Here is a 133,058-nt window from a genome sequence, read left to right as displayed (position 1 = left end):
AGCCATGTCCAATGTCCCTCCTCACCATCTTCACTAGCATTCATGTGTGAGTGTCTCTGAAAGCTCACAGCAGTTCACTCAGCTCCTTCTGAACACTACTGGCATCCCTCATGCCTGCAATGCCAACCTTCACCACCAGCACCGCCACTGGGATCCTGAAGGTCTGCTCCAGCCCAAAGGGGCCTCTGTGATGCTATGCTAGACGTAGCAGGTTCCTGCCAGAGCCTGTCACACTCACTTGGTATGAAGCAGAAACATCTTTACCTGTCCAAGGCCATTGTTCTGGAACAGCCAACCTGTGTAGGCAACCTCCAGAGAGTCTCCTCCTTCTGCTGCCTGCCCTTCTCCCAGCAGGAGATCCTGGCAGAGGACAGAGTCCAGCACGGGGCAGCTGTTGCACTTGGCAATGCACACCTGCAGGAGGGGAGCCCAGGGGGGGTCTGGTCAGCAGAGCAGAGCAGAGCAGCAAGGTCTACTGTGATGGTAGAGCTGATGCTTCTCTTCCTGTGCTATCAAGCCCAGGTCATTGCTGTGCCTATGAGGTGCTCCACGTTCATGGTGCTGGATTCTGCTGCTCCAGAGAACCCCTGGGCTTGCAGCACTTGAGGCTGTTGATCAGAAGTCCCAGCAGAAGTAACTGAGTTTGCTCATGGGAAGTGATTCTGCCTCTCTGCTCTGCTCAGACCTCACCTGCAGCACTGCCTCCAGTTCTGGGCCCCTCAGCACAATAAGGACATGGAGGTGTTGGAGAAGGTCCAGAGGAGGCCACCAAGATGCTCAGAGGGCTGGAGGAGCTCCCCTGTGGGGACAGGCTGGGAGAGGTGGGGCTGTGCAGCCTGCAGAAGAGAAGGCTGCAGAGAGAACTCAGAGCAGCTTCCAGTGCCTGAAGGGGCTGCAGCAGAGCTGGGGAGGGACTGTGGAGAAGGGCTGGGAGTGGCAGGCTGAGGGACAATGGCTTTGAGCTGGGAGAGGGGAGAGTGAGAGTGGAGAGGAGGAAGAAATTGTTGAGAGTGAGGGTGGAGAGAGACTGGAACAGGCTGCCCAAGGAGGCTGTGGCTGCTCCCTGCCTGGAGGTGCTTAAGGCCAGGTTGGATGAGGCCTTGAGCAACCTGGGCTAGGGGAGCATGTCCCTGCCCATGGCAAGAGGTTGGCACTGGATGATCCTGAAGGTCCCTTCCAACCCAAACCATTCTAATGATCCAACTCAGCCAGGCCCATCACAGATCTGCCTCAGATACAGTCGTGCAAATTCCCAAAGCTGAACTTCAGTGAAGTCCAACTGACTAAGAAGCTTTCAGCAAGGTGCCCTCAGACACACATCTTGCTGTGCCTGTGTACCAACCAAGCCAATAAGCTGCCCCTCAAACACAGTAGTTACCTGCTTGCTGAAGTCCATTGCTGCCTTTTCTGACTCAAACATGATGGACCAGTTTTGTCTCTGATCATCATAGAAGGTGCTGTAATTGTTGGGTTGAACCTGTGGGAAAAGAAATTCACTCCTGGGTTAGACAGCAAAAGATGCAATCAACTGAGATCAAAATTCACATTCCAAAGAAGAATCCTGCTGGATCAACAACCCACTTTAGTGCAAGCAGAAACCAGATTTATATGCTTGTTAGCATGGAGGAGTTTTGGTAGCTCACACATGTGAGCAAACATGAAGGTCTTCACTGAGCTCACAGCTTTCAGGAGCTTCTTTGAAGCCAGATGGAGAGCTGAGCACAGAGACCTGGGCAGACTGAGAGCTGGGCACAGAGACCTGGGCAGACTGAGAGCTGGGCACAGAGGAACCAGATGAGGTTCAACAAGGCCAAGTGCAGAGTCCTGCACCTGGGGGAGAATAATAAACTGCAGCAGGACAGGCTGGGAGGTGACTGCTGGAGAGCAGCCCTGGGGAGAGGGCCCTGAGGGTGCTGGTGGCTAACAAGTTCCCCATGGCACAGCAATGTGCCCTGGTGGCCAAGAAGGCCATTGGGAGCCTGGGGTGTGTTAGGAGGATGTGCCCAGATCAAGGGAGGTTCTCCTGCCCCTCTGCTCTGCCCTGCTGAGACCTCATCTTGAGTACTGTGTTCAGTTTTGGGCTCCCCAGTTGCAGAGGGACAGGGATCTGCTGGAGAGGGTCCAGCAGAGGGCTAGGAGGATGATGAGGGGACTGGAGGGCATGGCTGATGAGGAGAGACTGAGGGCCCTGGGGCTGCTTAGTCTGGAGAAGGGAAGACTGAGAGGGATTGGATAAATGTTTATAACTCTCTGAGGGCTGCCAGGAGGGTGGGGACAGGCTCTGCTCACTGCTGCCTGGGACAGGACAAGCAGCAATGGATGGAAGCTGCAGCACAGCAGGTTCCAGCTCAACACAAGGGGGAACTTCTTGCCTGGAAGGGTCCCAGAGCCTGGCACAGGCTGCCCAGAGAGGTTGTGGAGTCTCCTTGTGTGGAGCCTTTCCAGGCCTGTCTGGATGTGTTCCTGTGTGATCTGTGTTAGATAGGATTGTCCTGCTCTGGCAGGGGGTTGGACTGGATGAGCTCTTTGGGTCCCTTCCAACCCCTCACATCCTGTGAGCCTGGGATCCAGATTCTCTAATATTTACTTCACTTAGAATCATAGAATGACTCAGGGTTGGAAGGGACCACGAGGATCATCCAGTTCCAATACCTCTGCCATAAGCAGGGACACCTCCCACCCACTACAGCTTGCTCAAGGCCTCATCCAACCTGGTTCTGAACACCTTCAGGGAGGTTGTGGAGCACAGAAGCACCCAATGTGATCTTTGATCACATTGGGTGCTTCTGTGCTCCACAACCTCCCTGGGAAACCTGTGCCAGTGTCTCAGCACCCTCAACCTGTGCCAGTGTCTCACCACCCTCACCAATTTCTTCCTCATCTCCCCTCTTCCAGCTCCAATCCATTGCCCCTCATCCTGGCACTACACACCTTTGTCTACAGTCCCTCCCCAGCTGCCATCCTGGTCAGCATTTTGGACTGAGAAAAAAAACAACAACTCCTATTTCAGAGTAAAATTTGTACCAAGAACTCTTCTGTCACCTGATGAGAAGCAGCAAATCAACACAGCACTTTCCTGTAAGACTGACAGAAAACAGAACTTCCTGAGAGAGCTTTTTTTTAAAGCCTTCCAATGCTCCAAATTCTTCTTATCAGCAGGAAAATGCTGAGTGGAAGATTTCTGAGGGAAAACATTTCCTTGCTGGCATTTCTACACTTTGGCCACAACAACCCCAAGCAGCACTACAGGCTGGGGCCAGAGTGGCTGAGAGCAGCCAGGCAGAGAGGGAGCTGGGGGTGCTGGGAGAGAGGAGCTGCAGAGGAGGCAGCAGTGCCCAGGTGGGCAGCAGAGCCAATGGCATCCTGGGCTGGCTCAGGAGCAGTGTGGGCAGCAGGACAAGGGAGGTTCTTGTGCCCCTGTGCTCAGCACTTCTCAGGCCACCCCTGAAGTGCTGTGTCCAGTTCTGGGCTCCTCCACTGCAGAGAGCTGTTGAGGTGCTGGAAGGTGTTTGGAGAAGGGCAGCAAGGCTGGGGAGGGGCCTGGAGCAGAGCCCTGTGAGGAGGGGCTGAGGGAGCTGGGGGGGTGCAGCCTGCAGCAGAGGAGGCTCAGGGCAGAGCTCATTGCTGCCTGCAGCTGCCTGCAGGGAGGCTGTAGCCAGGTGGGGTTGGGCTCTGCTGCCAGGCAACCAGGGCCAGAAGAAGGGGACACAGCCTCAAGCTGTGCCAGGGCAGGTTGAGGCTGGATGTGAGGAGGAAGTTGTTGTGAGAGAGAGTGATTGGCATTGGAATGGGCTGCCCAGGGAGGTGGTGGAGTCTCTGTGGCTGGAAGTGTTGCAGCCAAGCCTGGCTGGGGCACTTAGTGCCATGGTGTGGTTGGTTGGGCAGGGCTGGGTGCTAGGTTGTGCTGGCTGAGCTTGGAGCTCTCTTCCAGCCTGTCTGAGTCTATGATTCCCTTCTGCTCGCTGGGTTCTCACTTCTCAGTCACTTAGCTACAAATCAGTGGCAAAGGGAATTTTGTCCTGTTTTATTCATTGTGGGACTACAAAACTCAGAGGGTCATAGAATGATAGGGATTGGAAGGGACCCAAGGAGATCATCAGGTCTGACCCCCCTGCCAGCGCAGAACAATAGAATCCAGCTCAGGGCACACAGGAACACATCCAGACAGGCCTGGAAAGGCTCCAGAGAAAGAGACTCCACAACCTCTCTGGGAAACCTCTGCCAGTGTCCCACCACCCTCAGTGTAAAGAGCCCTTTCCTAACATCCAGTTTCAGTCTCCCCTCTGCCACTTCAAACCCATTCCTCCTCCTCCTCTCATTCCCAGACCTTGTCAATAGTCCCTCCCCAGCCCTCCTGCAGCCTCCTTCACATCCTGCAAGGCCACTCCAAGGTCTCCTCCAAGCCTTCCCTTCTCCAGGCTGCAGAGCCCCAACTCTCTCAGCCTGTGCTCACAGCAGAGCTGCTGCAGCCCTCAGCATCTTGGTGGCCTCCTCTGGACTGGCTCCAACACTTCCATGTCCCTCTTGTGCTGGGGGCTCCAGAACTGCACCCAGGACTGCAGGTGGGGTCTGAGGAGAGCAGAGCCAAGGGGCAGAATCCCCTCCCTTGCCCTGTGCCCACACTGCTCTGGCTGCAGCCCAGCACAGGGTTGTGTCTGGGCTGCACTCACCCTGCAGGCTCCTGTGGAGCTTTGCATCAGCCCAGACCCCCAGGGCCTGTTCCTCAGGGCTGCTCTCAGCCATTCCCCACCCAGCTTGGAGCTGAGCTTGGGATTGCACCCACCTAGCTGCAGGAGCTCACACTTGGCCTTGTTGAATGCCATGGGCACAGCTCTGCAGCCTGTGCAGGTCCCTCTGGATGGATCCCTGCCCTCCAGCAAGTCACCTGTGCCACACAGCTTGGTGCCATCTGCGACCTGCTGAGGTGCCCTGATTGCTCTGTGCATGTCCCTGACAGAGATGCTAAGCAGAACTGGTGCCAGCACTGACCCCTGAGGGAGCCACTTGGCACTGGTCTGCAGGTGGGCACTGTGCCCTTGATCACCACTCTCTGCCTGCCACCATCCAGCCCATTCCTCACCCAGCAGGTCTGGGTTTTTCCAGCTTGGACTTGCCACCTGGCCTGAGCAGCCCCCAGATGGGTATTCAGTGTATGGACAGGTAAATGATGTGGGGAGGGCAGAGGCCCTCCCTGGTGCTGTCAGACCCCTGCAAATGCATGGCAAAACACAGGAAGATTCCCTGGGGAGCTGCACCTGGACACTGATCTAAGACTGGGACTAAAAGCTGTATAAGAAGACCTAAGCAATGCCTGCTAAGAACAACTGCCACAGAACAGCTCCAGAAGAACTCCTGACAAACTCCAGAGCATCCCTGGGCCACACACAGGCTGAGAAGGATTTGGATGCTGAAAACTCCATCTCTCTCTTCCCCCCCATCTCTGGCTGATGGTAATATAATCCCTGCTCTCCTCCTCTCCTCTCTGGTGTTCCCTCTCTGTCTCTCTCTCCCTCTGTTTTGTTTAACTTTCTGTCCTTTCATAAATATTTTCTGGTGCTCTCTGGTCTTGCTTGCACTTTAATTTCACAACATGGAAATCTGCAAGAACAGATCTTGCTCCTCTGGACAGAGAAATGCTCATCTCTGCCCTCCAGACCATGACACCATGGCCCTCAGCACCACAGCTCTGCCTCTTCTTAAACACCTCCAGGGATGGGGATTCAACCTCCTCCCTGAAGTGGCTGAAGCCTTTAAGAATCCTTTCAGTGAAGAAGTTTCTTCTAATATCCAACCTAAACCTCCCCCTGGGGCAACCTGAGGCCATTTCCTCTCATCCTACCACTTGTTCACTGGGAGGAGGACAACTCCCACCTGGCTCCAGCCTTCCTTCAGGGAGCTGTAAAGAGCAATGAGGTCTCCCCTCAGCCTCCTCTTTTCCAGACTAAACATCCTCAGATCCCTCAGCTGCTCCTCCCCATCCCTGTACTCCAGGCCCTTCACCAGCTTTGCTGCCCTTCTCTGGACCTGCTCCAGCTCCTCAATGCCTTCCATGCAGTGAGGGCCTGCTGAAATGCTCTGCAGGAGGCAGATTGAAGCCTTTTGTGCAACACACCTTAGGAGGACAGCAGAATCTTGCTCCCAGCCACTGCGACACCTCTCAGGGTGTCAGTCAGGTGTTTGATCTCACAGGTTACAAACCAGGACTTCAAAAGGCACTTCAAAGTCAACTGCAGTTTGCTGCCAGCAGCACAGATCACTGAGCACTTTCCCCCTCCAGAGTCTCACCGTGAGAACGAAGCCTGGGTGGATCCTCGCAGCGGCGATCTGCTGCTGCTGACTGATGTAAAGGAGGATCCTGTACTGGATTCCCAGCAGGAGGTGGCCAGGGAGAGAGAACAAAACAAAACAAAAAAATGCAGAAATTGAAAACATCTTCAACCCTAATGAGCTTTGTCAACTTCTGAGCCTAAGGCTATGGTTATTTATCTGTCAAACACACCTCCGAGCAGCACTTGTCCCAGTAAAAACACTGAGCACAACTCTGCAGCACCTCTTAATCCTCCTGGAACACATGCAGGCTTGGTTTAGCTGCAGGAATCAAGCAAGTCAGACCAATTCCCTTGGCATAAGCAAGAGGAATTAATCAATCCCACTTTTACTTTGCAGTCACTGTGCAAAAAGATGATGCCCTGACCCTTCAGTAGGTGAAACTCGAGGCACGCAGGATAAAGAGTGTCCCAGCCTGAGTTACTGTCAGCTGTGGGGTGCTTTACTGTAAGCAAGCTGTGGGGTGCTTGCCAGGCACCAAATGTACACACAAAAGACTCTGTGGCCATGTTGGGCTCTACCAGACATGACCTGCTAAGGAAAAGTGTTTCCCTTTGGGCAGCTCTCCTCCACGCTGCTGGGGGTGAGCTGGGAGGAACCCACTGAGCCTTCCCAGCAGCGTGGGCTGCAACGAGGCAAAGGCAGCTGAGAAAAGCTGTGAGTTTCCTGCTGCCAGCCCTGCCCTCCCAGTTCCCCACCCAAGGCCATTTCTCACATCAGCAACTCAAGAATTAGTTCACTGTGCTACTATTTTTGCTGTTGTTGTTCTTCTCAAAGCAGAAGCAGCTTAGTGAGCCAATGTGAAGTAGGAACTGGAGGCTATGAAATGCCATGAACACCAAAACTGAGGAGAGATCAGAGCATTCCAGGTGTCTTCAACACACCCACTCACTGGGCACCTCAGCCACGTGGAGTCCTTGGGAATGAGAGGTATTTTTGATAGCAAAATGACAAAATTTAAGCAAATCCTCTCTGCACTATTGGCCCAAATCCTGCTTTTTATTGACCTCTGCTCTGGTTGTCAAGGACATTCTGAATATCTCCCAGAAACATCAGAAGAGTTCAGTGCCTGAACCACTGCAAAACACCTCAGGCACAGAAAGAAAGAGGTCAGCAAGGTCACTATTTGGCTGAGCCACAGGCAAACCCAGGAGGGCAGAGGGTAACTGAGACCTCCAGCAGCACAGGCAAAGCCACTCCAGTGAGCCCAGGGGGATGCTGCCTCACACCAGCGTCCTCTCAGCACCAAAGCTTTACAGAAGTGAAGTGTTTCTCACCTCTTTAGTTGCATGGTTCCCCACTACAGCTGCTCCATATTTGCCTTGCTTCAAGTACTGCCCATTTGTACTGGAAGACAAGGGAGAGATTCAGCTGCAGAACAGGCCTTGCCTTGTGTTTCTCTCTCCTGCTGCTGACCTGCTCTTCTGTAGAGTTCAGGTCCATCTCCTCACACTCAGCATCTTCAGTAGCCTTCCTGAGCCTAGAGATAGCACAGTTCCCTTGCTGCCCACAGGTCAGAGGCAAATGTGATGGAGTTTGAGTTGAAAACTGCTCTGTTCACAGATCCAGGGCCATTGAGCTTTTACAGAATGGCAGTGTCAAACAGAGGGAGGATTTACTGCTGCCCCCCCATGCTCATGCCTCAGATCTCCATGAGGGAACCTGTGAGATACAAGCATCTGGCAGAGCAGGTCTGGACACAGTGCAAACACCGAGCCAGGACCTCAGGATGTAGTTCTCTGTAACAGCCAAACTCAGAACTTGCTCTTTATGTGCCAGCTGCCTAACTCAGAAAGGCAGCAGAGTAACTCAAACTTATTCTGAGCACCTGGAGCACCTCCAGCACACAGACACCTGTCTGCAGACCACAGGTTGGACTAGAAGACCCTTGGGGTGCCTTCCAACCTGACATTCTGTGGTTCTATCTACAAGTAATGATCTCTTCTCACTCATCCAAAGATCTTCCCTTTGTGATAAGCTCCTCAGCTGTCAGACACAGGCTGTGGCAGGCCATGAGGAAGCCACCGTGGCACTTACTAGCGGTAAGCATGAACGGCTGTGGCCACGAACACCGACGGTGCCCCCAAAGCTGCTGGGGCCACAGGAGCCTTCTGGGCTGCAGGACCTGCTGGAAAATGAGAAGCAGGAATAGCTGTCAGTGACACACGTGCTGACTAAGGACAATGCCACAACACATCCCTTCCCCCGAGGGGAAAAAACTACAGTGCCTGAAAGAAAGCTGGGGAGGGACTTGTGACAAGGGTTGGGAGTGCCAGGACAAGGGACAATGGCTTTGAGGTGGGAGAGGGGAGAGTGAGAGGGGAGATGAGGGAGAAAGTGTTGAGAGAGAGGGTGGGGGAGACACTGGCACAGGTTTCCCAGGGAGGTTGTGGAGCACAGAAGCACCCAACGTGATCTTTGATCACATTGGGTGCTTCTGTGCTCCACAACCTCCCTGCAGGTGTTCAGGGCTAGGCTGGATGAGGCCTTGAGTAAGCTGTGGGAGATGTCCCTGCCCAACTGGCTGATCTTTAAGGTCCCTTCCAACCCAACCCACTCAGTGACTCCCTGAGTAAGATTAAAACACAAAGAGTGATGTTCCAAAGACCTTTCCAACAACCAGGTGTAGGGAGGGGAGCAGAGGAAGAGAACATTTAAGTGATTTATTTCATGGAGTGGTCTGGGTTAGAAGGGACCTCTCCAAAGGTCATCAACACCCTGCAGTGAGCAAGGACATCCTCCACTGGTGCTCTTAAAAGGCCTCATTCTCCCAGCAAGACACTCACTAAGTGGTTTCCCCCCCCCAGTTACTGATCTCAAGCCCAGTTACTTACCAGCTGCAGGCTGACCCTTCTTGGGCTGCTTTGGTGCAGTGTACTGGAAGAATTCATTCCCATGGCTTGAGACTGTTTGATCCAGCCCAAAGAGAGAGGCCAGTCTTGCACTAGAAACAGAAAGAAACTGCTCTAGCTTGTTTAAGAGGAGCTTTAGAGATAACAAATACCACACATGGTATCAAAGTGGTCAGCATCACTTCAGAAATAAACAAAGGGATGCACACTCTGGGGGTGTTCAGTGTGGGAGGAGGCTGAGGGGAGACCTCATTGCTCTCCACAGCTCCCTGACAGCAGGCTGCAAAGAGGTGGGGGCTGGGCTCTGCTCTCTTGTCTCAGGGGATAGGAGAGGAAATGGCATGAAATTGTGCCAGGAGAGGCTTAGGTTGGAGATGAGCAGAAGTTCCTTTGCTGCAAGAGTGGTCAGGGACTGGCACAGGCTGCCCGGGGAGGTGGTGGAGTCCCCATGCCTGGAGGTGTTTAAGAAGCCTGTGGCCAGGGTATTTGGGGCCATGGTTCAGTGGCCACAGTGGTGTTGGATTGAGGATTGGACTGGATGATCTCAGAAGTCTTTTCCAACCATAACAACCCTGTGAGCCTATATTAAGCAGCTCTAGCCTAATTAGCCAATTAATTTGGCATAAGCAGAACACTTAGAGCAAGGGGCTGGGCAAGTAGCTCAATTAGCTTCCACTTCCTCAAAAAAAAACACTGCAAGGAACAAACAAGGACTGAAAACTACCTCAAAACCCAACTAACTTCAGATCAACAACTGTGAAGTAGCAGATTGCTACAAGAGTGGAACTACCACATGGCAACACAGAAGCCACCATTTACCTACTGGATTTATCTGCCAGGATCTTATGGATTGAAGAGAGTGAGGGTGGGGAGATGCTGGCACAGGTTGAGGGTGGTGAGACACTGGCACAGGTTGAGGGTGATGAGACACTGGCACAGGTTTCCCAGGGGGGTTGTGGAGCACAGAAGCACCCAATGTGATCAAAGATCACATTGGGTGCTTCTGTGCTCCACAACCCCCCTGGAGGTGTTCAGGGCCAGGCTGGATGATGCTACAAAGCTACAAAGCAGGACCCCCAGAGCAACACCACCACTGTCATTGTGTCAGGGCAGTGTTTTACAGCAGATGCTTTAAAAAACGACCACGTACTTAAAAGAGAGAGGATTAGTTTACAAAAGTTATGACCAGCAGCTCCTTGAGGAGGGTGAGGAACAAGTGCAGCTGAAATTCCAACTGCTGAGGAGCCTTCAAGTGGCAGAAATTACACAGGGTAAGCAAATCTGAACGTGCCACACATTAAAATGGTATCAGGAAGAGCTGAAAACTCCTGAAGGCGCTGGAAGTTACAGTATCACAGCATCACAGTATCATCAGGGTTGGAAGAGACCTCACAGATCATCAAGTCCAACCCTTTAGCACAGAGCTCAAGGCCAGACCATGGCACCAAGCGCCACGTCCAGTCCTGCCTTGAACAGCTCCAGGGACGGCGACTCCACCACCTCCCCGGGCAGCCCATTCCAGTGTCCAATGACTCTCTCAGGGAAGAACTTTCTCCTCACCTCCAGCCTAAATCTCCCCTGGCACAGCCTGAGGCTGTGTCCTCTCGTTCTGGTGCTGGCCACCTGAGAGAAGAGAGCAACCTCCTCCTGGCCACAACCACCCCTCAGGTAGTTGCAGACAGCAATAAGGTCTGCCCTGAGCCTCCTCTTCTCCAGGCTAACCAATCCCAGCTCCCTCAGCCTCTCCTCGTAGGGCTGTGCTCAAGGCCTCTCCCCAGCCTCGTTGCCCTTCTCTGGACACGCTCAAGCATCTCAATGTCCCTCCTAAACTGGGGGGCCCAGAACTGAACACAGCACTCAAGGTGTGGTCTAACCAGTGCAGAGCACAGGGGCAGAATGACCTCCCTGCTCCTGCTGGCCACACCATTCCTGATGAAGGCCAGGATGCCACTGGCTCTCTTGGCCACCTGGGCACACTGCTGGCTCATGTTCAGGTGGGTATCAATCAGCACCCCCAGATCCCTCTCTGTCTGGCTGACATCCCTGCTTAAAACTGACATCCCTGCTTAAAACTGACATCCCTGCTTAAAACTCCCCCAGCCTGGCACTGCCAGGACTTGTTGATAGCCTTCAGTGAAGCCATCCGTCCTCTTTCTGTCCCCTCCAGTACAAGCAGGAGCCCAGAGCAGTTGCTCCAGCTCCTTCTGGAAGAGCTCACGAAGGAAACCTTGGCTGGACAGGCGGACTCAGGCCCTGGACCCCGCTGTCCTCGGGCTGCCTGTCCGCCGCCGGCCACACCGAACCCGATCCGGCCCCCAGCCTCTTCCCAGGGAAACTGGGTTCTCTCTCCGCCCCCAGGACACAGAGGTGGAGAGCACAGGCCGGGCGCTAGATTTAGGCATGGGAGGTCAGCTCGAGTTCGATCCCGCCGGCTGCTGTCCACCGAAAGGAGACGACCCCGCGGAACGGCCCGGCCAGCGACCGGGAGGACTCTGAAGAGCCCCACAGGCCCTCCCGACTCTCAACAGACCGGGCAGCAGCGAAGCCCAGCCCCAGGCTGCGCAGGGCCTGACCCTCACCGCAAAGGGCCTGCCCAGGGGCCGGTGCCCCACGGCCTTTCCGAGCCGCGCCGCCCCTCCAGACAGAGGATGGCTCAGCTGCGCCCCGCCGGCCGCTCACCCGCTGGCAGGGGACAGGAAATCCGCGTCGTCCTCCTCCGCCGCCGCTCCGAACATGACCACGGGCCGCGCTCCGCCGCTCTCCCGCGATGTCGTAACCGCTGCCCGGCACAGCGCAGCGAGCGGCCGCGGCAGGAGCGGAGCGGAGCGGAACGGAGCGGAGCGGGCGGAAGGCGGAAGAGCCGCGCGGGCAGGGCTGGGCGGACGCACGGGAAGAGGGCGGGGCCTGAGGGGGTGTGGGATGTGGCCTGTGGGTGTGTGGGCGGGGCCTGTGGGGTGTGGGCGGGGCCTGGGGGGTGTGGGATGTGGCCTGTGGGTGTGTGGGCGGGGCCTGGGGGGTGTGGGATGTGGCCTGTGGGTGTGTGGGCGGGGCCTGGGGGGTGTGGGATGTGGCCTGTGGGGATGTGGGCGGGGCCTGGGGGGTGTGGGATGTGGCCTGTGGGTGTGTGGGCGGGGCCTGGGGGGTGTGGGATGTGGCCTGTGGGTGTGTGGGCGGGGCCTGGGGGGTGTGGGATGGGGCCTGCGGGGATGTGGGCGGGGCCTGGGGGGTGTGGGATGTGGCCTGTGGGGGTGTGGGCGGGGCCTGGGTGGGTGTGAGATGTGGCCTGTGGGGGTGTGGGCGGGACCGCGGGGGGAGGCGGGGCCGCCACCGAAGGGGCGTGGCCGTCGCGGGGCGGGCGTGGCTGCCGTGGGGGCGGGGCCGAAGGGCAGCCGCTGTCTCGTGGCGGTCGCGCGGTGAGTGACGTGCCGGTCCCGGGCGGCCTCGCGCCCCCCGCGCCCCCGGAGCCGTCCCGGGGCCGCCGCTCGGCCTGGGCGCCTGTGGCGGCCCGCGGGGACCTGGGCCTGGGCGGGACGGGGCGGCGGGAAGCGGCCTGGCCGCGGCGGGGGAACCGCGAAGGGGCCCGAGGGGTCGGTAGGGCCTAGGGGAGCAGCGAGCCGCGAGAGGCCTGCGAGCAAGTCCGCCTCGCTGCGGGACGGGGGCAGCTCGGAGCGCCGGCGGGCGGGAAGCGCCCCCTTAGCGGGAGCTCGGGGCACGGGGAGAGGCTCCCGGCGGCGCTGCCGGCCCGGCTGTGCGAGTGGGAGCGATGTCCCCAAGGTGACAGCCGGACGCGCGGCCCCGCCGTGCGCTGCGGGCAGCCCGGGCCTGGGCCCGCGCCCGGGTTCTGCCCCGTAGGCAGCGGGAGCCGTTCCGGGGCCCGGCGACCGGCCTGTGCCCGCGGGCGGGGTGGCTGTGCCAGAGGCCGGTTTCACTGCGCTGCTTGTGCGCCGTGGCGGCGACCCGGCAGAGGTGTGGCACGGCAGTGTCCGGGACACACGGGCGCTGTTCTGCCCCAGCTTTGGCTCTCGCACACCTCCGTGCCCGAGGGGCGACCCTGCTGTGTGCTGTTCCGCCTCTGCCTTGTAACCTCCTCTCTTGGCTGTTTGACCCCCTGAGAAGACGACGTCTCAGGGGGCCACAGACTCTGCTCTGCCTTTAAATGCAGCGCCTCGCAGCCAGTTGAGGCTGGAAGGCAGCAAAGCTGGACGCAGCAGGGAGCAAAAGGGCTTTAAGGGTGGAATAGTTTCCTGGCTTTGGATATTTTCGGGTGCTGACTGGAAATCTGTTACAGGAGTTACTTAGGGGATGTTTGAGTCCGAGCATGAAGCTGCCAGCTCTGCTGCAGTGGTGTGGGGGTTCATTGCCATGAGAGTACAACACCGTTGGGATAGAGGTGACTTAAAGGAAGGAGGAGAGCCTAGGAGGGGAGCATTAAGTGGCTTTCTTATTGCAGGACTGGTTTTGTTATTGCAGTGGTTATTTTAGAGTGAAACCTGCAAGGGGTCAAAAGCTTTGTTTTGTAACAGCAACACCCCCCAAACCGATGCATGCACACAGTAGTTCTACAGCAATCTGATGTGAACTTCTAATGGGGGCAGCTTGTTCCTATCCTGACATGGGAGGTGGGCAGGAACTTTAATTGTTAGATGTCTACTGCCTGCAGGGAGGCTGTAGCCAGGTGGGGTTGGGCTCTGCTGCCAGGCAGCCAGCAACAGAACAAGGGGACACAGCCTCAAGCTGTGCCAGGGGAGGTCTAGGCTGGATGTTGTTAGGAAGTTGTTGTCAGAGAGAGTGATTGGCATTGGAATGGGCTGCCCAGGGAGGTGGTGGAGTGGCTGTGGCTGGAGGTGTTGAAGCCAAGCCTGCTGGGGCACATAGTGCCATGGTCTGGTTGGTTGGGCAGGGCTGGGTGCTAGGTTGGGCTGGCTGAGCTTGGAGCTCTCTTCCAGCCTGCTTGATTCTATGACTGTGTTCCTTACAAGGACAGATAACTTGCTGCTTTGTCTCCTTCTGTCTACAACTACCTGCAGGGAGGCTGTAGCCAGGTGGGGTTGGGCTCTGCTGCCAGGCAGCCAGGGAAAGAACAAGGGGACACAGTCTCAAGCTGTGGCAGGGGAGGTCTAGGCTGGATGTTGTTAGGAAGTTGTTGTCAGAGAGTGATTGGCATTGGAATGGGCTGCCCAGGGAGGTGGTGGAGTCTCTGTGGCTGGAGGTGTTCTTGCCAAGCCTGGCTGGGGCACTTAGTGCCATGGTCTAGATGACTGGATGGGGCTGGGTGCTAGGTTGGACTGGAGGAGCTTGGAGGTCTCTTCCAACCTGCTTGATTCTGTGATTCCCTATTTCTGCTGAGTCTACAGTCAGGATTCTTTCTTTCTTTAAACAGTGGAGACCTCTGTGGTGAGGTTTCCTTCAGGTGGTATGTACCAAACTTTATGCCTGCACTCACCTTTTTCCTTTTTTAGTGTAAAGTTTCAGTTAGTTCTAGTGCAGAGTTGTAGTTAGATGGAAATCCTGAATGGTTCTGTGCCAGTCAAGGGATTCCTGCCCTGTGAATGTGTTAGCTGAAATCTTGGTGTGCTGTCCCACACTGGGATCAGCAGTGGCTGGTCCTCATGCCAGAGAGGTGGGTAGGCAGCTGGCAGGAGTACATTCTGCAGTGCTGCAGCCAGCATCATGGCTAAGCCTCTGGGCTGTGCTGGTGAGGCCTCACTTGAAGTACTAAGTCCAGTTCTGGGCTCACCAGCTCAGGAAGGACATAGAACTACTGGAGAGAGTCCAGTGCCTGGTCTCAATATCTCTCATGTCAGGAAAGGCTGAGAGAGCTGGGACAGATGAGCCTGGAGAAGAGGAGGCTCAGGAGGGATCTTATCAGTGCTTACAAATAGCTGAGGAGTGGGTGTCAGGAAGATGGGGCCAGGCTCTTCTCAGTGGCAGGGCAGGAGGTAATGGGCATAAACATGAACAGAGGAAGTTCCATCTGAACAGGAGAGGGACTTTAATGTGAGGGTGGCAGAGCACTGGGACAGGCTGCCCAGAGAGGTGGTGGAGTCTCCATCCCTGGAGACTTTTGAGCTCTCCTCCAGGATGTGCTCTGGGTGATCCTGCTTTGGCAGGGGGTTTGGGCTGGGTGATCTTGCAGGTCCCTTCCAACCCAACCCTTTCTGTGGGGGGCAGGTAACACCCAAACCATCAGAGCTTTGTAGCTGTGGATGTGGTGGGGAAGCTGGGGCTGGCCTGCTGCACAGTGCCAGGCTGAAGTTGCTGCTTTCTGCTTGGCCACAAACATCTTTGCAGTGAGCAGGTCTTTTCTTTTTTTTTCAGTCTCCTTTCCCACCAAAAGGATCGAAAACAAAGCTTGCAGGAGTCACTCCCACACAGCTTCTTGCAAGCTGGGCAGTTCTCTGTGGCTGTTGTCTGCTGAGGTGCTGCTGCACCCTGGAAGTTGCACAGAGCTGTTTTGGTGTCCTGTCAGATTTCTAAGCAAGAGCAGCTTGTAAGCAGGCTGAGAATTGGGATCTTTCCTGCTAGCAGAGAGGAGGAATTCCATAAGCTTTCCAAGGCTCTTCTGCGTGGCTCCCTTTTGGTGTTAAAGGTGTACTCCCTGCTGCTTACTGTGCCTCACAGCTGTTCAAGGACAAGGAGTTTGGTGTCTTTTTCACTTCTTCAGAAGAAGAGAGTTTGGGGAGGATTCTTCTCACCCCCCTGCACCAGTACAGGTGAGAGGTGACCTGCTGGCAAGCAGCTCTGCAGAGCAGGACCTGGCAGTGCTGGTGGATGAATTCACTGTGCCCAGCAGTATGCCCTTGTGGCAAGAAGGCCAGCAGCCTCCTGCGGTGTGCTAAGGAGAGTGTGGTCAGAAGGTCAAGGGAGGTTCTCCCCCTCTGTCCTACTGAACCACACCTGGATACTGGGTCCAGTTCTGGGATTCCCAGTTCAAGAGAGACAGGGAACTGTTAGAGTGAATCCAGTGGAGGCTGGGAAGATGCTGAGGGGCCTGGAACAGCTCTGTGAGGACCAAAGGCTGAGAGCCCTGAGGCTGAGAGCCTGCAGAAGAGCAGCCCCAGAGGGCAGCTGAGCAATGCTCAGCAACAGCTGAAGGGTGGGGGGCAAGAGGCTGGGGCCAGGCTTCTCTCAGTGGTGCCCAGGGACAGGACAAGGGCAGTGGGCACAAACTGGAACCCAGAAGACTGCATCTGAGCAGGAGGAGAAAGTTGTTTGGTGTGAGGGTGCTGGAGGCCTGGAGCAGGCTGCCCACAGAGGTTGTGGAGTCTCCTGCTCTGGAGAGCTTCCAACCCCCACTGGCCATTGTGCTGCTGGGCAAGCTGCTGTGGGTGCCCTGCTGGAGCAGGGGCTTGGACTGGATGAGCTCCAGAGGTCCCTTCCAACCATGCTGTGATTCTGTCTTGTTTTCCAACTGGGCCTGAGCTCAGAGAGGAGGCAGAGCTTTTGTTCAGTGAACTAAGATGTACCATCTGTGCTTTGCTCTTTGGTTTCAGTATTTGCTGTGAAGTCCCTTCCACCTGACAGAAAACATCATGCCCCTGCAGACCTGCCTTCTCCAAGGCTGGTGAAGGGCCTGGAACACAAACCCTATGAGGAGAGGCTGAGGGAGCTGGGGGTGTGCAGCCTGCAGCAGAGGAGGCTCAGGGCAGAGCTCATTGCTGTCTACAACTACCTGAAGGGAGGTTGTAGCCAGGTGGGGTTGGGCTCTTCTCTCAGGCAACCAGCAATAGAACAAGGGGACACAGTCTCAAGTTGTGCCAGGGCAGGTTCAGGCTGGATGTGAGGAGGAAGTTGTTGTCAGAGAGAGTGATTGACATTGGAATGGGCTGCCCAGGGAGGTGGTGGAGACACCATCCCTGGAGGTGTTCAAGAAAGGACTGGATGAGGCACTTGGTGCCATGGTCTGGTTGACTGGATAGGGCTGGGACATAGATTGGGCTGGATGATCTTGGAGGTCTCTTCCAACCTGCTTGATTCTATGATTCCAGGCTTGGCTGAAGGTGACCCTGAAAGTTAGCAGTGATTAGCATCAGGGCCCAGTGAAGTCAAGCTGAAGCTGACAGACTTCTCCAAAGCTCTGCCAGGAAATCACTGGGAGTTTGGGCATTCTTTTTTTCACTTAGGGAAGGATGAAAAAGGCTCAATCTAGTTTAGGTTGCTGTTCTCTGAGCAATCCAATCTCGGTTAATCTGCTCCATTCCTTTTGATTTCACTCTGACTTTCTGGAAATGCTCCCAGTCAGGCCCCAGGCCACTTCAGAGGAGGGAATTTTTTAATTAACATTTGGGGTTTTTTTGCAGCTGCAACCTGGAATCTGCCAATGCAGAGGATAATGGCAGTAGTTGTTGTAAACAAATTCACTTCCTGCTTTGCTGCCCTGCAGATTAACTTTCTAAAGCCTTTTATTTGTTGGTCCTGGCACTAGAAAGGTTCTGGTTTTGAAGACAATCTGGAAGTGAGAGGCTGTGATTAAATACTCCTTTGTCACCTTCCTTCTCTGTTCCTACCCTCTTCCCAAAATATGCTTTCACAATGCCTTTTCTTCCCTCTCTCTCACCAGATCCTATCTGCTAGGGTCCAGTAGATCCAGTAGAAGGCCAATGGCATCTTGGGGTGTGTTAAGAAGAGTGTGTCCAGCAGATCAAGGGAGGTTCTTCTTCCCCTCTGCTCTGCCCTGGTGAGACTTCATCTTGAGTACTGTGTTCAGTTTTGGGCTCCTCAGTTGAAGAGGGACAGGGATCTGCTGGAGAGGGTCCAGTGGAGAGCTATGAGGATGCTGAGGGGACTGAAGCTCTGCCTGGTGAGGAGAGGCTGAGGGCCCTGGGGCTGCTTAGGCTGGAGAAGAGAAGACTGAGAGGGGATCTAATAAATGTCTATCAATCTCTCTGAGGGCTGGGGGTCAGCAGGGGGGGACAGGCTCTGCTCACTGGGATAGGACAAGCAGCAATGGATGGAAGCTGCAGCACAGGAGGTTCCAGCTCAGCACAAGGGGGAACTTCTTTCCTGGAAGGGTCCCAGAGCCTGGCACAGGCTGCCCAGAGAGGTTGTGGTGTCTCCTTGTGTGGAGCCTTTCCAGGCCTGTCTGGATGTGTTCCTGTGTGCCCTGAGCTGGACTGTGTGGCCCTGCTCTGGCAGGGGGTTGGACTGGATGATCTCCTTGGGTCCCTTCCAACCTCTGATATCCTGTGAGCCTGTGTGATCTCCAGTGACTCTTGAACAGCTGTGCCTGGTACAGTTGCTTGTGTGGAAAATACTTTGACGTGAAGTGGGCTGAGGAGACTCTCCTGAGGTTCAGTAAGGCAAAGTGCAAGGTCCTGTACTTAGGTTGGGCCAGCCCTTGATACTGATCCACGCTGGAGGTGATGAGATTGAGAGCAGCCCTGCAGGTTGCATGGGACAGACTGGGAGACTTGGGGCTGCTCAGCCTGGGGAAGAGAAGGCTCCAGGGAGACCTTAGAGTAGCCTTTCAGTGGGCAGGCTGGGGAGGGACTGTTCAGAAGGGCCTGTGGGGATAGAATGAGGGCAGTGGTTTGAAGCTGGAACAAGGCAGAGTTAGGCTGGACATCAGGAGGGAGTTCTGCAAAATGAGAGTGGTGAAATACTGGAAAAGGTTACCCTGGGATGTGCTTGAGGCCCCATCCCTGGATGTGCTGAGGGGCCTGGAGCAGATCTGTGAGGAGTGGAGGCTGAGAATCCTGGAGAAAAGCAGCAACAGAGGTGAGGAGCCAAGAGGATGGGGCAAGACTCTTGTCAGTGGTGCCCAGGGACAGGACAAGGAGCAACTGGCACAAACTGAAACCCAGGAGGTTCCACCTAAAGATGAGGAGAAAGTTGTTTGGTGTGAGGGTGCTGGAGGCCTGGAGCAGGCTGCCCACAGAGGTTGTGGAGTCTCCTGCTCTGCAGAGCTTCCAAAGCCTCCCTGGCCATTGTGCTCCTGGGCAAGCTGCTGTGGGTGCCCTGCTGGAGCAGGGGCTTGGGCTGGATGAGCTCCAGAGGTCCCTTCCAGCCCCAACCGTGCTGAGGCTGTGTGAAAGTATCAGCAAGTGCAGCAAGTTCTCTTCTGAGAGCTACTTCACTTCAGCACAGCCTTCTGTTCCCATGCTCATTAGTTATCAGGGGCTCAGATCTGGTTCCTCTGATGAGCTGGGAGCATGAGCTGTGGGCTGTGTGTAGCTGATCTTTGGGCCAATCTGGATAAGAGAAAGTCTGTCAGTCCTGGCCTTTTCCTGCTTTAAATACTTAATGTGTCTCTTCCTGGGGGTAGGAGGCTGTATGGGAAGGAGACTTTCAGGCTTGTTTCACATCAGAGACAATTTAATTCACTTTGAATCTGTAAGATTATGAAGTACTCTCAGGGCAGCTCCAGGGTGTAGTGCAGTTCCTGAGCTTACAAGCTCATGCTCGTAGCCACCCAGCAGCCTGCTCCTCTGCCAGCTTGGGCAAGTGGCTATTTGACAGGCTTCAGCTCCCTGATGGAGCTCATCCCTGTGACCTGACCTGCTTCTTGTTGATTCCTTTCTGAGGGTGAACATAGCCCAGCAGTGGGCACTGGCAGCACAGAAGGCCAAGGGCAGCCTGGGCTGCATCCAAAGCAGCATGGGCAGAGATGGAGAGAGGAGATCCTGCCCCTCTGCTCTGCCCTGGGGAGACCTCACCTGCAGGGCTATGTCCACATACAGTCTTCAACCCTAGAAGGACCTGATGCAGAGGGTCCAGAGAAGGCCACAAAGATGATCAGAGGGCTGGAGAACCTCCCCAGTGGGGACAGGCTGGGGGAGCTGGGGTTGTGCAGCCTGGAGAAGGTGCTGGGGAGAGCTTAGAGCAGCCTTCTAGTACCTGAAGGGGACCTGCAGGCAGGCTGGGCAGGAACTCTGTTTCTGTCTCTAGCTGCAGGCACTGTAAATAGCTGCTTGTCTCTTGTGCTAAGCTGTGAATATAAAGCTTCATTCTTCAATTTCCAGCTCAGCTGAGTCTAGTCTGGGTGATTTTCCTAAGTGGGGGAGGGCAGGTAACACCCAACCCATCACAGCCAGGCTGTGAACTTCAGTCCTGTTTCCTGCCCTTACATGCAAAGTTACCTTGATCTTCTGGACACTCACAAAGCTGATTTGGCCTTAGAGCTGCATTTCAGTATCTGCATAGGACCTGCAGGAGGGCAGAAGGGCTCTGCAGCAGGACCTTGACTGCCTGCACAGATGGGCAGAGTCCAAGGGGATGGCTTCAATAGCTCCAAGTGCAGGGTGCTGCACTTTGGCCACAACAACCCCATGCAGAGATACAGGCTGGAGTCAGAGTGGCTGAGAGCAGCCAGACAGAGAGGGATCTGGGGGTGCTGATTGATACCCACCTGAACATGAGCCAGCAGTGTGCCCAGGTGGCCAAGAGAGCCAGTGGCATCCTGGCCTGCATCAGGAATGGTGTGGCCAGCAGGAGCAGGGAGGTCATTCTGCCCCTGGACTCTGCACTGGTTAGACCACACCTTGAGTGCTGTGTTCAGTTCTGGGCCCCCCAGTTTAGGAGGGACATTGAGATGCTTGAGCGTGTCCAGAGAAGGGCAACGAGGCTGGGGAGAGGCCTTGAGCACAGCCCTACGAGGAGAGGCTGAGGGAGCTGGGATTGGTTAGCCTGGAGAAGAGGAGGCTCAGGGCAGACCTTATTGCTGTCTGCAACTACCTGAGGGGAGGTTGTGGCCAGGAGGAGGTTGCTCTCTTCTCTCAGGTGGCCAGCACCAGAACGAGAGGACACAGCCTCAGGCTGTGCCAGGGGAGATTTAGGCTGGAGGTGAGGAGAAAGTTCTTCCCTGAGAGAGTCATTGGCCACTGGAATGGGCTGCCCGGGGAGGTGGTGGAGTCGCCGTCCCTGGGGCTGTTCAAGGCAGGACTGGACGTGGCACTTGGTGCCATGGTCTGGCCTTGAGCTCTGTGCTAAAGGGTTGGACTTGATGATCTGTGAGGTCTCTTCCAACCCTGATAATACTCTGTGTATGTGTGATACTCTGTGTGTGTGTGTGACTGGGGAGGGACTGTTCAGAAGGGCCTGTGTGGACAAGGCTAAGGGCAATGGTTTGGACGTGCAGCAGGGCAGAGTTAGGTTGCACATCATGAGGAAGTTGTGCACAGTGAGGGTGGGGAGAGACTGGCACAGGCTGCACAGGGAGGTGGTTGAGACTCTGTTCCTGGACATATTGAAGCTCAACCTTGCTCTGGCTCAGTGCAGCCTTGCTCTGGCTCAGTGCAGCCTTGCTCTGGCTCAGTGCAGCCTTGCTCTGGCTCAGTGCAGCCTTGCTCTGGCTCAGTGCAGCCTTGCTCTGGCTCAGTGCAGCCTTGCTCTGGCTCAGTGCAGCCTTGCTCTGGCTCTGTGCAGCCTGCTCTGGCTGGAGGTGTCCCTGCTGCCTGCAGGGGGGTTGGACAAGATGACCTTCGAGGGTCCCTTTGTTCTGATGCACTCTGAGATGCCATTCTGTGATTTCCTCTGTGCCATGCTGCTGTAGCTCAGCACCTGGCCTCAGCCTGCCGTGCAGCTCAGCAGCTCCTGGCTGGGTTCCTCTGTGTTGTGTCTGGCTGGAGCCTGTACCAAGAACCAGGGGTCCCATTCATCAGTTCCTGCCCAGTGAGCTTTTCCTGCTCGGCAAGGCACTGGACTCAAGGGACCTGACAGTGCATTGTCACAGCTTGACTGCGTTTGCAGCCTGCATCCTTTGCCAGGGAAAGCAAAACACCAACAAGAGTGGAGCAGATTCAAAGTCAATGCTCCCAGCAGGCAAACAATCCCAGTTCATTCTCCTCCAGCCTCGGGAAGTGAGGGCTCCGTGGGAGGGCAGGGACATGCCATCTACATTTCCCTCAGGGTAAGTCAGCCCTTGCACATCAAAGTGGTAAGGGAAGTAGAAGCTCCTGAGATACACACCCAGCTTTGGAATACTGTGGAAGTGAAATGCAACTCCCAGCTTGGCTCTGGTTTTCTCTGTTGCCTCTTTTATAGAATCACAGAATGGTTTAGGTTGGAAGGGACCTCAAAGCTCAGCCAGTTCCAACCCCTCACTGTAGGCAAGGACACCTCCCACTAGAACAGGTCACCCAAAGCCTGGTCCAGCCTGGTCCTGAACATCTCCAGGGAGGTTGTGGAGCACAGAATCACCCAATGTGATCTTTGATCACATTGGGTGATTCTGTGCTCCACAACCTCCCTGGGAAACCTGTGCCAGTGTCTCAGCACCCCTCAACCTGTGCCAGTGTCTCAGCACCTTCAACCTTTGCCAGTGTCTCAGCACTCTCAGTGTAAAAACCCTTTCCTAACATCTAGTTTCAATCTCCCCTCTGCCAGTTTAAACCCATTACCCTTTTTGTCCTCTCATTCCCAGACCTTGTCAATAGTCCCTCCCCAGCCCTCCTGCAGCCCCCTTCAGATCCTGGAAGGCCACTCCAAGGTCTCCTCCAAGCCTTCTCTTCTCCAGGCTGCAGAGACCCAACTCTCTGAGGCTGTGCTCAGAGCAGAGCTGCTGCAGCCCTCTCAGCATCTTGGTGGCCTCCTCTGGGCTGGCTCCAACACTTCCATGTGCTGCTTGTGTTGGGGGCTCCAGAACTGCCCCTAGGACTCCAGGTGGGGCCTGAGGAGAGCAGAGTAAAGGCTCCCTTGTTTGTCAGCTCCTGGTCTAATGGATTTGACAAGAGACTGAGTCATGATTTCTGCCTTCCCTGCCAGGAGGGCTTTATACAACTCATGTTTCCACTGGCTTGGGTGCCCATTGTTAACTTGGGATAGATGTTACCTCATAGGCACCTACTGAACCTTAGTGTTTAAGGTGATATCAGGTGAGCCTGAGGTATGCTGGAGGAGTATGTAACAAGAATCATCAAACTGAAGCTTGAACAATTTAAAAGACAGATAGTTGGGAGTTTTACAGCTGCCCTCTGTCCCTGCTGCAGCTTGGGTTGTACTTGTGAAGTGCTGCTGCTCTCTGCAGCCAAGGCTTAGAGCAGTGCCTGCAGGACAACCTGCTGTATAGACAGTAAAGCCTAATGCACTTTGTTCTGAGTGATGTCTTCTTGGGTGAGAAATCCTAGACTCATAATGGTAGGGGTTGGAAGGGGCCTCTGGAGATCATCCAGTCCAACCTCCCTGCCAAAACAGGATCACTCAGGGCAGGTCACACAGGAACACATCCAGATGGGGATTGGAAATCTCCAGAGAAGGAGGCTCCACAACCTCTCTGGGCAGCCTGCTGCAGGCCTCCAGCACCCTCACACCAAACAACTTTCTTCTGTTCAGATGGACCCCCCTGGCTTCCAGTTTGTGTCTGTTGCCCCTCATCCTGTCCCTGGGCACCACTGACAAGAGTCTGGCTCCGTTCTCTTGCCCTTTAGCTGTTGCTGAGCCTTGTTCAGATCCCTTCTGGGGCTGCTCTTCTCCAAGCTGAAATTCCTCTCCTCCTGTTTTGCACAGCCCAGAGGAGCTGAGTGTGTTTTTCCCACTGGCCACACTGAAGGAATGGGTCTGATTTGAAATATGCTGTGAGGCAAGAAGCAGGTTTGAAGCTGAGTGAAAGAGCTGAGAGGTAGATGTGAGCAGCAGTTAATGATTAGCCCTTGCTGTAGCTACTGCTGCTGCCTTCTGCCTGGCAGCACTGTCCCAGCGGTCAGAACCCTCCAGCTGTCTCAGCCTCGGTACCTGCTTGGAGTCTTCTGCTCTCCTGGAGGCAGTGGATTGCAAAGCTGCCTCTGGAATAAGTAAGTCCTCAGCTTTTCTTGACCACTGAATCATCTCTGCTTTGGCTTAGCGGTTCTGTGGCTGTCAGGGCTCTGGCAGATGCAAAAGCTCTTGCCCAGGGTGCTCTATTGTCACTTGTAACTACAACAGAAACTCTGTTGGGTGCTCTTTCTTCTGCTTTCCATGTCCTGCAGGCAGTGCTGTCAGGAGGCTGTCATGAGGCCAGGGTGCTGCCACGGCTGACTTCCTTCCCAGAGAATGCCTGCATTTGAGTGCCCCTTCCCTCTTCTTGGCGTTGCAGAAGGTCCTGTACCTTGCTGAGCTGGCAGAGCGAAGGCAGGGTTGGCTTCTGCACTCCCCCATGGAAACCTGGAGGTGCTCTCTTGTGTGGACTAGGGCTGGAAATTTGAGCTCTGAGCTCTTGCTTTGGGTTGTTACCTGGAAGCTGCTTGTGTGTCACATGTTTCACCTCTTGCTGTCAGCCCAGATCTCAGAGCAAGAGCAGGAGAGTGCCTCTGGTGATGCATACCCAGGTCTTAACCCCCTGCTGGACCAGAGATCAGCTTCCTGAGCTTCAGGAGAAGCACAGTGGAAGGAATTTTGCTGCTTCTGCCCTAGCTCCTACCTTGCACTTTGCTCCAAATCAGCTCCAGGCTTCTCAGAACAAAGGTGTTCTGCGCAACTGAAGCAGAGAGAATTGGATCCTTGGCTGTGGCAGAACAAGTTTTTGTTCAGAGGGAGAGGCCTGGGTGGTGATGTGGAATGAGAGGAACCTGCACTCGTTGGCCTTCTGTAGGCAAGGAGAGAAGTGTTTTTCTCCAAATCAGACATGTGAACTGTTAGGCCCTTGGTGAAAAGGCTCCATTGAGAGGGTGACCCTGACACAGCAGAGTGGGAGCTGGAAATCCCAGCCTGTTCCACAGGAGCTGACATCATCACCCCACGGTGATTGCAGCAATGCCTGGCACAGGCTGCAGCGTGCTGGCTGCAGGGAGGGTGCAGGCTTGAGTGTCTGCACGTGGACACACATCTAAGGAGCAGCTGCAGAGGAAGAGCTGCTTACACCTGAAAAGAAAGGAGAGAAAGGTGCTCCTGGGGTGGTTCTTCAGAGGGGCTTTCAGGTGTGGTGGAAGCTGATGCACAACGGTGATGTTCCTCCTGCTGAGTGTGCAGCAGCTGTGGGCATGGAAAACTGTCTGTGAATTGCCTAAACCAAAGCACCTCAGGTATGTGTGGAGTGAGTTTCTAAACCTGAGCTAGGAGCTCTGGAGAGTGGTTTGCTTGTCCAGATTATAGCAAGGTTTGAGTTGGGAGGGACCTGAAAGGTTGTCCAGTTCCAAGCCAACACCTCCCACCAGCACAGCTTGCTCAAGGCCTCGTCCAGCCTGGCCTTCAGCACCCCCAGGCAGGGGCAGCCACAGCCTCCCTGGGCACCCTGTGCCAGTCTCTCCCCATTCTCACTCTAAACAACCTCTTCCTCCACTCTCACTCCCCCCTCTCCCAGCTCAAAGCCATTGTCCCTCAGCCTGCCACTCCCAGCCCTTCTCCAGAGTCCCTCCCCAGCTCTCCTGCAGCCCCTTCAGGCACTGGAAGCTGCTCTGAGGTCTGCCTGCAGCCTTCTCCATGCTGGACAGCCTCAACTTCCTCAGCCTCTCTTTGTCACCACTGCCTTGCAGCACCTCAGACCCTGCCCAAGTTCACTGGAGGGAAGATTTTTCTGGCAAAGGGTTTGCAGGATCCTCAACAACCAAAGCTTTTTACTTCAGCTACAGGGTTCTTGTACTGGAAGGCTCCAAACAAGAAGGATTTGGACCTGTTAGAGCAGGTCCAGAGGAGGCCATGAAGCTGATCAGAGGGCTGGAGAGCCTCCTCTATGGGGATAGGCTGAGAGTGTTGGGGCTGTTCAGCCTGGAGAAGAGAAGGCTCCAGGGAGACTTCAGAGCAGCCTTCCAGTACCTGAAGGGGCTGCAGGAGAGCTGGGGAGGGACTTGTGATAAAGTGACAGCAGGAGGAGTAATGGTTTAAACTGGAAGAAGCTGGATTTAGGTTGGACATCAGAATGAAGTTCTTCACAGTGAGAGTGATGAGGCCCTGGAAGAGGTGCTCCAGTTGTGGAGGCTCTAAGCCTGGAGGTGTTCAAGGCCAGGTTGGACTGAGGCTTTAAGCAACTTGGTCTAGTGGGGAGGTGTCCCTCTTTATGGCAGGGCAGTTGGAACTGATGATCTTTAAGGTCCCTTCCAACTCCATTCTGATTGTGTGATCTGGGTCTGGGTCCATGAATGATGGCCTTGCTTCCAGAGCACAGAGCAGCTCCTCACCACCTCTGCAAGAGCTGCTAAGGCCTTGGTGTGTGGAAGCACTTATAGAGATCTGACCAATGCTCAGAGGCAGAGTGCTCGTGTTCAGGGGCAGCAGGGTGCTGGCTGCACCTTGCCTCAGCTGTCTGCTTGAGTGACAGTGCTGGAACAGACGACCCCAGGGAGGTCTCCTAACCCTTGAGGGTTCAGTGACTGAAAATCTTACAGTCCTGTGGAGACAGGTGGAGCAGGGCAAGCAGGCTGAGATCTGGGAATCTCCCATGGGTCCTCTGAACCATCTGTGGTGGTGGACTTTAGGCTCCTTTTTATGAGGCTATGTGGTTTATCACCTTGGGCATGGGTTTTATCTGCAGGAGACAAAGGTATTTATGGTGGTGCTGGCTGGAATGTTTGACCCTGTGCTAAAGGCCAGCTGAGGCACTTGGAGGGCTCCTTGAGCCACAGAGCATTTCTCTGCAGCTGAGAACTTCTTCCTAATATCCAGCCTATACCTACCCTGGCACAACTTGAGGCTGTGTCCCCTTGTTCTGTTGCTGGTTGCCTGGGAGAAGAGGCCACCCCCCACCTGGCTACAATGCCCCTTCAGGTAGTTGTAGACAGTAATAAGATCACCCCTGAGCCTCCTCTTCTCCAGGCTAAACACCCCCAGCTCCCTCAGCCTCTCCTCATAGGATTTGTGCTCCAGGCCCCTCACCAGCTTCGTTGCCCTTCTCTGGACATGTTCCAGCACCTCAACATCCTTCTTGAACTGAGGGGCCCAGAACTGGACACAGTACTCAAGGTGTGGCCTGAGCAGTGCTGAGTACAGGGGCAGAATAACCTCCCTTGTCCTACTGGCCACACTGTTCCTGATGCAGCCCAGGATGTCATTGGCTCTCTTGGCCACCTGGGCACACTGCTGGCTCAGAAGGAGGACATTGAGGGGCCAAGAAGGTCATCAGCATCCTGGCTTGGATCAGCAATGGTGTGGCCAGCAGGAGAAGGGAAGTGCCCCTGTAGCAACCACTGAAGTTCTGGGTTCAGCATTGGAGCCACCACTCCAAGAAGGACATTGAAGGGCTGGAGCAGGTTCAGTCCCTGTCAGGGGTTAAGTTCAACACTGGGCTTACTTTGTTGTCTCTTCCTTCTAGCAGGAAGGTTGCCAGGTCCCAGCTGCTCTGGCTGTGATCACAGACACCGTTGTGGATGCTGAGTTCGGTGCAGCCTGGCATGCAGCAGCACTTATGGGCATCTGACCAATGCTCAGCAACTGCTAAAGGGTAGGGGACAAGAGGCTGGGACCAGACTCTTGCCACTGATGCCCAGGGATGGGACAAGGGGCAATGGGCACAAACTGGAACCCAGGAGGTTCCATCTGAGCAGGAGGAGAAGTTGTTTGGTGTGAGGGTCTGGAGCAGGCTGCCCAGAGAGGTTGTGGAGTCTCCTTCTCTGCAGAGCTTTCAACCCCATTGGACATTGTGCTCCTGGGCAAGCTGCTGTGGGTGCCCTGCTGGAGCAGGGGCTTGGACTGGATGATCTGCAGAGGTCCTTTCCAACCCCACCACCGTGGCACTCTGGGATAGCAGTGGTGCAGTTGGCATCAGCCTGCAGGATAGGGAATTAGTGTGCACAAAAGGTTATCTTTGCTGTTGTGGTTTCATTTTCCCCTTTGTTTAACACAAGTTTGTTGTAGGTAGCAGAGTGTATGCTGGAAGCTGTTCTTAATTAGGGCATGCAAAATAGGCAGAGAAGTTTCTTCACCAGGTCTCAGCTTTCTAAGGAAGTAAAAATGCTTCTGAAGGGTGTTGCAAGGCTCAGGAGCGTCCCAGCTGCTCCTCAGCCCCCAGCAGAACGCTGCCTGCTCTCTGGCCCCGTGGATCGCAGCTCATGTGCTGGGTTGTGCAAGAGCTCTGCAGAAGGCAGCCCGGAGGAGGAGGAGGAGGAGGAGGAGGAGGAGGAGGTGTCTGCTTGTTCAGAAGTGAGGTCAGTTTGGAGAGGAGGGCTCGTGTGGCCCCTCTCTCTGTCTCCTCTTTGCTCCTGCTGGCCTCTTGCTCTCCCCCAGCCCAAGGGGCTGAGCAGCTGTCCCCAGCACTCAGCGGCTTTGAGCAGCAGCAGACCTCGGCTGGGTCCTGACCAAAGGTCGCTCCTGGTGAGCAGCCTGGGCTCAGCCCTTCTGGCAGCCCAGCCAGGCCTGTTCAGCCTCTGGGCCTGAAACCATTCTGCCTTATCTCTGCTTAAACACAGGGGAAGGGGAGGCCTCCAGGCTGTCACACAATCACAGAGCTGTTTGTGTTGCAAGGGGCCTTAAAAACCATCCAGTGCCAGCCCCTTGCCATGGGCAGGGACACCTCCCACCAGCACAGCTTGCTCAGGGCCTCATCCAGCCTGGCCCTCAGCACCTGCAGGGAGGGGACATCCACAACCTCCCAGGGCAACCTGTGCCAGTGTCTCATCACTCTCACTGGGGAGAACTTCTCATCTCTAGTCTCTATCTCCCCTCTTCCAGCTTCAATCCATTCCCCCTCATCCTACAAGTCCCTCCTCAGCTTTCTTGTAGCCCCCTCCGGGTACCAGAAAGCTGCTCTTAAGGTCTCCCTGGAGCCTTCTCCTCCCCTCCCTTGATGCTGGATATTTCATGCCGTGGGTTCCTATGGCTGGTTTATGTTTCAGGGTGTGAGGAAGAGAGATTAAGCTCTGATGAAGCACCCTGCCAGCTTGCAGTCCTGGAGTAATGGCTTCAGAAGTCTTTGAGGTGCACAGGGAGTGCTGAAAAGGTTCTTTTGTAGAAGCCTCTTGGGAATTGGCTTTGATGGAAACTTGTTAGTACTGGCTCTGGGCTGCCATGGGTGTGGGCTGTGAGCAGTTCTGCTGTCTCACTTGCTCTCATAGCAGTGTGCCTTATGAAGAAGTGGTAACTCAGCATCCCCTGTGATAGAAACACAGCACCAGAGAGTTGTTGGGGGTGGAACAGGCCACTAAGGGCACTGAGTGCAACCAGCAACCTAACACCGCTGTGGCCATCGACCTTAGATGTCAAAGGTAGCACTGGGTGTGGAGAAATGGCTTTGATTCCTCAGCAGTGTTAACGTGGAGTCAGTGCTGCAGTTACTGTTCCTGGCCAAAAGCAGCATTTCCAGCTCACAGGAAACTCTGCTGCTTAGACCTGGCCACGAGCTGCAAATTCAGGTTGTTGTGTCAGGCTGCTGCTGCTGTTTGCAGAGCACACAGCAGGGGATGTTTCCCAGATCCTCTTGGCTGCAGCAGGGCTCTCAGAACTCCATCATCCTGTACTTTTGTAGAACGTTAGAGGTGCTCCTGAGGCTCACTGAGCTGTCCTGGACCTGATCTAGTGGGGGATGCCTCTGCTTGCTGAGGGGCTTGGACTAGAGGACCTTTGGAGATCCCTTCCAACCCAGACCATTCTGTGGATGCTAAAATCCCCTGAACCTGCCAGGCTCTGCCTGCTGGGCTTGGTCCAGGGCTTGCACATTCTGAGGTGCATTCTGCTCCTCTCCAGAAACTTCTGTGCTCTTGGGTGTCAGAACAGAGGGACAACTGCCTCATGCAGCTAGACTGGAAGGAGGACAAGCACTAGTGCAGAGAAAGGGAAACAGGGAGGTTGGAAATGGCCAGAGGGGAGGAGTTGGTGCTTGTGATGGGCCTGAGCATGGCAGGCCACTGCTGAGAGCAAAAGTCATGGGTGTGCTGGAGATCTGCTCTGGCACCTGATGACATTGCCTGTCCTTGTTTCTGTGCCCAGCAGGGAGGGCTGGCAGGGGGTGGGTGCTGTTCTGTGGGAGCTGGAGCAGTACCAGGAAAGAGGGGGAAGTTTTGTGATGCTTAGAGAGGAACAGGCAAGCTCTGACCTTTGGATTGATCCCACCTTGCTCAGGGTAGGAGTCCACTGCCTGCTGGTGAAGCTTCTCACCTCGTGTGGTGCTGCTGGTGCTCACTGACAGTGACAAACCCAACTCCTGCTTGACATTGCCACCTGCTTCTGCTCACTGGCTGGGCAACTCCCCATCACCTTCTCCACCTGCAGACCTGACCTGCCAGCATTTCTCAGCCTGCCCTCTGATGCTCTCAGTGCTGCTCTCTGGGGTTTGCTGCTCTGCAGGGTTGTGCTCTCACTTCACTGGCCCTGTTAGTAATGGCCTGGAGCTCTGCTCCATGGATCTCAGCTCATTGTGCTGTTAGGAACACTGTCCTGCTGAGTTTTTTCTTTCTTTGATCAAAGATGTAGAGGTTTCCTGAGGAGCCTGCAGAAGCTGGGAGGTTAGGAGTGCCTGTGCCCTGCTAGGGAAGCAGATCAAGCAGGGCCTCTGACAGAAGGTGACCAGACAAGCTTGCTAGGAAAATAAACTCCATCAAAGGGCCATGATGTGGCCATGCTGAGAGGAAGAGCTCTGGCCCCTCCTCTGCTGCTGGGGATTGTGCTGAGTGAAGCTAGCTCTGCCTTCTGGAGCTGAGTGGGGCTTTGCTTCAGAGCAGAGGACAGGACCTTAAGGGTTGAATTGGTGCTGACAACTTTATCAACTCCCCCTAGCATCAGGTGATGGGACAAAAGGGAATGGCCTGAAGTTGTGTCAGGGGAGGGTTATGTTCAAGAGGAGGAAAGATTTCTTTGTTCCAAGAGTGGTGAGGGATTGGAAGAGGCTGCCCAGGGAGGTGGGGAGTCCCCATGCCTGGAGGTGTAGATTTAGGCTGAGCAGAGGAGGAAGTTCTTCACTACGAGAGTGGTAAATACAGGAGCAGGTTGTGCCCAGGTGGCCAAGAGAGCCAGTGGCATCCTGGCCTGCATCAGGAATGGTGTGGCCAGCAGGAGCAGGGAGGTCATTCTGCCCCTGGACTCTGCACTGCTCAGACCACACCTTGAGTGCTGTGTTCAGTTCTGGGCCCCCCAGTTTAGGAGGGACATTGAGATGCTTGAGCATGTCCAGAGAAGGGCAACGAGGCTGGGGAGAGGCCTTGAGCACAGCCCTACGAGGAGAGGCTGAGGGAGCTGGGATTGGTTAGCCTGGAGAAGAGGAGGCTCAGGGCAGACCTTATTGCTGTCTACAACTACCTGAGGGGTGGTTGTGGCCAGGAGGAGGTTGCTCTCTTCTCTCAGGTGGCCAGCACCAGAAGGAGAGGACACAGCCTCAGGCTGTGCCAGGGGAGATTTAGGCTGGAGGTGAGGAGAAAGTTCTTCCCTGAGAGAGTCATTGGGCACTGGAATGGGCTGCCCGGGGAGGTGGTGGAGTCGCCGTCCCTGGAGCTGTTCAAGGCAGGACTGGACGTGGCACTTGGTGCCATGGTCTGGCCTTGAGCTCTGTGCTAAAGGGTTGGACTTGATGAGCTGTGAGGTCTCTTCCAGCCCTGATGATACTGTGATACTCTTGCCCAGGGATGTGGTTGAGGCCTTGTCCTTGGAGACATTCAGGCTCAGGCTTGCTGTGGCCCTGGGCAGCCTGCTCTAGCTGGAGGTGTCCCTTGCTGGCTGCAGGGGGGCTCAACAAGATGCTTTTTGAGGGTCCCTTCCAACCTGTGAGTCTGTGGCCGAGGTACTTGGGGACATGGTTTAGTGGCCACGGTGGTGTCAGGTTGGTGATTGGACTCAGGGATCTTGGAGGTCTTTTCCAACCAAAACAGTGCTGTGATTCTATGAACTTCTTTTAGTTCTCACTGTAATTAAAAGTTAATTAATGTCTCTATCTGCTCTTAGGTGCCAAACAGCATTGGGCAACTCCAGGAAGCACCCTGTGAGCCAGCACCCTGTGAGCCAGCATCTCAGCTGCAGTCCACAGCCTGAAACTGGACCTCTGGGGGCTTTCTGGTGTGATGCCCATGGGTGCTGTGTGGTGGTTCCATGTGGGGGGTGCAGGCAGCCCTATAATGAGGGACAGAGGTGGGATCTGGGAGAGAAACACAAGGATTTGGGAAGAGTGAAAGAAGCAAACAGTGGCAGCCAGACAGAGGCCCTGAAGGATGGAGGTTTGCAGCTCCAAGTGTGAGGAAACAGCAAAATGCCTCCACTTGGCAGGGCTGTGCCAGAGCCACCCTGAGCTCCCCCGGGCACCATGGCAGGGACACATACAGGGTGTGACTGTTGGCCCCAAGCTGTGATCTGCCTGTGCTGCAGAGAACCTGAGCTGAACTCTGGCCTAGTCCTTCACCCCCAAACCACCCACTGTGGGTGGCAGGAGGCTTTGCCCCACCCTCAGCCCATATCCTGTCTCTAGGGTTTGGCAGGGGCACTTTGAGAGCAGGATCTGGCTCAGCCCAGCAGCACCAGTCTGGGCATGGCCCATTTCTGCTGTCACCTTCAGCACTCATGGCTGTGCTGTGATGGTTCCAGCCTTTTGGGATAGGATGAGAGGGAATGGATTTGAGCCAGAGAAGGGCAGACTGAGATTGGAAATTAGGAAGAAGTTCTTGAGAGCGAGGGCTGGAGAGACACTGGCACAGGTGGCACAGGGTTGCCCCCTCCCTGCAGGTGCTGAAGGCCTGGGTTGGATGAGTCCTTGACAAGCTGTGCTGGTGGGAGGTGTCCCTGCCCATGGCAGGGGGTTGGCACTGGATGAGTTTGAAGGTCCCTTCCAACCCAAACGTTTTATGAGTGTCTGAGCCCTTGCTGGAGGTGATGACAGAGGATTGGATCTCCTGCATGCCTCTCCCCCCTCATGAAGCACAAGCAGCCCTGCAGGGCACTTTCTGAGCCATTCTTCTGCCTCCACTGTGTGTGATGGCTGCTGAGGAGCTCTTCTCTGCTTGCCACCAGCTTGGCTGCCTCTCCCTCCTCATGTCCCTGCTGACTGCTTCCATGGCTGCATGTCACAGTCTGCCCAGACATCTTCTCCCAAAGCTGAGCCCGAGATGTTGTCTGTAGTCCTGCTCAGCAGTTTTTTTTGCCAGTCATTCTCCACTCCCTGCCTGCCACCCTCTGGCATCTGGAGCTGGACATTCTCCAGAGCCTCTGCCTCTTCCCTGCAGCAGGAGTAGCTCAGCTTTCTCCCTTCCCTTCATGGGTGGAGAGGGGAATGTGTCCTGTGTGTTTCTCTCCTTGACTCTGCTGGCTTAAACAGATTTGCAAGGGTCCCTGGGCATGGACAAAAGCCAGGAGATGCAGCTTGACCTTCCTGGCAACTTCACCCTTCCAGTGTCCTGAGCTCTTCCCTCCTCTTTCTTGCTCTTCATCCAACCAGTGTGTTAGGACTGCAGGGAGAAGCTGAGAGCCCTGGGGCTGGTGAGCCTGCAGAGGAGCAGCTCCAGAGGGGATCTGAGCAATTCTCAGCTAAAGGGTGGGGGGCAAGAGGCTGGGGCCAGACTCTTGTCAGTGGTGCCCAGGGACAGGACAAGGGCAAGGGGCACAAACTGGAACCCAGGAGGTTGCATCTGAGCAGGAGGAGAAAGTTGTTTGGTGTGAGGGTGCTGGAGGCCTGGAGCAGGCTGCTCAGAGAGGTTGTGGAGTCTCCTGCTCTGGAGAGCTTCCAAACCCCCCTGGCCATTGTGCTCCTGGGCAAGCTGCTGTGGGTGCCCTGCTGGAGCAGGGGCTTGGGCTGGATGAGCTCCATAGATCTCCTTCCCCCCACGCTGGGATTCCATGGTTCTCTGTTGAGCTTTTAGGAAGCCTTAAACCCTGGTAAAGGCTTTTGGTTGGGGCTCCAAGGCCAAGCCACACATTTCTGCTGTGACCTTGTAAATGTCCCTTCCAGTCTTAATATAGCACTGAGAGCTCCTTCTTCAGGCATTGCACAAGGGAAAAGCAGAGGTGTGCAATTAAGAGGTGTGCCAGGCACAGCACAGCTCCTCCTTGCATGTCTGGCTTCCAGCCTGGGGCTGCTAAGGCTTCTTGGCAGAGCTCTGAGGGGAGTTCTGCTGTTGGAGGCTGGCAGTGTGTGTCTGTGAAGCACATTGCACTGCCTTGCTGTGCAAGCAGGTCAGCATTTAGGCTGGAGATGGCCTCTGAGGTCATCGAGTCTGACCATTAACCCAACACTGTCAAGCCCCCTGCTAAAACATGGACCTCAGCACCACACCTCCACGGCTCTGAAAGCCCTCCAGGGATGGACAGATAGGCACAGGCATGGTCACAGAACCACCGAGGCTGGAAGAGACCTCTGAGATCATCAGGTCCAGCCTAGAACCTGGCACCAGCACAGCAGCTAAACCATGCCACCAGCTGCCACCTCCAAGCTATCCTTGAACACCTCCAGGGATGGGGACTCCAGCACCTCCCTGAGCACTCCATCCCAGTGCCTGATCACCTTTCCATGAGGAAGTGCTTCCCAACATCCAACCTAAACCTGCCCTCGGGCAGCTTCAGGACATGCCCCCTTGTCCTGGCACAGGTTGCCTGGGATCAGAGCCTGACCCCCACCTGACTACAACTTCCCTTCAGGTAGCTGTAGAGTGAGAAGGTCCCCTCCAGGTCTCCTCTTCTCCAGGCTGAGCACCCCCAGCTCCCTCAGCCTCTCCTCCTCAGGCTTTCCCACCAGTCCAGATGGAGACTCCAGCCCTGCCCTGGGCAGCCTGCTCCAGGCCTTGACAGTCCTTTTGGGGGAAAAAATTGTTCCTCATGGCCAACCTGCTGCAACTTGAGGCTGTTTCTTCTTACCCTGTCACTCGTTCCTTGGGATAAGAGACCAACCCCCAGCTGGCTCCAGCCCTTTCTCAGGCAGTTGCTGGGAATGAGCAGCCCTCCCCTCGGCCTCATGGACTTGCAGCATTGGGTTGGAAGGGCCCCTCGAAGGTCAGCTTGTCTGAGCTCCCTGCACTGAGCAGGACACCTCCAGCTGACTAGACCAGGCTGCCCAGCACCTTGAATGTCTTCAGGGGTGGGCCACATCCCTGGGCAACCAGTTACATCTCTGGGCCTCCTTTCCTCCAGGCTGAGCACCTCCAGCTCCCTCAGCTGCTCCAGGTACTGGTAGAGAGGAGCTGAAGATGAGGCAGCAGTGCCCAGGTGGGCAGCAGAGCCAATGGCATCCTGGGCTGGCTCAGGAGCAGGGTGGGCAGCAGGACAAGGGAGGTTCTTGTGCCCCTGTGCTCAGCACTGCTCAGGCCACCCCTGGAGTGCTGTGTCCAGTTCTGGGCTCCTGCATTGCAGAGAGCTGTTGAGGTGCTGGAAGGTGTTGAGAGAAGGGCAGCAAGGCTGGGGAGGGGCCTGGAGCAGAGCCCTGTGAGGAGAGGCTGAGGGAGCTGGGGGTGTGCAGCCTGCAGCAGAGGAGGCTCAGGGCAGAGCTGATTGCTGCCTGCAGCTGCCTGCAGGGAGGCTGTAGCCAGGTGGGGTTGGGCTCTGCTGCCAGGCAGCCAGGGACAGAAGAAGGGGACACAGCCTGAAGCGGTGCCAGGGCAGGTCTAGGCTGGATGTTGTTAGGAAGTTGTTGTCAGAGAGAGTGATTGGCATTGGAATGGGCTGCCCAGGGAGGTGGTGGAGTCTGTGTGGCTGGAGGTGTTGAAGCCAAGCCTGGCTGGGGCACTTAGTGCCATGGTCTGGTTGGTTGGGCAGGGCTGGGTGCTAGGTTGGGCTGGCTGAGCTTGGAGCTCTCTTCAGCCTGGCTGATTCTGTGATTCTCCTCCCCAGTCCTGTTTTCCAGACCCTTCCCCAGCTTTTTTGCCTCCTCTAGACTCAGCTCAAGCCCTCAAAGCCCTTTCTGGAGTGAAGGGCCCAAAACTGCCCCCAGTACTCAGGTATGGCCTCACCAGTGCCCAGCAGAAGGGGTCAAATGCTCTCTTTGCTGTCTGTCTCTGCAGCTTGACCCAGGAGGGCTCTGGCTGCTGTGGCTGAGCAGCTGGCATTGGTCTGTCCCTCAGCTGTGCCTTTGAGCAGCTGGCATTGGTCTGTCCCTCAGCTGTGCCTCTGAGCAGCTGGCATTGGTCTGTCCCTCAGCTGTGCCTTTGAGCAGCTGACATTGGTCTGTCCCTCAGCTCTGCCTCTGAGCAGCTGGCATTGGTCTGTCCCTTAGCTCTGCCTCTGAGCAGCTGGCATTGGTCTGTCCCTCAGCTCTGCCTCTGAGCAGCTGGCATTGGTCTGTCCCTCAGCTCTGCCTCTGAGCAGCTGGCATTGGTCTGTCCCTCAGCTGTGCCTTTGAGCAGCTGGCATTGGTCTGTCCCTCAGCTGTGCCTCTGAGCAGCTGGCATTGGTCTGTCCCTCAGCTCTGCCTCTGAGCAGCTGGCATTGGGTCTGTCCCTTAGCTCTGCCTCTGAGCAGCTGGCATTGGTCTGTCCCTCAGCTGTGCCTCTGAGCAGCTGGCATTGGTCTGTCCCTCAGCTGTGCCTCTGAGCAGCTGGCATTGGTCTGTCCCTCAGCTGTGCCTTTGAGCAGCTGGCATTGGTCTGTCCCTCAGCTGTGCCTCTGAGCAGCTGGCATTGGTCTGTCCCTCAGCTGTGCCTCTGAGCAGCTGGCATTGGGTCTGTCCCTCAGCTGTGCCTCTGAGCAGCTGGCATTGGTCTGTCCCTCAGCTGTGCCTTTGAGCAGCTGGCATTGGTCTGTCCCTCAGCTGTGCCTTTGAGCAGCTGGCATTGGTCTGTCCCTCAGCTGTGCCTCTGAGCAGCTGGCATTGGTCTGTCCCTCAGCTGTGCCTTTGAGCAGCTGGCATTGGTCTGTCCCTCAGCTGTGCCTTTGAGCAGCTGGCATTGGTCTGTCCCTCAGCTGTGCCTCTGAGCAGCTCTGGAGCCAAGCCTGCAGTGCCCCTGTTTGGGGAGGAAGCAGTTAAAGCAGCCAAGCTTGCCAGGAAGTTGACTCAAGGAGCTTGTCTGAAGACAAGCTGGGACCATTCGGTGGAGACCACAGCAGGGAACAGTGCTGCAGTGTCTGCAGGCTCCTGCTTCCCTTCCCACTCCCATTTACAGCACTTTAGAGGAAAAATCCAAGGGCCTGGGCTTGAGACCACAAAGCTCAGAGCCAGTGGAGCTCAGCCTCTGCCAGCTGGACTGCTGTAAGTAGAGCACTGAGAGCCTCTGGTTGCCTTCTGCGTCGCTGGCGTGGGCTGTGTGCAGCATTCCTCTGTGTGGTGCAGGACTCAGGCCTGTGTGATGCAGAAGGAGGAGCTCTTTGCTTTCCCAGCTTTTCCCACTGGATTTCTCTTGGAAGCTTTCATTTGAATTCTTAGCACATCTTAGCAGAGCTTTTTCACTACTTCAGGAGGGACCTCCTGCCCCTGCTCTTGCTACCAGAAGCCTCTGTGGAGAGTCCTTAGGTGAGGATCCCTCCAGCTGTGTTAAGGCAGAATTCTGGAGGCACAAGCAGCAAACAGCAGCTCTGCTGAGCAGGGAGCCAGTACAGAGAGACTGAAGAGATGCTTTTAAGGCTGGGGTCCTTCTGGGCTGAGGCAGTGGAATTGGGTTTAGTTCTTGCTTTTTCAGCCCTGGCACAGGAAAGATGCTGTGAAGAGAAGAGTTTGCTGCTCTGCTGGGTGTTGGTGTGGGGCTCTGTTGTTAATCCTGGTCCCAGGCTGTGATTTGGAAAGGACCTTGCTTGCCTTCCAGTGGGATGTGAAGGAGATTGTTCACAGTGTTCAGACTGAGCTGATTTGTCAGGCTCTGGGAGCTTGGCAGATCCTTCCCTCTCCTGTTCCTGCTTGTCCTGTGTGGCTGCACTGCCAGGTGAATCTGCCCTGGGTGTCTGGCAGGCTCTTAGCCACAGGAGAGCCTCTGGGCCTGACTGTGCAGTGGCAGGATTCTGGATCAGCAGAGGCAATAGGCAGGGAAACCTTGGTGGTTGTATGTGATGGAAGTCATCTGATAGCTGAGACCTGCTCGGGAGCACTGCTTTGTGTTTGGCTTCTCACCAGGTCTGGCTCCTGTTGTGCACATAGCACACTCTGTCCTCCCTTCCCTCCCCTGTGCCCTGGGGCTGTCAGCGTGGCTCATGTGTGTGCATGGCATGGGGCAGCGCTGGTTCAATGTCTGTTGGAGCGGGAAAGTAAGTCCTAAAGCTGAGCTTCAGCAAATACTTTGTTGTCAGAACCTGCTCCTGGCCCCACAGCTCCCTGACCCAGCTTGAACCCAAGCTGAGCTGCCAGGGTGGTACTGCAGGAGAGGGTTAGAGCTCTGCTTTACTGACCAGAGCCTGCCTCGGTGCTGGAGCTGCAGGATGGTGGCTTAAGGTCCCAGAGGTCCTGTGTGCATCCCTGAAGTCTTACTGTTTTCCTTGGAATTTGAGGAGTTGTGAAATGGAGGCTGTGGCTCCTCAGACCTGGGGCAACAGCACTGAGAGGGAAAGAAACGAGCCCTGGAGAGAGTTTTCTTCCTTCCTCTCTCCTGTCCCACCCTGTCTGTTTGCCTCTGCGGTAGGCTGCTGCAGAGCAGAGAGAGAACTTGGTATGTGCATCCCTTCTAGCAGTGCAGTGTGGAGACAGTGCCGCCGTGAGCTCTGTGCCCCCAGCTGTGCAGACGCTGCTCTGCTGCTGCCCCATCCCCGCTGCTGCCCCATCCCTACTCCTGCCCCGTCCCCGCTGCTGCCCCGTCCCCGCTGCTGCCCCGTCCCTACTCCTGCCCCGTCCCCGCTGCTGCCCCGTCCCCGCTGCTGCCCCGTCCCCGCTGCTGCCCCGTCCCCGCTGCTGCCCCGTCCCCGCTGCTGCCCCGTCCCTGCTCCTGCCCCATCCCTGCTGCTGCCTCATCCCCGCTGCAGCCCCGTCCCCGCTGCTGCCCCGTCCCCGCTGCTGCCCCGTCCCCGCTGCTGCCCCGTCCCTACTCCTGCCCCGTCCCTGCTGCTGCCCCATCCCTGCTGCTGCCCCATTCCTACTCCTGCCCCGTCCCCGCTGCTGCCCCATCCCCGCTGCTGCCCCATTCCCGCTCCTGCCCCATCCCCGCTGCTGCCCCATCCCCGCTGCTGCCCCATCCCCGCTGCTGCCCCGTCCCCGCTGCTGCCCCGTCCCCGCTGCTGCCCCGTCCCCGCTGCTGCCCCATCCCCGCTGCTGCCCCATTCCTACTCCTGCCCCGTCCCCGCTGCTGCCCCATTCCCGCTGCTGCCCCGTCCCCGCTGCTGCCTCGTCCCTGCTCCTGCCCCGTCCCTGCTGCTGCCCCATCCCTACTCCTGCCCCATCCCCGCTGCTGCCCCATCCCTACTCCTGCCCCATCCCCGCTGCTGCCCCATCCCCGCTGCTGCCCCATCCCCGCTGCTGCCCCGTCCCCGCTGCTGCCCCGTCCCCGCTGCTGCCCCGTCCCCGCTGCTGCCCCATTCCCGCTGCTGCCCCATCCCTACTCCTGCCCCATCCCCGCTGCTGCCCCATCCCCGCTGCTGCCCCGTCCCCGCTGCTGCCCCGTCCCCGCTGCTGCCCCATCCCTACTCCTGCCCCGTCCCCGCTGCTGCCCCGTCCCCGCTGCTGCCCCGTCCCCGCTGCTGCCCCGTCCCCGCTGCTGCCCCGTCCCCACTGCTGCCCCATTCCCGCTGCTGCCCCATCCCCGCTGCTGCCCCATCCCTACTCCTGCCCCATCCCCGCTGCTGCCCCATCCCTACTCCTGCCCCATCCCCGCTGCTGCCCCGTCCCCGCTGCTGCCCCATCCCCGCTGCTGCCCCGTCCCCGCTGCTGCCCCATCCCCGCTGCTGCCCCATCCCCGCTGCTGCCCCGTCCCCGCTGCTGCCCCGTCCCCGCTGCTGCCCCATCCCCGCTGCTGCCCCATCCCCGCTGCTGCCCCGTCCCCGCTGCTGCCCCATCCCTGCTGCTGCCTCAGCTTCTCTCCAGAGCATACCTAGGACTAACAGGATCCCAGAATGCTTTGGGTTGGAAGGGAGCTTAACGCTCATCCAGTTCCAACTGCCTGCTTGGGCAGGGACACCTCCCACCAGCTCAGGTTGCTCAAGAGCCCTTTCTCTCCACTGCCTCAGTGGAGGCAGTGCAGACAGGTGGTGCAGGCAGCAGCCACCGGTCAGGCAGAAGCCCCTGCTGCTGCAGAGCTGCCTTTCTGCAGAGCTGAACCTATTGAAAGAATTTGCCATCAGACAAACCTCTCTGTGGATTTTTATCTCCACTTCTGCACTCAGACGTGTCCAAAGCAGCACCCAGCTGCTGAGGAGGTGCCCAGCTCCATGGCAGGCAGCTTCTGTGGCTGCACAAACAAACCAGGGGTTTGCAGCCTGGAATGTTCCCCAGACATTAAACTCTTGCTCAAGACCTCTGAGGTTGTCAGTCAGAGACAGCTTGTGCTGGTGTGTCCCACTGGAGTCACTGGTCTGTAGTCAGACTTGCTGAGGAGAGACCTCATCACTCTCTACACCTCCCTGCAAGGTGGCTGCAGTGAGGTGGGGTTGGGCTCTTCTCCTTAGCCTGGAGTGATAGAAGAAAAGGAATTGGCCTGAAGTTGTGCTGGGGAAGGTTTAGGTTGGAGGTGAGGCAAAGTTTCTTTGCTGCAGGGTGGTCAGGGACTGGAACAGGCTGCCCAGGGAGGTGCTGGTTCAAGAAATTTGTGGCCATGGCACTTGGGGCCAGGGTTTAGTGGCCATGGAGGTGTTGGGGTGCTGGTTGGACTGGATGATCTCAGAGGCCTTTTCCAAGCCAAACAGTTCTGTGGTTCTGAGATCCATCCACATGTTGGGTGCCTTCAGGAACACAACAGGCAGCAGAAGTGGCTCAGGCCAAGTTATTTCCTCTGGTGCTATTTAGTAGCCCTCCTTTTGGATGGGAGCTGGACTCAAAGATCTCCAGTGGTGCTGTTCAACCTCTGACATCTTGTGATCCTCCTCAGGGTCTCCTGGAGTGGCTGTCAGTGTTTGGTAACTGCAGAGAGGGGGTGGCTTTGCTGTTGGAACACTGGGAGGTGATTCTGCCCCTCTGCTGAGACCCCTCCTGGGGTGCTGGGGCAGCTCTGGAGCCCTCAGCACAGCACAGACAGGGACTTTTTGAAGCAGGGCCAGAGGAGGGCACAGCAGTGCTGGCAGGGCAGGAAGGGCTCTGCTGTGAGGCCAGGCTGGCAGAGTTGGGGGTGTTCAGCTTGGAGAGGTTAAGGCTGCAGGGAGACCTTTGGTGGCCTTGCAGGACTTCAAGGGCTGATCAGAAAGCTGGGGACAGAGCTTTGAGCAGGGCCTGTGGTGACAGCTGAGGGTTTGAAACTAAAAGATGGAGATGAGAGTGAAGAGAAGGGAGAAATGTCTGACACTGAGGGTGGGGAGAGCCTGGCCCAGGCTGCCCAGAGAGGTGGGAGCTGCCCCATGCCTGGAACCATCCCAGGTGTGAGGTTGGTTGTGGCTCTGAGCAACCTGCTGTAGTTGCAGCTGGCCTTGCTGCCTGGGGGGGTTGGGCTGGATGAGCTTTAAAGGTCTTGTCCAACCCAGTCTGTGGTTCTGTAGTGCAGGGGGAAGCAGCTGCACAGGTGAGCCCCAAGCATGTTCTTTGTAACCTGCACCAAGACCCTGCCCATCCACATGCAGCCACCTGGGAGCTCCTGGCCTCCTCCTCTGCCAAGAGACTGCAGATCTCTGGAGCAGACCTCCTCTGTTTCTCCCTTTCTGGGGACCAGTGATGGTGGCTTAGCAAGAAGCTGGCCACAACGCAGCCTTGGAGGCAGTTTTCAATCTGGAGAGCAGGCAAAGCTGCTGTGGAGCATGTTGGAGCCTGCAGGGTTCAGCAGGAGGGTGGAATCCTGACCTGAAAAGGAATCCAATGGGTCAGTAGGCCCTGGGGACAGGGTCGTGTCCCTAGCAAAAGCAACGTGTCAGGGAGCTGAGGGGAGAGGCAGCAGAGCAGCTTTGGCTGCTGGGGAGGGGAGAGTCTTACCTTGCTGCTTTCCTCTTTGTTCTCCTGGTGTGAAGGCTTTGGCTGATCTTCCTTCCTTGCTGCAAGAGATGATTTGAAGTCTGTGTGTCTTGGCAGAGGATTCCTTTCCCAACTGTCTGTGTTCTGAAGCTTTGGTTCTAGCACTTGAGCAGAGCAGCTGATGGCCACTTGGGCTTGTCTCAGTGCTGCTTCCAGTGTAGAAAGCTCTCCTAGAGTCCCATTTCCCCTTCCCAATCTACATCTCCTTGTGCAGCTCTTGTCTCTTAGCTTTAAAAGATCCTTTCTCACCTGCAGGGGTTTCTCTGGGAGGAAGTGAGGTCTCCTCTCCTTTGTTGCTGAGGGGTTTGAGGTTTCATTTGCTGAAGTGTCTGTACTTTGGTTTTCATTGCAGTTGGAGCTCCCTGAGTGCTGGACTAGGCTGCAGGGCACAGAGTGCAGGCAGGGCCTTGGCACCTTCAGTGCTGTCCCACCTGGGCTGTGCTGGGGCTGCCTGTGCCTGGCTCTCTCACGCTGACAGATGCTGTTGTGTCAGCACTGAGAGGTATTGCCAGGCTGTTTCTTTGCTGTTGCTGTTTCCACCTGGTGGCTTTTCATTCACAGAATCATCTTGCTTGGAAAAGCTCTGTAAGATCCAACCATTGACCCAGCACTACCAAGCCTGGTTCTGAACCGTGGCCCTCAGCATGGCTTTTAAACATCATCAGGCATGGAGACTCCATCACTGCCCTGGGCAGCCTGGTCCAGGCCTTGGCAACCCTTTTGGGGAAGAAATTGTTCTCATGGCCAACCTAAACCCTCCCTGGTGCAGCTTGAGGCTGTTTCCTCTCATCCTGGCACTTGTTCCTTGGAGGAAGAGACAACTCCTGCCTGACTTTCAGGGAGCTGTAGAGAGCAATGAGGTCTCCTCTCAGCCTCCTCTTCTCCACACTGCACACCCCCAGCTCCCTCAGCTGCTCCTCCCCAGCCCTGTTCACCAGACCCTTCCCCAGCTTTGTTGCCCTTCTCTGGACCTGCTCCAGGCCCTCAATGTCCTTTTTGCAGTGAGGAGCCAAACCTGAGCCCAGGATTTGAGACATGGCCTTGCCAGTGCTGAGCACAGGAGACAAAGCTCTGCCCTGGTCCTGCTGGCCACACTCTCACTGAGCCAGGCCACGATGCTGGTGGCCGCCTTGGCCACCTAGGCACAGGTTTAGCTGCTGTTGGCCAACACCCCCAGGTGCTCTTCCACCAGGCAGCTTTCCAAGTGCTCTTCACCAAGAATTGAGACAGGAATTGTCTCTGGTTCTGTCCCAGGCTGTGGTGGGGAGCAGAGCACATCTGAGGTTGTTTAGCCTAGAGAAGAGGAGGCTCAGGGGTGACCTCATTGCTGTCTACAACTACCTGAAGGGGCATTGTAGCCAGGTGGGGGGTGGCCTCTTCTCCCAGGCAACCAGCAATAGAACAAGGGGACACAGTCTCATGTTGTGCCAGGGCAGGTCTAGGCTGGATGTTAGGAGGAAGTTGTTCTTAGAGTGATTGGCATTGGAATGGGCTGCCCAGGGAGGTGGTGGAGTCACCATCCCTGGAGGTGTTCAAGAAAAGCCTGGATGAGGCACTTAGTGCCATGGTCTGGTTGTCTGGCTAGGGCTGGGTGCTAGGTTGGAATGGATGATCTTGGAGGTCTCTTCCAGCCTGGTTGATTCTGTGATTCTATGAGCAGGAGGTGGTTTATTTTCAGTGCAGTGTGCCCAGACAGAGCTGATTTGCAATAACCAGATTAGGCATTTGGCCTGGCAGCCCTTGGAAGGTTTCTCTCCTGGTGTGTAATGTGATTAGAGGGGAGATGTGACAATGGAAAGCTCACAGAAATGAAACTGGGTTGCCTGTGGCTGTTGCAGACCTTTGCTTGGTCAGAAGTCCTGTACCACCTAACCTCATTACTGTGTTAAACATGTTCCCAATTAAATGGATAAGTGGCAATTAAGAGCAATATTGTCATCTGCTCCCTGGGGAGATGCAATTTAGACTGAGCCTCACCTCTTGCTTGAGAAGAGGCTTGGGTGGGTTTTTTCCTCCTACAGATAAGAAATGTCCCTTTCTGCTGAGCTCCTGTCCCTGCCTGTGCCACCTCAATCGGATTAGGCTGCTCTGCTGCCAGGGGTGCCAGGGATGGTGCAGCAACACCATGATGTAAAGCTCAGAGGGACACACCTCTTTTAAATGGTCCTGCTGCCTTAGCTGTGTGTCTCTGCTGGCAGAGCAGCACAGCACCAAGAGGATGCTCCACAGCTCCATCCAGAGCCAGCTGCCCTCAGTGCCCTAAAAGACTTTCTTTTATAGGCACTAGAGGTAGAGGAAGAAAACTCCATCTGCAGAATTGCTTCTTAGGTGCCTTTTTTGGTTTGTTTTCCAGGGTCTGACTTTCTTCTGTGCCTTTTTGAACCCCTCTGCAGTAAAGATGTCTCACATGAACCACTCCATGATGGCAACCACGCACCCTCCTGAGCATCACCACTCGACAGCCGCCCCAGCGCACGAGCACGGAGCTGGCATGATGGTAGGTGGGAAGGGCAGAGGTGGTGGTGGTAGATTTGATTAGCTGGAGAGCTTTGGGTCTGTGGTTCACACTGCCTTGTCCCCAGACTCTGCTCTTGAGGGTGGGAGGTTCAGCTTGGCTTTGGAAGGTGTAGAATCATGGAATGGTTTGGGCTGGGAAAGGCCTTTAAAGTTCATCCAGGGCACCCCCACTGCAGTCAGCAGGGACAGCTGCAACTAGAGCAGATGGCTCAGAACCCCAACCAACCTCACCTGGAATGATTCCAGGGATTCAGGCATCTCCCACCTCTCTGGGCAACCTGGAACAGAGTCTCATCCCCTTCAGTGTCAAACATTTCTTCCATCCCTCTGTTCCAGTGTCCCTCTTTTAGTTTCCAGCCACCATTCCTTGTCCTGTTACAACAGGGATCTGTTGGAAAGTTTGTCCTCATCTTTCTTGGAGGCTCTTTAAAGGACACAGTGATACAGTCACAGAATGGTTTGGCTGGGAAGGAACCTTAAAGATCATCCAATTCCAATGCCCCTGCCATGGGCTGGGATGCCTCCCACTAGCCCAGGTTGCTCAAGGTCCCATGTTGATGCTCAAGTCAGTCCAGTTTAAAACTCAGAGCCCATTGTGGCTTTTCTGGAGTGAAGGAGTAGCATGAGGTGATGGGCACCATGAGATGTAGTTCAGAACTGCAGTGGCAAAATGGAGCCTCTCCTTTCACAGGGAGCCCCATGGAGAAAACAAGGGGTGATGGGGACAGGCTCCTGCTGGGGTCATTCCCACTGCATTCCAGAAGGAAATGTTTGCCCATGAGCACAGTCAGAGGCTGGAATCGTCTCCCAAGGGCAGCAGTGGAGTCTCCTGCACTGGGCAGTTGAGGACTCCTCTTGCCAGGGTGCTGGGGCAGCTCACTGCAGCTCTGCTGTGACCTGGAGAGGTTGGAGCAGATGATCCTTGGGGTCCCTTCCAACCTGGCATTCTGGGATTCTGTGGTTTTGTTTTCTTTCCAGCAGGCAGCCTGGTGCCTGCTCTGCAGCCAGCTAGAGGCAGAAATGCCCAGGGAGCATTTCCCTGCAAGGAGCAGGGCTGGCTGCAGCTCTCCGTGCTGCTGGTGTCAGCAGCGGCCATAGTGGGCACAGAGAGCCTTGCCCACTGCTGTGCTGGGTGTGCTGACCTGCAGCTGCCCAGCTCTGGGCCCTTTGCCACCTGAGCTTCCAGGGAACTTTGCTCACTTGGGGGAGCAAAGTGCTGCCAGGGCCCTTGGCCACGCTGGGCTTGGGGCTGTGTTGGTCCTGGCCCCTGCTGCTCTGCTCCCTGGGTTCAGCGAGCTCAGCCTCGTGGTTGCTGGCAGCGCTGCAGCTCTGCAGAGGGCCTGGCCAAGGTGTCCATGGAGATGCCCCTGGGGTCTGTGTTTGTGTGGGGGCACTTCTAGGGACCTTTCCATCTGTTCCTCCCTTTTCTAAATCCTTTTGGAGTGAGTTTCAGGTGATTAAAACCATGAGAAATGAGGAGAGACAGGGCCCTACTGGAGGGTGTCCTGCAGAGGCTGTGAGCATGACTGAGGGACTTAAAGGTCTCTGCTCTGAAGAAAGGCTGAAAGCCCTGAGGCTGTTTGGTCTGGAGAGGAGGAGGCTGAGAGGGAATCTGATCAGTGCCTATGGGATGGGTGTCAAGAAGTGTCCAGGCTCTTTGTGGTGGTGTCCAGTGATGGGACAAGAAACAGCAGGTACAAGCTGGCACCCAGGAGGTTGCATCTGAATGTGAGGAGAAACTTGTTTGGTGTGAGGGTGCTGGAGGCCTGGAGCAGGCTGCCCAGAGAGGTTCTGGAGTCTCCTGCTCTGGAGACTTTCAAGACCCATCTGGATGTGTTCCTGTGTGAGCTGCCCTGGGTGATGCTGCCTTGGCAGGGGTGTTGGACTCTACGATCTCTGGAGGTCCCCTCCAAGCCCTACCATGGTGAGAGTCTCTGTGGTGAAGCTCTGAAGGGAAGGCAGGCAGTGAGCATTTCCACTGCAGAGGAGGAGATGGACAGGAGTTACCTTGCACTGCCTAAAGGAGCTGCCCACTGGAGTGGAACCAGAGCACCTTTAGCCTTGTCTCACCTGTGTGTGTTGCCCTGCATTTGCTAGAGGCTTCTCTTGAGTCTGGCTGTTGCCCAGATGGAACAATCTCAGTTCTTGTGACACTACAGACCTCTTTGCTGAGTCTTGTGGTGAGCTCCATCTCAGGCTGAGCTTATCCAGGCCCATCTTGGTGCTCTTTCTGTTTTGGGCAGGCAATGACTTTCCACTTCAGCTATGAGAACGTGCCACTGCTGTTTTCTGGGCTGACAATCAATTCTCCTGGAGGTGAGTAGAGCTCCTGTCCCAAACGTCCCCAGGTGAGGAATGCTTCAGGAATTGCTCTGCTGTTCAGGCCACCAACGTGCAGGAGCACAGATCAGAGGAGGGAAGCTGTCTGCATGGGCCTCAGCTGGCATCTGTGGGGTGAAAGAAGCAGAAAGGTGCTTGGCTGGGTTGAGAAGTTGCCTGGTCCTAGTGGCAGAAGTGGTTTCTGCCTTCACTCCAGGGGACTGTGTGGCCTCGGTTCGCCCTCCCCAGCTGCCCGCGGGCACCGGCTGGGGGCTGCTGGAGAGCTGCCAGTTCTGCCACCTGGGGAAGGAAGCTCTTTTGGTGCCTGGGTACAGCAGTGTCTCCTCTCCTCTCAGAAATGGCTGGTGCCTTCGTGGCTGTCTTCTTCCTGGCCATGTTCTACGAGGGGCTGAAGATCGCCCGGGAGTGTTTGCTGCGCAAGTCCCAGGTCAGCATTCGCTACAACTCCATGCCAGTGCCAGGGCCCAACGGCACCATCCTGATGGAGACACACAAAACCGTGGGGTAAGGACCTCACTTCGGGCTCTGCACTCTGCTGACTCTGTCCACTCCTGCTTTCACCAGCACAAGAAGGGCATATAACTATTGGAGCAGGTCCAGAGGAGGCCATGGAGTTAGTCAGAGGGCTGGAGAAGCTTCCTTGTGGGCACAGGCTGGGAGAGTTGAGGCTGTTCAGCCTGGAGAAGAGAAGGCTGCAGGGAGACCTCAGAGCAGCTTCCAGTGCCTGAAGTGGCTGCAGGAGAGCTGGGGAGGGACTTTGGAGTAGGGCTGGGAGTGGCAGGCTGAGGGACAATGGCTTTGAGCTGGGAGAGGGGAGATTGACTCTGTGATTTCCCCACCCATGTCCTGTGGATGCTGACTGTTCTGTGGGCTTTGTGTTCCCAGCCAGCAGATGCTGAGCTTCCCCCACCTCCTGCAGACTGTCCTGCACATCATCCAAGTTGTGGTCAGCTACTTCCTCATGCTGATCTTCATGACCTACAACGGCTACCTCTGCATCGCGGTGGCAGCGGGGGCAGGGACAGGCTACTTCTTCTTCAGCTGGAAGAAGGCTGTCGTGGTGGACATCACGGAGCACTGCCACTAACACCAGGCTGCCCAGAAGCTTCTCCACCCCCACTGCCCTCCTGAAGTGCAGCTGGCATGAGGACTGGATCATTCCCAAGCTGAGAGAGAAAATCAGCTGGAGCTGACTGCAAGGTTCCTAGCTGAGCTGGAGGGACGTGAGGAGCTGGGGGGGTGCTGCTCCTCCTTGCTGCAGGCTGGCAGCAGGGTTGGCTCTGGAGGGGGTCCCTTGGTTGCCATTCTTGGCTAGGATTTGCTTTGTTCTTAGATTTATGCTGTGATTGAAATTAGTTGGCTGAGAGAAATGTAGGAATTCTTCTTTTAAAAGTGAACCCTTTTTATTTCCCAAGTGTAAATGCTCATCCCTGAGGCTTTCCTGAAGAGTGGGGAAGGAGCCAAGCTGCCAGTGGAGGCTGCTCTGATGGGACTTACTCTCATGTGTACATAGTGCCAGGGGAGGACAGCTCCTGGTGGTGTGCTTTTGGGGCCAGTGATGCCTTCTGGTGCAGGAGGGCTCAGCCTCTGCAGAAGATTTGGTGCTGCACATCAGACAGGCTCAGGTGTGTCCTGGCAAGGGAGTGCTTTGATCCCCAAGTATGTGGCCCATGTGCTGCAGGGGCTCTAGGTGAGTCTGGCCCCCAGGCCATCAGGGTTTGGTGAGTGCTGTTAATCTCCTGATGCATCCAGCAGCTTTGCCCAGCTCCTGTGACAATGTCTGGGGCCAGCTGCTTCCACTTGCAATCAAGGAACAAGAGGGAGCAGGCAGAGGACAGCAATCATGTATCTGTGGGGCTAACCCCACTGGAAGCTGCAGTGGTTTCAGGCTGAGGTTTGGTTGAGTTCTGTGTGAGGCAAGAGCTAAGCACTGATTTCATGCCACAAAAGGTGAAAGTGGCTGAAGAGGTCATTGCTTGGCTGAGGTGGAGGAAGTGAAAAAGACAAGACAGGACTGCAGCAGCCTTCTGCCTCCTCAGGTGACACCTGGAGCAGCTTGGGCTGGTGGCAAAGCCTCCCTGACCCAGATGACTCCTCTTTGTCTTAATAATCATGCTGTGACCATGCCAGCTTGGAGCTGCAGGAGGTGCCAGTAGTGGACAAGTGTTGCAGCAAGCCTTCCCAGTGAGTGCAGGGAGCTCTACACCTGGCACAGGCAAGAGAGCCACCTGCCTGCCTGCCTGCCTGATGCCCAGAGCATGCCTGGGTTTTTTTAGGGAGCAGTTTTGCTGTGGCACTTCCTTACTAAACCACTGCAGGGCTGATGGGTATGGTGCAAAGCTGGAGCCTTGGTGCTGCTCAGGGTGCCCAGGTTGTGCCCGCTGCTGGCTGAGAGGGAGGTCAGTTGGGTTTTCAGGCTGTGCCATGAGTGCTGAGGTGACAGTGTCTGGGCACTCTGGTGGCAGATTTGCATCCAGAGATGGGTCTGGATGCCCTGTCAGCAGTAGCTGTGCCAGGAGAGATGATCTTTGTGAGGAAGAGTTGTAGATCTTGAGCCCAAGAGGACGAGGCTCATCCCTGGGCACATGTGTCCTTTGCTGTGCTGATGCCACCACACCAGCTCAGAGCCCACCCTTGTCCTTTCCCCCTCCTGGAAAGGCAGCAGGGAATCTCTTCCTGCCACCACCAGCATCCTGACTTGCACCACTGGAGTCAGGTGCCCAGGGCTGATGCCAGCTGTTTGGACATCTGTATTTCTTTGGGCAGTGCAAGAAAAGGAGAGGAGTCAAAAGCAGGCTCAGGTGGCTGAAGAGCTTCTCTCTGTAGCAAATCTGCATCTGGGTGGAAGAAGAAAAGCATTTTCATGGGAAAGTTGTAGCCACCTCCTGATGGGAGACAGGAAAAGTTCTTCCCCAGCCTGATCTCTGAAGCTGGGTCTGTGGCCAGCTGCAGAGGCTGTGCTGATGCTCTCACTGCATCTGTCACCAAGTCAAACTCTTCAGTGCCCTCTGGGCAGTGGCTTCTCTCTGGCAGTGGGAGACAGAGCCTGTGAGCCCCACGGTGGTGCCTGTCACAGGGAACTGCAGCAGGGCAGTGCTGGAGCTGCTTGTGTCTTGTGACAGCTTTAACCACAGGCCCCTCAGGAGCTCGGGGCCCACCTTGCCAGTGCTGCTCTGATGGGTTGCTGCTGTAGGAGCTGGAGTTGTTGCTGTGGCAGGGATGTGTGCCCATAGGGCACAGCCAGGGTGGCTTTGTGTGGTGACAATAGTTGATGCTCAGACCTCTTGCTGTGTCTTACTCTAGACCAGAACTTCTCCTTGGCCTGATCTTGCTGTCACCTTTTAGCCACCCTTCCTTGTGCTGAAGTAACCAGGCTTGAGTTCTGTAGCCAGAGGTGGTGATTTGGAGATCAGGCAGTGTCTGTGGCCTTACCACTCAACTCGACTTCTCTGCTTGGCAGAGGTAGCACCTGTGCCCTTCAGGTTGTCTCCCCCTAAGGATGAGTAGCTGTCTTCACAGAGCCACCTCCTGCTCATGCTTATGCAGGAGAGGGAGAGAGGGAGGTGGCACTGGCCTGGCAGGGGTCACCTGGGGAGCAGGAACCTGGGCAGAAGAATCCCAGGTGTCCTGCAAGCACCTCAGCTCCCTTCCAGCAGCCTGGAAGATTGAGGGTTGGGGCAGTTAGAAATGAGAGCCCAGGCTGGGCTGTGGGGAGAGGTGCACAAGGAAGGGTCTGGTGCTTTGAGGAGAGAAGGTGGAGAGCTGGAGGGCTGTGTCCTCCCTGCTGCTGAGCTTGCTGATAGAGCCAGGGCCAGTTCCAGCCCATGCCTTCTGCCAGCTTTGGCCTTGCTTTCTGTTGGTTCAACCTTGACAATCCAGAGAGGTCACCTCCCTGCCTCTGCCCCAGCCTCCTGCTGGGCCACCAGCTGCCACCAGCTGCCAGAGTCTTGGCCCAAGTTGCTGTTGGCTCTGCTAGAGCCTGAGCAGAACCTGGCCTCCCTGCTGATGGCTTCTGGTGCAGTGCCAGCCTCTCTGCCAGCTGGATTAGAAGGTACCCAGGTAACACTAACCCTGCCTTGAGTAGTGCTTGGAGGAGATTGAGGACTCTAATGACTACAAGACTTGAGTAAACTAAACTCCTGTGTCCAGCTTGCTTGGAATGTGATGTCTCTGTCCCCTGATGCTTGGTCTCCACAAGCTGTGCCTCTGGGTGACACTCTTGGAGGAAGTCCTCGAAGTCCCCAGGCTGTGGTCATCATCTGGCTTCTGTCCTGTCCCTTTCCAGTGCCTTTCAGTCTGCCTGGAGCCAGTCCCACCCAGTCCAGCAGGATTTCCAGTGTTGTTTACAGTGGACCCTGGGTTTTGTTCTTACTCTTGCTCTCTGTGGAGATAACTTGTTTGATGTTACTGTGAATATCAACAATCTCCTGGACAGAATTAACCAATAAATAGATTGCATTTTACTGGGCTGCCTGTGTGCTTCAGGAGCCTTCCTCACTCTGGAGGCTGGTGGCTGCCCAGGAGCAGGTGCCTGCTTGTGCCAGCAAGAGGTCACACAGCCCAGCAGCTCCAGCTCCCTTTCACTGGCACAGCTCTTCTGTGCCTGCTGAGACAAGGCTGCCCTAGGGGCTGTGTCCTTCTCGAGGTGGTCTGGGATGGGAGTGAGGAGCAGTGTCCTCTGGGCCCACTCCTACCACCAGCAGTCAGCCCTGAAACTGCAGGAAGGTGAATGGGGGAGGTCACAGATGTGCAAGTTGCTGTTTGAGTCCAGATTCACTTTGCAGGCTGTGGGGAAAGCTGATGGAGAGAGGGGATTGGTGCCCCCCAGATCTCCTCTCCACTACAGCAGGAGGTTCTCCTCCTGCTCTACACTGCCCTAGTGAGGCCACACCTGGGTCCAGTTCTGGGCTCTTCAGTTCAAGAGACACAAGGAACTACTGGAGAGAGTCCAGTGGAGAGGCTACAGAGGTGCTGAGGGGCCTGGAACAGCTCTGTGAGGAGCAAAGGCTGAGAGCCCTGAGGCTGAGAGCCTGCAGAAGAGCAGCCCCAGAGGTGCTCTGGGCAATGCTGAGCAACAGCTATAGGACCTGTGGGGGGCAAGAGGCTGGGGCCAGACTCTTGTCAGTGGTGCCCAGGGACAGGACAAGGGCAATGGGCACAAACTGGAGCCCAGGAGATTCCATCTGAAGAGCAGGATAAAGTTGTTTGGTGTGAGGGTGCTGGAGCCTGGAGCAGGCTGCCCAGAGAGGTTGTGAAGTCTCCTTGTCTGGAGAGCTTCCAACCCCCCCCCCTGGCTATTGCACTCCTGGGCAAGCTGCTGTGGGTGCCCTGCTGGAGCAGGGGCTTGGGCTGGGTGATCTCCAGAGGTCCCTTCCAGCCCCCACCCTGCTGGGTTTGGGGATTCTCTGAGTTGAAGCACAGGAGCTGAGGAGCTGTAACAGTGAGCCCCTCAGTGTACAGAAGGTGTCTGTGTACAGCAGGCAACTCTGGGCCTCCCTCCCGGGCTTCCACTCTGGGTGTTATTCATCCACACAGGAGAAGTGAGAGGCTGGGTTGGATTGTTTCCCTCTGCAACCAAAGGGCACCTGGAACCTCCCAAGACGTTTCCCTGTCAAGTCTGGGACCTGCTGGGAATGCCTGGAGAACAGAGCAACCCCTGGTGACTCCGTGTGGTGTCAGACTGGAGCTGCAGCTCAGCTGCAGGCCCCTGTGCCCCTCTCTCCACTCTGAAAAGATCCAAGTGGTGTCCATTTGCCAGCCTGGCCTGAGAGCTGAGGCCCCTACAACACCCAGGAGCAGTGCTTGAAGCTGGAGAAGTGATCAGTGTGCTGGAAAGGGGCACAGAATGATCCCAGCCAGGAGCAAACAGAGGCCAGACCCATCTCTGAACTGAGAATCAGACTGGTTTGGGTTGAAAGGGACCTTCACTCCTCTCCTCAGCCCCCTGGCTCCCTGCAGGACTCCTGCTGCAGGCCCTAGAGCTGGTACCCTGCTCTGCCTCCTCCCCAGGCTGCAGGGAGCAGAGCTGCTTCCACAGGCTGCTTCCTGCACATCTGCCTGCTGGACTTGTCCTTTCTGGGGCTTTGCCTTCTCTCCTCTGTGGTGAGATGCCATGGAAAGGAGCAGGAATCACTGCTCTACATCAGGTACCTGCTTGTTGGGTTGGCAGAAACCAATCTGCTCTTTGGTGGCACCAGCCCTAAGGACCTCTGAGCCACACCAAACCCTGCCGGCGGCAAGCTGGAACTCCAGCCTGGGGTGAGGAAGCAGCAGGGCTGCAGGGCTGCCACCTCCCTGGGGCTGAATGGAAATGAACCTGGTCAGTGTGGAGGGAAAAGTGCTGTCAGCAACCAGGCCTTCCATGGCCCAGTGCCCAGAACATTCCACTGCACCCAGCTCTGCAGCTGCTCCCTGCCGAGGGCCAAGTCCACATCCCAGATGTGACAGTGATTGCATCATGGACTTGCAGACTGCTTTAGCTGGGGAGGGACCTTTACAGGTCATCTAGACCAAAGCCCCTGCAGTCAGCAAGGACATCTGCAATTAGAGCAGGCTGCCCAGAGCTCCTCAACCCCTTGCAGAGCATTTGAGAACTGTCTGGGACCAGATGATTCTAGCAGATGTTTGAAGCTTCTTTCCTGGCCTGCTCAGGCAAGGACAGAGCAGTGCTGCTGGGCTGCTTCAGCAAAGACATCACCATCAGGGGTAAGGAAGTTGTTGTCCCACTCTACTTAGTAGTGCCCAAGGGCCTGGCAGCTCTGCCCTGTGAGGAGGGGCTGAGGGAGCTGGGATTGTTCAGCCTGGAGAAGGCTGAGAGCAGACCTTGTTGCCATGGAGCAGGCCAGGCAGGGTGGCTGCCAGCAGGATGCAGGCTCCCTTTGCACAAGCAGTCCCATGGAGAGGAGAAGGGGAGATGGAGACAAGCTCCTGCTGGGGCCATTCCCATTGGGCTCCAGAAGGAAATGTTTGCCCATGAGCATAGCTGGAGATTGGAATCATCTCCCAGGGGTAGCAGTGGAGTCCCTGCCCTAGGCAGCTGAGTACTCCTCTTGCCAGGGTGCTGGGGCAGCTCCCTGCAGCTCATTGCAGCTCTGCTGTGACCTGGAGAGGTTGGTGCAGATCATCTTTGGGGTCCCTTCCCACCTGCCACTCTGGGACTGTGTCTCCAAGCACTGCCTGTTGCACCAGGGGCTGTGACACTGCCTTTACACACAGGCTTTTAAACCACTGCTCCCTCTCCCCAGTGCTTCTGAGCTCCCCAGCTTGTGGTGCTCAAGGCTTTTTACATGAACACGTTCCACTGGCTCCACTTTTAAGCCTATTAAGCCAAAAGCTGAAGGGAGGCACTGAGTGCTTCACCTTCTCACTGCAGCAGGGCACCTCATGCTCATGGTCATGCAGGAGAGGGAGAGAGGGAAGTGGCACTGGTGTGGCAGTGCTCACCTGGGGAGCAGGACTACTAAGCCACAAGCTGAAGGGAGGGAGTGAGTGTTTCACCTTCTCACTGCATTGGGGCTGCTCATGCTCATGCAGGAGAGGGAGAGAGGGAGGTGGCACTGGCCTGGTAGTGCTCACCTGGGGAGCAGGATTGAGCCAAAAGCTGAAGGGAGGCAGTGAGTGCTTCACCTTCTCACTGCATCGGGACACCTTCTGCTCATGCAGGAGAGGGAGGTGGCACTGGCCTGGCAGTGCTCACCTGGGGACCAGGACTACTAAGCCACAAGCTGAAGGGAGGCAGTGAGTGCTTCACCTTCTCACTGCACTGGGGCACAGAGAGGCAAAGCAAATGGCACAGCTGTGTTTCCAGCCCTGCCTGCACGCTCTCTGCAGCTGTTCAAAGCAGTCTGTGTGATTCTATGTTTGGGGTTTTTTAAGTAAAAGACATGTTTATTAAAACAAAACTCTGGCCCATGAGGCGCTCGGGGATGTGTTAACCCAGCTTAAAAAAAAAAACAAACCAAAACAAAGCCAAAACAAAAAACCAAAGCGAAAATCCGAGGCCCGGGGACCCCTCCCGGCTGGGGCAGGGAGCTGCCAGCGCCGTGTCCCGCTCAGCCGCGGGGCTCAGGCCGCTCTCCTCCCTTAGAACTCGAAGTTGCCGAAGTGGGCGGTGCGGCCGCCGGCCTTGGGCTGCGGCTTGTAGCCGATGCGGTCGTTGATGATCTGCTCCCGGCTCTTGTGATCGGTGCCCAAAGCGATGGCCGCTGCCGCCGCCGCCGCTGCTGCCGCCGCCGCCTCCTCACCGACCGCCGCCGCCTCCGCCTCCTCCCGCTGCTTCTTGCGGCTCTGCGGAGTGCCACAGACAACAGCATAAACTTGCGTTCATGCACGGTAAGGCTATAAGAGAGTCGCAGGAATCAGGCACTGCCCAGGCCTGGGTGCGGGGGGAGGCTCCGCTCTGCCCTAACGCACAGCCTCTGCCTTCAGCTGCCTGCTTGTGTGCCCTGTTCTACTGCAGACTCATCGCTAACCCTGAGCGAAGGTTGGGCTCTCCTCAGCAGGTTTAGGAACGGGAGTGTCTCCTCCACGCATGTCTCTGCTTATCTGGTGGTCCCTCTGGTGCTCTTCAGTAAGGAAGTAAGGAGTCTTCAGTGACAGAATCAACCAGGTTGGAAGAGACCTCCAAGATCATCCAGTCCAGCCTATCCCCAGCCCTCTCCAGTCAACCAGACCATGGCACTAAGTGCCCCAGCCAGGCTTGGCTTCAACACCTCCAGCCACAGAGACTCCACCACCTCCCTGGGCAGCCCATTCCAGTGCCAATCACTCTCTCTGACAGGAACTTCCTCCTCACAACCAGCCTAGACCTGCCCTGGCACAGCTTGAGGCTCTGTCCCCTTCTTCTGTTGCTGGTTGCCCGGGAGAATAGACCAACCCCACCTGGCTACAGCCTCCCTGCAGGCAGCAATGAGCTCTGCCCTGAGCCTCCTCTGCTGCAGGCTGCACCCCCCCAGCTCCCTCAGCCTCTCCTCACAGGGCTCTGCTCCAGGCCCCTCCCCAGCCTTGCTGCCCTTCTCCAAACACCTTCCAGCACCTCAACAGCTCTCTGCAATTCAGGAGCCCAGAACTGGACACAGCACTCCAGGGGTGGCCTGAGCAGTGCTGAGCACAGGGGTGGACACAAGAACCTCCCTTGTCCTGCTGCCCACACTGCTCCTGAGCCAGCCCAGGATGCCATTGGCTCTGCTGCCCACCTGGGCACACTGCTGCCTCCTCTTCAGCCTACTCTCTATCAGTACCCCCAGGTCCCTTTCCTCCTGGCTGCTTTCCAGCCACTCAGTCCCCAGCCTGTAGTGCTGCTTGGGGTTGTTGTGGCCAAAGTGCAGAACCCTGCCCTTGGCCTTGTTCAGTCTCATCCCCTTGGCCTCTGCCCACCCATGCAGCCTGGCCAGGTCCCTCTGCAGGCCTCTCCTACCCTCCAACCGCTCCACAGCTGCTCCTAGCTTGGTGCCATCTGCAAACTTACTGCTGCTGGACTCAATCTCCTGCTCCAGATCATCAATAAAGATATTGAACAGGACTGGGCCCAGCACTGATCCCTGAGGGACACCACTGGTGACAGCTGCCAGCTGGATGTGGCACCATTCACCACCACTCTCTGGGCTCAGCCCTCCAGCCAGTTCCTAACCCAGCACAGAGTGTTGCCATCCAAGCCATGGGCTGACAGCTTAGCCAGCAGTTTGCTGTGGGGCACAGTGTCAAAGGCCTTGCTGAAGTCCAGACAGAGCACATCCACAGGCTCCCCACAGCCACCAAGCAGTCACCTGATCATAGAAGGAGATCAGGTTGGTGAGGCAGGACCTGCCCTTCCTAAACCCATGCTGGCTGGACCTGAGCCCTTGGCCATCCTGTAGGAGCTTTGTGATGGCACTCAAGAGGACCTGTTCCATGCCCTTGCCTGGCACTGAGGTCAGGCCAACAGCTCTGTAGTTTTCTGGCTCCTCCTTACGACCCTTCTTGTGGATGGGATCCCATTGGCAGCTTCCAGTCTGAAGTAAGGGGTCTTCAGTGATGAAGTAAAGGGTCTTCAGTGATGAAGTCAGGGGTCTTCCTCAAGTGTCCTTCCCATGAACTCCAAACTGCTGTGTATTCCTGTTTGCTCATGCACAGGGTGGTGCCAGGAGGAATGCAGCTCCGTTCCAATGCCCCTCTGCTCCCTGTGCTCACGCACCGAGGCTCTCCTCCACAGGCCTCCCTTCCCCACCAGCCTTTACTCATTACTCCTACCTCAAGCCCACTGCCTGCCTCGGCGATGGCTGCGCAAGCAGCAGTGCAGCTCCATTCAAACACCCCCCCCCCCCCCCGCTCCCCGCCTGAGGCCTCTCGCCACTCCTCGTTCGGATCAGACACACATTCGCACAGGGGCCGCCCCAGGCCGCTCCCGGCCAGCCCGGACAGACCCCCCCCGGGCGGCCGCGGCCGGCCCCGCTCGCACCTCCAGCTCCTTCCGGACGCTCTCGAACTCCTCAATGTCGTCCAGCTTCAGCTCCAGCCGCGTCGGCTTTCGCCGCAGCATCGCGACCCGGACCCGCTCCGGGCACCGTTGCGCCGCCGCCGCCCGCGGCCAGGGCCGAGCCCCCCCCGGGCCGGGCCTCCCGGCGTGCACCGCGCCCCGCGCCGCGCCCCTCCCGGCATGCCCCGCGCGTCCCGCCGCCGGCGGGCACGGCGCTTCCCGGCATGCTCCGCGCCGCGCGTCACGGCTCCCGGCGTGCCCCGCGCCCCGCTCCCGGCGTGCCCCGGCGGCGGCGGCGGCGCTGAGTGCGGTACTGAGTGCGGAGCTCTGCGGCGCTGAGTGCGGTACTGAGTGCTGTGCTCTGTGCTGTGCTCTGCGGCCTGCCCCACTGCCGCCGCCATGGCAACTGCGCGGCCTCCGGCTGCCCGCGGCGGCGCCCGCCCCGCCGTGCGTGCCCCCGCTCCTGCGGAGGTGAGTGTCCGGGGTGGGAGGCGGCTCTGGGCCCTTCACCGGGGAGCAGGCCGCGGGCGTTGCTCCCGGGCGGGCGGCTTTGGCCGTGGCGGAGGTCCCGGTGCGGAGGTCCCGGTTCAGGGGCCGTGGGCGGGGCAGTGCCGTGTGTTCGCGGAGTCTTTTCGTTTCACCGGGGAGCTGGTGTCCGTGCTGCTCGCCTGGGCGCAAGGAGCCCTTCGCCTCCCGCCGCTTCCCGTGCGGCCCGCGGGGGCAGCGCCGCTCCTGTTTGTCTGGGGCTGAGGACAAGCTGGGAACGATCAGCCCCTCTGGAGCCTTAAAGAGAGAGACCTCAGCGAGTGAGAAGGACTCCGAAGACAGCAGGAGCTGGTTTGGTGCTGACCTCTGCACTGGGGCATGGCCTCACTGCCCCAGAGTAACACCTCGGATACGATGCCAGGGTCTGGTGAGGCAGGAACGAGCACTTCCTGGCACAGCTGGGCACTTTGTTGTCTCCTTTTTAGCCAAGACACACCTAAAATCCTGTCTTTGCCTTGCAGGCCACCAAGAGCAAGCCTCCTGAAGAGGGTGAAGCTCCTCCAGCCAAGAGAGCTCCCATTTTCTATGGCAGCCTGGAGGAGAAGGAGAGGGAGAGGCTGGCGAAGGGAGAGTCAGGACTGCTGGGAAAGGAAGGGATGAAGGCAGCCATCGAGGCTGGCAACATCAACATAAGCAGTGGTGAGAACCTCTAACCAATTTCTTTGCCCTCTTGCTCTGGACTGTGGCAGTTCCCAAAGCTTCTGACCAGCTTTGAATGTAGTTTAAGGTGAGGATGTTGCTGGGGCTGTTGGCTTTTTGTTTGGATCTCCCTGTAGGAGAGGGAATGCTGCAGGTGAGTGTTTTAAGTTGCTGGCTGTGGAGTCCTGGTTAAGGATCCTGCTTGCCATGGACAGAGGGGAATGCACCTGGCTGAGAACTGAGAGCAGGGAAGCAGTGACAGGTTGTACTGCAGTGGAGTAACTTGGCAGAGCTGAATGGATTGGATGGACTCTATCAAGTGTAGAGGAAGAGATTCAGCCAGGCTCACTCTGGGGATGTGCTTCACTGCAGAAATGGCTGCAGGGCAGAAGTGTCTGAGGCAGAGGTGAATTACATTGAGCTGGGATGGTTTATAGGGAGATTGGAGATGAACAGGGGTAAGGGGGCAGGGAATGAGGGGGAGATGAACAGGGGTAAGGGGGCAGGGAATGAGGGGGAGATGAACAGGGGTAAGGGGGCAGGGAATGAGGAGAAGATGAACAGGGGTAAGGGGGCAGGGAATGAGGGGGAGATGAACAGGGGTAAGGGGGCAGGGAATGAGGAGGAGATGAACAGGGGTAAGGGGGCAGGGAATGAGGAGGAGATGAACAGGGGTAAGGGGGCAGGGAATGGGGGAGATGAACAGGGGTAAGGGGGCAGGGAATGAGGAGGAGATGAACAGGGGTAAGGGGGCAGGGAATGGGGGAGATGAACAGGGGTAAGGGGGCAGGGAATGAGGAGGAGATGAACAGGGGTAAGGGGGCAGGGAATGAGGGGGAGATGAACAGGGGTAAGGGGGCAGGGAATGAGGAGGAGATGAACAGGGGTAAGGGGGCAGGGAATGAGGAGGAGATGAACAGGGGTAAGGGGGCAGGGAATGAGGGGGAGATGAACAGGGGTAAGGGGGCAGGGAATGTAGGAGGAGATGAACAGGGGTAAGGGGGCAGGGAATGAGGAGGAGATGAACAGGGGTAAGGGGGCAGGGAATGTAGGGGGAGATGAACAGGGGTAAGGGGGCAGGGAATGAGGGGATATCAGCACTTCACTTGGGGAGATTTAACACAGTTTATCCCAATTGATGAGGCAATGTGGTTAAAGGGTTGAGAATGGCAAGATTAGAGTCACAGACTGTTTTGGGTTGGAAGAGACCTTTAAAGGTTTTTTTAATCCAACTTCCCTGCACTCAGCTGGGACACTTGCAACTAGAACAGGTTGCTCAGAGCCCCAGACAGCCTCACCTGGTCATGGGGCATCTACCACCTCTCTGGGCAATCTGGACCAAGGTCTCATCACTCTCATTATGAAAGGTTTCTTCTTTCTCTCTCGTCTGAATTTCCCTCTTTTAGATTCAAACCATCACCCCTTGGCCTGTCATGACAGGCCCTGCTCAAAAGTCAGTCCCCAGCTTTCTGATCAGCCTCCTGAAGTACTGAAGGTCTCCCTGGAGCCTTCTCCAGGCTCAACACCCCCAACTCTCTCAGCCTGGCCTCAGAACAGAGCTCTTCCAGCTCTTCTGTGGCCACCTCTGGCCCTGTTCCAACAGGTCCCTGTCTGTGCTGAGGGCTCCAGAGCAGCCCCAGCACTGCAGGGGGGTGTCTCAGCACAGCAGAGGGGCAGAATCCCCTCCTTGCCCTTGGCTAGTTTGTAAAAAGACTTTAAGAGGAAGCTGAGAGGAGACCTCATTGCTGTCTACAACTCCCTGAAAGGAGATTTGAGCCAGGTGGGATTGGGCTCTTCTCTCTAGTATGAGATGGATAGAGTAAGAGAAAACTGCCTGAAATTGTGCCAGGGGAGAGCTAGGTCAGAGTGGTCAGGAACTGGTGCAGGTTGCCCAGAGAGGTGGTGGAGTGCCCATCCCTGGAGGGGTTCAGGAGTCCAGCATTGGTCCTGTTCAGTATCTTTATTGCTGATCTGGACCAGGGGATTGAGTCCAGCAGCAGTGAGTTTGCAGATGGCACCAAGCTAGGAGCAGCTGTGGAGCTGTTGGAGGGTAGGAGAGGCCTGCAGAGGGACCTGGCCAGGCTGTATGGGTGGGCAGAGGCCAAGGGGATGAGCCTGAACAAGGCCAAGTGCAGGGTTCTGCACTTTGGCCACAACAACCCCAAGCAGTGCTACAGGCTGGGGACTGAGTGGCTGAGAGCAGGCAGGCAGAGAGGGAGCTGGGGGTGCTGGGAGAGAGGAGCTGCAGAGGAGGCAGCAGTGCCCAGGTGGGCAGCAGAGCCAATGGCATCCTGGGCTGGCTCAGGAGCAGTGTGGGCAGCAGGACAAGGGAGGTTCTTGTGCCCCTGTGCTCAGCACTGCTCAGGCCACCCCTGGAGTGCTGTGTCCAGCTCTGGGCTCCTCCATTGCAGAGAGCTGTTGAGGTGCTGGAAGGTGTTTGGAGAAGGGCAGCAAGGCTGGGGAGGGGCCTGGAGCAGAGCCCTGTGAGGAGAGGCTGAGGGAGCTGGGGGTGTGCAGCCTGCAGCAGAGGAGGCTCAGGACAGAGCTCATTGCTGTCTGCAGCTGCCTGCAGGGAGGCTGTAGCCAGGTGGGGTTGGGCTCTGCTGCCAGGCAGCCAGGGGCAGAAGAAGGGGACACAGCCTGAAGTTTTGCCAGGGCAGGTCTAGGCTGGATGTTGTTAGGAAGTTCCTGTCAGAGAGAGTGATTGGCATTGGAATGGGCTGCCCAGGGAGGTGGTGGAGTCTCTGTCCCTGGAGGTGTTCAAGAGAAGCCTGGCTGGGGCACTTAGTGCCATGGTCTGGTTGGTTGGGCAGGGCTGGGTGCTAGGTTGGGCTGGCTGAGCTTGGAGCTCTCTTCCAGCCTGGCTGATTCTATGCTCTGGTGGCCATGGGGGTGCTGGGTTGCTGCTTGCATTGCCTGACCCTCAGAGGCCTTTTCCAACCCAAACAATTCTGGGATTCCACATTCCCAGCAGCTGTAACTCAGCCAGCAGCAGAGTGCTGCCTGTGGCTGCCATCCCGGGGAGCTCCGGGGGGGAGTGGTGCCCCTGAGCCCCTCTGACGCCGGCGCTGTCCCTCTGCAGGGGAGGTTTTTGACCTGGAGGACCACATGAGCGAGCGGCAGGCGGAGGTGCTGGCCGAGTTCGAGCGGCGCAAGCGGGCGCGGCAGATCAACGTCTCCACCGACGACTCGGAGGTCAAGGCCTGCCTGCGTGCCCTGGGCGAGCCCATCACGCTCTTCGGAGAGGGCCCCGCCGAGAGGAGGGAGAGGTACTGTGCCCGCCCCTGCCCGCTGCTGCCCGCCGCCAGCTCTGCCGCTCACGCTGCTGCCAGCGCCTCGGCCGGCGGCGGGGCTTGGCCGCTGGTCCCCGCGGGGCTTGGCCGCTGGTCCCCGCGGGGCGTGGCTGCTGGTCCCCGCGGGGCGTGGCTGCTGGTCCCCGCGGGGCGTGGCTGCTGGTCCCCGCGGGGCGTGGCTGCTGGTCCCCGCGGGGCGTGGCTGCTGGTCCCCGCGGGGCGTGGCTGCTGGTCCCCGCGGGGCGTGGCTGCTGGTCCCCGCGGGGCGTGGCTGCTGGTCCCCGCGGGGCGTGGCTGCTGGTCCCCGCGGGGCGTGGCTGCTGGTCCCCGCGGGGCGTGGCTGCTGGTCCCCGCGGGGCGTGGCTGCTGGTCCCCGCGGGGCGTGGCTGCTGGTCCCCGCGGGGCGTGGCTGCTGGTCCCCGCGGGGCTTGGCTGCTGTCCTTGCTTCCTCACCGTGCCCCGGAGTGCTGAGGAGGAACAAGTGTCTGAAAGGCAGCTTGGCTGGGAGGGGGGGCAGGAGAAAGCTGGGAAGGGACTTTTACAAGGGCTTGTAGTGATAGGATGAGAAGGAATAGATTGATGCTGTTCAGCTAGGAGAAGAGAAGGCTGTGAGTAGACCTTAGTGCAGCCTTCCAGTACCTGAAAGGGCTGGAGGAGAGCTGGGGAGGGACTTTAGGCAAGGGCTGGGAGTGCCAGGCTGAGGGACAATGGCTTTGAGCTGGGAGAGGGGAGAGTGAGAGTGGAGAGGAGGAAGAGATTGTTGAGAGTGAGGGTGGTGAGACACTGGCACAGGTTGAGGGTGGTGAGACACTGGCACAGGTTTCCCAGGGAGGTTGTGGAGCACAGAAGCACCCAATGTGATCAAAGATCACATTGGGTGCTTCTGTGCTCCACAACCTCCCTGCAGGTGTTCAAGGCCAGGTTGGATGAGGCCTTGAGCCAGCCGTGCTGGGGGGGAGGTGTCCCTGCCCATGGCAGGGGACTTGGGGCTGGATGAGCCTCCATAAATTGTGAGCTCACTGACTCCATCCTCTCTTTGCAGACTAAGAAACATCCTCTCAGTGGTGGGCACAGATGCCTTGAAAAAGACCAGGAAAGATGATGACAGGTCTAAAAAATCCAAGGAGGAGGTAATGGTCTCTCTGCTTCTCAGTGCTGCAGGGGATAGAGCTGATAGGCTTTGGATGCTGCACTGCCAGGCTCTGCTGTGTCCAGGACTCCTGGGTTTGGGGAGTCATTTGGGCAGATGTCACTCCCTCGTGGTCCTCCTGTGTCACCCACTGCAGCAGACCTGTGGCAATGCTTTCAGTCATCTCAAGCCTGGTTTGTGTTTACATGTCAAATTCCATGCTGCCTGCAGCACAAACCCAGGAGGTCAGGCATGTTCTGTGGCACAGGGAGCCCTTTATTAGGGGTTGTCTTCATGGCTGGGAAGAAAAAAACACCTTCCTCTTGCCACATGTGTTCCTGCCTTTGATTTGTAGAATCATAGAGCTGTTTGGGTTGGAAAAGGTCTCTGAGGTCATCCTGACCACAGCAACCCAGCACCACCATGGCCCCAAGTGCCATGGCCACAGGTTTCTTGAATACTTCCAGGCATGGGGACTCCAGCACCATCCTGGGCAGCCTGTGCCAGTCCCTGACCACTCTGGCAGCAAAGAAACATTTCCTTATCTCCAACCTAACCCTCCCCTGCCATAGTTTCAGGCCATTGCCTCTCCTTCTGTCACCTGGTACTAGGGAACAGAGCCCCACCCCCACCTCACTGCAGCCTCCTCTCAGGGAGCTGTAGAGAGCAGTGAGGGCTCCCTCAGCCTCCTCTTCTCCACACTGCACACCCCCAGCTCCCTCAGCTGCTCCTCCCCAGCCCTCTTTTCCAGACCCATCCCCAGCTTTGTTGCCCTTCTCTGGGCTCACTCCAGCACCTTTTTGTAGTTAGTGCCCAAAACTGACCCCAGTCCTCAGTGTGGCCTCAGCAGTGCTGAGTGCAGGGGGCAGTCACTGCCCTGCCCCTGCTGCCCACACTGTTGCTGATCCAGATCCTTTTTTCTGCTTCTGTCTCTTTCTTGAGTCTATTTTCCCTCATAAGAAATAAGGACAATTTCTGCAGCCTTGGTTTTCCTTTTTGGTGGGTGATGTGTGGGGAAGGAAGGAGTTGGCTGGCATGGAGTGAAACAGCAGATGTCAGGATCTGATCTGTAGGGCTCAGAGTTTGACTTGTACCTTAATCCCCTTTTGTACAGCTTATAGTTAGGCAGAGTGCTCTTGGCACAGGAAGATTTAAGAGGTGCTGTGGTGGCACTTAGAGGGGCTTCAGAGAGGTGCTGCCTGAAGGTACCTGCTTGGAAAAGCAGTGTCACAGCAGCTTTTCATTCAGTCTGACCAGAGGCCTGGCAGCTCTGCCCTGTGAGGAGGGGCTGAGGGAGCTGGGATTGTTCAGCCTGGACAGGAGAAGGCTGAGGGCAGACCTTACTGCCATGGAGCAGGACAGGCAGGGTGGCTGCCAGCAGGATGCAGGCTCCCTTTGCACAAGCAGTCCCATGGAGAGGAGAAGGGGAGATGGGACAAGCTCCTGCTGGGGCCATTCCCGTTGGGCTCCAGAAGGAAATGTTTGCCCATGAGCACAGTCAGAGGCTGGAATCATCTCCCAAGGGCAGTAGTGGAGTCCCTGCCCTGGGCAGTTGAGGACTCCTCTTGCCAGGGTGCTGGGGCAGCTCCCTGCAGCTCTGCTGTGACCTGGAAAGGTTGCAGCAGATGATCCCTGGGGTCCCTTCCCACCTGCCACTCTGGGTCTCTCTGATGTTTTCCTTCCAGTATCAGCAAACTTGGTACCACGAAGGACCACGCAGCCTGAAGACAGCCAGGCTGTGGCTTGCCAACTACTCCCTCCCCAGGTGAGGAAAATGGGGCAGTGCAGGAGGGAGGTGTAGCCTTTCGTGCAGCCCAGCTGCTGATCCTGCTGTGGGCACTGCAGGAAACTTGAGCTCAGAGGAAGAGAGCAGAACGCTGGGGAGTACAGGCACAGTCCAGCGAGCCTGGGGCTGGCGTTCTCAGTGACTGACTCCAGCACCAGCTCAGTGTGGGCAGAGAAAGGGAAGGGGCTGTAGAGCAGGACAGGTCAGGAGTTTGTTCCTCCATTTCTCTCCTCCAGGGCAGTGAAGAGGCTGGAAGAGGCCAGGCTGTTCAAGGAGATCCCAGAGGCAACCAGGACGTCGCAGAGGCAGGAGCTGCACAAATCCCTGCGAGTAGGTTTGGCAGCTGCTCTTTGTACAACTTTTTGCTGATCCTCCAGAGAGAGCTCAGCTGCCTGCAGCTGCTGTCCAGGTGCAGTTTCTGCACTGTCACCTGTTGGGAGGCTGCTGCTTCTCTCTCTGCTTCTGGTGTGCCTAAAGCATTGTCACAGAGTGGCCTGAGTTGGATCTCTTAAGGTCCCTTCCAACTCAAGCTCTGGGTAGGACACCTCCCACTAGGCTCAAGGCCTCATCCAGCCTGGCCTTGAACACCTCTGGGAAGGGCATCCACAACCTCCTTGGGTAACCTGTGCCAGTGTCTCACCACCCTCATAGGGAAGAATTTCTTTGTAATGTCTGGTCTAAATCCACTTCCCAGCTCCCAGCCCTTGTCCAAAGTCCCTCCCCAGCTCTCCTGCAGCCCCTTCAGGCACTGGAATGCTGCTCTGAGGCCTCCCTGCAGCCTTTTCTTCTCCAGGCTGAGCAGCCCCAACTCCCAGCTTGTCCTCACAGCAGAGGTGCCCAGATCCTGGACCCACTCCAGCAGTTCCATATTCCAGCTCTCTTCAGGGGTCCAGAGAGATGTCCTTTAGTCACCCCCTTACATGACAGAGGGGTGGAGACACTGCCCAGGCGGCCTTGTGAAGCTGAAGGAGTTACAGGGGGTAGCTGACCCTTAAATGGCCCTTCCAACCCAAGCCACTCTGGGACTGAACTTACTCCTGGCCCTGCCAGGGTTTAGCTGGCTGGGAAGGGCAGCTCAGGCTGCTCCCTTTCCTCTTCCTGTGCAATGGTCACTGGGGCAGGACACCGAGGGCAGTGACAGCCATTGCAAGACCTGTGGTAGGTGACTCTGAGATGCCCTTTTGGGGCACAGTGAGTCCAGGTCCCAGCTTAGCCAAGCAGGGAGGCTCCAGCTCACGCTGTGCTGCCACTCTAATCCTGTTTACAGGCAGAGACATTAGCTGCCAGAGGATTTATTCTCCCCTAAGCTCATCTCCCTGGCTGCCCTTGTCTGTCTGCTCGTGTTCAGTGCATGAGCTGCAGAAAGAGACCAGAACCACAGCTAAGTTCTCTCTCAGAACTGTAGTGTCCAAAGCCTGTGGGGTTACTGCTGCCCAGTGCCATGGCTGGCTCAGGGCTGTGCTCGCCTCAGTCAGGCTCCCTTCTGCTTGGAGCTGGAGTGGCTCCCAGGCAGCTCCTCCCCTGGAAAGTGGCTTTCCAGAGGCCTCTTCCTCCATGCATTTACTTCCTTCTGCTCAGGCCTTGGCCAGGGCTTTCCCTGTCGTTTGGACTTGACCCCTTCACTGTTTCCTTTGGCTTCATTGCAGTCCTTGAACAACTTCTGCAGCCAGATTGGGGACGACCGCCCTCTGTCCTACTGCCACTTCAGCCCCAGCTCCAAGCTGCTGGCCACAGCCTGCTGGTAGGTTTGCATCTGCAGCACTTGCTGCAGGGACTGGGAGAGCACAGCAAGAAAGAGGGAGAGGGATGTTGGAGGCTCCTGAATCCTCAGAGTTCAGAAATGCTCTTTCCAGTTCTGAACCCTTTGCGTGGGGTTCATCTCTGCCCAGTGCTGCTGAGGCCACATCTCCAGTACTGGATTCAGGTTTGGGCCCTTCACTCCAAGAAGGACGTTGAGGGGCTTCAGTCTGCCTCCTGCAGAGCACTTCAGCAGGCCCTCACTGCATGGAAGGCATTGAGGAACTGGAGCAGAGCCAGAGAAGGGCAACAAAGCTGGGGAAGGGTCTGGAGAACAGGGCTGGGGAGGAGCAGCTGAGGAAACTGAGGGTGTTCAGTCTGGTGAAAAGAAGGCTGAGGGAGACCTCTTTGCTCTCTAAACTCCATGAAAGGAGGCTGGATCCAGGTGGAGGTTGGGCTCTGCTCCCTAGGAACAAGTGATGGGACAAGAGGAAATGGCCTTAGGTTGCACCAGAGGAGGTTTAGGTTCAGTGTTAGAAGAAACTTCTTCACTGAAAGGGTTCTCAAACGAGGTCCCAGGGAGATGTTTGAATCCCCATCCCTGGAGGTGTCTCAGACACACAGAGATGTGGTGCTGAGGGCCTTGGGTTAGCCCCAGCCTGGGCAGGGTTAGAGAATGCTTGGGCTGGATGATCTTAAAGGTCTTTTCCAACCAAAACCATTCTGAGATTCATTCTAGAGCTCAGCAGAGATTTCAGTCTCAGTCCATTAGTTTCTGAGGCTGCTTGCCCTGTTTCAGGCCTGGGTGGGTTTGCAGCTCTGTGTTTGATGTCTCCTTTGTTCCTATCCACTCTGACACCTGCTCCTCTGCTTCTCTTCCACAGGAGTGGGTTGTGCAAGCTCTGGTCCGTGCCTGACTGCAACCTCATTCACACCTTACGAGGTAGAGTGACTTCAGCTGAGCCCCTGCTCAGTTCTGTTCTTGGGATTGAGTTTCTGTGTCTGAGTGACTTTGTGACTCCCAACAGAATGTTCTATGGGCAGATTTTATTCTGCTGAGAGCATCACTCAGGCCTGAGAGCTTGGGAATGTGTCAGGTCACCCAGAGGAAGTCCTGACCTTCAGCTGAGAGCTCAGACCTAAGTTTGCTCTTTCTGTTTGTGGTGTTTTGTCTTGTTTCAAAAACTGCTTGGAGCTTTTTTGAGCCAGATACCAGCATTTTAGGCCAGGACACTTCACCAGCAGTTAAGTTCTTTGAACACTGGTTGTAGGTGAGTGCTGAACTGTGACTGAACACAAATGTGAGGAGCAGTCTCTTATTGCTATGTTTAATTTCCACTGTTTTGAGGGTTCCAAACCTCAGTGTTTGGTACTCTCAAGTGGATGTTGGAGATGCAGTGTACCTGTCTGGAGCTAGCTGTGCTATGAGGACAGGCTGAGGGAGCTGGGGTTGTTCAGCCTGGAGAAGAAAGGACTCCAAAGACACCTTAGAGCAGCCTTCCAGCACCTGAAGGGAGCTACAGGAGAGCTGAGGAGGAACATCTCACAAAGGCTTATAGTGACAGATGGAGGAACAATGGTTTGGCATGAGAGCAGAGCAGATTTAGATTGGATGTGAGGAACAAGTTCTGCACCATGAGGGTGCTGGAACACTGCAACAGGTTGTCCAGGTTGAGGCCTCATCCCTGGAGATATTCAAGGTGAGGCTTGACAGGGCTTTGGGCAACCTGCTCTAGTGGAGGATGTCCCTGCTGAGTGCAGGGGAGTTGGACTGGATGAGCTTTGGAGGTCCCTTCCAGCACAAACCATTCTGTGACTGTGTGTGTCTGGGAGCTGAGGGTCAGTGCAGCTTCACCCAGCGTGGGAGGGGAGGACACAGGGAACATCCTCACTGGTACCAGCTGTTAGCAGTGAAGTGCAGCCTTGCTGAGGAGCCTGCCAAGATCATGTGGCAGATACTGAGTTCTGCTTTTCCTTTCTCCTAAGGACACACCACCAATGTAGGAGCCATAGTTTTCCACCCCAAATCCACTGTCTCCCTGGACAAGAAGGATGTTAACCTGGCCTCATGTGCAGCTGATGGCTCTGTCAAACTCTGGAGCCTTGAAAGGTCAGAACAGGACCAGAGACAGCTACAGGTTGTTTTGGGGTTGATCTTGTGTCACTGACCATAGGAGAGTCACAGTTGCCCTGCAAATACAACCTTGTCCTGTCTGCCAGGAGCAATTCCTGACCTCAGTATATGCCACCTTCAGCAGGAGGAGATCCTCCTGATCAGGGGAGTCAAGGGGAGGGGAAATGGTCTGAAAAGAATCAGGTCAGATTGCTGCTGGGCTTTGGTAAACTACTGTAGGTGGTGGAGGGTTAGGTTGAGATGATTTCATCCCAACCTTGCATTTAGCAGCAAATGTCCCCTCTTGGATATTAAGAAATGAACCTCTGAGTTCCTGGGAAGCACCAAGAGTGGGAGATGAACTGACCCAAGTACACAACAGCTTTGGCCTGCCCAGTAGAGAAAGACCTGAGGTGTTGGTCAGCAGCCAGTGTGTGCCCGGGTGGTCAAGGAGGCCACCAGCATCCTGGCCTGGATCAGCAGGAGGGTGGCCAGCAGGAGTAGGGGATTGTGCCCCTGTACTGGGCACTGGTGAGGCCACACCTCAAATCCTGGGTTCACTTTTGGGCCCCTCACTCCAAGAAGGGCATTGAGAAGCTGGAGCAGGTCCAGAGAAGAGCAATAAAGCTGGGGAAGGGTCTGGAGAACAGGGCTGGGGAGGAGCAGCTGAGGGTGTGCAGTGTGGAGAAGAGGAGGCTGAGAGGAGACTTCATTGCTCTCTACAGCTCCCTGCAAGGGGGCTGGGCAGGCCTGGCTGGAGCCAGCCTCTTCTGGGCAGGGTCTGATCACTTCTCTTTCTGTTCTTCAGTGATGAGCCAGTGGCAGACATCGAAGGGCACAGCATGAGAGTGGCTCGTGTGATGTGGCACCCGTCCGGGAGGTTCCTGGGTACTACCTGGTATGGAGATGTGGGGCCTGGCTCAGACATGACCATTCCCTGTCCAGCTGCTGGCCCAGTGGGCACCACAGCTTGGCAGCAGGGGAGCCTGTGAGCCATCGGTGACAGCAGGGCTGGGACACTGTAAATAAGGGCAGAGTGGACCACGGAGATACTCAGGGGCTGGAGCACCTCCCAGTGAGGACAGGCTGGTGGAGCTGGGGTTGTTCAAGCTGGGGAAGAGAAGGCTCCAGGGAGACCTAGTGGCCTTTCAGCACTTAAAGGGGCCAGTCAGAAAGCTGTGGGGAGACATTACCAGGGAGTGTAGTGATAGGATGAGGGGTGATGGATTCAGACAGAAAAGGGAGATTTAGATGAGATCAGAGGAAGAAATTCTTCACTGTGAGGGTGAAGAAACCTGGCCTGGGTTGCCCGGAGCTAGGAGCTGCCCCATCCCTGGAACCACTGCAGGTGAGGTTGTTAGGGACCCTGGGCAGCCTGCTCCAGTTGCAGGTGTCCCTGCTGGCTGCAGGACTGGGTGACCTCTGAAGGCTCCTTCCAACCCATTCTGTGGTTCTGTCACTGGGGTTCCTTTCCCTGCCCCTCAGTCAGGCCCGGTGGGTCTCTGGCTGGAGTGGAATGCTCGCAGGGTTGGCAGAGTGCCCTGCTGCTGTCCCTGGAGATGCACTGCTCTGGGCACATGCTTTGTTTTCACAGCTACGACCACTCCTGGCGCCTGTGGGACCTGGAGGCTCAGGAGGAGATCCTCCATCAGGAGGGGCACAGCAAAGGGGTCTACGACATCGCCTTCCACATCGACGGCTCTCTCGCGGGCACCGGGTGAGGCTGCACCCCAGATACTGCCCAGGTCTGGCTGCTGCCTGATGCCAGGGCTGATGGCTTCAAACTGGAAGCAGCTGTGTTTAGACATGAAGACCCCATGAGGGTGGGGAGGCACTGGCACAGGCTGCCCAGGGAGGCTGTGGCTGAGCCCTCCCTGCAGGTGTTGGAGGCCAGGTTGGATGAGGCCTTGAGCAAGCTGTGCTGGTGGGAGGTGTCCCTGCCCGGTGCAGGAGACTGGCACTGGATGATCTTGAAAGTGCCTCCCAACCCATCTGTGATTCTGTGCCTGCTGGGGAGGCTCAGTGTGTGCTGGCAGCTGCTGAGCTCTCTGGTGGCTAACTGGGGGTCTCTGTCCCCAGTGGGCTGGATGCTTTCGGGCGGGTGTGGGACCTGCGCACAGGACGCTGCATCATGTTCCTGGAGGGCCACCTGAAGGAGATCTACGGCATCAACTTCTCCCCCAACGGGTAAGGCCAGGGCTGGCAGGGCTGCTGTGGGAGCTTGGGCTGCAAACCACAGCTGCCAGCAGCCTCTTCCTCCTGCACCTGGGGCAGGTACCACGTGGCAACGGGCAGCGGCGACAACACCTGCAAGGTGTGGGACCTGCGCCAGAGGAAGTGCATCTACACCATCCCTGCCCACCAGAACCTGGTCACCGGCGTCAGGTTTGAACGTGAGTCTCTCCTCCCCTGGGCGGAGCAGCAGGGCCTGGGGCCGCTCAGAGCCACCCCTTCAGGGCAGGGAGGCCTGTGCTGGCTGGCAGAGCTGGGCCAGGGGCTGCTCTCCAGTCTGAGCTCCCCTTCTGCCCTGCTTTAACAAGGCCAAGTGCAGGGTTCTGCACTTTGGCCACAACAACCCCAAGCAGCACTATAGGCTGGGGACTGAGTGGCTGGAGAGCAGCCAGGAGGAAAGAGACCTGGGGGTACTGATAGAGAGTAAGCTGAAGATGAGCCAGCAGTGTGCCCAGGTGGGCAAGAGAGCCAATGGCATCCTGGCCTGCATCAGGAACAGTGTGGCCAGTAGGACAAGGGAGGTTATTCTGCCCCTGTACTCCGCACTGGTCAGGCCACACCTTGAGTACTGTGTCCAGTTCTGGGCCACTCAATTCAAGAGAGATGTTGAGGTGCTGGAAGGTGTCCAGAGAAGGGCAACAAAGCTGGTGAGGGGCCTGGAGCACAAATCCTATGAGGAGAGGTTGAGGGAGCTGGGCCTGTTTAGCCTGGAGAAGAGGAGGCTCAGAGGTGATCTTATTGCTGTCTACAACTACCTGAAGGGGCATTGTAGCCAGGTGGGGGGTGGCCTCTTCTCCCAGGCAACCAGCAATAGAACAAGGGGACACAGTCTCAAGTTGTGCCAGGGTAGGTCTAGGCTGGATGTTAGGAAGAAGTTCTTCCCAGAGAGAGTGATTGGCATTGGAATGGGCTGCCCAGGGAGGTGGTGGAGGCACCGTGCCTGGGGGTCTTCAAGAAAAGCCTGTCTGAGGCACTTAGTGCCATGGTCTGGTTGATTGGATAGGGCTGGGTGCTAGGTTGGCCTGGATGATCTTGGAGGTCTCTTCCAACCTGCTTGATTCTCTGATTCTATGATTCTCTGCCGCAGCCAACCACGGCAACTTCCTGCTGACCGGCGCCTACGACAACACCGCCAAGATCTGGACCCACCCCGGCTGGTCCCCGCTGAAGACGCTGGCAGGGCACGAGGGGAAGGTGATGGGCCTGGACATCTCCCTCGATGGGCAGCTCATTGCCACCTGCTCCTACGACAGGACCTTCAAGCTGTGGACAGCAGAGTAGTGCTGCTGCTGGGCTGGAGGCTTTGGTGGCTTCCACCCAAGACTTGCTTTGTGGGGAGCTAAGTTAAAAGGACTCTTGTTGGGACAGGTGCTAGGGCAGCTGTGGGCTGGTCTTGGGTGGAGGTGGTTTTGGAGCCCATGGGCTTGGCTGGGGCCACACCTTGGGTCCACCATTTAGGACATGCCCTTCTCTGCTGTAGCTTGGAGATGATCCATCTGTTTCCACCCTCCCTCCCCAGCCAGGCTGCCAGGTTTCCTCTGGTGTTTCTAACATCTGTAGGGAGCCAGACAGCACTTCTCTAAGTGTCCTCCTTACCTTCCCTCTGCCAGGAGCCTGTGGCTTCAGCCTTGACTGGCATTTAGAGAGAGCAAACCCAGCTGGTGCAGGTAGAGGAGCACAGGACCCTGCTTCCAGCTCAGCAAAGGCAGCCTCTGGGCACAGAGCTCTGCACCTGCTTTGTTCTCAGCAGGTGTTCAGTGCCAGGGCAGTTTCTCTTCTCTAGGAACCACCTCAGACCACCTCATGTCCCAGCTCCTTGGGTAGTGCCCACAGCTGGCTGTTTGGAATCCCCTGGTTCTGCTCTGGCTGTGCCTCACCAGAGGTGACACCAAGGTGGCCATTTCAGTGTAGGGCTGGCTTCTGAGTGACACTCTGGGGAGATTTGGTGTTTCTTGTTTATTCTGTAAACTGAGGTTTTGCAAATGTGTAAAATCAAATCATGGTCTGAAGGTTCCTCTGGGTCTGACTAAAAGCAGTGGAGAAATTAGAGATACATCCCAGAATGGTAGGGTTGGAAGGGACCTCTGGAGATCTTTGAGCCCAACCCACTGCTGGAGCAGGATCACTCAGGAACACATCCAGGTGGTGCTTGAAGGCTCCAGAGCAGGAGACTCCACAGCCTCTCTGGGCAGCCTGCTCCAGGCCTCCAGCACCCTCACCCCAAACAACTTTCTTCCCCTCCTGGGTTCCAGTTTGTGTCACTGCCTCTTGTCCTGTCACAGTACACCACGGAAAGGAGCCTGGTCCCATCTTGACACCCACCCCTCAGATATTTATGGGTACTGATCAGATCCTCTCTCAGCCTTCTCACAGTCTGAGTTCTGCCTGCTGTGGTGAGGGCCTTGAGGAGAACAGAGAAGATCAATCCACCTGCCCCTTGCCAGCCCAGAGCAGCTGGCCCTGGCAGTGGGCACAGATCTGCTCTCTGTGCAGGTAGCGAAGCAGGAGAGGGTGGTTTAAGGAAACCAACCCCAAAGCCACTTTCCCCTGGCACAATGCTGGGGGGTTCTTCTCTAGCTGCTGTGATGGCATCTGCCCCATCCTGCTTGCCAGCTCTCAGTCCCTCCCAGGGACAGCACTTGGGGTGAGGCCAGCAGCTGCTGCAGAAGGTCTTTAGCTGCTGATCCTTTGGGCTAAGCCAGGCTGCATAGCTCTGCCTAAGCTGCTTCTCCATGAAGTGCCAGCTAGAGGAGGGTCAGAGCCTGGCAGCTGTGCTGGGGGCTCCCAGCCAGGGCAAGTCCCTTTTGGAGCTTTCTCATCAGGTTGCCATCCCCAGAGGGCAGGTGCCCAGCAGGCTGCCTCCTTTCCAGCTGGCTTAGGATGGCATTTGGACACCAGTGATTGTCCTGTGTTCGCTCTTGTCTTGTGCTAGGATTTACAGCCCACAACAGGCTTCCATCACCCCCTCTGCTGCACTTGGTTGGGGCAAGGGAAGGAGGCCAGGTGGTCCCTGGCCATGCCCTTGGCACCCCTCAGCCTGCCCCTAGGCTCTTCACAGCTCCTCCCTCAGATTCACAGATTGGGTCAGCTTCAAAGGGACCGTCAAAGTCTGCAGGGACACCTCCAACCAGAGCAGGCTGCCCAGGGCCACATCGAGGCTGATTGTGAATGTCTCCAGGGATGCGTTGTCAGCCACCAGCCCTGGGCTTCTCCCTCACCCCCAGCCAGCCGGCGTGGAGGCTTCGTGAATAAAATCCTCAGGAGCAAGAACTTGGCCTGAGCCTGCCTCTGGCTTCTAGACAGCTCCAGTACCTTCCTACCACCGGGGAATGTCCCTGCCCTTTGGTCAGACATTGCTGCTCCACAGGCACAGGGGCTCCTGCTGCTTGCAGCTAAGTGAAGCTCTTGAGGGGGGGTCTCTAGGGTCCGGTCCCCGCAGCCGGAACGCAGCCACCTCCGAGGGACAGGTCCCCGCAGCCAGAACGCTGCCACCTCCGAGGGACAGGTCCCCGCAGCCAGAACGCTGCCACCTCCGAGGGACAGGTCCCCGCAGCCAGAACGCTGCCACCTCCGAGGGACAGGTCCCTGCAGCCAGAACGCTGCCACCTCCGAGGACAGGTCCCCGCAGCCAGAACGCTGCCACCTCCGAGGGACAGGTCCCCGCAGCCAGAACGCAGCCACCTCCGAGGGACAGGTCCCCGCCGTCAGAAAGCTGCCACCTCCTCCAGGGCCAGGCTGGTGCCGTGGCGCAGCCGCAGCAGGTGGATGCCCGAGGCGGAGCTGGCACAGAGCAGTGTGGAACTGTCGCAGGCGGCCAGCGACGCCAGCGGCCCCGACCCCTCCAGGCACAGCGTGGCCAGGCAGGCTGGGGAGGGAAGAGAGAGCTCACCTGGGACACTTGGTCTGCTGAGGTGACCACACCAACCTCCTGCTCTGCCCGTGTGTGCCCAGCTGCTCGCCTGGGGTGGGTGAGCTGCCCCCGGCACTGCCCCGAGTCCCTGCACCCAGCAGCCTCAGGCTCTGCCCTCTGCAAGGGACTCTCCACCCACCGAAGCCCCCCAGAGGAGCTGTGCCCTGCCCAGGCCGGCTCACAGGGATACAGGCTGAGGAGGAAGCAGGGAGGGATGGACGGACAGACGGACGGGCAGGCAGAGCTGCAGGGCTGGAGCCATTCCCAGCAGCCCTTTTCTGCCCACATTGCTTACGGGCCAAAAGTTCCTCCTGAGCGCTGTGCCAGGCTCACGATGCAGCTCCGGTAACACCTCCAGCAGGGGCAGAGAACTCAGATTCACAGCACCCAGCCCCAGCAGCTCTGCTCCTTCTGCCCATTACCCACCACCCCCACCCCCCCCCCCCGAGGCAGCATCTGAACGGGCACCAACCCCAGGCTGAGCTGCTCACCCAGCTGGCACCAAGCTGCAGGCAGCTTCTCTCCTGCTGACTTAGATCCCCTCCAAGAGCAGCTGAGCTCAGGCTGATGGCTTGGGGGGTGGGGGGAGTGGGGGGTAGGTGGTCGCTAAGTTGTTGAGGCAAAAAGGGTCGAAAACAAAGCTGGGGCCAACCCCACAGCCCCCTCAGCCTGCAGTGGGAAGGGGTGGAAGGAGATGAGGCAGGAGCTGGGAGCTTGTCTGTGGGAGATGCTCAGATTTCTGCTTTCACGCTCTGCTAAATGAGTGCATCTGGAAGTGCTCAGCCACAGGCAGTGTCTAATGCTGGTGACTGTGAACCTGAACTGCCTCCCAGGAGGTCTCTGCCTTCTGCTCCAGGCATTACTAACAAGCCTGCTGCTATGGCAGGGCTTGGCAGGTCAGCAGCCTTCGTGCCCAGCTCAGGGCAGGACACTGCCCTCACGGTGCCCTGCAGCAAGCAGAGTTAACCCTGAAATGCCCACAGCTCCCCTCAAGAGGGTGACCACAGAGAGGGCAGCTGCTGAGCAGCTCCTCCCTGCACAGCTTCTGCTCTTCCCACTCCATAGCTGTGGCAGTCCTGGAGTTCCTCTGCTCCCTGTTCTTATCATTTGTCCTTTCATTGCTGAGCTTGGATGGAGCTTTAAAAGCCATCTTGTTGCTTCCTTTTACTGCAGGAAGGACACCACCTGGCACCCCCAAGGTTACCCACCCAAACACCCTCCTTCACTGGAGGGCAAGCAGAAGAAGCCCCTGGGTTGCTCTGGGGCTTATCTCCACCCTGTGCTGCAGCTGGGTTAGAGTAAAGCCACAGATTTAGAGTCCCTGAAGGGTTTGGATTGGAAAGCCTCTTAAAGACCATCCCATTCCAACCCCCTCCCACCAGCACAGCTTGCTCAAGGCCTCATCCAGCCTGGTCCTCAACACCTCCAGGGAGGTTGTGGAGCACAGAAGCACCCAACGTGATCAAAGATCACGTTGGGTGCTTCTGTGCTCCACAACCTCCCTGGGAAACCTGTGCCAGTGTCTCAGCACCCTCAACCTGTGCCAGTGTCTCACCACCCTCAACCTGTGCCAGTCTCTCCCCACCCCCACTCTCAACAATTTCTTCCTCATCTCAGCCTCAATCTCCCCTCTTTCAGCTTGAAAACTGTCACCTCTCATCCTGTCACTACACTCCCTGCTGAAGTCCCTGCCCAGCTCTCCTGTAGCCCCCCTCTAAGTCCTAGAAATGCCCCATGCCAGGCCTCACGGTGCCCATCACCACGTGGAGCCTGAAACAAAGGAAGCAGCTGGAGGCTAAGACACAGACCCGGCAGGAACCTCCGCTACCTCCGGTGTCTCGATCCCAGACCTTCACTGTGCTGTCACAGGAGGATGTGGCGATGCTGGGGGCTAGAGCTGGGCCCCGTGGCAGGAAGACACAGGAGGTGGTGGTCTGGAAGTGTCCTTTGTACTCCCTCACCTGGCTCCTGGTCTGCCGGAGGTCCCACAGCTGCAAGGCAGGAGGCTGCAGTCAGAGCCCAGCTGCGTTGCTGTCCCTTGCCAGCACGGAGCTGGCTGACAGAGAAAGGAAGATGGGTTTGGATCAGGAGCTCCTTGGCAGTGCTCAGTGTGTGATGAGTACCACTTGTGCTCAGTGTGATGAGTACCACCTGTGCTCAGAGTGTGATGAGTACCACCTGTGCTCAGGGTGTGATGAGTACCACCTGTGCTCAGGGTGATGAGTACCACCTGTGCTCAGAGTGTGATGAGTACCACCTTTGCTCAGTGTGATGAGTACCACCTGTGCTCAGTGTGATGAGTACCACCTGTGCTTAGTGTGTGATGAGTACCACCTGTGCTCAGTGTGATGTCTACCACCTGTGCTCAGTGTGTGATGAGTACCACTTGTGCTCAGTGTGATGAGTACCACCTGTGCTCAGAGTGTGATGAGTACCACCTGTGCTCAGTGTGTGATGAGTACCACCTGTGCTCAGGGTGATGAGTACCACCTGTGCTCAGAGTGTGATGAGTACCACCTGTGCTCAGTGTGATGAGTACCACCTGTGCTCAGTGTGATGTCTACCACCTTTGCTCAGTGTGTGAGGTCTACCACCTGTGCTCAGTGTGATGAGTACCACCTGTGCTCAGTGTGATGAGTACCACCTGTGCTCAGAGTGTGATGTGTACCACCTGTGCTCAGTGTGATGAGTACCACTTGTGCTCAGTGTGATGAGTACCACCTGTGCTCAGTGTGATGAGTACCACCTGTGCTCAGTGTGATGAGTACCACCTGTGCTCAGAGTGTGATGAGTACCACCTGTGCTCAGTGTGATGAGTACCACCTGTGCTCAGAGTGTGATGAGTACCACCTGTGCTCAGTGTGATGAGTACCATCTGTGCTCAGTGTGATGAGTACCACCTGTGCTTAGTGTGTGATGAGTACCACCTGTGCTCAGTGTGATGTCTACCACCTGTGCTCAGTGTGATGAGTACCACCTGTGCTCAGTGTGATGAGTACCACTTGTGCTCAGTGTGATGAGTACCACCTGTGCTCAGAGTGTGATGAGTACCACCTGTGCTCAGTGTGATGAGTACCACCTTTGCTCAGTGTGATGAGTACCACCTGTGCTCAGTGTGATGAGTACCACCTATGCTCAGTGTGATGAGTACCACCTGTGCTCAGAGTGTGATGAGTACCACCTTTGCTCAGTGTGATGAGTACCACCTGTGCTCAGTGTGATGAGTACCACCTGTGCTCAGTGTGATGAGTACCACCTGTGCTCAGTGTGATGAGTACCACCTGTGCTCAGTGTGATGAGTACCACCTGTGCTCAGAGTGTGATGAGTACCACCTGTGCTCAGTGTGATGAGTACCACCTGTGCTCAGAGTGTGATGAGTACCACCTGAGCTCAGTGTGATGAGTACCACCTGTGCTCAGTGTGTGATGAGTACCACCTGTGCTCAGTGTGATGAGTACCACCTGTGCTCAGAGTGTGATGAGTACCACTTGTGCTCAGTGTGATGAGTACCACCTGTGCTCAGTGTGATGAGTACCACCTGTGCTCAGAGTGTGATGAGTACCACCTGTGCTCAGTGTGATGAGTACCACCTGTGCTCAGTGTGATGAGTACCACCTGTGCTCAGTGTGTGATGAGTACCACCTGTGCTCAGTGTGATGAGTACCACCTGTGCTCAGAGTGTGATGAGTACCACCTGTGCTCAGTGTGATGAGTACCACCTGTGCTCAGTGTGGTATCTACTACCACCTTTGCTCAGTGTGATGAGTACCACCTGTGCTCAGTGTGTGATGAGTACCACCTGTGCTCAGTGTGATGAGTACCACCTGTGCTCAGAGTGTGATGAGTACCACCTGTGCTCAGAGTGTGATGTGTACCACCTGTGCTCAGTGTGATGAGTACCACCTGTGCTCAGTGTGATGAGTACCACCTGTGCTCAGAGTGTGATGAGTACCACCTGTGCTCAGTGTGATGAGTACCACCTGTGCTCAGAGTGTGATGAGTACCACCTGTGCTCAGTGTGATGAGTACCACCTGTACTCAGAGTGTGATGAGTACCACCTGTGCTCAGTGTGGTATCTACTACCACCTTTGCCCTCAGCTCCTGAGGAACTTCAACCCCTGGAGGCTTTTCACCATCAGCGACCATTGAGTGTGTGCCCATAGCCACCAGAGCTGATGGGATGGGCTGAGATTGTGTGGGCAGAAACCCACACCTCCAGCCTGCTCCTGCCCTCAGCCCTGCTCTCCCTGGCAGGGGATGGGCTCAGCTCATGTGCAGGGCTGAGAAACTTCAGGACAGAATCCCTGGTTTGGAAACACCTGGAGCAAGGGACTCCTGACAGGCTGTCTGCAGGAACTTCTGTGCTGCCTCTGAAACAACAGCCCAGGGCATCCCTCAGCATCCCTGTGCCCTCTGTGCTGCCACTGAAACAACAGCCCAGGGCATCCCTCAGCATCCCTGTGCCCCCTGTGCTGCCACTGAAACAACAGCCCAGGGCATCCCTCAGCATCCCTGTGCCCTCTGTGCTGCCACTGAAACAACAGCCCAGGGCATCCCTCAGCATCCCTGTGCCCCCTGTGCTGCCACTGAAACAACAGCCCAGGGCATCCCTCAGCATCCCTGTGCCCCCTGTGCTGCCACTGAAACAACAGCCCAGGGCATCCCTCAGCATCCCTGTCCCCTCTGTGCTGCCGCTGAAACAACAGCCTAGGGCATCCCTCAGCATCCCTGTGCCCTCTGTGCTGCCACTGAAACAACAGCCTAGGGCATCCCTCAGCATCCCTGTGCCCTCTGTGCTGCCAACTGAAACAACTTAGAATCACAGAAATGGTTTAGGTTGGAAGGGATCTCAAAGCTCATCCAGTTCCAACTCCCTGCCATAGGCAGGGACACCTCCCACTAGAACAGGTCACTCAAGTCCTCATCCAGCCTGGTCCTCAACACCTCCAGGGAGGTTGTGGAGCACAGAAGCACCCGTGATCAAAGATCACGTTGGGTGCTTCTGTGCTCCACAGCCTCCCTGGGAAACCTGTGCCAGTGTCTCAGCACCCTCAACCTGTGCCAGTGTCTCCCCACCCTCAGCCTGTGCCAGTGTCTCATCCAGGGGCACCCCTCAGGAGCATCCCCGGGGATGCTGCAGGGACACTCACGGTGGCCTCGCAGCCCTGCCCCGCCGAGCCGCTGCTGCTGCTGAGGCAGTACCGCCCGTCCTGGCTGGCGTCGCAGCACGTCTGCAGCTGCTGCTTGGCTGGGAAGCTGTGGGCCACCTGCAGCTCTCGGCTGTCCCAGACCCTGTAGGAGCAGGAGAGGGGAAAGGGGACTCAGGTGGCCATGGTGAGCTTCCCTCTGTGCCCTCCCGCACAGTGCCCGGCTCTGCCCTTGCTGCCATCCCTCCCGGGGCAGGTCCTCTCCTTCCTCCCAGCAGAGCAAGCTCCCGAAGCTCTCCCTGCAGCCTCACATCTAGCTCATGGCATCACAGAGAGCTTGGGTTTGGAAGAGACCTTAGAGATCAGCCAGTCCCAAGCCCCCTGCCCTGGGCAGGGACACCTCCCACTAAGCAGGCTGCTCAAGGCTCTGCCCAGGCTGGCTTTCCACACCTCCAGGCTTGCAGCCTCCACAGCCTCTCTCGACAGCCTCTTCCATGCCTCAGCACCCTCCTGGTGAAGAATTCTGCCTAATGTCCAATCTCAGTCCAGCTGCTTGCAGTCTGAAGCCCTCAGCCCTCAGCCTCTCCCTACCTGCCTCCATAAAAAGTCCTTCTCCAGCTCTCCTGTAGCCCCCCTCAAATCCTGGAAGGCTTCTGGGTCCAGCCCTTCCCCACAGCAGTGGATCTCCCCTGGGTCCATCCCTCCCCACAGCAGTGGATCTGCCCTGGGTCCATCCCTCCCCACAGCAGTGGATCTCCCCTGGGTCCGTCCCTCCCCACAGCAGTGGATCTCCCCTGGGTCCGTCCCTCCCCACAGCAGTGGATCTCCCCTGGGTCCATCCCTTCACCACAGCAGTGGATCTGCCCTGGGTCCATCCCTCCCCACAGCAGTGGATCTCCCCTGGGTCCATCCCTTCCCCACAGCAGTGGATCTGCCCTGGGTCCATCCCTCCCCACAGCAGTGGATCTGCCCTGGGTCCATCCCTCCCCTACAGCAGTGGATCTGCCCTGGGTCCATCCCTCCCCACAGCCCTGTGCTGAGCTCTCTGTTCCATAACCTCTCCTTTTCACCTGCAGTCACCACCCTCTGCTGCTCCCAGCCATGAGTGTCCCCACACTGTGCTCCCCTGGCAAGGGACCATGCTGCACGACTGAGGTGAAGCTGGGAGGTGGCTTCTGGCCCCCTGAGCAGGGCACAGAGACCAGCTGGGCATGGCAAAGGACCCAGGAAGCAGCCCCTGGTGCCCCAGGCAGGCCCCTTCTCTGAGTAGCCACGGCAGGTACCTGATGGTTTTATCCTCTGAGCTCTGGATGAGGTATGGCTCCCCAGGAACCCAGCAGAGATGTGTCACCTGTGGAGAGGAAAGCAGCAGCAGGAGCCACCTCTGCCTGCAGCCCTGCCTGCTGGCTGCCTGCTGCCACACAGCCACCCAGCCCCTGGCCTCTTCCTCCTCCTGCTGGGCTGTCAGCAGGAAGTGTTGGATGGGGCTGTGCAGCCTGCAGAGGAGGAGGCTGCAGGGAGACCTCAGAGCAGCTTCCAGTGCCTGAAGGGGATGCAGGAGAGCTGGGGAGGGACTCTGGACGAGGACTGGGAGTGGCAGGACGAGGGGCAATGGCTTTGAGCTGGGAGAGGGGAGAGTGAGAGTGGAGAGGAGGAAGAGATTCTCAAGAGTGAAGGTGGGGAGAGACTGGCACAGGCTGCCCAGGGAGGCTGTGGCTGCCCCTGCCTGGAGGTGTTCCAGGCCAGGCTGGATGAGGCCTTGAGCAGGCTGTGCTGGTGGGAGGTGTCCCTGCCCATGGCAGGGGCTGGCACTGGATGAGCTCTGAGGTCCCTTCCAACCCAAACCAGTCTATGAATCTATGAAGCTCTTTCCTGCTTCCCACCAATGCAGTTCCCCTCCAGGGTTCAGTCCCAGGGCAGCTACTGAGGTTATCTGTGGACAGGGAGGTGCCAACAGGACACAGAGCCATGGGGACAGGGGTACCACGGGGCACCAGAAGTTGGTGCTCATGCCAGCTGCACTGCTGCCCTGGGAGGGCAGCCCCCACTGCACGCTGTGCTCCCCTGCAGCCCTGCTGTCTCCCGGTGCCTGTGCTCCTGGCTGTTGCCTGGAGAACAGCCTCCAGCCTCACACTGCTCTCCCCAGGGGCACAGCAACCTCTGCAGTGCCTCAAGGGCTTCTTGCAGCACCAAGCTGAGGGCAAATTCCCCCTGCACACACAGCATGACCGAGCAGCCAGCCAGGGGGACACGGCGGGGAGGGTGGAAGGGAGGCAAGGAAGCAGCAGCTCCTACCAGGTTCCTGGAGATGGCAGCTCTGCCCAGGCACTGCCCCGTGGCTGTGTCCCACCTGCACACGCTGTTGTCTCGGGAGCCCGTGCAGAGCTGGGAGCCATCTGCAACGAGATGCACACAACCACACAACCCTCAGCTGGAAGGCAGCCCGGGGGGTATCCAGCTCCAGCCCCCTGCCGTGCCCAGGGACACCTCACACTGGATCAGGTTGCCCAAAGCCGCATCCAGCCTGGCCTTAAACACCTCCAGGGGTGAGGCTTCCACCACCTCCCTGGGCAACCTGTGCCAGGCTCTCACCACCCTGATGGGGAAGAACTTCTTCCTGACATCCAATCTGAATCTCCCCTCCTCCAGCTTGGATCCATCCCCCCACTCCTATCACTACTCTAAAAAGTCCCTCCCCAGCTCTCCTGCAGCCCCCTTCAGACACTGGAAGGCCACAAGAAGGTCTCCTCAGTGCCTTCTCCTCTCCAGCCTTCACAGCCCCAACTCTCTCAGCCTGTGCCCACAGCAGAGCAGCTCCAGCCCTCTGCCCATCCTCGTGGCCCTGCTCTGGACACCTCCCAGCACCTCCAGATCTCTCCTGTCCCAGGGGCTCCAGGTGGGGTCCCAGCAGAGCAGTGCAGAGGGAGAACATCAATCAAGGGTCAAGGAAAGGTGCCCAGGAATCCCTGGGGAATGGGTGCGTGGTGCCCTGCAGGGTTAGGCACTGTGAGCCAGGAACAACTGATAACCTTGGAGGAGTTACACCATAAACCTTGGGCCAGAGCCTGTGTAAAATAACACTACTCAGGGGGAGAGAAAGAGGAATTTATGACACGCTGACCTGATTACATTGCAAGGTCTGCTGTACTGATAAGGAGCCAGAGCATAAGGATTCCTGTGCTAATGAGAGGTTTTAGCCAGGCAGAAGTTGTGAAACCTTAGCAAGAAGCTGAGTTAGAATAACCAATCAGCAGTATGCATGAGAAACTTAATGAACCAACCACTGAGAGCCTTCTGTATAGAACAGAACTGTACTGACTATAAAAGACAGTGGATTTGTTACAATAAAGGGAACTTTGTTGGCATCCAAGAGTCTCCCCGGCCCCTGTTGCAGCAGTGCCCCTCACCTGGGCTCACAGCCAGCCCAGTGACCACCAGCTGGTGTCCTGGGAAGCACTGGCTTGGCCCTGCAGTCCCATCCAGCTCCCACATCAGCACCGTCTTGTCCCGGGAGGCGCTGAAGACTCTGCTTGAGCCAGGGGCAGAGGTGACCTGCCAAGGACAGGGAGGGAGAAGCCAGTTAGCTGCCCCCCCAGCCCAGCAGTGCCTGAGGAGGGCACAGCACTCCTGTGCTGGTGTCAAACGCCAGGATGAGCAGAAACAAGGCTGGGGAGAGCCTGACCTTCAGACTCTGCTTTGGCCATGCTGCCTGTGCACAGGCCACACTGCCCGCCCCGCCCCCCCCCCCGGCCATTCGTGCTGGCTTCTGCTCTGCCAGGTCCTGGCCACAGGCAAACCTCACCCCAGAGTGCCAGGGGAGCAGCTCAACCCCAGCCTGCACTGGGGCCATGCCTGTCTTTGGGCAGTGAGGGGCTGTGACCCACCAGTGGTTCCCATGTCCTTGCAGAACCAGGGGGCTGGGTGGGTGCTCCTGGATCCTCTTCCTCACAGATCACTCATTGGATGGGAAAACACTTCCCCAAAGCCCCAGTACAGCCCAGTGCATGGTGCTGGGGATCATAGAGGCCTGGAATGGTTTGGGTTGGAGAAGCCCTCTGAGATCATCCAGTCCAAGCAGCAGCCCAGCACCACCATGGCCACTGAACCATGGCCCCAGGTGCCATGGCCACAGGTTTCTTGAACACCTCCAGGCATGGGGACTCCATCACCTCCCTGGGCAGCCTGTGCCAACCCCTGACCACTCTGGCAGCAAAGAAACTTTTCCTCATCTCCAACCTAAGCCTCTCCTGGCACAATTTCAGGTCCTTTCCTCTCCTCCTCTCACCTGATACCAGGGTGAAGAGCCCAACCCCCACCTCACTGCAGCCTCCTTTCAGGGAGCTGTAGAGAGCAATGAGGTCTCCTCTCATCCTCCTCCTCCCCTCCAGGCTGAACCACCCCAGCACCCTCAGCCACTCCTCATAAGCCCCTTTGCCCCTCCAGTATCCCAGCACAAGGGACCAATGGGGACTGTCCCCATCCTTGCCCACCAGCCCTGCCATGCACACCTGGAGCCCCCCTGCACAGCTGGCTCTGGGTCAGGATGCCAGAAGAAGATTCACTGTTCCTGGGCACGGCTGGAGTGTAGAACAGTGCTGAGCCTGGTGGAACCTGACCTGAAGAACTGCATCTCTGCACCAGGTCCTTGCTCTGGTGACTGCTCCTGAGGCACTTCTCTCTTGCAGGGCAGGTGTTTAATGCCTGGAGGGGTTCAAAACCTGCGTGGAAGTGGTGCTGAGGGATGTGGTTTAGTGACAGTGGCTTAGCAGTGGGTGGGATTGTGAGCTCCAGGTGAGTGGTTGGACTTGATGACCTCCAAGGTCTCTTCCAGCCTGACCAGCTGTATGGCTCTGTGGTTCTGTAAGCCACGTCCAAGCCTCCTGGATCCCTGTTTGCCACTCCACGCTGGACAGCAAAGCATCAGCCCAGACCTTGGGGAACCCCAAGGCGTTCTGAAAGCCCAGGGCCTCTTTCTGACAAGCAAGCCAAGGCTCTGTGGGTGACAAACCATCGCTCCTGGCTCCCCGGTGGCCGCCAGACCGCAGCAGAGCAGACGCCGCCGAGCGGCTGCTCACCTTAGTGACCTCCCGCTGGTGCCCGAGGAAGCGGCGCAGCACAGCCCCGGATCGCCAGCTGCAGACAGCCACACGCTGCGGGGAGAGGAGAGGTCAGCACAGCCCCGCATCGCCAGCTGCAGACAGCCACACGCTGCGGGGAGAGGAGAGGTCAGCACAGCCCCGCATCGCCAGCTGCAGACAGCCACACTGCGGGGAGAGGAGAGACCAGCAGCGGCAGCGGGGTCAGCACAGCCCCGCATCGCCAGCTGCAGGCAGCCTCACTGCGGGGAGAGGAGAGACCAGCAGCGGCAGCGGGGTCAGCACAGCCCCGCATCGCCAGCTGCAGACAGCCACACTGCGGGGAGAGGAGAGGAGAGCAGCAGCAGCGGGGTCAGCACAGCCCCGCATCGCCAGCTGCAGACAGCCACACTGCGGGGAGAGGAGAGACCATCAGCGGCAGCGGGGTCAGCACAGCCCCGCATCGCCAGCTGCAGGCAGCCTCACTGCGGGGAGAGGAGAGACCAGCAGCAGCAGCGGGGTCAGCACAGCCCCGGATCGCCAGCTGCAGACAGCCTCACTGCGGGGAGAGGAGAGACCAGCAGCAGCGGCAGCGGGGTCAGCACAGCCCCGCATCGCTAGCTGCAGACAGCCTCACTGCGGGGAGAGGAGAGGCCAGCAGCGGCAGCGGGGTCAGCACAGCCCCGCATCGCCAGCTGCAGACAGCCTCACTGCGGGGAGAGGAGAGGCCAGCAGCAGCAGCGGCAGCGGGGTCAGCACAGCCCCGCATCGCCAGCTGCAGACAGCCTCACTGCGGGGAGAGGAGAGACCAGCAGCGGCAGCGGGGTCAGCACAGCCCCGCATCGCCAGCTGCAGACAGCCTCACTGCGGGGAGAGGAGAGACCAGCAGCAGCAGCAGGGTCAGCACAGCCCCGGATCGCCAGCTGCAGGCAGCCTCACTGCGGGGAGAGGAGAGGCCAGCAGCGGCAGCGGGGCGCAGGGCACGGAGCAGCCTGCAGGCTCCTGGTTGCGCTGCACCAAGACCTGTGGACAGCCCCAGCTAGGAGACAGAGCAGGTTCTGGTTGGGAGCTCCCGCAGCACACACAGCTGCCTGCAGAGCCTGCCTGCTGCCAGGCAACACAAGGGGGACAGCCTGGTGATGCCAGGCCTGGGTGGGAGCTTGGGGTGTGATCTGAGCTTATAACACTTACAGGATCAGAGTGGTTTGGGTGGGAAGGGACCTTTAAAGCTCGTCCAGCCTAAGCCCTCTACACTAGGCAGGGACATCTGCAACTACAGGAGGGTTGCTCAGAGCCCTACAGAGCTTGACCTGGAATGGTTGCAGGGGTGGGGCAACCAACACCTCTCTGGGCAACCTGGGCCAGGGTCTCACCACCCTCAGTGTCAAACATTTCTTCTTTATATTTCACAGAACCCAGCAGGGTGGGGCTGGAAGGGACCTCTGGAGATCACCCAGTCCAAGCCCCTGCTCCAGCAGGGCACCCACAGCAGCTTGCCCAGGAGCACAATGGCCAGGGGGGGTTTGGAAGCTCTCCAGAGCAGGAGACTGCACAACCTCTCTGGGCAGCCTGCTCCAGGCCCCCAGCACCCTCACACCAAACAACTTTCTCCTCCTGTTCAGATGCAACCTCCTGGGTTCCAGTTTGTGCCCCTTGCCCTTGTCCTGTCCCTGGGCACCACTGACAAGAGTCTGGCCCCAGCCTCTTGCCCCCCACCCTTTAGCTCTTTTTCAGCATTGCTCAGCTGCCCTCTGGGGCTGCTCTTCTGCAGGCTCTCAGCCCCAGGGCTCTCAGCCTTGGTTTGATCCCAAGTGCCCCCCAGGATGCCCTCCCTCTAATCTCATCTTCTCTCTCTAAACCCAGCTCCTGATGAAGTTGCTGCCCTTCAGGGACCGTTTCAAGCTCACCTTTAAAGCGCATTTTCTTAGCCTGCCTAAGCACCCTCCCGGCCGTGCCCGTGCTGTGTGCCCGGTGACAGGGGCAGCTCACCTTGTCCCTGCCTCCTGACACGCAGAGGTCCGCGTGGAGAGCAGCCACGGAGGTGACGGCGCCGGCGTGCACGGGGCTGTGCTGCGGGGCGGCTCCGGCGGCTCCCGCGTCCTCCGCGCAGCCATCGGCCCTGCGGCAGCACACACGGCCCAGCTGCTGGGGGCTCTAAGGCACAGCCCAGCTGCCCGGGGGGACCAAGGCAGCACTGTCTGGGCTGCAGAGTGCCAGTGCCTGCCTTTGGAAAGCCAAGGACAAATGCATCTCCCGGGTGAGGAGAGATGGAGTGGACCCATCCCAGCCCCACAGCTGCTAGATCAGACGGTTACTGGCTGCATGCTGGGGCAAAGTGGGACAGGAAAGCTGCTCCCTCCCAGCCCCCACTTCCACGAACGTCTCTAAGGCTCTCTGCTCTGGCACCAGCCTTGCCAGGCACCTTGAGTCCCCCTTTCTGCCACCGGGCAGAGGTCAGCCACCTCGCTGCCGGGCACTGGACTGTGCCACCCTGCTGGAGAAAGCTGCTGAGGCTCTGAGCAGCTGGGAGAGCTGGGCCACACTGCTGCCCCTCAGCCATCACAGAGCATGGCCTGCAGCCCTGCTGCTGTGCTGGGCTACCTTTTGCATTCCACAGAACCACAGCAGGGTGGGGCTGGAAGGAACCTCTGGAGAGCATCCAGTCCAAGCCCCTGCTCAGGCAGGGCACCCACAGCAGCTTGCCCAGCAGCACAATGGCCAGGGGGGGTTGGAAGCTCTCCAGAGGAGGAAACTCCACAGCCTCTCTGGGCAGCCTGCTCCAGGCCTCCAGCACCCTCACACCAAATAACTTTCTCCTCCTGTTCAGATGCAACCTCCTGGGTTCCAGTTTGCGCCCATTGCCCTTGTCCTGTCCCTGGGCACCACTGACAGGAGTCTGGCCCCAGCCTCTTGCCCCCTACCCTTTAGCTGTTGCTGAGCACTGCTCAGACCCCTCTGGGGCTGCTCTTGTGCAGGCTCTCAGCCCCAGGGCTCTCAGCCTTTGCTCCAGGCCCCTCAGCAGCTTTGCAGCCTCTCTCCAGTAGTTCTCTGTCTCTCTTGAACTGGGAAGCCCAGAACTGGCCACAGGACTCCAGATGTGGCCTTACTAGAGCAGAGTAGAGGGGAAGAGAACCTCACTCAACCTTCTAGCCACACTCTTCTGCCCCTCAGCAGACCATCTGCCTCCTTGGCCAGGAGCCCACACCACACATTTCAGTCCCCAGAAGCTGAGCAGGCTGCAGAAGTGAGGGTCACAGTGGAAATGTGATTCTTACACTGAGCAACAGCACTGCCCCCATGGCTTTGCTGCACTCTCCATGCATCTGCTGGGCCCCATTCCCTCTCACCAGGGTTTATTACCTCAGGGCATGGTCTCCTGGGGCTATCTTACCTGTATTTGGAGGTCTGGAAGCTGATCTTACTCTGCAGTTTCCCCATGGCCCTGCACACCAGCACAGCTCTTGCTATGGCTGACAGCAGCGAGCATCACAGCAGCACCTCGAGTGCCTGGGGAGGTGAGGAGACAGCACCACTGCAGTCCAGAGAGGCTTCTATTTCTTACATCCATGGCTTGGGATCTACATCTTCACTTAGAGGAAAATCCTCAGAGGAGGGGACATCTGGAGCTCCCCAGTCAGACCTTCTGCTTGGAGCAGAGCCAGCTTCAGAGGTGAGCTTACAGCTGAGCTTAGGAAAGACCCAGGCTTGGGGGGGCCCTGACAGAGATGGAGCTGCTGCCTACTGTCTCCCTACTCTCCCTCCACTATCTCCTCTTGGCTTCCACATCTCCTGCAGACCCCAGCCTCCAGGCTGGTGAATGCCAGCACCTTTGGGCTGAGGTTGGTGGCACCTGTGTCTTTAGACCAAGGCAACTGCAGCCACAGGTGCCCTCACTTAACTGGACCAACCTGACCTCAAGTAAAGCTTGAAGAGGTCTTTCTGCAGCTGAGGAGCACTTTGGGAGCAGCAGCTTCTGTGCCCAAACTCCAAGTCCAGACCCATGGGCTGGATCCAGACCACCCTGACAACCCAGATGCATTCAGCAAACCCAGGATCCCAGAATGCCAGGTTGGAAGGGACCCCAAGGATCATCTGGTCCAACCTTCCTAGGCCACAGCAGAGCTGGCCCAGCCAGGGGCAAGCTGAGCCCAGTGTAGGGGCCCCCACTGCTGCCCCTGGGAGATGATTCCTACAGACTTGCTGCCCAGGTTGGGGCCAGCCTGCCCCATTCCAGGGTGTCCCTCACTCCACAACCTCTCATCCCTGCAGGAGCACTGTAGGGGTGGAGGAGTCTCTAGTGGAGCAGGACTCAGGCCATGGCAGCATCTCTCCCTCTCATCCCCACTGAGCAGAAACCAGTTTCAGTGACAGTGAATTGCCAGGTACAGTAATTGGCTTCTTAGCTTGAGACACACTAATTGGATTGTGGCTGCCAGGTGTCCCCTGGCATTCCTGCCCTCTGGCTCAGCAGCATTCTGATAATAAAAAGGCAGGACACCCCCCCAGCTGCTTGTGGCAGCAGAGAGAACTCCTGCTGCAGGGCTCTGGCCCCCAAAGCTGGAAAGCAGCTGGCAACAACAAACCAGAGGGTTTGGGGTCCACACAACACTCCCTTGCTAATTTTACCCTGCCAGGCTCTGTGGTTAGCAATTAGCAACAGCCAAGGAACCTCTGCCTGCTCTGTCCATGCTCAGGTGTGAAGAACAACGAACCTCCCAGGGCAGAGACCATCTGGCAGTTGGCTTCTTTTGGCCAGACCAAATTGTCTGGGGACATTGGGAACAAACCCAGAACCATGGAGTCACAGATTGCACTGGGCTGGAAGGGACCCTCAAGGCTCATCTTGTCCAAACCCCCTGCAGGCAGCAGGGACACCTCCAGCTAGAGCACGCTGACCAAGGCCATAGCAAGGCTGAGCTTTAAGGAGTTCAGAGATGGAGTCTCCACCACTTCCCTGTGCAGCCTGTGCCAGTCTCTCCCCACAACTTCCTCCTGATGTCCAACCTAACTCTGCCCTGCTCCACTTCCACACCATGGCCCTTGTCCTATCCCCACAGCCCCTTCTGAACAGTCCCTCCCCAGCCTGCTGCAGGTCCCCTGCAGATATTGAGATGCAGCTCTAAAGTCTCCCTGGAGCCTGCTCTCCTGCAGGATGGACAGCTCCATCTCTCTCATCCCCACAGCAGAGGTTCTCCAGCCCTCTGATCATCTTTCATTCCTTCTCTGCACCCTCTCCATCAGCTCCATGTCCTTCCTGTGCTGGGGGCCTCATGGCTGGCCCCAGCCCTGCAGGTGAGGTCTCCCCAGAGCAGAGAAGAGGGCAGGATGCCCTCTCTCCATCTATGTTCACACTGCTTTGGATGCAGCTCAGGGTACCCTTGGCCTTCTGCACTGCCAGTGCCCATTGCTAGCTCCTGTCCAGCTTCTCACCCCCCCAGCACCCCTGAGCCCTTTCCTGCAGGACTCCAGGTCTCAGACATCAGAAGAGCTCTGGGATTTGCTTCTGCTGCAAAAGCAGATTGTAGGCAGAAGCTCAGAGGCACACTGGGCTGTTCCCATGGTGATGGTCACTCTGCTCCCCAGCCAGCCCTTCCTTTCCCCACCCGTGGCTGAGTCCTGGGTTGGAAAGGATCTCACATCCATGCTGGATGAAGCAGAGAGCTGCTGGTGACCACGGAAGGCTGCAGGGGAGCAGGAGGTCTGGCTGGTGTCTGTGTTCCCCAGCCTCTCACCCACTACAGAGAAGAGAGGATTGTTGTGAGCCCTGGGCCAGAGCAGGATGCTCCTCAGAGGTGTCACTGGCTGGCTCTCAGCACATGTTCTTCATGCCCCTGGTCACCACAGAGCTCTCTGCTAACACAGGGACCCTCCTGCAGCAGCTGATGGTACAAAGCTACACTGCCAGCAGAGTGAATTACTCAGCACTGCTCAGGCCAGACCCTGAGTGCTGTGTCCAGTTCTGGGCTCCTCCATTGCAGAGAGCTGTTGAGGTGCTGGAAGGTGTTTGGAGAAGGGCAGCAAGGCTGGGGAGGGGCCTGGAGCACAGCCCTGAGAGGAGAGGCTGAGGGAGCTGGGGGGGTGCAGCCTGCAGCAGAGGAGGCTCAGGGCAGAGCTCATTGCTGCCTGCAGCTGCCTGCAGGGAGGCTGTAGCCAGGTGGGGTTGGGCTCTGCTGCCAGGCAGCCAGGGACAGAAGAAGGGGACAGAGGCTCAAGCTGTGCCAGGGCAGGTTCAGGCTGGATGTTGTTAGGAAGTTGTTGTCAGAGAGAGTGATTGGCATTGGAGTGGGCTGCCCAGGGAGGTGGTGGAGTCTGTGTGTCTGGAGGTGTTGAAGCCAAGCCTGGCTGGGGCACTTAGTGCTATGGTCTGGTTGGTTGGGCAGGGCTGGGTGCTAGGTTGGGCTGGCTGAGCTTGGAGCTCTCTTCCAAGCTGCTGATTCTATGATGCTATACATTTCACATGCCTGCCTCCCTTCCCCTCAAAAGCACTGCTGAACAGAAATCAAACCCATCCCTTACTGCTGCCACAGCCCTTTCTGCAGTGCCATCTGTACCAGGGACTGAGGACACTGCCATGTCCACGGCAGTGAGCACAGGGGCCACAGCAGAGTCCCCTCCCCGCTTTCAATGGGTGTGAATGTCCCTGACAAGAGAGGTGTTCAACCATCCTAGGGGAGGACATGGGCAGCCCCCAGTCCCTGCAGGCAGCTGGGACCCCACAGCAGTGATGCACCACAGCTGGGGGTGGCCCCATGGGTGGCAACTGGGTGCACCCCAAGTCCCTGTGGATGGAGTGAGCCCCACAAGCAGGATGTGGGGCAGCCTGATGAGTACAATAGGGTATGGGGATAATACAGGTCCTTGTAGCTGGGGGTGACCCCACAGCAGTGATGCAGGAGCCTATAGCTGGGGGTGACCCCACAGCAGTGACGCAGGAGCCTATAGCTGGGGGTGACCCCACAGCAGTGACGCAGGAGCCTATAGCTGGGGGTGACCCCACAGCAGTGCTGCAGGAGCCTATAGCTGGGGGTGACCTTGTGGCAGTGGTACAGGACCCCATAGCTGGGGATAACCCCACAGCAGCAGCACAGGTTCCTATAGCTGGCAGTGGCCCCATGAGCGGCACCTGGGTGCACCCCGGGTCCCTGTGGATGGAATGAGCCCCACAAGTAGTATGTGGGGCAGCCTGATGAGTACAGTAGGGATACAACCCTGGTCCCTATAGCTGGGGCACCCCTGGGGAGCATATGAGGCCAGCACAGGTGCTTGTGGCTGGGGGGTTCAGGACCCTATAGCTGGGGGTGACCTCATGACAGTGCTGCAGGTCCCTATAGCTGGAGTTGGCCCCACATCAGTGATGCCCCCTGGGTGACGAGTGGGGTGCACCTCGGGTCCCTGCAGTGCCCAGGCAGAGCAGCACAAGTAGTGGGGTAGTCTAACTGGGGCAGCAGGGATGCAACCCAGGTCCCTGTCGCCGAGGCGGCCCCTGGGGAGGGTACGGGGACAGCACAGGTCCCTGTCGCTGAGGCCACCCCACAGGGAAGGCAAAGACGTGGGGACAAGATAGGTCCCTAAAGCTGCGCCAGCCCCACGGGAAGGATCCGGAGCGCCCAGCGCAGCCGCGACCCCGGGAACCCGACGGGCCGGGCTGTGCGGGACCGCCCACGCCGCGCACTCACCGGCGGCCGCGCTCCGCAGTCCCGTCCCGTCCGCTCCGGTGGCGCCGCAGCTGCCCGGCAGCGTCGGTGTCCGCGGCGGGGCAGAGCGGGGCGGGGCGGGGCGGGGCGGAGCGCGGCTGGGCGGGGCGGGGCGGGGCCGAGCGGGGCGGGGCGGAGCGCGGCCGGGCGGGGCGGGGCGGGGCGGGGCCGCCCCACGGCAGGTGCCGGCGCTCGGCATGGCTCAGCCGCGTGGGGGGCAGCGGCCCTGGGCGCCGCCGGAGCGGGCGGAGCAGCTGCGGGTGAGCGGCGGCGGGCACCGGGATCCGGCCCCGGCGGGGTCCCAGCGTCGGGCCGGGGCCGTTCCCCAGGGAGCGAGGGCAGCCCGGGGCGTGTGGGGCGGCCTGCGGCGGGGCTGGGGAGGCCCCGGGGCGGCGTGGAGCCGCTGGGGTCTCTGCTGGCGTGGCGGGAACGGGACATGAGGGATCCTCCGTGCGAACGGGGCTGTCGGTGGGGCTGCCGGCAGGGTGCGGGGCCGTGCGAGGAGCGACCCCGGGGGGAAAGGCTCTCGGCGGGGAACTGGCCGGGGCCATGCGGGGCCGCCCTTGGGCTGTGGGGGTCACATGGAAGGGCCTCCGTGGGAGCGGGACTCGCGGTGGGGCTGTGTGCGGGTCCGGCTGGGGTGTGGGGCCGTGCGAGGGCTCCCCTGTGGGAATGGGCACTCTGGGGGCGCTCCTGGAGGTTCGGGGGTCACGCTGGGGCTCCCTTTAGACGCAGCCCACGTGAAGTGTCCCCCGTGGGGACGGAGGCCCCGCGAGGTGCCTAGCAGGGTGTGGGGGTCCTGTGAGGGGGACACTCTGTGGGGCTACACGAGGGGTACCCCGTGGGGAAGGGGGCACACTGTGGGGGGCTGGCTGGGAGTGGGGGCCCCTGGCGGGATGTGGGCCCACGAGAGGGGTCCTGTGTGGGGCAGGAGGCTCTCCGTGGGGAGCCTGGCAGGGCATGGGGCCACGCTGGGGCCAGAGGCCGTGCGAGGACTCCCCGTGGGGAAGGGCTCTTTACGGGGGGCTGCAGAGGGATCGCAGAGGTGCGAGGCTGGGCGGGGGTCCTGCGGCCGCCGAGGCCCCGCTGAGGCCTGGCGCTGCCCTCTCTCTGCGCTCCAGAACAGGATCGTGGACCGCTGCGAGCGGCTGCAGCTGCAGAGCGCAGCCATCGCCCGGCACCTGGAGCAGGTCCTGCCTGCCAAGGACCAGGCCGTGCTGGTGAGTCCTGGCCTCTTCTCCCAGCCCTACTGGAGCCTGCCGGCCTCTGCCAGCAGAGCTGCGGAGCTCCTGCGGGGCTCGCTGGTGTGCGGGGCTTGTCCCCCTCCTGCCCCACAGCGTCTGCCGCTTGGTCTGCCTCAAATACCGACCCAGATGCAGTCCTTGGTGTTAGTGTGCAGCCCTCAAACCTCCCTCTAGGACCAGGCTTAGTGAATCCAGACTTAATTTGTGCCTCACTGTCACCAAAGAAAAGAGACAGCTCTGGTGGTGGCTCTGTTTCTTGCTAAGGATCCAGGAAGATCTGCTGAGGGATGGCACTCAGGGCCCTCACAGCTGGTCACTTTGGTACCAGGGCTAGCCTGGGAGGCAGGTTGGAGACTGAAGATTCTGTTTTCTTCTGCTTGCATCCTACTGATCACTGTGGCTCTGTGAACAGAATAATGTCAAGCTCTGAGCCCACAGCCAGCCACAGAACAAGAGGCTGGTGCTGGGGTGAGGCTGATGCTCCTCTCTAGCAGCAGGGGCGGGAGCTCTTGCCGAGGCTGGGGTGAGGCTGATGCTCCTCTCTAGCAGCAGGGGCTGGAGCTCTTGCCGAGGCTGGGGTGAGGCTGATGCTCCTCTCTAGCAGCAGGGGCTGGAGCTCTTGCCGAGGCTGGGGTGAGGCTGATGCTACTCTCTAGCAGCAGGGGCTGGAGCTCTTGCCGAGGCTGGGGTGAGGCTGATGCTCCTCTCTAGCATCAGGGGCTGGAGCTCTTGCCGAGGCTGGGGTGAGGCTGATGCTCCTCTCTAGCAGCAGGGGCTGGAGCTCTTGCCGAGGATGAGGTGAGGCTGATGCTTCTCTGTAGCAGCAGGGGCTGGAGGTCTTCACGAGGCTGGGGTGAGGCTGATGCTTCTCTGTAGCAGCAGGGGCTGGAGGTCTTCATGAGGCTGGGGTGAGGCTGATGCTTCTCTGTAGCAGAACGAGCTGGAGGTCTTGCCGAGGCTGGGGTGAGGCTGATGCTTCTCTCTAGCAGCAGGGGCTGGAGCTGTTGCCGAGGCTGGGGTGAGGCTGATGCTCCTCTCTAGCAGCAGGGGCTGGAGCTGTTGCCGAGGCTGGAGCCTGGCTGAGGTCTCTCCTGTCTCCGGTGGCAGAGCTGTGCCAGTGCAGCGCGGGAGCTGGCGGTGCAGAGGCTGAGGCTGGTGGGGAAGGTGTGCGCGGGCGAGGAGCAGCGGCTGCTGGAGCAGGTGCAGAGGGAGGAGGAGCGAGCACACCAGAGCATCCTGACCCAGGTGGTGCACTGGAATGAGGCTCTGCAGAAGCTGGCTGCCCTCCGGACCTACCTGGTGGACACCATCACCAACCTGGATGACGAGGCCTTGGTGGTGAGTACTGCTGCTTGTAGTGAGGGGCAGCTCTGCCCCAGCAGCAGCCTAGATGCTTTAGCACGGGCACTGGGGGCTTCAGTGTGGTGCCCAGCAGCCCAGAAGCAGCCTAGATGCTTTAGCACGAGCACTGGAGGCTTCAGTGTGGTGCCCAGCAGCCCAGAAGCAGCCTAGATGCTTTAGCATGGGCACTGGGGGCTTCAGTGTGGTGCCCAGCAGCTTGCTGCACTGACAGCAAGGAGGCAGAGTTGGACAGGACCTATGTTTGCAAGTCTAGCTCCAAGAACCTCCTCCACTGGGTCCTGGGAAGCCCCCATGGTTCCTTGGCAGTTCCTAGAGCATCCTCTCTTGCCTGATGCTGCTTTAGCTTGCAGAGGGGTTCAGAATCACCCAGGTTCATGTGTCCAAGCTTTTGGCCTGAAGCTATGAACTCAGAACAGCTGCAGGCTGAGAGCTGCTCTTAGTGCAGACTGTTGGGCCACCAGTTCTAGTGCTTCTCTGGTTGGAATCAGAGTGTGACCCCCAGAGCCTGCAGCTCTTCTCAGCTTTCCACCATGTCTGTGTTTGGCCTATTGGCTGCACAGAGCAGCCTCTGCTTCCCCTCACTTGCTTCTCTGGCTGTTGAATTGCCTGAGCTGAGCCAAGTGACTCCTCTCACGCTAGGCACAAGCAGGTGGCGTTGCCCCACCTTGCTCCTAGCCTCTGCTTGCCATGTGTGACTGTGTGAAGAGTGGGACAGCAGCTCTGGAGAACAGAACTGATGCCATGGACAGGAGGTGGATCACTGTTCCTTCAGTGGAAGCACAGCTTCTGTCCTCCCCAGCATCTTAGCTGGCCAGGCTGTGGCCTCTCTGTAGAGAACAGAGGTTACAAAGCAAGCAAGGTGCATGTGGCAGGAGACAGTGAGACCCCAGTTTCTCCTTCTGCCACATGGTGGAGGGCAAGTGGGGTTCATGTTCCCCACTTGGGACTTTGGTGCTGGTGTTTGTGTCTATAATGTCACAGGAGAGTGGAAGGCAGATAGAGCACCCTGCAGCTCCTCTTTGAGAGGGGTCAGATTGCCCTGGGCTGGGGCAGTCCCCAGTACCAATCCAGGCTGGGGGTTGAAGAGCTGGAGAGCAGCCCTGTGGAGAGGGACTTGGTGGTGCTGAGGGCTGAGAAGCTGGACATGAGCTGGCACTGAGTGCTGCCAGTCCAGCCTCAGCCTATGGTCTGGACAGGTCCCCAGCAGTGTGGGCAGCAGGGGCAGGGAGGGGAATCTGTTCCTCTGCTGTGCTCTGCTGAGACCACCCCTGCAGTGCTGGGGCAGCTCTGGAGTGCTCAGCACAGCACAGGCAGGGACCTGCTGGAGCAGGGTCAGGGGAGGCCACAGCAGTGCTGGCAGGGCTGGAAGGGCTCTGCTGTGAGGCCAGGCTGGCAGAGTTGGGGGTGCTCAGGCTGGAGAGGAGACCTTCTGGTGGCCTTGCAGGGCTTCAAGAGCTGGGGACAGACTCTTGAGCAAGGCCTGTTGTGACAGGCTAAGGGATGAGGGTTTGAAACTATAAGAGGGAGATTGAGAGTGGAGAGAAGGGAGAAATGTTTGGCACTGAGAGTGGTGAGAGCTTGGCCCAAGCTGCCCAGAGAGGTAGGAGGTGCCCATCCCTGGAACCATTCCAGGTCAGGTTGTTTGGGCCTCTGAGTGACCTGCTGTAGCTGCAGCTGTCCCTGCTGGCTGCAGGGCTTGGACTGGATGACCTTTAATGTCCCTTCAACCCAAAGCAGTCTGTGGCTCTCCTGCCACTGTACTAGCTGGGCTGTCCCTGGAGGGCACACCATTGCCAGTGGCTGCAGGAACAGGTGGGGCTGAGCATGAGGTTTTCTGCCTCCTGGCTTAGGTCCATCATTCACTGAAGGCTTTGGGGCTTTGCTGCAAGCACAAAGTGTCCTAACAGGGTGGGCAATGTGGGGGGGCCTAGGAGCTGGGATTCCCAGACTCTGGGCAAGGCAGGATGCTGTGGTGAGAGCTCCCAGGCGCAGGCAGGCTGGTGGATGTCAGAGGATGTGGAGTCAGAGTTGGCTCTTTTTGGGTCCAAGACTTTGCACCTGCCTGAGCTCTCCCACATTGCCTTGTGCCAGATGATCCAGCTGTGCCTGCAGCCTCTGCCCTCACACAGCTTTCACAGGCAGCACAGTGGGGACAGGCTCTGTTCTGATGCTCCCTTGCCCTTCTCAAGCCAGTTGTCACTCAATCACCTGGTCCTGCTGGCACAGCTGGCATTACCCTCAGCTAGGGGCAGCAGATGTGTGTCCCTGAGCCATTCCCACTCCTTTTCTAAGCTGGGGAGCCAAAAGTCTGCAGCTGAGGAAAAGGGCTGTGGGACACCCCTGCTGCTCCCCAGGCCAGTGCTGGGGTGCAGAGTGGCTTCTGTGGGTGGGAGCAGAGTGCCAGGGTTGCTGTGCCCCAGCTGGGTTTGGGATGTTACCTGTGGGGAATTCCATGGTGATGACTCTTTCTCTCCTTGTCCCCAGCGTGCAGAACAAGAGATCTTCGAGAGGTTAGTACCTGGCTGCTCCTGTCCCTCCCCTGACCCCTGCTGCAAGCTTGCCTGCACCCTCTGTGCTCCTGCTGCCAGCAGCAGCCCTTGCTCAGGCAGCACTGACCCTCCTCTTTCCTCTCTCATGCTGCGTTGGCTGGGGACAAGGACAGAGCACAGAGATGCCAGCCTGGCCTCTTGTCTCTGCTCCACCTGCTGTGCTGCAGCTCGAGATGGGGATGTCTTGGCACCTGGAAATGCTCCATGGGCAAGCTCTCCCTGGGGGCACTGCCAGATGCACTGCTCTTGCTTACTGACCCTCTCCAGCTCCTTAAGAAACTCCATAGGGCTCCTGGGAGATGAAGCAAGCCTGTCCCTGGCCTGATGGCAAGGAGGTAGGATTGTCCAGCTGGGAAGCTGGGTGCTGCATGCCTGGGGGGTGCAGCCCAAACTCCTCACTGCTCCTGACACAGACATTGCACAGGGACAGAGCCAAGTGTAGGTGTGAGTGTTTGCAACAGCCGTTCCCGGGGGCACTGAGCTGCCCTCCCGCCAGAGGCCACCTTGGGGCTGCATTTCTACAGGCCTTTCTTTGCCTGGATGCTGCAAGGCTACTTAGGTCAGCACTGGCTGTTTAGCACTGGCTACATAGGTCAGCTCTGGCTGGTCAGCACTGGCTGCTTAGCTCTGGCTACATAGGTCAGCTCTGGCTGGTCAGCTCTGGCTGGTCAGCTCTGGCTACATAGGTCAGCACTGGCTGCTTAGCACTGGCTGCTTAGCTCTGGCTGGTCAGCTCTGGCTGGTCAGCACTGGCTGGTCAGCACTGGCTGCTTAGCACTGGCTGGTCAGCTCTGGCTGCTTAGCACTGGCTGGTCAGCTCTGGCTGCTTAGCACTGGCTGGTCAGCACTGGCTGGTCAGCACTGGCTGCTTAGCTCTGGCTGCTTAGCTCTGGCTGCTTAGCTCTGGCTGCTTAGCTCTGGCTGCTTAGCTCTGGCTGCTTAGCTCTGGCTGCTTAGCTCTGGCTGCTTAGCTCTGGCTGCTTAGCTCTGGCTGCTTAGCTCTGGCTACATAGGTCAGCTCTGGCTGGTCAGCACTGGCTGCTTAGCTCTGGCTGCTTAGCTCTGGCTGGTCAGCACTGGCTGGTCAGCACTGGCTGGTCAGCACTGGCTGGTCAGCTCTGGCTGGTCAGCTCTGGCTGGTCAGCACTGGCTGGTCAGCACTGGCTGGTCAGCACTGGCTGGTCAGCACTGGCTGGTCAGCACTGACTCTGCTGCCTTGGGGACTTTCAGGGGTATTTTTGCCTGTAGAAAGTGAGAGATGAGGCACAGCACAGCAGCAGCCTTGGCTCCCAGCCACGAGTTGCACCCCCAGGAAACCAGCAGATGCTGTGTCTCTGCTGTGCTGTGTGGAGCCCAAAGCCCCCAGCTTGCTCTCCTGTTGCATTCACCTTTGCTCTGACTTTGAGGATGATTTTTGGGCTCCCCAGTTCAGGAAAGACAGGGATCTACTGGAGAGAGTCCAGCAGAGCAGTGAGGGTGATGAAGGGACTGGAACATCCCTTCTAGGAGGGAAAGCTGAGAGCCCTGGAGAAGAGAAGGCTGGGAGGAGACCTTAGCAATGTCTGAGGGGTGGGTGTCAAGAAGAAGGTGCCAGGCAGTGTTTGGTGGTGCCCAGTGGCAGGACAAGGATGAACAGGCACAAACTGGAACCCAGGAGGTGCCACCTCAACATAAAGAGAAGCTTCTTTGGTGTGAGGGTGCAGGAGCCCTGGAGCAGGCTGCCCAGAGAGATGGTGGAGTCTCCCTGGAGACTTTCAGAACCCATCTGGATGTGCCTCTGTGTGACCTGCCCTGGGTGACTCTGCTCTGGACTGGGTCATCTCCACAGGTCCCTTCCAGCCCCTAACATTCTGTGGTTCCCTGCAGCCTGCTCCCTGTGCTCCTCTTGTCCCTCTGGTCCCTCTGAGCTGTGTTTAGTCTTGAGTCTTCCGAGTGAGGAACTGTTGGCTGAGGCTGCTGGGGCTGTGCCTTGCCCCGAGGCCCTTCCAGAAGGCTGTATCAGAGGCAGCCAAAGGCATCGCTTGGGGGAGAGTTCGATCAGTCCCACCCGGCAGTTTCTCTGCAGCAAGTCCTGCTCTGGCTACTGCTCCAGCAGTTTCTGTCGTGCTTCCTGGTGCTTAAACACCTCCCAGCACTGCCAACAAGTCCCTGTGTGCTGAAACAGCTTTCCTGTTCCTTTGCTAGGACAGAGGTGGCCGAGGGGATCCTGGAGCCGCAGGAGTCGCCCAGGTTAAACTTCAACCAGAGCTGCGTCCAGAGTCCTCTGCTGCATCGGCTGTGGGCCTCAGCTGTGCTCTGCTCCGGCACAGGTCAGTGCCTCAGCTCTCCCCCTCCCTGCTTGCATGGCTTCCTGCAGGCCCTTCCTGCTTGCCCTCCTGTGTTGAGCCCGAAGGAACATCCCCGTGCTGTATCCTGCCCACGATGTGGGCATCCTGCCCTCCCAGCCCCTCAGCCTGGAGGGCAGCAGAAGCTGCAGGAGGGTTCAGAGAGGGGGTAAAGGGGCTCCAAGAAGCTGGATGTGGCTAAGAAGAGAACAGAGGTTTGAAAAGATTGTGTCTTATCAGCTCTCCTGGCCAGGGTCAGCAATAGTGGGACCAGTGATTGAGCCTCTGCGTTTAGCACTGGTGAAGTCACACCTTGAAGCCTGGGTTCAGTTTTGGGCTCCTCACTCCAAGGAGGACATGGAGGGGCTGGAGCAGGGCCAGAGAAGGGCAACAAAGCTGGGGAAGGGTCTGGAGAACAGGGCTGGGGAGGAGCAGCTGAGGGAGCTGGGGGTGTTCAGTCTGGAGAAGAGAAGGCTGAGAGGAGACCTCATTGCTCCCTGCAGCTCCCTGAGAGGAGGCTGCAGTGAGGTGGGGGTTGGGCTCTGCTCCCTAATGACAGGTGGTGGAATGAGGAAATGGCCTCAAGTTACACCAGGGAAGGGTTAGGTTGGAGATTGGGAAATGTTTCTTTGCTGCAAGAGGGGTCAGGGACTGGCTGGAGTCCCCATGCTTGGAGGTGTTCCAGAAACCTGTGGCCATGGCACTTGGGGACAGGTTTAGTGGCCATGGTGGTGCTGGGTTGCTGCTTGGACTGAGTGACCTTAGAGAGCTTTTCCCACCCAAGCAACTCTGAGGCTCTAATTCTCACTGTGCTGTCCTTGCCCAGTGTCATTACTCTAAGGCACTCAATCCTGGCAGTGGGTCTGTTGGGTTGGTTGAGACACAACCTCTCTGCATGCTGAGGATCCCTGCCATGTCCCTGTCACCCAGACCTAGCCTTAGAGCCTGAATATCCACTGGCAGGGGCCTAGCTTCCACTGAGATACAGTGATGTTATGCTTCACTTGGGGGTGCCTCCTCCCAAAGGCATCTGAGCAGGCAGCAGCCTCCTTTGTGCTTGAAAAGAAAACTCCTGGCCCTGATGGTTTGCAGCAGGTGAGAGCACCTCCATTTGCCTCTCAAACACCCTTCCTTTGATGGCTTCACTTGGCAGCCAGCTTTCTGCAGGGGCTGTGTTGGGCTTGGCAGCTTCTTCCTTACACCAAGAATCACAGGATGGTTGAAAATGGCCTCTGGAGATCAGCCAGTGCAACCCCTGCCAGAGCAGGGCCACCCAGGAACACATCTAGGTGGGCCTTGAAAGTCTCCAGAGATGGAGACTCCAGGACCTTTCTGGGCAGCCTGCTCCAGAGCTCTGCCACCCTCAAAGAAGTTCCTCTCGTGTTTAGATGGAACTTCTATGCTCAAATCTGTGCCCATTATGATATAAACCTCCTGGCACCATTCTGGGAGGCATCTGGGGTCCTAGCAGCCCATCTTGGTCCTGCTGGGAGATGACCCTGCATGGAGACTTGGTGGAGGACCATGCAATGGTGACATCATAGGATCCCAGGATCACAGGATGTTAGGGGTTGGAAGGGACCCAAAGAGCTCACCCAGTCCAACCTCCCTGCCAGAGCAGGACCACACAGTCCAGCTCAGGGCACACAGGAACACATCCAGGCAGGCCTGGAAAGGCTCCACACAAGGAGACTCCACAACCTCTTTGGGCAACTTGTGCCAGGCTCTGGGACCCTTCCAGGCAAGAAGTTCCCCCTTGTGTTGAGCTGGAACCTCCTGTGCTGCAGCTTCCATCCACTGCTGCTTGTCCTGTCCCAGGCAGCAGTGAGCAGAGCCTGTCCCCCCCTCCTGGCAGCCCTCAGATACTTAGAAACATTCATCAAACCCCCTCTCAGTCTTCTCTTCTCCAGACTAAGCAGCCCCAGGGCCCTCAGCCTCTCCTCATCAGCCATGCCCTCCAGTCCCCTCATCATCCTCACAGCCCTCCACTGGACCCCCTCCAGCAGATCCCTGTCCCTCTGCAACTGGGGAGCCCCAAACTGAACACAGTACTCAAGATGAGGTCTCAGCAGGGCAGAGCAGAGGGGCAGGAGAACCTCCCTTGATCTGCTGGACACATCCTCCTAGCACACCCCAGGACCCCATTGGCCTTCTTGGCCACCAGGGCACATTGCTGTGCCATGGGGAACTTGTTAGCCCCCAGGGCCCTATGCACAGGGCTGCTCTCCAGCAGTCACCTCCCAGCCTGTCCTGCTGCAGTTTGTTATTCTCCCCCAGGTGCAGGACTCTGCACTTGGCCTTGTTGAACCTCATCTGGTTCCTCTGTGCCCAGCTCTGTGCCCAGGGCTCTCTGGATGGCAGCACAGCCTGCAGCTGTCTCAGCCAAGCCTCCCAGCTTGGTGTCAGCAGCAAACCTGCTGAGCAGACTCTGTCTGTGCCCTCATCAATGGCATTGAAGATGTTGAACAGGACTGTCCCCAGCACTGATCCCTGGGGCACACCACTGGTCACAGCTCTCCAGGTGGACATGGGCTGAAGCTGGCCCAGCTGGCTGAGAAGTTGGCTGCTCCATGGAGACTTGCCTGCGGCTTGGATGGCAACACTCTGTGCTGGGTTAGGAACTGGCTGGAGGGCTGAGCCCAGAGAGTGGTGGTGAATGGTGCCACATCCAGCTGGCAGCTGTCACTAGTGGTGTCCCTCAGGGATCAGTGCTGGGCCCCATCCTCTTTAACAGCTTCATAGATGATCTGGATGAGGGCATGGAGTCAGTCATCAGCAAGTGTGCAGATGGCACCAAGCTGGGGGCAGATGTGGCTGGGTTGGAGGGCAGAAGGGCTCTGCAGCAGGACCTTGACTGCCTGCACAGATGGGCAGAGTCCAAGGGGATGGAGTTCAATAGCTCCAAGTGCTGGTGCTGCACTTTAGCCACAACAACCCCATGCAGAGATACAGGCTGGGGTCGGAGTGGCTGAGAGCAGCCAGACAGAGAGGGATCTTGGGGTGCTGATTGATACCCACCTGAACATGAGCCAGCAGTGTGCCCAGGTGGCCAAGAGAGCCAGTGGCATCCTGGCCTGCATCAGGAATGGTGTGGCCAGCAGGAGCAGGGAGGTCATTCTGCCCCTGGACTCTGCACTGGTTAGACCACACCTTGAGTGCTGTGTTCAGTTCTGGGCCCCCCAGTTTAGGAGGGACATTGAGATGCTTGAGCGTGTCCAGAGAAGGGCAACGAGGCTGGGGAGAGGCCTTGAGCACAGCCCTACGAGGAGAGGCTGAGGGAGCTGGGATTGGTTAGCCTGGAGAAGAGGAGGCTCAGGGCAGACCTCATTGCTGTCTACAACTACCTGAGGGGTGGTTGTGGCCAGGAGGAGGTTGCTCTCTTCTCTCAGGTGGCCAGCACCAGAACAAGAGGACACAGCCTCAGGCTGTGCCAGGGGAGATTTAGGCTGGAGGTGAGGAGAAAGTTCTTCCCTGAGAGAGTCATTGGACACTGGAATGGGCTGCCCGGGGAGGTGGTGGAGTCGCCGTCCCTGGAGCTGTTCAAGGCAGGACTGGACGTGGCACTTGGTGCCATGGTCTGGCCTTGAGCTCTGTGCTAAAGGGTTGGACTTGATGATCTGTGAGGTCTCTTCCAACCCTGATGATACTGTGATGCTGTGATACTGTGACACTGTGACTTGCTGCCCCAGGGACCAGGCTGGGTCTGGATTCCACTTTAGTGTCTCAGTGTAGCCATAAGGACTCTGATTGAATTGGTGTGAGCTTGGAAGAGGCAACCTGGGGTTTGACAAGTGCTAAAGCATGGCAGAGCTGTGCTGGGCAGAGCTGTCAGCTGTCAGCTCACCTCATCACACACTGCAGGCTCCTGAAGGGGCCAGGCCTCTGTGATGGGAGCTGTGCACAGAGAGGGGAGGCTTTGGGGTGAATCCCTGGGGGAATGGCTGAGCTGTGTCCAGAGGGCAGGTTCAGTCATGGCTGGGGGGGGTCTGCTGATCTGCTTTAGTTCTCTCTGCACTTCCCCTGTGATCGTAACCTCAGTCACAGAATTCTTCTGGCTGGAAGAGGCTTTTCAGAGCACCCAGCCCAGCCCTTACCCCAGCACTGCCAGCTCACCACTAACCCATGGCCCTCAGCACCACATCTACACAGGAGAGGATGGAGACTTCACCCCTGCCCTGGGCAGCCTGGTCCAGGCCTTGACAACCCTTCTGGGGAAGAATTTTTCCCCCATGTCCAACCTAAATCCCTTCTGGCACAACTTGAGGCTGCTTCCTCTTGGCCTGTTGCTTGTTACTTGGGAGAAGAGACCAACTCCCACCTGGCTTCATCCTCCTTTCAGGGAGCTGTAGAGAGCCAAAAGGTCTCTCCTCAGGTTTCTCCAGGCTGAGCAATCCCAGCTCCCTCAGCAGCTCCTCTCCAGACTTCCTCTTCAGACCTTTTAGCTTTTCACAGCAGAGCCACTGGGGTGTAGACAGTGACCCATCCTAGGCTAGCTGTGCTGCACAAGGTGAGCCTTGGTGCCCTTGCCCTGTCAGAGGAAGGTAAAGCCTTGCACTGCTGCCTGTTGTGTGAATTCAGAGCTGCCTTTGACTTCCTGGAAAGTCAACCTCCAGCAGAGTGTGGTGGAGCCCTTTGGAGAGCAGAGGGTGGAGAGCAGGCACACTGCAAGGGGTTTGGCTGCTGCTCACAGGAACCAAACATCAAATGAATGAGGCTCTTTGCTTCAGCTGCAAAGGGCTACTGCCTCCTGCCTCTCTCCCTGCTCACTGTTGCCCACAAGAGCTTCCACCCAACGTGCAAGTGTGTGTGGTGCTTCCAGGCCAACCACACTGGCAGTGCAGTCTCTGTTCTCCTGCCTGGGAGAGTGCAGTGTAATGGTTTGGTGCTGTGCAGAGGCAGAGTTGTTATCCCACTCCACTCAGAGCTGGTCAGGCCACCCTTGGCATGTTGGGTTCAGTTTGGTTCCTGCTGTACTAAGGAGATGTGGACAGGCTGGAAAGTGTCCAGAGAAAGGCCACCAAGATGATTGAAGGGCTGGGAAGCTGTCATGTGAGGAAAGGCTGAGGGAAGTGGGTTGGTTCAGCTGCAGCTGCAGAAAAGAAGGTGCAGGGAAGAGCTCATCTCTGTGTTTGGTATCTGAAGGGTGGCTACAAAGCAGGTGGAGCTCCCTTGTTACAAGGAATCCCATGGAAGGGACAAGGGATGATGGGGACAAGTAATTGCTGGGGAGGTTCCCATTGGACACAGGAGGAAAACTGTTCACAAGGAGCATCAGCCACGGGGGATTACCTCCCCAAGGGAGTGGTGGAGTCCTCAGCACTGGACACTGTTAGGATTCAGCTGGCCAGGGCTGGGCCAGCTTGTCTGTGTTGTGCTTTGGCCAAGAGAGGTTGCAGCAGATGGTCCTTGAGGTCCCTTCCGAGCTGGGCTCTCTGAATTGGTTGCAGCAGGCATGATGCAGTAGAGCTGTTGCTGGGGGCAGGGCTGGGAAGCAAACAACTCACCTGCTCCAGCTTTGGTTTTGTGGGGCTTAAGACCTAAAATGAATGAAAGGAGGGTGGGGGAAGGCAGGGCAGCTGAGTCAGCTGAGCATCAGCCCCACCTCTGCTGAGAGCATTCCTTGGATGGCCAAGGGATCAGGCCCAGCCAGCATGGGTTTAGGAAGGGCAGGTCCTGTCTCACCAACCTGATCTCCTTTTATGATCAGGTTCCTGCCTGGTGAATGTGGGGCAGGCTGTGGGTGGAGTCTACCTGGACTGCAGCAAAGCCTTTGACACTGTCTGCTACAAGAAGCTCCTGGCCAAGCTGGCAGCTCCTGGCTTGGACAGATTCACTCTGTGCTGGATCAAGAACTGGCTGGATGGCAGAGCCCAGAGAGTGGTGGTGAATGGTGCCACATGCAGCTGGCAGCTGTCACCAGTGGTGTGCCCCAAGGATCAGTGCTGGGCACAGTCCTGTTCAGTATCTTTATTGATGATCTGGAGCAGGGGATTGAGTCCAGCATCAGGAAGTTTGCAGATGACACCAAGTTAGGAGCAGCTGTGGAGCTGTTGGAATATAGGAGAGCCCTGCAGAGGGACCTGGCCAGGCTGCATGGGTGGGCAGAGGCCAATGGGATGAGATTGAACAAGGACAAGTGCAGGGTTCTGCACTTCGGCCACAACAACCCCAAGCAGTGCTACAGGCTGGGGTCTGAGTGGCTGGAAAGCAGCCAGGAGGAAAGGGACCTGGGGGTGCTGGTAGAGAGTAGGCTGAAGATGAGGCAGCAGTGCCCAGGTGGGCAGCAGAGCCAATGGCATCCTGGGCTGGCTCAGGAGCAGTGTGGGCAGCAGGACAAGGGAGGTTCTTGTGCCCCTGTGCTCAGCACTGCTCAGGCCACCCGTGGAGTGCTGTGCCCAGTTCTGGGCTCCTCAACTCCAGAGAGATGTTGAGGTGCTGGAAGGTGTTTGGAGCAGGGCAGCAAGGCTGGGGAGGGGCCTGGAGCAGAGCCCTGTGAGGAGAGGCTGAGGGAGCTGGGGGTGTGCAGCCTGCAGTAGAGGAGGCTCAGGGCAGAGCTCATTGCTGTCTACAACTACCTGCAGGGAGGCTGTAGCCAGGTGGGGTTGGGCTCTGCTGCCAGGCAGCCAGCAACAGAAGAAGGGGACACAGCCTGGAGCTGTGGCAGGGCAGGGCTAGGCTGGATGTGAGGAGGAAGTTGTTGTCAGAGAGAGTGATTGGCATTGGAATGGGCTGCCCAGGGAGGTGGTGGAGTCTGTGTGGCTGGAGGTGTTGAAGCCAAGCCTGGCTGGGGCACTTAGTGCCATGGTCTGGTTGACTGGCTAGGGCTGGGTGCTAGGTTGGGCTGGCTGAGCTTGGAGCTCTCTTCCAACCTCGTTGATTCTATGATTCTATAGGGAGGGAAGGAGGCACTTGTGCAGTTGCCCAGCACTTGCATCCAGTCTGCAGTTGGGGGCCTCAGGGGGCAGCATGCAGCCAGGGCAGGGTGAGGACTGCTGGGTGCTGCCAGCTGTTGGCTCTGGAGCAGTGGGTGCAGCCATCCTGCAGCCAGCCTGACTCTCACCCTGGCTGCAGCTCGTTGAGTCTGGGCTGTGGCACAAGGGCAGTCCCTTAGCTGACATGAAACTAGATCATGGCCACACTCCTCTCTGATCATGGAATGGTTTAGGTTGGAAGGGACCTCAAGGATCAGCCAGTTTCAAACCCCTGCCATAGGCAGGGACTCCTCTCACTAAAGCAGGTCACTCAAGGCCTCATCCAGCCTGGTCCTGAACACCTCCCTGGGAAACCTGTGCCAGTGTCTCAGCACCCTCAACCTGTGCCTGTGTCTCAGAACCCTCAACCTGTGCCAGTGTCTCACCACCCTCACTGCACAGAACCCTTTCCTAACATCCAGTTTCAATCTCCCCTCTGCCACTTCAAACCCCTTCTTCCTCCTCCTCCTCCTCCTCCTCCCCCTCCTCCTCTCATTACCAGACCTTGTCAATAGTCCCTCCCCAGCCCTCCTGTAGCTCCTTTCAGATCCTGGAAAGCCACTCCAAGGTCTCCTCGAAGCCTTCTCTTCTCTAGGCTGGAACCTGAAGGTGCCTGGTGCCACCCCCTGCTGCTGCTCCACAAATGGTCAGGGTGGGTTGGTGAATGCCTTGGGCATTACAGGAGGGCAGGGATTTCCCCTGGCCTGGCCTCTCCTTCCTCCTCCTTCCAGTATTACCTGCTGGGCAGGTTTTCTGCAAGCAGCCCTGTGTCCTTGCCAGGCTCTTGGCTTGCCCTGGCTGGGGGAGGGGAAGTCAGGTCCTGCTTAACCACAGTGGGAATGAAGTTTGTGTCTGTCCTTAAAGTGGGATCATAGAGTCACAGAGTGGTTCAGGTTGGAAGGAATCTCATTCTGACCCCCCAGAAGTGACACCTTTCACTAGAGCAGGTTGCTCAGAGTCCATCCAACCTGACCTGGAATGTGTCCATAGATGAGGCATCTGCCATCTCTCTGGGAAACCTGTGCCAGGGTCTCACCACCTTCACAGTAAGGCATTTTGTGCTATTATCTAACCTTAATCTCCCTCTTTCAGTCTGGAACCATCATCCCTCTTTCTGTCACTGCACTGCTGCAGTCCCTCCTCCTCTTTCTGCTTGCTCCCCTGACGCACTGCAAGGCCACCAAAGGTCTCCCTGCAGCCTTCTCCTCTCCAGCCTGAACACCCCCAACTCTGCCAGCCTGGCCTCACAGCAGAGCCCTTCCAGCCCTGCCAGCATCGCTGTGGCCTCCTCTGGCCCAGCTCCAGCAGGTCTCTGTCTGTGCTGAGGACCCCAGAGCTGTCCCAGGGGGCCTCAGCAGAGGGGGGCAGAACAAACCTGCCAAGTTCTGCTTTGTTGGAGTGTAAGAGGAGCAGCACAGAACTTCCAGTGTGAGGCTGAACAAGTGTCTGGTGAAATCTCTGTGATGTTCTGGCCTTGGCTTGGGGCAGGAAGCTGTGGGGAGCTGCTGTGCTGCTGCCCATCCTGTGCCCGAGCCCCTAACGCTCTGTCACCCCAGGGAGCAGATGGGTCTGCAGCAGTGGTGTGAGGAGAGGGTATTTGTAGTGGCCGTGGCATCTTTGGGTGTCACAGTATCACAGTATTATCAGGGTTGGAAGAGACCTCACAGATCATCAAGTCCAACCCTCTACCACAGAGCTCACCCTGTGGCTTCCCTTGCAGGCTCCCAGGAGATCCACATCGATGAGAAGACTGTCAGCCCCCACCTGAGCCTGTCCGAGGACAAGAAGAGCCTGACCTTCAGCCCCAGGAAAGGGAAGGTGGCCTCGGGCTGCCCCGAGCGCTTCGACCACTGGCCCAATGCCTTGGCTGCCACAGCTCTCAGCTCAGGAGTCTGCTCCTGGAAAGTGAAGGTGGAGAAGAGCTGTGCCTACAAGCTGGGGGTGTGCTACAGCTCCCTGCCACGCAAGGGCTCCGACAACGCCGCCCGCCTGGGCTTCAACGCCGCCTCCTGGGTCTTCTCACGCTACGACAGGGAGTTCAGGTTCCTGCACGCTGGGCAGCCCCAGCCCGTGGAGCTGATCAAGGCTCCGGCCCAGATCGGGGTGCTGCTGGACTGTGCAGCAGGGGAGGTGCTGTTCTATGACCCCGATTCCTGCACCATCCTCTTCTCCCACAGGGAGAGCTTCTCGGAGCCCCTCTATCCTGTCTTCGCTGTGGCCCACCAGAGCATCTCGCTTGCCCAGTGAGCAAGGCCTGGCTGGGCACAGTGCCTGCATCCTCTGCACGCTGCCTTCGTGGGGGAAGGGGGGCCTGGGGCTGCTCTACAGCAGTGTTCAGACAAGACCTGCCCTCACACTGCCTCTGTTCTTCACGTCCTCTACAGCAGCTTTCCTCTCCTGGCGGCTACACCCACCCTGCGTCTGCTGGGGCAAAGGCTCGGGGTCACACCTGGCTCTGCCAGCTGCTCTTAGGTGAACCATTTCATTCTGCCCCCTGAGCAAAGGCAGTTTTCCAGTGGGCACTGGAAAACTGGAGAAATGGCAGGGAGAGGAGGTGCAGGGAAAGGGGTGTCACTGGGACACTGCTGGAGACACACTTGTGAGAAGAGCTGTGCTGAGCCAGAGCAGGGGCAGTGCCAGGGGGATGATGCTCGTGGGAGACCCACACTAGGGCAGAGGCTTCCCTGAGGGGCTGCTGACAATGGAATGGCCCAGGTGAAGAGCAGAGTAAGAAGCAAGGAGCAGCAAAAAGAAACCAACCTGACCTGCTCCTTGTCCTGCCAAAGGACACCGTCAAGGACACCAAAGGTGGTGGAGGGTTTGAGTGCAACATGGAAATGGTCTCAAATTGCCCCAAGGGAGCTTTAGGTTGGACATGAGGAACAATTTCTTCCCCAAAAGGGTTGTCACAGGCTGCCCAGGGCAGTGGTGGAGTCCCCACCCCTGGAGGGGTTTCAAAGCTGTGTAGATGTGGTGCTGAGGGCCAGGTTTGACAGTGCTGGGTTAAGGGTTGGACTCGTCGATCTGAAAGGTCTTTTCCAACCTGAATGATTCTATAGCAGAAACACTGGGAGCAGGGAGGATGGAGAGGTGGAGTGGGCTGAAGATAAGCCAAGAAGAAGGGCAGCTGTTTAAAATCTGTCTTTATTTCATAATAATAAGTAAAGTTTGCTAATTAGCAGTATTAGTTAAGTGGAACTGCCCACCTCTAGACCAGTCTGCCTGCAGCAAGACGCCTGCAGCTGCCTCCTGCCACAGCTGGAGAAGGGGATGCTGCTGAGATGGCAAACCTGGGGCATGCAGGGCCTGTGTGCAGGTCTCCTGGGTGCTCTCTGTGAGCAGATCTTCCCTAGAGCAGGACCAGCCCCAGCCCTGATGGGGAATGTTTGAGTTTCTTCCTGAGGCGACCAAGAAAGGCTAAACCTCAAGGTACGTCCCCAGCCCTCCTGCCAGAAGGAGCCTTCACCCAGTGCCAGCTGCATTAGGGGCAGAGAGCAGCACTGACCCTCTCCCATGGTGTTCTTAGAGCTCTGACGCTGAGTGCCAGGTAACATTTTAATTGCCTCACCACCCTCCTGCTCCAGCGGCAGCAGCGTTCCAAAGGCTCTCATTGCCTTTCCCTGCTCAGTCAGCAGCAAGAAATCCCTCCCAGGACCAGCTGACGGCGCAGCAGCAGTGCTGCTGCCCCTGCACCACGCAGCTACACCTTCTCAATACGAGCCAGGAGGTGGCCGAGCGTGGGCAGGACATGCTCGGGGGGCACCTCTGGCTGCTCACCCTGCTGGGCAACGCGGAGCAGGAAGCTGTGCATGCCCAGGGCCCGGGCTGCCAGGTAATCCCGGGCGTAGTCGTCCCCGATGTGAGCTGCCTGCCCCGGCGGCACCCCGGCGAGGCTCAGGGCCTGCTGGAAGATCCTCCCGTCCGGCTTGGCAAAGCCTGTGGCCTCTGAGGTGAGGACGAAGTCAAAGTAGTGCCGCAGGTGGCACTGGCAGAGGATGGTTTCCAGCCTCTGGTCGAAGTTGGAGACGACTGCCATGCGGAAGCCCCGCTGCTGGCACCGGCTCAGCGTCTGGCTGGCGCCCGGCAGCAGCTCCCAGTTGTCGGCGCTGCAGAAGTCGTCGTAGAGCTTCTCTGCCATCGCCGCTAGCACTGCGCGGTCGTGCACGCCCGAGAGCACGAAGGTCTGCTGCACAACGTCCGCCCACCACTGCCGGGAGCTGAGGCCCTGGCCCCGGCCGTAGTTGGGGAAGCGCCGGCTCTGCGCTCCGTACGCCTCCCGGAACGACCGCGACAGCGCCGCCGCCGGCACCTGCAGCCCGCGGGCGCGGGCCTCGGCCGCGTAGCTGTCCCCCACGGGCTGCCGCAGCCGCAGCAGCGTGTCCTTCGCGTCCCACGTCAGCCAGCGGAGCCTAAGCATGGCTGCGGCACAGCCCGGGCTAGGGGGAACCTGCAACAGACCGGGGGGACAGCCCAGTGCTCGGCCCGGAGCCTGCGCTGCTCGGCGGCGTTGTCAGGGGGTGCGGGCAGTGGCCCACTGGTGTCAGTGCCCTTTGGTGGGGGCTCAGGCCCCCTCCGGGACAGAGAAACAGTGAGGAAGGGCAGGCCGTGAGCCGAGTCCCGTGGGGAGAAGTCTCGCAGGCTGGGACACCCTATGGGTGCTGCAGCAGAGCCCTTGCATGGGGCTCTGGGCTGCGTGGGAGGATGCGTGGGAGGGGTGCACCCGCGGTGGGTGAAGTGCGTGTGCAGCGCACAGCCGTGCCCGTGCCGCGGTGCTGGGCTGGGTGTGCAGGGCGCAGCAGGGCACGTACCCGCGGTGCTGGGGCGGGCATAAGGGGCACAGCCGGGCCCCTACCGCGGTGCTGGGGCGGGTATAAGGGGCACAGCCGGGCCCGTACCCGCGGTGCTGGGGGTGGTATAATGGGCACAGCCGGGCCCGTAGCCGCGGTGCTGGGGGGGGGGTATAAGGGGCACAGCCGGGCCCGTAGCCGCGGTGCTGGGGGGGGGTATAAGGGGCACAGCCGGGCCCGTACCGCGGTGCTGGGGGGGGGTATAAGGGGCACAGCCGGGCCCGTACCGCGGTGCTGGGGGGGGGTATAAGGGGCACAGCCGGGCCCGTACCCGCGGTGCTGGGGGGGTATAAGGGGCACAGCCGGGCCCGTGCCGCGGTACTGGGCTGGGCGTACAGGGCGCAGCAGGGCAGGTACCCGCGGTGCTGGGCGGGGTATAAGGGGCACAGCCGGGCCCGTACCCGCGGTGCTGGCGCGGGTATAAGGGGCACAGCCGGGCCCGTACCGCGGTGCTGGCGCGGGTATAAGGGGCACAGCCGGGCCCGCGGCCGCAGTGTAAGGGGCTCCGTGGGGCGCAGCAAGACTCGCCGGGCCGGGCTCCCGGTGCCCCGGGGCAGGTATCGCGGTACCGACCGCCCCCCACCCGCAGCCGCCACCCACCTGCGCCGCTCCCCGTCCGCCCCGCCCCTAACCGGGAGCCCCGCCCCTAACCGGGAGCCCCGCCCTCAGGCCCGTCCCGCCGCCGCCGCCGCCGCCGCCTCCTCCTTGAGCCAGCGCAGGAGCTGCGGCGTGAAGTAGGTGATGATGGCATCGGCCCCTGCGGAGAGAGGAGCAGCTGCAGCCGCTGCAGCCGCCGCGGCCGGGGCGAGGGCACAGGGGCGCGGGGATGGCGCAGGCCCCGGCCCCGCCGCCTCACCTGCGCGCCTGAAGGCAGTCATCGCCTCCTTCACTGCGGCCTCCAGGCTGAAGGCCCCGGCCTGGGCCCCGTGCCACAGCATGGCGAACTCTCCGGAGACGTGGTACACGGCCAGCGGGTGCGTGCGGTGCTGCGGGCAGCGGCGGGGCAGCGGTCAGCCGGCGCAGTACACTGCTCCCGGTGACCCGCACCCCCCTCCTCCCAGCAGTGCCCGCCGAGGTCACACACCCTGCCCTCCAACAGCCAGGCTGGCACAGGCTGTGCCCTTGCTGGCACGGAAGGGACTTACTCGGTCCTTGACGTCCCTCACGAGGTCCAGGTAGGGCATCCCTGGCTTCACCATCAGCATGTCTGCTCCCTCCCGCACGTCCCGGTCCTGTCGGGAGCACACAGGCGGCCCTGGCAGCTCAGGGCACAGGAGCGACTCCCAGCAAGCCTGGGCTTGGCTTTCCCCAGGCTTGAGCTGGTGGCTGATCGCCCCAGCAGGCTTTGGTGAATTAATGGCCTGGGGAGCTGTGATGGGGGAGAGCCAACACTGCTCTCACCAGACACGAGGGGCCTGGGGAGATCGGGGGGCTGCAAGGCCCTGGAACTGATCTCCCCAAGCCACAGCAGGGTATGAGCTCATCACAGGCTCCAGGACAGTCCTGGGGCCCACACTGGGGAGCAGCTCTCCTGGGAGCCTTAAGTGCCTCCTCTTTTACTTGCTTGTGGAGAGGGAATCACAGAACCCCAGCAGGGTAGGGCTGGAAGGGACCTCTGGAGAGCATCCAGTCCAAGCCTCTGCTCCAGCAGGGCACCCACAGCAGCTTGCCCAGGAGCACAATGGCCAAGGGGGGGTTGGAAGCTCTGCAGAGCAGGAGACTCCACAACCTCTCTGGGCAGCCTGCTCCAGGCCTCCAGCACCCTCACACCAAACAAGTTTCTGCTGTTCAGATGGAACCCCCTGGGTGCCAGTTTGTGCCCATTGCCCCTTGCCCTGTTGCTGGGCACCAACCTCTGGACACTCACAAAGCAGATGACCCTTGTCCTCTTTGGGCTCCCAGCACCCCTGACCTTTGTCTGCCCAAACTGCTGCACTGCAGGGTGTAAACTGCTGATTGATACCCGCCTGAACATGAGCCAGCAGTGTGCCCAGGTGGCCAAGAGAGCCAGTGGCATCCTGGCCTGCATCAGGAATGGTGTGGCCAGCAGGAGCAGGGAGGTCATTCTGCCCCTGGACTCTGCACTGGTTAGACCTCACCTTGAGTGCTGTGTTCAGTTCTGGGCCCCCCAGTTTAGGAGGGACATTGAGATGCTTGAGCGTGTCCAGAGAAGGGCAACGAGGCTGGGGAGAGGCCTTGAGCACAGCCCTACGAGGAGAGGCTGAGGGAGCTGGGATTGGTTAGCCTGGAGAAGAGGAGGCTCAGGGGTGACCTTATTGCTGTCTACAACTACCTGAGGGGAGGTTGTGGCCAGGAGGAGGTTGCTCTCTTCTCTCAGGTGGCCAGCACCAGAACAAGAGGACACAGTCTCAGGCTGTGCCAGGGGAGATTTAGGCTGGAGGTGAGGAGAAAGTTCTTCCCTGAGAGAGTCATTGGGCACTGGAATGGGCTGCCCGGGGAGGTGGTGGAGTCGCCGTCCCTGGAGCTGTCCAAGGCAGGACTGGACGTGGCACTTGGTGCCATGGTCTGGCCTTGAGCTCTGTGCTAAAGGGTTGGACTTGATGATCTGTGAGGTCTCTTCCAGCCCTGATGATACTGTGATACTGTGATGCTGTGAAATGTTTGTGCCCGGGGCACCCTGCGATGGTTCTCCAGTGCCCGCAGCCCCCCCGGCCCCAGGCTCACTCACCACAGCACGCAGGGCCAGGCCCCTGGCGCCCGGGGGCAGCTGGTAGCACCGCCGGTCCCCGAAGGCAGGCTTGGACAGGGCAGCGTCCCTGGGGTGGGCAGGGCAGAGGGCAGCGCATGAGGACCAGGATGGCTTTCGCCTTGCACGGCCTCAGGAACGCGAGGGGGAGCACCTGAGCCCCCAGCCCCGGGAAAGGGAGCTGGAGCTCTGCTGAGCTGCCCCGGGACTGCTCTGGGAAGTGTGCTGGGCCCAGGCTGTCCCCGGGGGCTGTACTTCCACACCTGCTGCCCTCTCCATGCCCTCTCCATGCCCAGGGTCTGGGGGAAATCAGCAGACATTTCCCTTTCTCTCTTTGCTGAGGCAGGTCCCTCAGGGACACCCTGCTGGGGTCAGGATGTGCCTGGGATGAGGCCTTCACCAGCTGGCTGCACCGAGGCTTGCACCTGCAGGTCCCCTTTGGGCCAGCACTGGCTCCTGCAACTCCCCTGCTCTCTGCTTGCCTTGCTGCCAGCACCCAGAGGGGTGCAGGGATGGGACAGATCACCCAAGGTGATATTCCCCCCAGCCAGCCTCTCCTAAGCAAGGTACAGGTCTCCCTTTTGCACTGGGAAGTGTGAGGGGAGCACTCCACAGCCATCAGCAGGGTTTCAGCCGTGGCCTGGGCTCTGGCCAAGGCCTGTTCTCAAGGAACTGTCATGGGGGAACATGTCCTGGCCTGGCCAGCCCCGGATGGGGACACTCCTGGCTGAGGGACACCCACCTGAAGGGCCCATAGAAGCATGAAGCAAACTTGGCACTGTAGCTCATCACCGAGACCTGCAGAGGAGAGCAGAGCCATGAGAGCCACAAGCTGGGTGCTGCGCCCTGGCACCAGGGCAGGAGCCATTCCCTCCCACCCCTCTTGTCACAGACTGGCAGGGCTTGGAAGGCTCCTCTGAAGATCACTAAGTCCAACTCCCCAGCAGAGCAGGATCACCCAGGGCAGGTCACACAGGAGGGCCTTGAAAGTCTCCAGAGATGGAGACTCCATCACCTCTGCGGGCAGCCTGCTCCGGGGCTCTGCCACCCTCACAGTAAAGAAGCTCTTCCTCGTGTTCAGATGGAACTTCCTCTGTTGAAGTTTGTGCCCATTGCCTCTTGCCCTGTCACTGGGGACCACTGAGCAGAGTCTGGCCCCATCCTCCTGCCACCCACCCCTTGGATAGTTGTAAGCATGCACAAGATCCCCCTCAGCCTCCCCTTCCCCAGGCTAAGCAGCCTCAGCCTCTCCTCACGAGAGCTGTTCCAGGGCCCTCAGCATCTCAGTGGCTCTCTGCCGGACTCACTCCAGTAGTTCTTTGTCCTTCTCAAGCTGGGGAGCCCAGAACTGGACACTGGTGAGGCCTCACCAGCACAGAGCAGTAGCATTTCCTACTCCTCCTTCCCCTGCCAGAGGCCTGGCACCTTGCTGTCCCCAGGTCCAGCCAAGGAGATTCCCTTCCTGTGTGCCCGGGGGCAGGGCAGTGCCTTTGGAACATCCTGGGCAAGGTGGGGTTTGCTTCTCCCAACGCCTGCCCAGGTCCTGTGGTGCTGCAGCCTCCTTGTGGAGGTCACTGGCACCTGTGGCACCCCCAGATGCCCACCCAGCTCACCTTGTTGCCCAGGTCACTGGAGATCAGAGCCTTCTTCATGGCCGCGATGCGCCCGTCCATCATGTCTGAGGGGGCCACGATGTGGCAGCCTGCAGGGAGGGAGCAGAGGTGGCAGGAGGCACCCCAGGCTGTAGCTGTACCCCAGCAGGATGTGACCCCAGGGCTGGTGGCTCTGCTGGGCCAGCGTGGGGAGCACAGGGGGAGCCAAAGCACTGCCAGTTGGAGCCAGGCCCAGTTTGCCTTTGGGCCCACTGGGAGCGAGAGGGCACAAGGCTTGAGGGTCAGGCTTGGGTACTGCTGCCATGAGGCTCCTACCTGCTCTGGCATAGGCCAGGGCCACTTCTGCCAGCCGCTGGCAGCTGAGCTCGTTCTGGATGGTGCCATCTTCCCGCAGGATGCCTAGGAGAGAACCCTGGGTTAGGGGAGGGTTCTCCCATCCCTACAGTGGTTCTTGCTGCATGCTCAGAGTGACAGTGGGGAACAGTCACAGAACGGCCTGGGCTGGAAGGGAGCTCCAAAGCTCATCCAGTCCAAACCCCTGCACTTGGCAGGGACATCCTCCACTGGAGCAGGTTGCTCGGAGCCCTCTGAGCCTCACCTTGAACATCTCAAATCCATCTCTGGGCAACCTGTTGCAATGTTCCAGCACCCTCATGCTGCAGAACCTGTTCCTAACATCCAACCTAAATCTACTCTTCTCCAGTTTGAAACCATTGCTCCTGATCCTGTCACCACAGGCCTCTGTAAACAGTCTCCATCCTTCTTGCAGGATGTAGGAACATGTTGAGAGCACCAAGTAAGGACCAGGAGAGCAGTGACACTGCCCTGACTGGACTGGACACAACGGGTGGGAGCTCCCAGGAAAGGAAGGTAGAGATGGAGGACACAGATGGGTACTCAGACAGACTCAGATGAGCAGGGAGTGGGTGCCTTAACCACCTCTGCCTCCCACTTCACTGTCAAAACCCAGGAGAGCTCTCCCAGGCTGAACTGCACCAGTCTTGGGGAACCAAGCCTTTGGGCAGGAGCTGGCTACACACCAGCAGCACATGGAGGCCCTCAGCAGCACATGGAGCCCTTCAGCAGCACATGGCCAACCCCTGGAGACTGCCAGTGCCATGGAAATGGCTGAAGAGCAGCCCAGGCTGTGCTCACCGCAGTGCCCGTGGGAGGTGTAAGGGCACAAGCAGACGTCACAGGCAATGAGCAGCTCTGGGAAGGTGGAGTGGATCTTCCTGATGGCCTGGATGGCAGGAGTGTCCTCTGCATCAGCAGCAGAGCCCCTCTCGTCCTGTGAGAAGGGAAATGTCTGAGCACACACAGCCGAGGGCTTCCCAGCAGCGCCTCCGCCGCTGCAGTTCCACCCGGGGACGTTTTCTGAACGCTGAGCCCCTGCTGTGGCCACCAGCGACGGAAAAGGGAATGGAGCAGCAGCCCTGAGCACTGAGTGCAGGTCTCAGTGCCACCTGCAAGAGCTCCAGGAGCTTTCTGGGTGTCACTACAGTCTCCCCTCCCCATCCTGCTCTGCGGAGCAGGGAGCCAGCACACTCAGAGACCCTGAATTGCCCCTCCTTGACCTCTCTGGCCCCACACTGCCCCTTGCCACCACGGCACACACTGACCTTGTGGACCTTGCTGGGCACCCCGAAGATGAGCACACACTTCAGGCCGTCCCTGACGAGGGGACGCAGCATCCCCTCCAGCTTGTTGACTCCATACCTGAGAAGAGCACAGTGAGGAGGCTGCCAGGCACCCAGGCCTGCAGAGCTGCTCTGTGGGGGGAGCTGTTCTGTGCCTCGGGAGCTGCTCTGTGTCTTGGGAGCTGCTCTGAGTCTTGGGAGCTGCTCTGAGTCTTGGGAGCTGCTCTGAGTCTTGGGAGCTGCTCTGTGACTTGAGAGCTGCTCTGAGTCTTGGGAGCTGCTCTGAGTCTTGGGAGCTGCTCTGTGACTTGGGAGCTGCTCTGTGTCTTGGGAGCTACTCTGAGTCTTGGGAGCTGCTCTGTGTCTTGGGAGCTGCGCTGAGTCTTGAGAGCTGCTCTGTGACTTGAGAGCTGCTCTGTGTCTTGGGAGCTGCTCTGAGTCTTGGGAGCTGCTCTGAGTCTTGGGAGCTGCTCTGAGTCTTGGGAGCTGCTCTGTGTCTTGGGAGCTGCTCTGTGTCTTGGGAGCTGCTCTGAGTCTTGGGAGCTGCGCTGAGTCTTGGGAGCTGCGCTGAGTCTTGGGAGCTGTTCTGTGACTTGAGAGCTGCTCTGAGTCTTGGGAGCTGCTCTGAGTCTTGGGAGCTGCGCTGAGTCTTGGGAGCTACTCTGTGTCTTGGGAGCTGTTCTGTGACTTGAGAGCTACTCTGAGTCTTGGGAGCTGCTCTGAGTCTTGGGAGCTGCTCTGAGTCTTGGGAGCTGCTCTGAGTCTTGGGAGCTGCTCTGAGTCTTGGGAGCTGCTCTGAGTCTTGGGAGCTGTTCTGTACTTTGGGAGCTGCTCTGTGCTTCGAGAGCTGTGACTGGAGTGATGCAGCATCCCCAAGCATCCCCAGCAAGCAGTAGCTGGAGGCACAGGGGAGGTGTTGCCTGAACGCTGGGAGGAACAATCCAGCAGCTTATCTGGGACTACAGGGGCCTTATCTCCCCAGCATGGCCACTCTGCGTGCCCTGCCCTCTGAGCCCTTATCTCAGTGTCCTTGTTGCAGATCCAGGGCCACCTCCCCCACAGGACCACCCCCTGGGGCTGCTCTGCCCACAGCCCTGCTGATGGAGCAGCACAAGACAGGAGCTGCCAGCCCAGCCAGATCGAAGGCGGGACAGGAGCCCACAGCCTGGCAGAGTTTTCCTGGCTGCTGCTGGGAACCACATTTGCTTCCAACTGCTGTGTGAGAGCTCTGGCACATCCCCAGACCCTGGCACATCCCTGCCAGTACTGGTATGTTCCCAGCATTCCCAGTATGATTCCCTCCACTCCCTTAGTAGTTGAACACTTTTGTGCTGCCTGATGCCAGGGATTCCCAAGGCAGGACTGGAGAGGACTGGAAGCATCACCCCTGGCTCATGCTCATCTCAGGCCATTCAGCAACTCTGCTTGGGCCTGGGCAATGGCAGCAGCTGGCACAGAGGCTGGTGGGGCTGGGCTCTTACCTGGCTTGTCCAGGGAGGCTGGGGATTGGCTCCACTGCATCAGGGCTGTCGCTGTGAGGGTGGATGGGACAGAGGTGTGAGGACTCGGTGTGAGAAGGAAGCTCCCAACTCAGGCTTGCCTACAGGGAACTGGAGCCTGTCCAAGAGCTTAGGGAGCGCCTAAGACAGGCAGTCTGAGCTTGGCCCACCCCTAAGCCAGGGATCCAGGGCTCACTCACGTGACAAAAATGGGGTAGATGAGGTTGGAGGCATCAAAGGTGGTTGTGGTGCACTGCCAGGAGCGCAGCACTGGGTGGAAGTAGCCACTGTGGAGAATGGAGTCTGCCTGCATCTTGGGTCTTCACCAACAGGCTGTGGAAGGAGACTCTGAAACACCAAAGTGTCCTGGTTGGCTGCTGTGATTGGCACAGGCAAGAGGGGCTGAGTTCCAGGCTGCCACTGCAGGACTGTCCCTATCCTGCCCCAGGCAGCCACAGTCTAGGCAGATCCATCCCAACCCTCCCTGGTGCTGGGTGCAGGACACACACAGCACAGCATTCCACAACCAGGGATGATGCCACCTCCCCCACAAAGCCCCCAGCCCACAGCTGACAGCCACTGGTGTCCTCCTGCAGCAGAAGCACCTTCTCAGGGCTCCACACAAGCACCCTGCTGAGGCTCCCTCTGCTTCAGCTGCTCTAGCAGTGCCAGCAGCTTTCTAGCAGCCAGGTGGGGAGGGCTTGAGTCACCTGAATTTGCTCAATCACAGAATGGTTTGGGTTGGAAGAGGCCTCAAACATCATAGAATCAACCAGGGTGGAAGAGACCTCCAAGATCATCCAGTCCAACCTAGCACCCAGCCCTGTCCAGTCAACCAGACCATGGCACTAAGTGCCCCAGCCAGGCTTTTCTTGAACACCTCCAGCCACAGAGACTCCACCACCTCCCTGGGCAGCCCACTCCAATGCCAATCACTCTCTCTGCCAACAACTTCCTCCTCACAGCCAGCCTAGACCTGCCCTGGCACAGCTTGAGACTGTGTCCCCTTGTTCTGTCCCTGGCTGCCTGGCAGCAGAGCCCAACCCCACCTGGCTACAGCCTCCCTGCAGGCAGCTGCAGACAGCAATGAGCTCTGCCCTGAGCCTCCTCTGCTGCAGGTTGCACCCCCCCAGCTCCCTCAGCCTCTCCTCATAGGGTTTGTGTTCCAGGCCCCTCCCCAGCCTTGCTGCCCTTCTCTGGACATCCAGTCCAAGCCCCTGCCCTGGGCAAGAGCACACTTCACTACCATCAGCATGCCCAGAACCCCAAACAACCTGACCTGAAATGGTTCTAGGGCTGGGGCATTTACCACCTCTCTGGGCAGCCTGGGCCAGGCTCTCCCCACCCTCAGTGTCAGACATTTCTCCCTTCTCTCCACTCTCAATCTCCAGCTTTTAGTTTCAAACCCTCAGCTGTCACCACAGGCCCTGCTCAAGAGCCTGTCCCCAGCTCTCTGATCAGCCCTTGAGGCACTGCAAGGCCACCAAAGGTCTCCCTGCAGCCTTCTCCTCTCCAGGCTGAACACCCCCAACTCCCCCAGCCTGGCCTCACAGCAGAGCCCTTCCAGCCCTGCCAGCACTGCTGTGGCCTCCTCTGGCCCTGCTCCCACACATCCCTGTCTGTGCTGAGGGCTCCAGAGCTGCCCCAGCACTGCAGGGAGGTCTCAGCAGAGCACAGCAGAGGAGCAGATTCCTCTCCCTGCCCCTGCTGCCCACTCTGCTGGGCAGATAAGCCCAGGCCAGGCTGGGGCTGCTGGGAAGTGCAGCTGTAGCAGGGCTGCCCGAGACAGCAGCTGCAGGGAGCTCTGCTGGCTGTGTGCCACTGGCACCGTGCACAGAGGTGCCAGGGTGCCCTGCCAGACAAACAGCAAAGCCCTCCTGGAGGGCACAGATTTTGTTTTGAGAGCTGAAGTCAGAGGGAGGCAGGTGGGAGGAGAGCTGGAGATGGGCTTCTGCCAAGAGCAAGTTGGATTCCTCCTCTCCACCCTGGGCTTCCCTGGGGAGACAGCAGACACAAGGATGGGACTCCTCTTGGGGCAGCATCTCTGCTGTCCTCAGTCCCATCCCAAGTGGGATTCCCCAGCAGTAATCCTCTCTGGAGAGCAGACACAGCTCAGAGCATCCCAGGGCACAGTCCAGGGTAGAAGCTCTGTCACTGGCACCCATGCCACCAGCCAGCAGTGCAGCTGGGCAGCTCCATCCTTCTGCAGAGGCTTTGGTGGGAGGTGTTCACCCATTTGTACACTCAAGACTCTTGAGACACTCTAATGCTGAGCCAAATCCTCTGTCTGAACCAGGCCACCCCTGCGTGCAGGGCACTTGTAGGGGCACCATGATCAGTCTAGGGCTGGAGCTGAGTCTCTCACACCCCTGGCAGTCACCTCTGCTGGGCATGGGGGGGAAAGGCACCTCCTGGCTGCTACAAACACCATTGAAAACTCGGGTGGGGCTTGGGGGGTGCTCAGAGCAGCTGACTGGCACACTGGCAGTGTCACAGCATCACTTGACAGGGCATTTTTAGCCCTGGAACAATGTCACCACAGCCCTTAGTGGCAGGGAAGGGGACAGCCATTGGGTAAAATGGGGTTGGCAGCTCCAGGCAGGGCTCCAGGCAGGGCTCCGGGCAGGGCTCTGGGCAGGGCTCTGGGCATGGCTCCGGGCAGGGCTCCGGGCAGGCATCGATGGAGAACAAAGGGCTCAGTGAACCAGCTCCACCTCGAGAATCCAAACCAAGGCCTTAAGCTGCTAATCCCCCAGGAGGAAGGGGAGGAGGGAAGGGGTGGGTGCAGAGGCACCTGGCACTGTGTGGGACAGATAGAGGCCACAGCTCCAGACTCTGTGCCCCCGGGGAAGCAGCAGATGGGCACCCCTCGGAGTTGCAGAGCCAAGATAAAGGCAGGGCTGGGTGGGCCCAGGGGAGCACTCCCCTGTGCAAAGCCTGGGGAGCCTCTCCAGCCCTACGTGCAGCAGCTGCAACCAGCCCCAGGCTCCTCTCACCCCCAGAGCACACCAGGCTGGACGTGGCCACCAGGGCCCTACAGCCACAGCTGCCCCACAGCTGCCCCACAGCTGGGGCATGCAGAGCACAGGCTGCGAGAGCTGTGACAAGGGGACCTTGCAGCACACAGGTGACAGGGGGACCTTGCAGCACAGCCCCAGAGCACACAGGTGACAAGGAGACCTTGCAGCACAGCCCCAGAGCACACAGGTGACAAGGGGACCTTGCAGCACAGCCCCAGAGCACACAGGTGACAAGGGGACCTTGCAGCACAGCCCCAGAGCACACAGGTGACAAGGAGACCTTGCAGCACAGCCCCAGAGCACACAGGTGACAAGGGGACCTTGCAGCACAGCCCCAGAGCACACAGGTGACAGGGGACCTTGCAGCACAGCCCCAGAGCACATAGGTGACAAGGGGACCTTGCAGCACAGCCCCAGAGCACACAGGTGGCAGGGGGACCTTGCAGCACAGCCCCAGAGCACACAGGTGACAGGGGGACCTTGCAGCACAGCCCCAGAGCACACAGGTGACAGGGGGACCTTGCAGCACAGCCCCAGAGCACACAGGTGACAGGGGACCTTGCAGCACAGCCCCAGAGCACACAGGTGACAAGGGGGACCTTGCAGCACAGCCCCAGAGCACACAGGTGACAGGGGGACCTTGCAGCACAGCCCCAGAGCACACAGGTGACAAGGGGACCTTGCACTGGAGCCCCAGAGCACACAGGTGACAGGAGGACCTTGCACTGGAGCCCCAGAGCACACAGGTGAGAGGGGGACCTTGCAGCACAGCCCCAGAGCACACAGAAGGCAGGGGGACCTTGCAGCACAGCCCCAGAGCACACAGGTGACAGGGGGACCTTGCAGCACAGCCCCAGAGCACACAGGTGACAGGGGGACCTTGCAGCACAGCCCCAGAGCACACAGGTGACAGGGGGACCTTGCAGCACAGCCCCAGAGCACACAGGTGACAAGGGGACCTTGCAGCACAGCCCCAGAGCACACAGGTGACAGGGGACCTTGCAGCACAGCCCCAGAGCACACAGGTGACAGGGGGACCTTGCAGCACAGCCCCAGAGCACACAGGTGACAAGGGGACCTTGCAGCACAGCCCCAGAGCACACAGAAGGCAGGGGGACCTTGCAGCACAGCCCCAGAGCACACAGGTGACAGGGGGACCTTGCAGCACAGCCCCAGAGCACACAGGTGACAGGGGGACCTTGCAGCACAGCCCCAGAGCACACAGGTGACAGGGGGGACCTTGCAGCACAGCCCCAGAGCACACAGGTGACAAGGGGACCTTGCAGCACAGCCCCAGAGCACACAGGTGACAGGGGACCTTGCAGCACAGCCCCAGAGCACACAGGTGACAGGGGGACCTTGCAGCACAGCCCCAGAGCACACAGGCGACAGGGGGACCTTGCAGCACAGCCCCAGAGCACACAGGTGACAGGGGACCTTGCACTGGAGCCCCAGAGCACACAGGTGACAGGGGGACCTTGCACTGGAGCCCCAGAGCACACAGGTGACAGGGGGACCTTGCAGCACAGCCCCAGAGCACACAGGTGACAAGGGGACCTTGCAGCACAGCCCCAGAGCACACAGGTGCACAGACTGCACCTCAAAGGGCATCTCGTCCTTGCAGGCAGCAGGGACACCCCCACCCACAGCAGGCTGATCAGGGACGCAGCAAGTCTCACCTCGAACGTCTCCAGGGATGGGGTCTCCACTGTGCAGCCTGTGCCAGCCTCTCCCCACCCTCACTGTGCACAGCTCCCTCCTGATGTCCAACCTAGCCCTGCCCTGCTGCACCTCCAAACCACTGCCCTCAGCCTGTCCCCACAGCCCCTCTGAGCAGTCCCTCCCCAGCCTGCTGCAGGTCTCCTCCCGATGCTGCAGGGCAGCTCTGAGGTCTCCCTGGAGCCTTCTCTCCTCCAGGCCGAGCTGCTCCAGTTCTGTCAGTCAGTCCCCGCGGCAGAGCTGCTCCAGCGCCTGGGGCTGGGCTGCTGTCCCCGGGATCCCCGCAGGGCTCCTGCTGGAGCTTCCTTCTCCACCTCCAAGGCCCAAGCTGTCCTCCCTGAGCCCCTTGCTTCCCGCACACCGGAGCCTCAGCCCTGCCCAGCCACCGGCCCTGGCACGGAGTGGCTTCACCTTTGCTCCTCCATGCCAACATTGCTCAGCCCAACCCACGGCACCCAAACCCTGCCCCCTCAGCCTGCCCATGCCCTGGGGGCTTCGGTACGATCGAGGGGGAGCAGAGAGGCTCGCAGGGGCTGCTGTCCCTTCAGACGGGCACAGACGAGGCACAGCTGGTGGCCAGGCTGCAGCCAGGCACAGCCCATGCCAAGATCAGCTGCCAAGGGCTGCTTCAGCTGCCGGCTCACCACCACCCTGCCCTGGGAAGCTGCTTCCCAGCGTTCTGGGACATGGAAGGGGACACAGTCCCACCCCGTGGGACACGGCATGGCACCTGGGGACACGGCTTAAGGCCCACGGTGGTCTGAAGGTGATGGTTGGCCTCGATGACGGCAGAGGCTTCTCCAGCTCAAACAGTTCTGTGGCTCTGTGACCATGGCCCTGGAGACCCCCAGGCTGCCCAGATGGCAGAGCTGCCGAGGAAAACAACCCCCCCCAGGGATACAGCAGAGCTGTAATTAACAGCGCCTTAATTAGCCATCATTAACCGAGCTCAGGAGGTCACGGAAGAGTTCATCTTCCGGCTGGGATCTGGGAAAGGGGCTGGCTGCTGCGGGTGGGAAAAGAAGGGGCTCAGCGCTGCTCGGTGCCAGCCTTGCCACGGTAACCGAACACAGACCCGGGGCTGTCCTTGCCGTGCTACCGAGGGCTGCCCTTCCTCCTTCCCTGCCCCAGTTCCCGGACCCTGGAGTCATCCCGATCTTCCGGGAAGCTCCTACGGAAAGCCGGGGTCGGGCACCGGGGTGGGACCGGAGGCAAGGCGTTGGCCCCGGTTCTGCTCCCCTCTCGGTTCCCGACCCCGGCCCCCGGCACTCACCGCCCGCCGCGTCCCTCTGCTCCGGGCCCTGGTGATTTACATAGCCCCGCCCCCTCATTAACATAACCGCGCCCGCCCAGGGACGGAGGCGGGAAGTCTCGCGCGGCGCAGCGCGGGAACGGGCAGGAGGCGGCGGAGGGGGTGGGGAAGATGAGAGGGCGGCTTGTGGGGTGCGCGAACCCGGAGGAGGGGTTTGGGAGGCTGTTGGGGCTGGAGCGGAGATGGGGAGGTTGGAGGAGCGCTTTGGGGTGCTGCGGGGCCGTGCAATTCAGTTTAGGGGTGCTGTAGAGGGACCTAGAGTCAGGTTTTGAGGTGCTGAGAGGGCGTGGAGCAGGGATGGGGGTGTTGGAGGGAGCTGGAGCAAGGTTTTGGGGTGCTGAGGGTGTTAGGAGGGTGTTTTTGCGCTGCTCAGAAGATGGGGGTGCAGGGAATTGGCTGCAGCATGGTGTTGAGGTGCTGGGAGCAGGCTGGGGCAGGGCATTGGGATGCTGGGAGAGCATGCAGTCCGGTTTTGGGGTGCATCTCACGGGGACGTGAAGCCAGGTTTTGAAGTGCTGGAGGGTCACACAGATGGGGTTTTGGTTGCTGAAGGGTATGGGGCACAGCTTTGGGGTGCTAGAGGTGCACAGACAACAGCTGGGGGTGATGGAAGAGCACTGGAGCAGGGCCAGGAGGCATGGAGCAGGGTTTTGGGGTATGAGGTGGGGCAGGAGGCAGACTTTGGGGTGCTGTGGGGCCATACAGCTGGGTTTTGGTGCACTGCATGGGGACTTGGAGCCAGGTTTTGGGGTGCTGGGGGACTGGAGCAGTGCTTTTGAGTAGTGGAGGATATGGGGCAGGGCTCTGGGAGTGCTGCCAGGTTGGGGGCAGCTGGAGCCCCACTGCAGGCCTGGTGGCACAGTGTGCCCTTGGCACTGGCAGGAGATACAGATGGGGTTTGTCACCTGGGGCTCTGCAGCACCCACACCTCGGTTCCTTGGCCTGCTGCGGCACACAAACCCCAGCCCTGAGCCCCACTCCTCCAGGAACTGGAAATTACGGAATCTGAGACTGGTTTGGGTTGAAGAGACCTTTAAAGGCCATTTAGTCACTCCCCCTGCAGGCATCTGCAGCTGGAGCAGGTTGCTCAGAGTCCTGGAATAGTTCTAGGAATGGGGCATCTGCCACCTCCCTGGGCAACCTGGGCCAGGCTCCCCCACCCTCAGTCTCAAACATTTCTCCCTTCTCTCCAGCCTCAATCTCCCTCTTCCAGTTTCAAGCCATTATCCTTTCTCTTGTCCCAACAGCCCCTACTCTGTCCCCAGCCTGTTTGGCCTCCTTCAAGCACCACAGGGTCTCTTCTCCAGGCTGAGCAACCCCAGCTCTCCAGTTCTTGCCTGTCTCCTTGCTCTCCTCACACAAAGGCTGGATTGCAGCTGCCTCCAGCCTCATTTTGCCATCAGCTGCTCCATAAACATCTTCTGGTGAAGTTTCCACCGTGGCTGCACACTCAAGACATGTGCCCAGGCAACCACAATCAGCAAAAGACTCCATTTCTGTACAAAAAATCTGCCTTTTATTTAGATACTGTTCCCATCCCAAATGTGCACCCCAGATATGTACCAGAAGAGGAAAAAGAGAAGAGGAAGAGCTAGGAGGAGGCTTTTTAGTTACTGGGAGCCTCAGGCAGCCTGTTGGCACCTTGGTCTTTTCATCTGTCACTGACTGCACACCACAAATATTAGTCAGCAGAAGGTTTCTGTTGATTCAGCTCCTTCCAGGAGCTGGGCTGCTGTGTGGGAAAAGCTGCAAGAGGAGGAGGGCAGGGCAGCAAGGTTTTGGTTAACAAAGGGCCATGGTAAAACTGCGCAGCAGCCAGACTTGTGGGGCTTACTGAAATGGCCCCAAAGCTCTCCTCAGGATTCCTTTGCCAGCCCTTGGTTAAGCTCAGAGTTAGGTGTTCAGTGTTACAAAAGATCAAACACTAAAGCATTTTTCCCCACCAAGGGAGCTTAGCTAATAGATACTTCCTCAGAGAAGAGAAAGGGAAGGCATCAGAACCACCAGTTCAAGTATAACAGAACAAACTGAGCCAGCCCTAGGAACACAAACAGCTGCTTTCAGCCCAACCTTCTGGCAGCAGCCATTCTGCAAACCAGGAGTCTGAGGCTGGCCCTATGAAGGAGCCTCCCCTCATCATCAACCTCTTGGGGCCTGCCTACCTCTCTGGAATGACTGTCAGAGGCCAAAGAAGGACCTCTCATGCCTTTCAAGACACACACCAAGCTCTATGGGTATCTAATTTACATCCAGTGCTGCGATCTTCCTCACTTAGGTTGACTTGGGCAAGAGTCAGCCAAGCAGCCCACAGCTCCTCGTACAGCTGCACACAGCTGGCATGGCTGAAGGACATAGGATGACTGTCACAGCTGGAGCAGGAAGAGAAGGCACAGCCAGAATGCAAGAAAACAAAGTAAAACCCCAAATCACTTGGATTAAAAGCTTCAGTGTTCAGCTTCCCAGCCTGCCAACACCATCGTGTAGGTTCTAAACCCCAGAGGGTTAATAATGATGTTGGATCCAGCTCGTGACTCGGTTTAAGGAGCTTGTTCCAGTTTCTCTTCTGGCTGCTTCTGTACTGAGCACCTGATGGTTCTTCCTCTCTCTTTCACAGCCAACCCAGTATAAAAAGCCCAGACTGCCCAGAAGCAGTGGCAAGCCCTGTGAGCTGGGAGGACACCTTCCTCCAGGAGAGTGTGAGCAGAAGTCCTCTATGTACAGGTCAAAGCCAAAAAGGCTGCGGAGGCACAGCCTGAAGCTCTACTGGAAAGATGAGGGAACACAGCAAGGCTCATTTACAGCTCTCCAAACAACACCCAGCCCCTCTGCATGCCTCAGCAGGCTCAGTTGTCCACCTCCTCCTCATCATTTTGCTCTTCCTCCTCCATCCTCTCGTCGTCATCATCATTCTCCTCCTCTCGGCTCTTATCTTGCTCCTCTGAGTCTGTCTTCTTGTCCTTATCTTTTCTCGCTTCTTTCTTCCCTTTCTGCTCACGTCTGTAAACTACAAAAGACAAAGAGAGGGCACTGACAAACTGCCAGCTGGTGTCTCCATGGCAGGAACAGGACAGTGGCTGAAGTCCAAGGTCCACTGGCTCTCCAGGCTTACAAGGGAGCAGTGAACTCAGAGAGCAACAACTCACCCTATTGTCTGAGCTGTGCTGAGCAGCTCCATGGGAAATCAGGTTAAGTTTCAGCAGAAAACTGCTGAAAAGGACGCAGGAGTTGGCATTAGAGGCAGCACCCAGGGCCTTCCTTAAACATGCTAGGGGGGTGAGAGCAGGTGAGACTTTCCCAATTCCTCCTCAGTTTCCCAATCCTCAATGTTATCCCAGGCCCGTTAAGGTGCACATTATTTATTCCCCAGGCAAACTGCAGTGTAGGAGGCTGGGCAAAGAGAAGAGAAACAAGACAGGCAAGTAAGTGTTGCTTGTCCAGTGCTGGAGGTGCTCACTAGGCTCCCTGGACATGAAGTGTGGATGATACCTTCCAGTGACTCCTTCAGAGGGGCTACGAATCTCTGGAACTCCATCTCCTCCATGGCAGAGAGGACATCGCCAGCGTTCAGCGTCTTCCTCTTCCCCTTCATGGCAAAGTTATTTGCACTGGGCAAAAAAGAAGGAGGAAAGGAGAGTTACTTGGGAGCTGTCAGCAGTTTAGGCTTCTTTGGTAAGGTATAAACAGCTTGAGGGGAAAAAAAAGCCATCTCCTAAACTTCTGAGAGGTTTAAATCGCCAGGAAGTGATTGACTCACTGCAAGACAGACACTGAGGGGCTGCAGTGGGTCCAGAGAAAGGCAACAAAGCTGGGGAAGGGTCTGGAGAACAGGGCTGGGGAGGAGCAGCTGAGGGTTGTTTAGTCTGCAGGAGGCTGAGAGGAGACCTCGTTGCTCTCTACAGCTCCCTAGGAGGAGGCTGAAGCAGAGCAGGGATTGGTCTCTTCTCCCAAGGAACAAGTGATAGGACAAAGACTGCTCTGCTCTGTAGAGGGCTGCCTGCAGCTGCTGCTCCTCTGGGAACCACCTGGAGAGGAGATGCCAGGCAGGTGCTCCCCAGCAGGCCTGGCACTGTGTGCCCACAGTAACAATTTTCTCCACCTTTATGGACTCTGCCATGTGCTCCAAGCCCAAGAAGAGACAAAATGTGCTCACTGCCATCTTTTGACCAGGAACTGGAAAAGGCTTTTCACTGAAAGGGTTCTCAGACACTGGCTCAGGCTGCCCAGGGAGGTGGTGGAGTCCCCATCTCTGGAGGGGTTTAAAAGCCTTGCAGATGTGGTGCTTGGGGGATATGTCTTGGCAGAGACATAGCTGGATCTTGAAGGTCTTTTCCAAGCTCAGTGATTCTATGACAAGTGACAGACATGGCACTGTGGGACATGGTTTAATGGCCAAGGTGGTGTTGCTGATCTTGAAGGGCTTTTCTAACTGAAACAATTCCACTACTCTATTAGAAGAGGGAACAGCCTCAAGTTGAGCATGAGGAGGTTTAGGCTGGACATTAAAGAGACTTCTTCACTGAAGGGATTCCCAAACAGTGGAACTGGTTGAACCCCCATCCTTGGAGGGGTTTTAAAGACACAGAGATGTGGTGCTGAGGGCATGTGTTAGCACCAGCCTTGGCAGAGGTAGAGAATGGTTGGACTCAGTGATCTTAAAAAGGTCTTTTCCAACCAAAATGATTCTCTGATTCTACCAGCAGCAGCTTAAGATACCTTACTGCTCACACTGGCTCTTGCTGCTGCTTTCCCATATTAGTCTTCTGCCTGCCTGGACCTATTCTGAACTGGGGGAGAAGGAGAAAATCTGACTGTTGGCTGTGTCAACCCCACAGAGCCATGTGAGGACATAACCCCAGCACAGTGACTGCCTGCCTGGCATACGCTGAGCTATCCAGGACATACCCACCCCAAAGACATTCCAGGATCCTCTGTGACCAGCTCCAAGGCTGACTCAAGCTTGGCTCAGCCTTGCCCTAGGTGGTGAGAGGCCTGGAATGTGAGCAGAGTGCTCCTGCCTTGCCAGCAAAGCCCACACAGACATTTTCTAAGACCAATGGCAGTTTGGGACCTCTCTTGTCCCCAGTGGGGTTGGGACATCTCTGTGTAGAGCCAAGCTGCCTTCCTCACAGGATAAGGGCAGCTCAAATCCAGCTGTAGCTGCCTGGCCTACACTAAGGGTTGTTTTATTTCTCCACAGAACACACAGGTCTTGTGAGGAGAGGCTGAGGGAACTGGGGTTGTTCAGCATGGAGAAAAGGAGGCTGAGGGGAGACTTTTGGGCTCTCCAGCTCACTGAAAGGAGGCAGGACCCAGGTGGTGGTTGGTCTCTCCTCCCAAGGAGCAGAAGTGACAGGATGAGAGGAAGTGGCTGCAGGGGAGGTGTAAGTTTGGCTTTAGAAGAAACTTCTTCACTGAAAGGGCTGTCAAAGACTGGCACAGGCTGCCCAGCAAAGTGCCTAAATGCCCATCCCTGGAGGTGTTTCAGAGAGGCAGAGATGTGGTGCCAAGGGCCACGGTTTAGCACCAGCCTTGGCAGAGTTAGCGATTGGACTCAACGATCCTAAAGGTCTCTTGTCAACGAAAACAACACAATATGGAAGCAAACACTGGCAAAAGACATCTTCAGACCCAGCCAGCAGAGCTGCACTGGGTACCACCTGCAACCAACTCTTACCATGAGGTGGCATAAAGCACAAAGACACTTGCTGCCCGGGATATGGCACTCCGAGCCTCTTTGGAGATATTCACCCCATCAGGAAGCTGAAAAACAAATCCAACCTCGATCAGCTGCTGCCAGAAGCATAACTTAACCTTGGCTAGCTGAGGTGTCAGCTCTGTTACAGCATTCAGGGAGGCTCAGCACAACTGGAAGGGTTGGAGAACCTCCTCCGTGGGGGCAGTTGGGGCTGTTCAGCGTGGAGAAGAGAAGGCTGCAGGGAGACTTTAAGAGCTGCTTCCCTGAACGGGCTCCAGGATGGCTGGGAATGATAGGATGAGGGATAATGGCTTGGAGCTGGGAGAGAGGAGAGTGGAGATGCTGTTGAGAGTGAGGGTGGTGAGACACTGGCACAGGTTGAGGGTGGTGAGACACTGGCACAGGTTTCCCAGGGAGGTTGTGGAGCACAGAAGCACCCAACGTGATCTTCGATCACGTTGGGTGCTTCTGTGCTCCACAACCTCCCTGACCAGGCTGAACGAGACCTTGAGCAAGCTGTGCTGATGGGAGGTGTCCCTGCCTACGGATCTGGATGGTCTTTAAGGTCCCTTCCAAGCTAAACCCTTCTGTGATGCCACGAAACCAAACGCGGATCTCAGGTCCTGCCGGAGCTGCTGTGACAGTAGCTGAGAAGCAGCCGCAGTTTGTTCTCCCAACCCGAGAAGCTACACAGGAGCCAAGGGACTCCTGCAGCAGGTCTGGCCGCCGCCTCTGGACAACTCATCCCATCGCTATGGCACTCCTCACACGTTTTCGCGGCACCCTAACACCCACACCGGGGACACATCTCGGACACCACGACAGGGGCCGGCAGCCGCCGCCGCCGCCACCGCCACCGCCGCCGTCCCGGGCTCCTTCTGGGGCAACCAAACGGCTGAAAGCGAACCTTTGCGGGGGCAGCTCGGCCAGAGCCGCTCGGCGCTCCCAGGACCCCGCACCCCGTGGCCGTTAACCCCCGCCCCGGATCGCGCCCAGCCGCCGCGGCGGAGGCCCCGGGCCGGCACCCACCGCCTCCTTGATGATGCGGGTGATGACGGCGTTGGGCAGGTTCAGGTCCTCCGGTCTCTCGGCCATCCTGGGCCACCTGCGAGGCAGAGCGGAGCGTCCCGGGCCGCGAGGGTGGCGGAGGGGAAGGAGCCCGAGAGCAGCGGCAGGCCCCGGGCGCGCAGTGCCAGCCGCGGGCGCAGCGCACCCCGCAGCGCTCGGCCCGTCCCGGCGGGCACCGCGGCCCTCCCGGCAGCCACCGCGGCGGCGGGAACGCGGCGGGGCCCGGGCGGGAGGGAGGGCGGCGCCGGCGGAGCCCCGAGCGGGACGGACGGAGGGAGGGAGGGAGGGCGGCGCCGGCGGAGCCCCGAGCGGGAGGGAGGGAGGGCGGCGCCGGCGGAGCCCCGAGCGGGCGGGAGGGAGGGCGGCGGCGGCGGAGCCCCGAGCGGGAGGGAGGGAGGGCGGCGCCGGCGGAGCCCCGGCCAGGTGCCCGCTGCGGTGTGCAGCGGCTGGGAGCGGCGCCTGGAGGGTGTGGGAGGAGAGCAGGCGGAGATCGGGCACCGTCTGCGTGCGCAGCCAGAGCTGAGAGGCCTGCGGGGAGGGCGGGAGGGTGAGGGAGTTCCTCGGGTGTGAGGGAGTGGCAGGAGTGGGGGAATGGAGCAAAGCTGGAGGTAGGGAGAGTGAGGCTGGAGGTGAGGAGGAAGTTCCTGAGCAGGAGAGTGGTGAGAGGCTGGAATGGGTTGCCCAGGGAGGTGGTTGAGGCCCCATGGCTGGAGGTGTTTGAGGCCAGGCTGGCTGAGGCTGTGTGCAGCCTGCCCTAGGGTAGGGTGTCCCTGGCCATGGCAGGGGGGGTGGAACTGGCTGCTCCTTGTGGTCCCTTCCAACCCTGCCTGATTCTATGCCCTCAGTGTGGTTTCTAGCTGATTCCACACATCCTCCCTCCTAGCTGCTGGGGTTGTTTCTCTTCCCCAGGTCCCTGGTAATGAGGGGAAGTCTGAGCCCCCTGCAGCCTTTGCTCTGTA

At 58.2% G+C, this 133,058-nt stretch overlaps 9 protein-coding genes and 1 long non-coding RNA gene across 23 annotated transcripts in view; 4 read left to right on the top strand and 6 right to left on the bottom strand.

Annotated features, from left to right (window-relative positions):
- LOC135190059 (uncharacterized) overlaps positions 1–7,367 on the top strand; it is a 30,502-nt gene extending 23,135 nt beyond the window's left edge. The window contains exon 3 of the long non-coding RNA XR_010308416.1: positions 7,105–7,367. This is a non-coding gene — a long non-coding RNA (uncharacterized LOC135190059). The remainder of the gene's footprint in view (positions 1–7,104) is intronic.
- The window catches only part of FKBP15 (FKBP prolyl isomerase family member 15), a 48,239-nt gene extending 36,227 nt beyond the window's left edge, over positions 1–12,012 (bottom strand). For 4 of the 6 annotated variants that reach the window (XM_064170952.1, XM_064170953.1, XM_064170956.1 and 1 more), the window contains exons 1-7: positions 11,859–12,012; positions 9,162–9,271; positions 8,365–8,455; positions 7,605–7,674; positions 6,286–6,360; positions 1,379–1,477; positions 265–414 (exon numbers count right to left, since the gene is read on the bottom strand). In XM_064170952.1, coding sequence (XP_064027022.1) covers positions 265–414; positions 1,379–1,477; positions 6,286–6,360; positions 7,605–7,674; positions 8,365–8,455; positions 9,162–9,271; positions 11,859–11,914 — 651 coding nt within the window. In that variant the 5' untranslated portion in view covers positions 11,915–12,012. The remainder of the gene's footprint in view (positions 1–264; positions 415–1,378; positions 1,478–6,285; positions 6,361–7,604; positions 7,675–8,364; positions 8,456–9,161; positions 9,272–11,858) is intronic. The other 2 variants (XM_064170955.1, XM_064170957.1) reach the window with 1 other exon arrangement.
- A 522-nt stretch (positions 12,013–12,534) lies between these two features.
- Positions 12,535–48,179, top strand: SLC31A1 (solute carrier family 31 member 1). 8 transcript variants are annotated; one of them, XM_064171152.1, is made up of 6 exons: positions 12,802–13,569; positions 17,740–17,856; positions 44,270–44,413; positions 46,677–46,749; positions 47,109–47,277; positions 47,659–48,179. In XM_064171152.1, exons 3-6 carry the CDS (start codon positions 44,315–44,317, stop codon positions 47,858–47,860), a joined length of 543 nt encoding a protein of 180 aa, XP_064027222.1. In that variant the 5' UTR covers positions 12,802–13,569; positions 17,740–17,856; positions 44,270–44,314; the 3' UTR covers positions 47,861–48,179. The 8 variants fall into 8 exon arrangements, with proteins under 8 accessions (XP_064027221.1, XP_064027222.1, XP_064027223.1 ...); XM_064171151.1 differs by lacking the exons at positions 12,802–13,569; positions 17,740–17,856 and adding an exon at positions 12,535–12,592; XM_064171153.1 differs by lacking the exon at positions 17,740–17,856.
- A 6,460-nt stretch (positions 48,180–54,639) lies between these two features.
- Positions 54,640–57,370, bottom strand: CDC26 (cell division cycle 26). Its single transcript, XM_064170844.1, has 2 exons — positions 57,209–57,370; positions 54,640–55,059 (listed from the first exon to the last, which is right to left on the bottom strand). Exons 1-2 carry the CDS (start codon positions 57,287–57,289, stop codon positions 54,856–54,858), a joined length of 285 nt encoding a protein of 94 aa, XP_064026914.1. The 5' UTR covers positions 57,290–57,370; the 3' UTR covers positions 54,640–54,855.
- Positions 57,371–57,586: 216 nt separating this feature from the next.
- Positions 57,587–72,714, top strand: PRPF4 (pre-mRNA splicing tri-snRNP complex factor PRPF4). Its single transcript, XM_064170843.1, has 14 exons — positions 57,587–57,697; positions 58,234–58,411; positions 61,494–61,680; positions 62,747–62,834; positions 64,519–64,598; positions 64,856–64,949; positions 66,266–66,360; positions 67,241–67,299; positions 68,343–68,466; positions 69,278–69,367; positions 70,064–70,186; positions 70,549–70,656; positions 70,744–70,862; positions 71,789–72,714. The coding sequence occupies exons 1-14, from the start codon at positions 57,626–57,628 to the stop codon at positions 71,980–71,982; spliced, it is 1,611 nt and encodes a 536-aa protein (XP_064026913.1). The 5' UTR covers positions 57,587–57,625; the 3' UTR covers positions 71,983–72,714.
- Positions 72,715–74,319: 1,605 nt separating this feature from the next.
- Positions 74,320–92,728, bottom strand: WDR31 (WD repeat domain 31). Its single transcript, XM_064170930.1, has 10 exons — positions 92,512–92,728; positions 88,227–88,305; positions 86,825–86,954; positions 84,836–84,910; positions 83,168–83,312; positions 82,056–82,156; positions 81,044–81,111; positions 79,764–79,905; positions 76,440–76,602; positions 74,320–74,566 (listed from the first exon to the last, which is right to left on the bottom strand). The coding sequence occupies exons 1-10, from the start codon at positions 92,726–92,728 to the stop codon at positions 74,406–74,408; spliced, it is 1,281 nt and encodes a 426-aa protein (XP_064027000.1). The 3' UTR covers positions 74,320–74,405.
- BSPRY (B-box and SPRY domain containing) lies at positions 92,695–109,337 on the top strand. The gene is made up of 6 exons (XM_064170918.1): positions 92,695–92,789; positions 93,651–93,749; positions 94,881–95,111; positions 97,620–97,645; positions 99,869–99,993; positions 108,700–109,337. Exons 1-6 carry the CDS (start codon positions 92,727–92,729, stop codon positions 109,224–109,226), a joined length of 1,071 nt encoding a protein of 356 aa, XP_064026988.1. The 5' UTR covers positions 92,695–92,726; the 3' UTR covers positions 109,227–109,337.
- A 768-nt stretch (positions 109,338–110,105) lies between these two features.
- Positions 110,106–111,396, bottom strand: HDHD3 (haloacid dehalogenase like hydrolase domain containing 3). The gene has a single exon (XM_064170922.1). It carries the CDS (start codon positions 111,394–111,396, stop codon positions 110,680–110,682), a length of 717 nt encoding a protein of 238 aa, XP_064026992.1. The 3' UTR covers positions 110,106–110,679.
- Positions 111,397–112,475: 1,079 nt separating this feature from the next.
- ALAD (aminolevulinate dehydratase) lies at positions 112,476–125,367 on the bottom strand. 2 transcript variants are annotated; one of them, XM_064170919.1, is made up of 12 exons: positions 125,298–125,367; positions 119,486–119,633; positions 119,268–119,318; positions 117,769–117,865; positions 117,302–117,437; positions 116,462–116,545; positions 116,147–116,235; positions 115,276–115,331; positions 114,516–114,603; positions 112,972–113,058; positions 112,683–112,812; positions 112,476–112,583 (listed from the first exon to the last, which is right to left on the bottom strand). In XM_064170919.1, exons 2-12 carry the CDS (start codon positions 119,596–119,598, stop codon positions 112,492–112,494), a joined length of 1,023 nt encoding a protein of 340 aa, XP_064026989.1. In that variant the 5' UTR covers positions 119,599–119,633; positions 125,298–125,367; the 3' UTR covers positions 112,476–112,491. The 2 variants fall into 2 exon arrangements, with proteins under 2 accessions (XP_064026989.1, XP_064026990.1); XM_064170920.1 differs by lacking the exon at positions 125,298–125,367 and adding an exon at positions 124,755–124,877.
- Positions 125,368–126,829: 1,462 nt separating this feature from the next.
- POLE3 (DNA polymerase epsilon 3, accessory subunit) lies at positions 126,830–132,275 on the bottom strand. Its single transcript, XM_064171189.1, has 4 exons — positions 132,061–132,275; positions 131,011–131,096; positions 128,823–128,941; positions 126,830–128,340 (listed from the first exon to the last, which is right to left on the bottom strand). Exons 1-4 carry the CDS (start codon positions 132,124–132,126, stop codon positions 128,180–128,182), a joined length of 432 nt encoding a protein of 143 aa, XP_064027259.1. The 5' UTR covers positions 132,127–132,275; the 3' UTR covers positions 126,830–128,179.
- Between the last annotated feature and the right edge of the window lie 783 nt (positions 132,276–133,058).

Source organism: Pogoniulus pusillus, chromosome 35 (assembly GCF_015220805.1).
Source record: "Pogoniulus pusillus isolate bPogPus1 chromosome 35, bPogPus1.pri, whole genome shotgun sequence".
Taxonomy (NCBI): domain Eukaryota; kingdom Metazoa; phylum Chordata; class Aves; order Piciformes; family Lybiidae; genus Pogoniulus; species Pogoniulus pusillus.
The sequence above is the reverse complement of the archived record's forward strand: the minus strand, read 5'-3'. Positions and strand labels throughout refer to the sequence as shown.

Bases quoted from the DNA above. Each gene is read 5' to 3' on its own strand.
- SLC31A1 (XM_064171151.1), top strand. From the start codon at position 44,315: ATGTCTCACATGAACCACTCCATGATGGCAACCACGCACCCTCCTGAG. The intron at 46,750-47,108 runs GTGAGTAGAGCT...CTCTCCTCTCAG, and splicing joins GACAATCAATTCTCCTGGAG to AAATGGCTGGTGCCTTCGTG. The intron at 47,278-47,658 runs GTAAGGACCTCA...TTGTGTTCCCAG, and splicing joins GAGACACACAAAACCGTGGG to CCAGCAGATGCTGAGCTTCC.
- CDC26 (XM_064170844.1), bottom strand. From the start codon at position 57,289: ATGCTGCGGCGAAAGCCGACGCGGCTGGAGCTGAAGCTGGACGACATT. The intron at 55,060-57,208 runs GTGCGAGCGGGG...GGCACTCCGCAG, and splicing joins GCGTCCGGAAGGAGCTGGAG to AGCCGCAAGAAGCAGCGGGA.
- PRPF4 (XM_064170843.1), top strand. From the start codon at position 57,626: ATGGCAACTGCGCGGCCTCCGGCTGCCCGCGGCGGCGCCCGCCCCGCC. The intron at 57,698-58,233 runs GTGAGTGTCCGG...TTTGCCTTGCAG, and splicing joins GTGCCCCCGCTCCTGCGGAG to GCCACCAAGAGCAAGCCTCC. The intron at 58,412-61,493 runs GTGAGAACCTCT...GTCCCTCTGCAG, and splicing joins CAACATCAACATAAGCAGTG to GGGAGGTTTTTGACCTGGAG.
- BSPRY (XM_064170918.1), top strand. From the start codon at position 92,727: ATGGCTCAGCCGCGTGGGGGGCAGCGGCCCTGGGCGCCGCCGGAGCGG. The intron at 93,750-94,880 runs GTGAGTCCTGGC...CTCCGGTGGCAG, and splicing joins CCAAGGACCAGGCCGTGCTG to AGCTGTGCCAGTGCAGCGCG. The intron at 99,994-108,699 runs GTCAGTGCCTCA...CTTCCCTTGCAG, and splicing joins TGTGCTCTGCTCCGGCACAG to GCTCCCAGGAGATCCACATC.
- WDR31 (XM_064170930.1), bottom strand. From the start codon at position 92,728: ATGCCGAGCGCCGGCACCTGCCGTGGGGCGGCCCCGCCCCGCCCCGCC. The intron at 83,313-84,835 runs GTGAGCAGCCGC...TGTCCTTGGCAG, and splicing joins ACCAGCGGGAGGTCACTAAG to GTCACCTCTGCCCCTGGCTC. The intron at 76,603-79,763 runs GTGAGTGTCCCT...CCTGCCTTGCAG, and splicing joins GGCAGGGCTGCGAGGCCACC to CTGTGGGACCTCCGGCAGAC.
- HDHD3 (XM_064170922.1), bottom strand. From the start codon at position 111,396: ATGCTTAGGCTCCGCTGGCTGACGTGGGACGCGAAGGACACGCTGCTG.
- ALAD (XM_064170919.1), bottom strand. From the start codon at position 119,598: ATGCAGGCAGACTCCATTCTCCACAGTGGCTACTTCCACCCAGTGCTG. The intron at 116,546-117,301 runs GTGAGCACAGCC...GTTCTCTCCTAG, and splicing joins CACCTCCCACGGGCACTGCG to GCATCCTGCGGGAAGATGGC. The intron at 115,332-116,146 runs GTGAGCTGGGTG...TCTCCTCTGCAG, and splicing joins CCAGTGACCTGGGCAACAAG to GTCTCGGTGATGAGCTACAG.
- POLE3 (XM_064171189.1), bottom strand. From the start codon at position 132,126: ATGGCCGAGAGACCGGAGGACCTGAACCTGCCCAACGCCGTCATCACC. The intron at 128,942-131,010 runs GTAAGAGTTGGT...TTTTTTGCCCAG, and splicing joins GTGCTTTATGCCACCTCATG to TGCAAATAACTTTGCCATGA. The intron at 128,341-128,822 runs GTATCATCCACA...TGTCTTTTGTAG, and splicing joins TCTGAAGGAGTCACTGGAAG to TTTACAGACGTGAGCAGAAA.